This window comes from Catharus ustulatus, chromosome 2 (genome assembly GCF_009819885.2).
Source record: "Catharus ustulatus isolate bCatUst1 chromosome 2, bCatUst1.pri.v2, whole genome shotgun sequence".
Lineage (NCBI taxonomy): Eukaryota > Metazoa > Chordata > Aves > Passeriformes > Turdidae > Catharus > Catharus ustulatus.
Genome location: NC_046222.1, coordinates 58,488,365 through 58,631,556, shown reverse-complemented (window position 1 = coordinate 58,631,556; position 143,192 = coordinate 58,488,365). Strand labels below are relative to the sequence as shown.

Sequence of the window (143,192 nt, the reverse complement as noted above, 5' to 3'; positions counted from 1 at the left end):
AGGCTTCCACAGCTCCCTTTAGGACCTGCTTTAAAAGTTGCTTGAAGGAGCATTGTGAACCATTGGAAGCCACTCCAGTTCATCACTTGACTTCTGTTTCACTTTCTTGATTAGGTTTACGAACAGACTTCTGGAAGTTTAATGTGTCCTGCTGTACTGATTGTTTTTCAGAAGTGCCTCCAAATGAAATGAGTGGGAGCCTTAGAATAGTCCACTAGGAGTTAGGCATGTTTTTAGACTTCTCAGGACCTGTAAATGGTAATTTGCATTTCAGGTGATGTGAAGATGTTTTGGACACAGTTGGGAGGTAGAAAAGTGGATGTCATATTTGAGCAAGTGCAGAATGTGCTGTCGTTGCTGAAGGAAAAGATCAAGAATGGAACTGCAACAAACCAAGGTTTGAAATCCTTGTAGTGGTTAAACTGGACTGTAGAGTAGCTGTGGCCTGCATTGTGTAGGTCTGTGTGATATCTGTCAAAATCCAGATATCTCTGAATTTTAATAACTTAGCTGTTGGTGGTTTTAAGTACTTTAAAAGAAAGTCTTTTCTCTTTTAAAAAAGAAAAGTAATTTCAGGTACAATTGGCTATTTTCTTGTTTTGCCTGTATACTTTTTGAAACAATGCATGGCTCTTAAGCACACAGAACTGAAATATTAGTTTTTGAGAAGTAATGAAATATCTGCAGTGCCTTGTGTTGCATTTATCAGAAGTTTTAGCCTTTCAAGATGATCTCAGTGAATTGAGTGGTTTGGGGGTGGGATAATAATCATCTCAGTATTGTTTTTTGTCAAAGACCAAAGACCATTGTAACTTGAAACAGTAGTAGAAAAATGTGACACTAATGCATTTCAGATTGTTCCTGATTTTCAAGGAAATAAGCTTCCTCTAGCTACATCAAAATACATTAAAGTTGTAATTCTCATAAGCTTGGAGCAGTACACAAATTTCCTCTTACTGGTTTATTTAATTGAGTAAGATTTATTCTTGTTAAGTCACCCATATAAATGTAATCTGTGGATTTTATTGGGCATTTCTTGTGCAAGAAAATGTACAGTGGCCTAAGGTGCTTTTAAACTAATATAGCCACACACTCTGCATTATGTGTATAACACTTCCTCTAAACTGGATGTGCCATTTTTTGTGCTCTTGAGCTCCCACATCTTGACTGTTATGACAAAAATATCAAAGCAAGATATGCAGATATAAAAGTTGAACTTTAATCCCAAGGTGACACAATGAACCTGTGATGAAGTTCAATTTGAATTTTTCTGTGCTTTGTTCTGTAAAGGTTTCAAGCTAAAATATTGATGTGGATTTTGATGAGAGCTGTCTGCCAGCTTGTAATATTTATTGCATGGGGTAAGAAGTTGAGACAGAACATGTCTCTTGCATTCTTCTATCTGAAGGCCATTTCCATTTAGAAGTAGCATTAATTTGGTCTGCCAAGTTCCAGCCCTTCCTAGCCTGAAGATGATCAGTCAGATGACCAAAGTATAAGCTTACACTAAATTGTCTTTACATATATATTATTGCCACTGTAGGCCACCAGTTTATGTGTGTTTGGAAACATTGCAGCAGCTCTCCAAAAGCTGAGGGATATTCAGTCCCAGTTCACAACTACAACTTTGTAATTCCTCAATGTGTCTGCTAAGGTCAGTGGTGCAACATGTTTCTAGTATATCAGTCTTGCAATTCTCTAGGTGAGCACAGTGAGGAGAAACAAGTGTCTTTGGAGGATTTAACACCTTGTTTTACCTTTTGTCATTACTTGAATTAAACTTAGTATCTGTTTTGGTTTGGTTTTTTTGTGTAGAATACTGGCAGGCTTGGGCACTGGTGAATGAAGCCAATCTGGGTGATCTCTTCTCAACCCTGGAAAATGGTACGTGCATTTCCATTGTGTTTGTTTGGTTTGTGGATTTAATTTGTCTTGTTTTACTCACCAAAATCTCAATTCCCTTCTTTATCAATAAAATAGATCTGAGAAGGCCATTAGCATTACTATGAGGAAAAACTAATTATTAATTTCCTCAAGTACTGAACTGTGAAATCTCACCCAGATTTGTATTTTTGTGGTTTGTGTGTATATGTATAGTTGTACCACAGGAAGAGAGTTTGAACTGGTAAGCTCTTATGAACCCAAAGTGTCTGTGAGCAGTTATCAGCAGTGGCTCCACTAGCTGAAATAGCTTGGCATCCTTTTATCTCTAACAATGAAGGGAAATCTGTAAATGTGTTTCATGTATGTGTTCTTTCTGGTCACTCTGAAAACCACATGGAAGATTTTTCAGTAGGGCACTTGCTAACAAGCTTTTTGTTAGCTGTAGTTCATAGCAATGCCTTGTTTGTAATATGTTTTGTTAATTATCTCTTTAGTAACTAAATTAAACTCAATCATAAATTGAAATCTGGATTGATGAAGTTTTTGCTCGCATTCGATTTTTTTCAGTAAACGATGAGTTGAATGGAGATGGTGCACAGGAAACCAAACTGCAGCCTCTTCTTTCAGATGACAACGCTACAGACATTATAGAATCTTCTGACAAGTCAGTGCCTTCATTTCACTTCCTTATTTGTCATATTCTTTACTGCAGTTGAGAGAGTTCTCAAATTTGTATTTCTAAAGTCAGTGTTTTAAACCCAGTTTGAATCCTGTGAGTTTTCAAAGTGAAGGTGTTTTTAATTTGACCTATGTGGAATAGACTTTAGATAGACTTGTCAAATTTCCCACATCAGAACATTGCATTTGGGCATTAGGTTGTGAATAAAGGTTCATGAGTGTTATCAGGGTTAGGACTTAAGCATCTGTTCTCAGGCTTTCTTTACTGTGCAGATTGTCAGGTGTGTAACTTAGTCTCTCTGTGTTTAGTATTTAGCCTCAGCTACTGATTTGAAAGATGGGAGTAAAAATGTTAATGTGTTGTTCCTTTTTTTTTTTTTTTTTTTTTTTTTCTCCTTGCTGCATTTTAGCATGTAAGTTCTGGGAAGAAGGTTTTTTTTATGCAACTGAATATGTCTATATGTTGTTAGGATGATTACACCATGTGAAACCTTTGGCCTTCTAGCAGTGGGGCTAAAAATATTGAACTGCTAAAAAACTTAACAACACTGGTTGTCTAAGATGCTGCTCTTCTTTCTTTTTTTTCCCTCCTTTACTTCAAATAGTGAAAAAGAGGACATGGAAGGAACCTGCTCAGGGAGTAAAGAAGCACCTAGCAAAATTCAAGGTTTGCCTTTAAATGTGCAGTATCAGAACCACAAGTGCTCTAGTGCATGTCTTGCCAACAGAGCAGTGGGCTCCTACAAGGGTGAAAATCCTCTGAAGATCCCAATCCTGTTTGACTTTCAAAGACGCCATGCAAAAGCAGACTGCCTTTCGAAGTCACTGGATGTGAATTACAAAGCTCCTTGCGGTCGGAGTCTGAGAAGCTTTCGAGATGTGCGAAATTACTTGTTTGAAACAGAGTGCAATTTCTTATCTGTTGATCACTTTTCCTTCAACACATACGTACTCTTGGGCAGGAACACCACGAATCCCGAGCCCCTTGTGTTTGAGTTTGATATTAGCAACGGAGCTGAGTCTGTGCCTATCTCCTTCTGTAACAATCTCGACCACGCAAGACTGCCTTATTTCAAGTATCGGAAGTCATCGTGGCCACGTGGATATTATCTCAACAATTTCTCCAGCCTCTTTGTTGATTCCTGTGACTGCACAGATGGCTGCATTGATAGGTAGGTAGAAAGATCTCATCTGAGGCCAGTGACAAGCGATGGGTCAACAGCAGGGTGGTGGGGTGTGAAGGCACGGTACCAAACAGGACCAGTGATGCTGGAATGTCCGTGCCAATGCTTTGTGTTGACTGACACCATTGTGTCTTTCTCCTCTCCAGAACTTGGGTGCTCCTACTGGTCCACCCTCTGTTGTGGGGAGGGAAGTAATCAACAGGCAGATTATTGTGTTCCTTTTCCTTTCTTCCCAAAGTGGCAGTCCTTCATCTTCAGGTGGAGCTGACAAGTAAAACTCTTGGCTTTGGAAAAAGAGTAAGGAAAGAAGGCTTGTGCCAACAGAGGCAAGCTTGTTTTCATGGCAGGCAGGGAAGGATCCTGCATGACAATTTCTGAAGCAGTTCCTACTGTAAAATGGCATCCTATAGATGGAGTGGGACAGCCTTGAGGGATCAGATTATTTTGACTGCAGAGGGTTACTGAGGGCAGATGAAGAAACATCCCTGTTCCCAACCTCTACATGTCATCCTTCCCCTTGTCTAAACAGAAACTACAAAAATCAGTGGTTACAGAATACCTTTGCGGTCTGAGCAGTTCCAATACTCTTGTTCATGGTCATCTTTTTCTAAATCCCAGTAACTCTGAGCTACAGACACTGTGGGAACCTCCCAGAGTTACCATATGCAAGTTTGGTGGTATTTTTGTCTGCTTTCTGGAAGGGAGTATGTCTGATCTCTCTCTCTCTGTAGGCATTATTTGATGTTGCATCCATTTTGTATTATTGACAGCTAGGGCAGTTGCATATGCTGCTGGGCAACATAGTTGCTCATGACCCAACAAAAGCTTGAAATCACAGCCTGGTACAATGAAGCTTAATTTTAGTAATTTAGTTTCAGCTGAGTGGTGGGAAAGAGCAAGCACACAGTGTGCTGCTACTTTGCACTGAAGTCCCACAAGAATTGAGATGCTTTTGATGTTCAGTTTTCGGGTTTAGGATTTGCACAATTGCTGTGATTCTTTGAAGTTGTCATGACATGTAATGGTGAAAACAAGCACTGTTGCTTGAATTTTCCACGCTGTAAAATTCTTCACTTCTTGGGGGCTAAGGAGGGAGGAAGATAACCAAGTAGTGGCAAACAGGCTGGGATGCTGTGCCAGAGGAGTGATTTTTATCCATTCGATCCATTTGACTCTGTCCTGCGTATAATAAGTTTCTGTTGTGCTTCAGCTGTTTGCATGCGGCATTTAAGGAGCTTGGCAGAAGAATGGGGTTGAGGTGGAGAGAACATAGTTATTGTAAAGCACATATAACCACCCAAGAGACTAAGGAAAAAGGTGCCTGAAACAGCCTTGTGGAGTAAAAGGAGCAGGGAGGGGGAATACAGGTGTATATATGGAAATGCGTGTGTGTGTAGTCAAGTGCATTTCAATTTACCTAGATTTATGATTGATTTATGCTGCTACAAATCCATTCTGAGATGTTTTACTCTTATTTTTAGGTCAAAATGTGCCTGCCTACAGCTAACAGCAAGAGGCTGTAGTAAAATGTCTCTGTCTCCAAGTAGTAAAAGATCCCATGGATACCATTACAAAAGACTGGAGGGACCTGTTCCTAGTGGGTAAGAAAGACTACAGAAATAAAATAAGAGCGTATAAATAAAACAACAGTTAATAGTTCAGTCCATATGCCCACGGGATTAAAATAACTGGAGTTTTTGGATTACTGAAACCTTCAATTTTTGTCACAATTTTAGTGACAGATCAGGATGATAAAAAAAATAATTAATGTAACTTAAGTAATAGGAGGAAAAAAACCCAACTTTTGTATTGCAGATCCTGCAGTTTTCACAGCTTAGGTCAAGGTCCAAGAGAAGTGTGAAGAGTGACCAGAGTCCTAAAGATCTTTTGCCAGACTTGCTGCTTTTGCCAGACTTGGTTATGGGTGACTCTTCTAACAATCTCCAAAGCCATCCAGTGCTTGAAGTGTTTGCTCTTTCTCTAATTCAGCTCCTGTGGATTAATAGGTGGCCTGGAGAAGATGCCAGTTACTTCAGGTGTCTAGGAGAGGAATTATGCAGTAGCCAAGGGCTTGAATCTAAAGGCTTGAGGAGCCTTTTTCATCTTCTGTGTGATGTTAGTTTTCAGTTGACATGCAGAATTAAAGTTGCCAGAGAACCCAGCAACAGATGCAAAAAAAAAGCACAATTATGAGTCCTTTTGGAAATGTTTCATTAAATCCTGAAATTTATGACATTTACAGGGAAGTCCAGGCATAGGTTGTTTTGCTAAAATCTGTTCCAGTATAGAATTATGTGCTTTTTAGGATTTCTGTTTCTATGTGATTTACTCCTGTGAAACAAAAATACAGCATTATGCCAAGATCTGGAAGACAGACTCTTAAAATTAATGAATCAACAGTCAAGAAAGTCACAAGCTTCAGAGCATTGCTGCAGAACCAGAGACTATATTTCAGTCCACTGCCATATTGACGCTTAGAAGGGGAATTAATAATAGGAACTTCATTATGGTAATGCATGCATTTATATTGTGTTTTGTTTTTCTTCCTCTTGACAGGATTTATGAGTGCAGTGTGTTGTGCAAGTGTGACAAGCTGATGTGTCAGAACAGAGTGGTACAGCATGGCATTCAAGTCAGGCTGCAAGTGTTCAACACGGAGAAGAAGGGCTGGGGCGTCCGCTGCCTGGATGACATCGACAAGGGGACATTTGTTTGTACTTACTCAGGTAGCAGGAGGGGACCTGTGAGGACATGGAGCATAATTCTCCTTCTCCCATGGTGTGTGCCCTGGATTTTTTTTTGAGAACAGGGAAATACAGGGTTGGAAGAGAAGTGTGTCAATGTAATCTTGACTTACAATATGATCAAATGGACAGAAGAACTTAGAAGATCTCTGCTAGGAGATGGTGACAGACAAACAAAACAATATGAAGCAAAACCTATCTCAGACTGCTGATTTTTTTCCCTCACAAATCTGTGACAGGGCTATCAGTAAAAATCATAAAATCATGGAATGGTTTGTGTTGGAAGGGACCTTAAAATACATCTGCATCCTCACCACGGGTAGGGACACTTTTCACTAGACCAGGTTGCTCAATGCCCCACCCAACATGACCTTGAACACTTCCAGAGATGGGGCTTTCACAGCTTCTCTGGGCAACTTGTGCCGATGCCTTCCACCTTCACAGTGAAGAAGTTCTTACTAATATCTAATCTAGATATGTACTCTTTCAGTTTTGTCCTTTGTCTTATCACTACATGCTCTTGTCTATTTCAGTTTGTACTTCAGCCTATATTGACATCATAGAATTAGAGACAGCATTCATATTTTGCTTTCCCAAGTAATGCTTTTGTATTGTTAATGTAAGTTTGGCCTGTGATAGTGCGTGTGACTCAGCAAACAAGCATTTAAAAAAAAAAAATAAACCAAGAAAACTTTTCTTTTTCTTTCAGGCAGATTAATGAGCAGAGCTGAAATACTGGGAAATGCTGAGCAAGAGCTGAAGGAGAAAAGTGCAGTGGATGACAGAGGCCATGACTTTTCTTCCAAAAAAAGAAAATGTGGCATTGACCGTTCAGACTCAGTGATTGAACTAGTTCAGACTGACAGAAATGACATTCTTGAGAATCAGGAATCTTTGTCTCAGACTAATGATGATGTGGATAATGAAAAGAAATCAACCCTGTAAGTTTGGCAAAGTGAGCTCAAACATAACAAAACTAATATTCTGCTAATCTACAAATTCTGTTGTATAAATTAGAGTTTGTCCTCATATGAGGGTGGTGTTTTTTTCCTTTCTGAACTTCTTTTTAAATTCCTGATTATTTCTTCTAGTGGGACAGAGTTTTTCCTCTCTATTAATTTTACTTATGTGTACCACTTGGCATTTTCTAGAAATTCAGTTCGTCTCTTGTGTGTACTTGATTTGTTCAGGGCAATAATAGTAATGCTAATTTGAAATAATTAATAAAATATACTTGAGATAAATTGTTTAAAGATACTCTATGACACTGAAAAGTTTGATAATGCATCAGCCACCAGCTGTTCTGCGCTTTGCTCCCAGTCTTTAAACCTTTTGTTATTTGTAACATAACCTTTCCTGCCAGAAACCTTAAACTCTCCTGCTAAGAGTCTGACAACAACTGACTTTAGCAGTGAATATGTTTTTCTTGTTGAAAGCTGTACTGTCAAAACTGTTTAAAGTGGTAGTAGGAAAAGGCAAAACTCTGTAGGTGCTCTGTTTTGAAATAATATGATATAATAATAGCAAAGCAGCAGACAATTTAGTTCTCAGCATGACAGCTGGAAAAGGATGTAAAAAAGGCTGCTGATCTCTCAAAAAAAGTTTGAGCAGCTGCTTTCTTACAAATATTATAGAGAACCTATTCTAGGTTCTCAGTTCTTAAAATACTCACAGAACATGGGGTGAGGCTAGACTGCAGGCTCTGCTGTAGTTTCTTCTAGAGAAGAGAATGGAACTAGAGACTGTTAGAGAAATGTGTGTTGTGAGAGTTACTTATGGGTCTGTTTGTCGTATAATTTTCTTTCTGTACAGGATTCATCTAAAGAACTCACGTAATGCAACTGTGAGAGGGCTTGGAACTAGAACACTTGTTTTTCGCAATCACCAGCTAAAAATGGTAATGAGTGGCTTTAAAAGATTCATTTTTCGCTGTGCTGAATATGTGTGTTAATTTTGGCATTTTCATCTTGTATGTTTAGATAGTTCTAATGAGCTTTTTTCATGAGGTTTTGTCACATTGTGAGCTAGGCTGTCATACTGGGAGCTGCACCCCATCACCTCTCCATTATCCATCCTTCAGCATGTTCCCCCAGACCAGCGCTATCTACTCTCACAGCCTTCCCTTCTCCGCCCTTCACTTACACTCCTCAAGAGCCTGAAGTAATTATTCTCCCCCTGCACCTCTTGTGTACAGGGTTAGGGTGTCAGAGTGGTAATGTTTTTGTGATGTCTCCCCAAAGAATGGCGTAGCAGGGAGAGAAGTGAATCTTAGGGTGTCTATGCAGTTTTCTCATACAGTGGCAGAGTTGGGAAAACTAACCTGAATGTGACTCCTGACCTTCCATAAGTATGAAGCATTGCCTGCAAACATGTGCAAAGGAGGAAAACTGGTGTAAACGTATGCTGCAGGTTTTACTGATTTAATTGCCCTTAAGAAATGCACATGGAATTTTCATGCAAACATTTTACAGTGCTGTCCATTCTAGAGGTCCCATATCTATTGCCTTTATGATGGAGGAGAAGTTCTGCCTTTCATTTCATTGAAACTGTGTAAAAAGCATGTTTGGGATTTGGCTCAGCAACTTAAAATTCTGGTGAAAATGTTGGGACTTAAGCACTTATTTACATGTCTTATTGACTGGGGCACTCTTTCCTGGTTATTATGAAGGATAATTTGAAATGAAGCTAAATGTTGCATTGCAGTAAATGTATTAATTTTTCAAATTCAGCCACAGCTATGCATTACAGTAGCTTTGAAACTTCAGCCTTAGAGTTCTAAAAGCCATTTGCTGTGCCCTCTTGGCCCAGAGTTGCATGCAGCAATAACACATCACAGCCTTTTCATTTGATACACAGGTGCACAGTGCCAGCTCAGATGAAGATGATAGTTCTCAGATTCATCAGTCAAGCAAAACAAAACTAACCAGTGGAACAAAGAAAGGAAAAGAAAGTAGGTTTCCAGAGCTCTACATACTGCATGCTTTGTACAGTTGTGTCCCATCAGGTGATACACTTTAATGTAGACAGTGTGGGCAGGCCAGTTCTTAGAGAAGAACAGTGTTGTCCATAGATGTTACGACATGTTGAACTGTCCAGACAGCAGCTTCTCGAATACTGTGCAGTTGTGGGAAAGTCAGTCTTGCAGATCTTGCTGTGTCACATCCAGTACCTGCTCCGACCAACAAAAATTGAACAGGATTTAATACTGGGGCAGGGGGCCTCAAGCTGGAGAGGCAGTGTGGAACTAATGCTATTTGCACATGTGTCTTGATTCTGTCTTAATTACAGTTTGTGGTTCTTCTTTTGAATTGAGGAGGAGAATGATAAAAAATGCTGTGTGGGAGAAATCAGTCTGGAATGGGATTTGAGAAGAGTGAAACACTTGGTTGCTCACAGGAACCTTGAGCAAGTGCTTTAGGCATCACAGCAGGAAACAGTCATTTGTTGGAGGATTGATCAGAGACATGGAAAAGCTGTGTTATAGGCTTGTAGATAGCAAGGAAGGTGCTTAGATTTTGGAGGGTGGGGGAAAAGTGGGTGGCTAAGAGTTCAGGGCCAAACAAGGGAAAGGCTTTGGCCTTAAACCGGTGTTGAGAAATAACATGCTTGTTCATTGACAGAATCCACCCAGCAGCAGGAGGAAGAACATCTGATGGAAGTTGGACAGACTGACTCTGCTGGTGTAGGGAGTGCAGGATGCAAAAGAAAGAGTACGTCACTGCAGGGTGTTGACTATGGCACGTCCACTGTTCTGGGTGACACGAGTGTTGTGAGGCCATCCAAAAATGCACCCCTAAAAGCTGACTGCAAAGAAAATAGCAGGCAGCCAAAACAAGATGCACTTTATGAGGAGTCTGATGATGATGGGATCCTTCCCAAGAATGCTAATGAAGAAAATATTTATGTACTGGATGCCACAAAAGAAGGAAATGTGGGTCGTTTTCTAAATGTAAGTATTAAGTTACATGGGTGCTCTTTTTTGTCTCTGCAAATACATCATTTACTTATTTAGGCTTAAACTAGAAAGGTTTTGCACATAAACAGTGTGGGCAGTAGGTGCATGACAGGAGAGGCACATGTGGTGCTCCCTGCCATCACAGGTGATAGGGCAATATCAGCTATGTACCAGCTGCAGTTTTTGGCACCACTGGGTTCCTGAGAGACATATTCCCCAGTAATGAATGATATCTTTTTCATGATGGCCTTTTTTAGATGTTCAGAGAGCAAACAGCACATTTTGTTGAGCCACATGGCTTCTCCCAGTTTTGTTTACTTTGTTCCCCAGCCATTGTAAATTCCAGTTTGTGCTGGTTTAGGACACGTGTTGTGTTGTTTTACAAAACTTTCCTACTGTTCAGTCATAGGTTCAGAAAGTGGTGTGTCATACTGTGTACGTGTTTGCTAACTAAGTCACTCAATTTTGTCTTGCCATGAAATAAATAGCAATCTATTGCCAAGTACCTCCAGTTAAGACACATCTGCAGGTACTCTGCAAATAATTTATTTCACTTCATTGACATGCATATGTCTTACAGCAAAACCCTTGCATATGTTTAAGCTGTTCTTCCTTGCAGAGGTAATATGGTGTTAATATTAGTAGTGCATCTTGCAGAAACCTTCCTTCTGCTCCCATAAGCATACACATGTATCTTACATGCACCTGAGTGACCTTTCACATCCTCTACTTGGCCAACACAGTCATGTAATCCATTGCTTGCTCCCTAGCACTGCCGCCCTGGCAATGGCATCGGGCGATAAACTTTCCATGTGGGCTGGAGAAGGGAAGGAAGAAACTGCCTTTACTGATGACAGATATCTCACACAAAATAGTTTTTTCAGGCAATGATGTGATGTTAGACTGTTTCTGATTCAGATTTTCTGTTTTACAGCATAGCTGCTGCCCAAATCTCTTTGCACAAAGTGTGTTTGTAGAAACTCACAACAGAAGTTTTCCATGGGTGGCATTCTTCACAAACAGGTGAATTTCTGGAAGTTTAATGTTGTTCATTCAAGGCACTAGGAAGAAAAAAGCAGTGCTTAGTTATTAGGGCATAATTACACTGAGGAGTGGTGCAGATGCTTAGATTACTAAAGCACAAAAGTACCTTCTTATAGGTGACTTCTTTTTGTGCACTAAAGAGAAGAAATACAGCTTATTGGTTATCACTAATGAGTTTTACTTCAGTTTTGCCCTAAAATGTAAAGTAGGGAAGGTTAATTTTGATGCATCCACTTCAGTGATAATCTTCAGTGAAGAAATAGGTTTAACTCAACGTGGTCATTCGGAAAGCCAAGATTCACTCATCCCACTGTTGTGTCTCAAGGAATAGCCACCAGATCTGCATCCCATAGGGCAGGATTGAACCCCACGGGATATTAAAGTTGAGACACTGTGAGCCAAACAAGCTGGCTTCAGTCCTTTTCCTCATAGCTGTCACGACAAGCAGGACTTTGTGTAGCCCAGCAGGTCTTAGGGACGTGAGACTAGGATACTCAGAGGTGAAAATCTGAAAGTAAAAGATGCAGATATTTCCTTAGTGTCTAACAGAGAGAGGTACAGAGAGCTGGTGCTGGCAAGATATGGCACAGATAAAACAATATGGCAGCAGCTCAACCCAGGAGAGGCAAAATGAATTGTATGAACGAAGTTAGCTGACATGCATGCCAGCAGTAGTACTAGGTAAGGACAGAGAGGTGAGACTTTGTGCAGACAAACCCGTTCCAGGGAGCACTGATCTTCTGTGGAGCCTTGCATACCGATACAAATGCTGTGGATTGCACTGGGAAGTCTCCAAGAACTGTGAAGACAATGTTTTGAAATATGTCCGAAAAAAGATTTTGTTTCAGCTAGAGCCTTTCTTGCTCAGGTACTCAGTAAAGAAGTGTAGTGGGGACTGAGGCCACTGGAGAGAGATAATAGTGACCAGCAAAGACACTTAGGGAAGAAGATTGTTGAAGGAGAGTTCCCCTCACTGGCTCCTCCATTTTTTAGGCATCACCCTTTTACAACTTTTCTAAATTAAGGACTTCATCTGGATCATCAAGCTTAATTTTGTGCCTTCCATGAACTTGCCCAGTCACCTTTTTATTTGTTTTACATGTCTGGCCTCTAGACCATCTCAAGTCAGCAACTCCCAGACTGAAATTACGTGCTGTATGAAAAGTTCTCATTGTTTGTTGTCAGTCAGCTGCCTGGGAAATCACTGGATGTCCCCTATACCATATCCAGTGAGAAACATCAGAGAATTACTCTCTTCATCACAATATTCATATTTTTTTTACATTTTCTATCAGTTGTCCCTCAGCATCATAGTCTCAGGTATTTAGTTCGGTTGTGTACAACAAATTTCCTACTTCAGACATTTCTTCTATTGTACTACTAGAGCAGCTGGGTCATGAGGAGCATGTGTTTAATCCTGAGTTTTGGGCTTTGTGTGCATAGTGCAATTCCATTAAAAGGTAGCCTGTCAGACCAAAGATGGCAGGCTTCAACAACATATCTAGAGATCTGTTCAAACTTCAGTGATGCACTGTACATAGGAAAAATAACAAAACTGTGTTATTCATTTAGATGTATCACTTACATGGTTTTTCTTTCTTCATTTTTGTTTTGGGGTTTTGTTTTGGGGTTTTGTTTTGGCTTTTTCTGTTTGTTTGTTTGTTGTTTTATTTTGGGGTTTTTTGTTTGGTTGGCTTTGGTTTTGGTGGGGTTTTTCTGTTTGTTTGATTTTTGTTTCCCAGAATTTCCCTCTAAGTTAGAGCACATTGTTTAGACTCCAACCCTATTTGCAATCTCCATAGCAATTTCCATAGGCAAAGCAGTATGAGTGTGCAAGAGACTCCTTGTATCCCTTGTTTCTCTCCCAACAAGCTGCCTGTGTGATGCTTCCTCCCCTCTACAATGTTTGGGTTTGCATGTGTTTTGTTGATGACAAATTGTTAGCACAGTACTGTTTCACTTAGTTCAAGCAAATTGACTGAGTGTTTTATTTCTTAGACTTGTGAAAGCTGGAACCGAACTCACATGGGATTATGGTTATGAAGCTGGAAGCATGCCAGAGACAGAGATTTCCTGTCACTGTGGAGTTCAGAAGTGCAGGAAAAAAACCTTATAGGCAAAGCTTTCCTACTGTGATCACATCTTGTACCTGGGGATTTATATGCTGGAAGGGATGATTACTCAGCGAACAGCCCTCAAGTCCGTGGTGCTAATTGCATTCAACTAAAATGCCTTTGAACTGATGATTTTTTAAATTCACCTTTAAATGTCACTTTTATACAGAATTAGAACTGTCTGTCCTAAGAACAGGCATCAAACCTTTCCTAGGCAATTTCTGTTCTCCTGGTCTTCCTCCTCTCTGCTTCTAGTCCACAATCTAAGGTCATAGTGCACTGGAAGAATTTCTGCTCCATGCCATCTACAGAGACTCGACTGATGAGAGCAACAGTTCCCTGGTGCTTTCTGTGCCCCACCACAGTGCTGGGGGTTTCAGATTTCTGAAACTCATTGTGAATGCAAGACTGCTTGTCTGGGCACTAGGACTTGTTAAAATACACCTAAGCCTGTTGGATCCAGTGGGACAGATAGTCCTGAACAGAGACAGAATTAAACAGAACAGTTCTGCAGAGCTGTGTTAGTGCTACAAAATGAGCTGGACAAGTCCTGCAGCAGCAGGAGGGAAATGACTGGGTTTTGTTGGATTGCACCCCTTTCGCCTTTTGTGACACACAGAGAAATCCTTGAGAAATCCAGTGTACCTCATCTCAGTGCCATATTGTGTATGAGACAGGTGGGCCACAGAATTCGTTACCACATGGTGTGTTGGTAAGAGAGAAACAGCTACTTTAGGAGACACAGAATGCAGATGCAGGAGGTGGCTCTGAAATGGAGCAAGGGAAGGGTGTGCAGGTGTGCGGCTTTTGAATGTGTTGGAGCCTTGGGCAAGCAAGAAGGTGTCACAGATGAGTAATTTAGATGCTTTGGAAGAATCACTTTCAAAGGCTTCAAATAAAGTGGTTTTATTAAAAATGTTGTAAAAGTAAGATTTAACGTAATTTGATAACAAAGTTTACTCTGTTACTGCAGAGGATATGGTAATGATTCAAAGTTACCAATACAAAATCTAGTGGCACCATAGTACAAGGCTGTGTGTGACACTGGTTGCTTACCAAAGACCTGCAGTTGATCAGGGGACTCTCAGCCTCGAGGAGTAACATTGAGGGCATCCCAGCTCACAGGGAGATCACTGCCATACAGCCAGCTGATTAGCACGAGAGCTAAAGAAAAGGCTCACTCAGGTCATTTATGGAATAAAGTGTTTGGCTTGAAGTCAAATTACCTTTGCTGGAGAAGGTAAACATGAGAGTCTTGTACCTGCACCTTTCTTTGTTAATTGATAAATGAGTCTTGGAAGAACCACCCACTATTCATGTGTTAATTGCATGATTGGTATCCCAGATTCCATGTCCATATGCCTCAGTGCTCACCGTGTCACCCTGCTCCTGCGGGGATTTTCAGAGAAATTGTTGGAACAAATGAAGGTCTTGGCCTGGTTATGTCGAAGCCTATACTACAATATGAAAGAGAAGCAGGAACCAGTTCTCAGCCCTGAGGCCAAGAGGCAATGGATGTCTTATGCACACATGGCTTAGGGTTCTGTTTTAATTGGGTTATATCTGTGCTGTGTAACTGTGGGCAAACATTTTATCTGTGGCCCTAAGTGTCTTTTTTAGTTTGTTTTGGATGCTTCAAGCTTAAAAATAATGGGGTTGTATTGCAACACAGGGTGCTCTTGAATTTTCCAAGTTTCAGCATGCACAAGAAGTTTCAGCAGGTTAAAAGCAGACCTTTAACAGAGATAACAGACCTGTGAACCATTCTGCTTACAGTGAAACCTCAGATCTTCTCTCCCACAGCTCTGAGACTTTGACACATCCATCAAGCAAACCTCTCCTCAGCTTTGGTGCCAGTCATCACACTCTGGGTTTGTGTGGGCTTTCATCACCCATCTTCAGGGATAAATGCAGAAGAGTGGGGTTACCCCAGTGTTGGAGCAGTATCTCTTCAGAAGGTCAGAGGCACCCTCTCTTGCCCTGATCAGTCCCTCTGTCACTGCAGCTCCTGTGTTAGCTGAAGACAGCACTCAGCCCAGTTGCTTTTTGCTTCATTGAAGATCTGTCCCTCCTTAGAGGGAATAAGCCTTGGGGGAACATCTTTCAATGTTAACCAGAGACATGCCAAAGTGTATGACAAACCACGGGTATCCCAGGAGTGGTATTAGCCTTTTAAACAAATGACAGTGCAGAAAACATCTATGTCTATGCTTGACTTGAAGGTAGAAAAGAAGATAGGGATGTTGTTAAAGCATCAGGACGGGGGGAAAACAAGGTACATTTTACTGCTGTTGATAATATATTCCAGATCAGTGGTAGTAATTAATAATACTGGGCTGACGAGGAAAATCCCTGTTTCTTAATGCAGGAAAACAGACCTGATGTTTCAAAAGAGGCAGCACTTACTTGCTCCATGTGGTCTGCAACTATGTGAGAGCCTGCTGTGATTATAGATGTCACAGAAGGCATGTGTATGAGACAGGGCTTTTTGGCTAGCTGGGTTTATCAGGTCAGTCTCCAGGCTGGTGCTTCTTCATTTTCCTCCTCCAGACCAGAGACCATAACTTATCTATGAGCAAAATCACCTTACAAGGTGTGATTTCTGCCTGCTTCTGTAGTTTTACTAGAACAAGTTCTGCTGAGGGTGTCCTGCAAGTATCCTCTGCAGGTAACGACCACAGGAGTGCTCACCTGAGCTCTCTCTCTGCTCTGCTGATGATTCCTTTGTTTGTCACAGCTCATAGATGGGAATATTTCTGAGCACAGCCCTCATGTCCCCCGTGCTTTAGCAGAGCAGTGTGTAGAAGCACTGAGCACAAGCACTGACGGAAAAACAGGTGAAGATATTCCAAATGAAGTACTCAAAAGCACCTGTGGAATGACACATTTGAGGCTTCTCATCAGCCTGTTGGGGACATCATAAATGAAGAGTGCCTGGTGGGAATTAGTAGCATTGAGAGCTCTTACAGTGAGCAAGACGGTCCCTATGGAGGATCAGTAGGGATGTGAGGATATATATGGACTCCATGGAAATAAATATTAGTGCCCAAGACAAGCATAAAAATTCAAAGGCAGCTGAAGATCACTTATAGCACAAGGATAAAAGAAACTGGACTGGAGCATATTAACTTTTTTTTTTTTATTTTTTTTCCCAAAAGATCATTGAGCATTAATTTCCAGCTCTTTGTATTTCACAGAACTATATAGGGCTTGATAGGGCACAGTTTGGAGGAAGAGCTCACAAGAGTTTTGGACTTGATTTTCTTCCACAGAGAATTTTTTCCTGTGTTGAAGAACAGACTTCTATTAAGAAGGTTTTACTAGTTTAAGATTTATGCACCTGTGGGTGCTTGAATCATGTTGACTCATTTGAGTATCATCTAGATAATAGATCTGGGAGTTGGAATTGTTTAGCAGCATTTGGCTAATAGATGTAATCTAATTCCAGGCCTGGACATAGGAGTTGATCTTAGCTCTGATATGCTGCATCTGGGCAGGTGCAAAGGGACTTGGGAAACCAGCTGGAACTATGCCAGCAGTGCTGAAAAGCCAAAGCTGATCTAGCTGGTAAAGGGAACTGATCTTAAAAGCTCTGTGTTATGTTTGGTATGGCCTCCGATGAGCCAGAATATGCCTATTAATGTGGGGGAGGTTCAATGAGACCAAGTGCCAGATCCTGCACTTGGGTCACAACAACCCCAGGCAGTGCTACAGGCTGGGGACAGAGTGTCTGGAAAGATGCCCAGCAGAAGAGATCCTGGGGGTGCTGGTCCACAGCAGCTGTACATGAGCCAGAGTGAGCCCAGGTGGCCAAGAAGGCCAATGGCATCCTGGCCTGTGTGAGAAATGAAGCCCACTTCTCCAAATTTTAAAAGTTTAATAAGGGATAATAAAGGACTGATCAATAAAGCAAAAGTAACAGTGCTACGTTCATGGCAACAGCCAAAAGCACACCCAGTTCTTCATTCAGCAAGCAGTTCTTTATACTGTTGCAGTTGCATTATTTCCCCAAATGACTTGGCACACAGCTACAGTCTCTGAGAGTGAGTCAGGGAGGCAGTCCTGGGTGGTCTTCTGATGCCACTTTGAACTTGGTATTGTTATAAATAACGATTGTTGGCTTTCGCTATTATGTATTGGCTTTTGCAAATTATTATTAATCACAATGATTTTGATATAGTACAGTTTGTAATCACTTTTAACTGCTTTTGATATGGTATAATTTGTTCGCTTTTTGTGGCCAATTCCCTGGCCCCTGTGTAGCTTGTACCCTCAGAACATAATTTATGGATTATATTTTAGTTTGTGGACAGTGTGACAAACACATATTGTAGTTTTGGCTTTCGCAAGTATTAAAGTGGATGCTATGTGTTGTGCATTATAATATTAACTTTTGTTGAAGTAGCTATTGTTGTGAAATAACCCTTTGATTATCAATAAGTGTCACCTGCTGAAGCCACAGAACAGGGGGCCATTGTGAGGAAGTGGCATACGACCGTCAAAACTGCATCCATGATTACTGCACATGCTCTAAAAAGGTGGGTCAGGAGTCAAACCAAACTTAAGAATTCCCTGAACACGTAAACAAGTTCGAAGAAATGTTTGAGTAAGTATAATCTTAATGAATATATACTTTTTCTATTGCATTGGTCAAATATATAAAAAGAGTTGCTGTGGTTAGCTGGGGTGCCTCTGGCCACAGCCAAACACCCAGCGCTGTTATTGATTTGTCCTTTTTATCCCTTATTAAACTTTTAAAAATTTTGAAAAATGGGGTTCGTTTCTCACAGTAGTCCTTTTATGGTATTTTGTTCTCTGTCTGTGCTATCTTGAGTATACATTTTGCAAGAGCAGTCGTAATTTGTGATACATCTTTTTCAAGCACTTCTATCTTGTGATAACCTTGCTTCATGCATAATTTTAGTTACACTGTCCACAAAAGTAATTTCAATTTGCACTGTATCTACAGAAGTGGTTGCATTTGTAATAATTTTCAAAAGCAAATACATAATAGCAAAAGCCAACTGTTACATAGCAGATTTTAACACCTGTATCAGCAATAGTGCCAGCAGGACCAGCCGTGACTGTATTCCTGTTCTTGACCCTGGTGAGGGCATACCTCAAATCCCGTGTTCAGTTTTTGGGTCCCTAAAATCAGGAAGGACGTGGAGGTGCTGGCACGTGCCCAGAGAAGGACAGCAGAGCTGGGGAAAGCACAACTGCCGTGCGGAGCTGCTGAGGGAGCTGGGCGTGTTTAGCCTGGAGAAAAGGAGGCTCGCGTGACCCTGCCCTGAAACGAAGGCGCAGCCAGGGCGAGGTCGGTGTCGTTTCCCTGGCAAAAAGTAACAGGAAATCCACGGGGGGAGGTTAAGATTGGACAGTAGTTCTATAATTCCGTGCAAAGTGAACACGGGGCTATAGGGAGGGATGCTAGGAGGCAGGATATTGCCTTTCCCATGGTGGAGGCCCTCCGGAAATGGCTGCCCGACGGCGGCCCGGGACAGCGCCTGGCACGGGTATCGAGCCGAGTACCCGGCCGTGACCCCGGCACGCCCGAACCCCCTCCCTTATCACGCGGCGGGCGCCGCAGCGCCGCGCTTTCCCGCCAGGCACGCGAGGGCCGCAGCCAATCAGCGCCGCGCGGGTGCGCGGGGCGGAGCAGCGGCTGGCGTCACTGCGCACGCTCGGCGCCCCGGCCGGGCCCGCTCCTTTCCGGGCGGGAGAGTTGAGGGCGGGGGAGGGGGTGACGGGAGTGACGGCTCGCGCGGGCCGGGCCGCGCCGCGAGCGGGCGGTAAGTGCCACCATGGGCAGGCGGGGAGGGGGAGCGCGGGGTCCCGCTCTCCCCGCAGGGTCAGGGAATGGACCCTGCCGGGGCTCGTGCTGAGCAGAGGGGCGGGGGGGCCGTGAGGCGGCCCCGGGGCGCGGAGGAGGCTTCGGGAAGAAATTCCTTACTTCTTCCGAAGTGAGAGTGGCGAGGCGCCCCTGGAAGGCTGCGGGTATCTGATTTCTGGCGCTGTTCAAAGCCAGGTTGGATGGAGCTCTAAGCAGCCCGGGGTAGCCGAAAGTGCCCTGCCCATGTCTGGGGCTTGGAACGAGATGCTCACAGGTGAAAGGTGATCAGAAGGACAGCTTTGTTTCTTGTCTTGTTCCTTGTGAAATCTGGGTGTGTCTGTTCTGTAATGATATGGGGAGAATGGGGAAGTTAATGTCGGTCGTGTTTAGCTCTCTAGGCATCTCCTGCCGTGCTTCTTCCCTCACAGAGCACAAACGAGGGGCACTTGAGCCTGGGCTGACAGGTGTGTGATTTCTTCCTTCCTGCTTCCACAGAGCCAATCCTGCACTGCGCTAGAGGGAAGAGGAGGGCAGAGCAGGAGCTGGGGCAGTGGGTTTCAATAGCGTGCTGGAGGTCAGGGGACTTGGGTTCTTTTCCTCACTCCCCTATGGATATACTCAGAGATTCTGTGCCTCAGCCTCCTCCTGCAAAAGATGGATATTAACATACAAGGATGCTTTCAGAACTGCGTCTGGAGAGCAAATACTTAGACAAACTGGTAATATTTCAGCAGGATTGTGGAGTTTGAAAGTGGCACAAGCCCTGCGCTCTTGCCAGCGCTGTTCTCCTCCCTTTTTACTTTCTGTTTCCTTTCCTGCTTCCTTCCCTTTAGTCACTGTTGGGAAAAGATGAAGAACTGAAACCAGCAGCCCTGCTACTAGGAAATGGTACAGCTACAGGAGAAGTGGCCAGGTGTGACTGTTCTCTCGGCTGCTGCTCTGCCTTCTGTTTTGCAGCGTCATTTGTTCTGTCATGAGTGAAGGGCAGCAGCAGGGCCCCCAAATCTTAGTGCTGAGCTAGGCCCCCTGCATTCCCTGTGCTGGTGACAGTGGAAGCAAAGGGTTGCAGAAGGACTTTGGGGCAGCAAGGGATTGACTGTAAAACAGCAGGTGAAAATCCAGCATTGATAAGTGGAAGATGATGGATGTGGCAGAGAAACAACCATAAGGCTGATACCCTCCCTACTTAATCTGGTGACACTTAAGAAGGAGATCTGGGGATCTGTGGTACTCTGTAATACTGGTCTAGTTCACAGGGTGGTGTTGGGTTGGACTTGATGATCTCAGAGGTCTTTCCCAACCTAATTAATTCTGTGACAGGTGTGTGACTCTCACTGAAAGGTATCCCTTCTGGAGGGGCCAGGAGGACAAGCCCCTGGATCTGTTCCTATGATTTCTGTGTTGAATTCTCACCCTCCAGTTAGTACAAATCAGGGTACTTCTGTACCTTCAGTTGTTTGTGGATACATTGCACGGAATACCCTGGAGGTGCAATTGGTGCAAAACATTTCCTGGTAAGCAAGGAAAAGAACAAGGCCACACAGCTCCCACTGTTGTTCCTCCCCAGCAGTGCTTCCAACAATAGTTATCCGGAAGTGTCAGCTCCGGGCTCAGAAGCAGGCTAAAATGTGATTGGAATAGTGAGAATTATTAAGGAAAGAAGGAAAATACAGAGTGATGTTGTGACTTTGTAGTGTAAATGGTAGCCCATCCTTTTGGAGGTGGTTTGGTCCTTTTTGAGTGTAGCCAGAGTAGAGAAGGGATAGAGAGTGACAGAGGGAAAAAAAACTGCAAACCTCTTCTGTACAAAGAGGAGCTAGATAGTTTCAGATTCATCCACTTAAAAAAGATACAGCAGGAGAAATAGTAATAGAGCAATGCTGTCCTGAGTGTTACCTGAAGAGTGGAGCAAAGGGCAAGGATTTCTTGACTTTTTAGACAGATCCAAGGGTGTCAGCTGGAATCCGTGAGTGGCAGGCTTAAGCCTTGCAAAAGCAAGGCATTGTTCAGATGAAATGTAACTGGACACCAGCCCTTAGCCTCCCCCTTCTTACTTAGGAGTGGCCAACCAGCTCCATTTCCTCGTTTAACTCGGTATTCTCTTCCTGGAAGAGTACAGGCTCCTGTGGGGGTGTGTTGGGTTTGCCTGGCCAGGTTTGAGTGGTGAAAGAGCTACAGGGGTGGCTTCAGTGAGAGGCTGCCAGAAGCTTCCCCCATGTCCAGCAGAGCCAATGCCAGCCGGCTCCCGGACTGACTCTCTGCTGGCCAAGGCTGAGCCCAGCAGGAATGATAGTAACGCCTCTGTGGTAACACATTTAAGAAGGAAAAAAACAGAAGTTATCGGGCAGATATAATTATGGGCAGAGAGGAGTGGAGTGGGAATATGTGAGAGGAGCAACTCTACAGTCACCAAGGTCAGTGGAGAAGGAGGGGCAGGAGGTGCTCCAGGTGCCAGAGCTGAGATTCCCCTGCAGCCCCTGGTGCAGCCCATGGTGAGGCAGCCCATGGAGGTCCATGGGGATGCAGAGATCCACCCACAGCCTGTGGAGGAGGTGGATGCCTGAGAGGGGGCTCTGACCCCATGGGAGGCCCATGCTGGGACAGGGTCCTGGCAGGGACCTGCAGACCCATGGAGAGGGAGCTCACACTGGAGCAGATTTCCTGGTAGGACTTGTGACCCTTGGGAGAATCCACATCGCAGCAGGCTGTGCATGAAGCACTGCACCCCATGGGAGAGTGACCTGTGTTGGAGCAGTGCATGGTGAACTGTTGTTACAGGATGGACTCACAGAGAAGTTTGTGGAGGACTGCCTCCAGTGGGAGGGACCCCAGAACGGAGCACACTCCTTGAGTGTGGCAGGAACAATGAGTGATGGACTGACCAGAACCGCTTTTCCCCATCACCCTGTGCCTCCTGGGGGAAAGAGGTAGCATTTGAAAAGAACGGAGGGGTGAGGGCAAAGTAGTTTCAAAATTTATTTTACCTCTCATGATCCCGCTCTGATTTTGTTAGTAATAAATTCAGTTTATTATCCCCAAGCTGAGTCTGCTTTGCCTGTGATGGTATTTGGTGAGGGATCTCTTCCTGTCCTTAACGTATGATCTCTTTCTTGTATTTTCTCTCGCCATCCAGTTGTGGAGGGGAATGATAGAGTGGCTTGGGGGAGTGCCTTGCATCCAGCCAGGGCCAACCCACCACAGGGGGCAGGATACGGAGTTGAACAGGGCAGTAGGTGCAGGCTGGCTGCTTCTGCTCAGAGGAATGGCCAAGAGCTGTACTTCCACTGCTTCAGGATTCCTAAAAAGGTGCTGGAGTAGTCCCAAGGCTGACCTTGACCAAGTGTCTTCTGTTGCTCAACATGAGGATTTCTCCAGAGCCTGTAAGAAAAAGAACACCAGCCTTTAGTCCCTTCCTTAAAAAATTCCTAGAGCTGGATCCTCTGACTGGGCCTGAGCAGGGCCTATGTGTCTACATCGATGCCAGATATTGGTTTGCTGCAGAGAGCTTTTCCTGTATCCTAGGCCTTTCAAACTCTAGTTTGTTCTTGTGAATTTCTTTCTTTTCTATTCTAGTTCTAATATGTCTTTGTGTTTCTGTTTGTTTCTATTGTATTTATTTATTCTTGAGGTTCAGGAACTGCTATGATGGTCAGTGTGTAGATGGATATTGGAAATCGGTTTCTATTCTGCCTTGCTTACAAGACATAGGACAGAGGGGAAAAAAACTCCAGCTGTGTGCAAAGTGACTTAAGTCACTTTTATAAGTGTATATAAGTAAATTGTCAGTAGTGTGAGCTGGAGGGGAGAAAACAAAAAATCCTCTTCTACTCTGGTGGTGTTTTCACTTGGGGCTGCCCAGTCTGTTTTATACAAGGGAAATGGAAACTAACAAAAACAGTTTGTCTTTTGAAATCCAGAAGAAGGTTGCAGGATTTGTTGGACTATGAGATTTCCTGCCTGCTTTGTACTGTACTACCTCTCATTTGAATAATTTAACTTCAGAGCTTCCTATATCTTGAAAGTTAATACAGATTTTTCTTCCCCCTTGTCATACAGGAGTTTATGCTGTCAGAGGTGACGTCTCCAGCAGAGGATAGTTTGGAGTATCACACCTTGTAGGAGCAGGAAGTTGTTGAAGATTTCTGTGGTGGACTTGCACAAAAAAACACAAAGTAAAATTTCTCCTACAAATGTTGTGGGGTAGTGCTCTAACTTGCTGGTGGGGGATATGTGTAAAGGCTTGTCCAGAAACACTTAGGTTGCTTTTGTGAAGTAAGTAGCTGGCCTCAGAATTTTGTACTTGCTGGAGAAAGACTGCGTGAAGAAAACTGTGTGGTAATTCCCAGGGCTCAGGGAAAATACTGTCACTCCTGTTAGTGTTTCACCTTGTTGAGAGAAAATATTTGAATCTCTCATTTATTATTTTTTCTTTTGCCCCAATTTACTTGCAGACCTCTCCACACTACTTTGCTACATCCTTACAGTAAGAAATTAGCGTTTCTTCCTTGTTTTCTATGAACTCCTGCAAGGCACTGGTGAAGCTTGGGGGCAGATGTTTTTCTGTCCTTTGTTGAGTCTCAGACTACATGTGGCAGCAGTAGGTTAAGAAAACATTATGGTGATTGCCCTCCTCCATATAAAAGGAGTTTCACACCTTAGGGCATGACTTGCCAAGCGTCTCTTTAATCTGTTTTTGGAGCAGATATTGCCAAGCAAGCTTGAAAACTTTTATTACCCCTTATTTGTTAGTGACTTTCCATGAGGAGATAAACCACTCTTTCTCCTTCTCTAATTGCTGGAGCTCCTGGGATCTGCTTCCCATCCTGCTGCTGTGCCAAGTGCAGGCTTTGTCTGTTCTACTGGTAGGTGTTACTGAAGGAGCAAAGCACCAAGGGTCAGGGGATGTGGGTGAAGGAGCAGATAGAAGGCAAGTGTTGGTGGACTCTGCTTTCCTCTGTCCTGCTTGGCCTATGGAAATTGTCAATTGCTTTGTGTTTTGTCCCAGTTTGCCTGCTCTAGGTGCTTTCTGGATAATGGCGAGGATGGTGAGAAGAACATGTGCATTTTGTGCAGAAGGGGAGGCCTGCTCTGTGATGTATATTGCCACAGAGAGCGATATTGCAGCCCATCAGGATTGTCTGGTGAGTGCCTTTAGCTGGTCAGTGCTGAGGAGAAGTGGAGAAGGGATAAGAGGGAAGTTTCTACTGCTTATCTGTTTTTGATTTTGCAACGATGTCTGGATTGAAAGGCCGGTTACTCAAACCAGCAAGCTTGTGTTAGGTTGAAAAGTTGTGAAAAGCAACAGGGCTTGGCCAGGATTTTGGAGCAGGAGAGGATGTGTCTGCACAGCTGGAGCTGTTGATCTGTGGTATTTTCATGTGTGTCTGTTGCTGATCAGTGGTTCCAGGTTCAGTGGTTCCACGAAGATCATATATGATCTAGCAGCAAACAGTTCTTCTTGAGGCTCTATTTGGACTCATCCTTTTGGATGAGGATTCTCAGACCACAGAAAGTTATGTACTTAAGCCTTTGCAGGAAAATATCCATATCACTTGATGTTTAAAAAACTTTCCAGTCTATGCTTTATTTAAAAGAAGTAATAAAAATATCAGAAGTAGATTATATAAAAATATCTGTGAGGCTGTAAGTGTGTTGTGATCCTTCTACTCTTCTTGCCTCCCCTTTATTCTGGAATGCTGGTGGAACTGGTTCTTAGTGTGCAGAATGAATTACAGCTGCTGTATTCTCCCTTCAGCAGAGGGAGAATATAGCTGAGGACTGTTTAGCACAGGAGATTCCTGCTAGAGCAGCTTTCTGGCTGTCACTGTCCCAGCCTTCTTATAATCACAATTGCTACACCTACGTCTTTATTTTTCTGATATCTTTTTTGGTTGGTTATTTTTTTATCAGAATGTTTCACAACAGCATTGTTTTACAGCACTTGAATGTTTTGTTTGAAACAGGTTTTATTATGGCTTTAATGTTTCTCCAATGTTAAAACTTTCTCTGTTTTTTCTTTTCTTTCTCCTCCCAGCAGCTTTACTCATTTCTCTGCCTTAGGCTTGTTTGCACTTTTTTGGGTTTTTTTGCAGTCAGCTATCACCTTCTGAGTGCACAGACTGTGCCTGCTAGCTGATGAAATGGCTACTCCCTTTTGTTTGGAATTAGCTACATATAATGCTTAGGAAACGATTGCCAAGAACTTCCCCTTCCTCACTTACTGTCATGGCTCAGCAGTTCTGTGGGAATTAAAATGGCCTGAGTGTGCATGTGTGCATTTTTAATGGGTTTCTCCCAGGATATATATGATGTTTCTGATTTTTTTCCTGCAGTCAACTGTTGTCAGCATTGGGCTGTATGGAAATCTTATTACAGAGATGTTGCATCCAGCTGTAGGTCTCAACAACTGAACACATAATAGTATGTGCAAGGTGTGGAGGTCTGTTGCCTGAAGATTTTCTCATCCTTACTCTGGGCACCCTGGAATTTCAGATTTTCTTTGTTTGTATTTTTAATAAGTTAACTTTCTTACCTTATTATATTTTCTTAGTTTACCTTCAGGTTATGTGAAATCCCTTATGTGAAAGGAGAAACTTTTGACTGCAGAAATGTTTAAGCACAACTCCTTGTTCAGTGTAGGTGAAACCTCTTGTTAACACAGAGAAAAATCAGCCTCCTTAGGTAGGGCAAGTGCAAGAAGAAAAGATGTATTCCTTGTCTCTTGTCTGCACTAGTGACTGAGTCATTCTTATTTCTTAAAATTGTCTCTTTTGTCTTTAGTTATTTTCCTCAGGATTCGTGGAAACTGAAGATTATAACCCAGAAAATCTGGGAATAAGGTTTGATGTGAAATCAGTAGTAAAAGAGCTCAAGAGAGGAAAGCGGCTGGTAAGGAAATGTTTCTGAATCTGCAGTTAGTCCTATATCATAGTTTTGAAGGTTGTCTGACCTCTTCTTTGCTTTAAAAAAAGCATTAAAGTAGCTGGTCCTTCTGATCCAGTAAGATTAGTAAACGTTTGGTTTGGTGAAGTTTAGTTCATTTTGTATTAAACTGCAGGTGGGGTTTTTTCTGGTTTTATGTCCTTACTTGAAGTTTCCTGAGACTTTGAACTAAGAGCTAAGCCAGTGCCTGAATCAAAAGAATGTAATCCACAATTGTAAAGGGGAGCACCTTCTGAGTTTAGCAGAAATAAGATTATTTAAGTGAGGGGTTTTTTTAATTGCCTTTGTCTTCAGTTGCCCTTTTCCCCTATGTCCTAGTTGGAACTCTTTTTATTATGAAGTTAAACTAGAAAACAAATACAAATATTAACACTAATTAATATTGAAATTACTTGGGAAAGTTGTGCACTGAACAACAATGTGGCTCTTTGGATCATTTTAAAAAATTATCAGTATGGAATAGAGGTAAGATAGTAAAGAGGTGGCTGAAATAATGACATGGATAGGAGTTTGCAGGAGTGAATTTGCCTGATGAATTACACAGAGGTGACCTGAAATGGAATACTGGACTTCCCCACAGAGAATGGCATTTGCCCTGTGTGGCAGGATTTGCAGTAGCTGCCTGTGACATTTACTTGGTGAACCCCGTCCTGTTGCAGATGTGCAGCTTCTGCCAGAAGAAGGGGGCCACGGTGGGCTGCGAGGAGCGCGCGTGTCGCAGGAGCTACCACTACTTCTGCGCGCTGTGCGACGACGCGGCCGTGGAGATCGACCAAGTCAACGGCGTCTACCGGTACTCACCGAGTGTCCTCTGACTGGCACTGCCAGCGTCTGGGGGTCTCCATTGGGTGGGGCTTACAGGGCTCTTAGGGAAGGAAATAAGTTCTTTCCTCTCCCAAAGTGATGCTGGATGCTCTGTGTGCAAACTGTGGGAGAAATGTTTTTATTTCACGGGAAAACTTCACCGCAGTGGGAGGGAATCTGTTTACATCACTGAAAGTTAACAAGGCCAAAACTGAGAAAGTCAGTGCTTACTGACTCTCTAGCTAGAAGAGAACCGAGATTTTATTAGTGTCACTCAGATTCTAAATCTTTTGCTAGTTCAGAAGCTCCAGTAAACGTGGTCTGAGCACAGAGTAGGTTACAGCACTTCTAGGCCTCCTCACATTAAACAAATTCAGGTAGTTTTCCCTCCCTATGCTAGCAAAGAACTTTTATTCCCACCAAAGGCCTTGTATTTCAAGTATGTTGCTAGCATTAACACAAATGAATGGATTCTGAGTGAATTTTCTGTCCTGATCATGCTAGTCCACTGCCCTTGGGCTGTCTGCATTACCATTGACAGATGGAACAAATTGTTTGGAGGATGTAGATGAAGGGGTTGAAAAATTGGGGCTTCAGGGACCTTTTGAAATTCTGAAGTTATAGTAAAGTCTGAGGTGCATAAAAGCCCTTGATGCTAATTTCTGTGCAAGGCTAGAGAGATCACAGGTCATGTTAGATTAATTTGGGGATCATTTAATCACTACTTGTTTCACAAAGGGGTGGTCTTGTGCAGTCCTTGGTAGCAGTGGAAGATGGGTCCTTTTGCGTCAAGACACTCGCACTCCTGGCTGGCTCACAGTATTCTCTGTCTAAAATGAATGCATCTGTGCTACAAGCCCAGCTGTGCAGGGAGGATGGGATGTTTACTTGATGCTTGTAAAATCTTTGTGAATCTGCAAAGCTCTTTCAAGAGTATAACTGGGAAGATGAGAACTTTCTGTGATTGCAGGATAAATGGCTTTCATCTTATAGCTTAAGAAAGGATAACTCAGGCTCAAGAAAACTGAATTCAAGATATTGAAAAACAAGTGGGACTGACAGCAGTCCAGATACAAACCAGTAAAGAAATGCTTGCATATACAGTTTGGTTTGGTGGCCTTTTGGAGCTGATGACCTTGGAGGTTTGGAAGAGGCACCCTTAAAAATGCCTTGTTTTAAGTCACTGTGTGACACTGATAGCCTAGGAAACTATGCTATAGCAACCTCTATTGAAGAGCTGGGAAAGGACTGGATAGAGAAAGACAATAGGACAGCTTTCAAGGATTTGAACCTAAAGACTTTTGCGCACTAGCAGTGGCATAAATAAAGCACAAAAATTGTAACTAGCTGAAATTATTGGAGAGTAGTCTTGAAAAGCATTTGACCTGGACTGACAGCTCCTGCACATTCTCATGGTGAAATATAACATACTGAAAAAGAGAGAATTCCTTTGAGAGAGGCAGAGCTGGTGGTTTTAAATTCTGAGTTGCCTTCATTGTGGTGATGAGTAGTGATCATCAAAACAAATCAAGCAGAATAAAAATAGAAAGCATATGGTGGTGTGGAAGCGGCCAGTTAAGAGTAGAGATGGAGAAATAAGTGCAATTTGCACTGCTGTCTTGCAGAAATTATAGTAGGGAAGTGCTTCCAAATAAAGTGGCCTGTAGCAAAATATATTGTCTGTACTTCATAAGATGTTCTTGTGCTAAGGATGGGTTGCTTTTAACTGTGAAAGACTAGAACTAAAGGGAGGGGAAGAATGAAAAAGGGCAATATTAGAAATTCAGGGATGTAAATAAGTTGTATCTAGTATATAGCTTTCTGATTGCATTGTTAGGCATACCCAAATCTGATTTTTTGTGCTTTAATATGCATTTCATGCAAAAGAAGTTCTTCATCAAGGCAACAGGCTGCATTTCTAAGGGCGGTGGTTTTTTTTTGTTAAAGGAATTACAATTAGCAAATGTCCTAGAAGATGCAGTTTCCCTTTAAAAATTGCAGCAGTCTTGGCAAATAGATTTGTAAGGCAAAGATAAACTAAGCTATGTGCCCAACAAGGCATTTTTGCTTAAAAAGTGACTTGGGATCCTTCTGTAAGAAAGGCATATTGTAAAAGCTGGTTCATGTTCTCTGGACATTATTGTGTACAAAAGATAAGGAATATCTTCAGATAAATTTCTTGCACTTTGCCTCTTCCAAGGAATTCACATAGCTCTCCTAGAACCACTGAAAATACTCCCATGGCACATATTACTGAAGTCTTTAAGTAACAAATGGACTGAGCAGCTTTAAGCTACTGGGTCTCACACAGGGTTGCCTTACTTACTCAGGATTTGGGGGCTGTAAGCACAGGGCAGTGTGAGGAGGGGCACAGAGACCTCCAGGTGGGTGAGTGCTTGGTGCTGTGTGTAGGGGTGCCAGCGTCCTGCAGGGCTGAGGAATGGCTTGCTGAGCACCGGTGTCTGAGGAGGCTCCTGGCCTGGATGGGGCAGGGCTGCAGCAGCTGTGATGGAGCAGTGTCAGGACTGTGGCATTTCACCTTGGCAGCATTAATCTCATTTCATTGTCTCTGACACGGTGATTGCCACACACATGAAATGTGTCCAGCTCAGGGTCTGGACAGTGGGCAGACCCAGAGAGGCCCTGTGGCGGAAATGAGCATTCAGAGCTTCAGTGCTCAGCCTCCACTGAGGCTCTGCAAGTACAGGTACAAGTGCATGCACAGGACTTTAAAGCAGGTGGTTTCTGAGGTGGGTAATGCTGAGTCCTGGTTTTTTGACTGTCTTTCAGTTTATGTTCAGTGAAAAGAGCAGAAAGTATCTGTTAAAATTGATCAGCACAACTCTGTTTGCATATTTATTAATACTTCTTTTCTTTTTCTTGAAATTGAACTTAAATTTTAGAGTGTTCTGCCCAAAACATGACCCAGGGAATAGGACCAATCACTATGGTGAGTTTCTTTAATGACTTCATTGATTTCATTTGTTTTAAAAGTTTGCATCCTACACTCAGTAATTTATATGAACAAAATAAATATTACCACCTTCATACTGAGTGGTGGATTTCTAATCTTGCAGGAGTGATTTGGTTGAGATCCACATGTATGCAGAAAAATCAAGAAGGTTTTTTGAGGCAGAAAAAGTTAAAATTGAGTCCTCCACGGATCTCCTTGAAAACTGACTTAAACCACAATGACCCAATGCTTCATGGAATCATTCTTCCTCTTCTTTGGGCAAGTAGGCCCAAGCAGCTTGTAAAATCCATGTGGGACAGGAGAGCTGCACACAAGTTTGCACTAGATTAGCAAGGAGAGGGCTGTTCCAGGAGAGGTTACCTTGGGATTTTATCTGTGCTTGTGCTGGCATTCACACTTGCATCTTTGGTATTCACTGCAGTAGTTTTTAAAATAGGGCCTTTCATTCTGAAGGATCCCAAAGAGCTTTTTAAGTGTAACAAAAGGGTTGTACAACCCCTGCTTAAGGATTGCTTCCTGTGCTACAGACATGCAGCTTCATTTGGCAGTCCTGGCCCTTCCTGATTCAGGGGTGTTTGGGAATCTCAACCAAAGCTGGACCTTGTTAGCCTAATGCTTACAACTTTGCTCACGGTGAAGTGGGTCCTAGGCTGCCCTGCACTTTGAATTTGAACTCAGTTAAACTGTGCTGACATTGGTGTGCTCCCACTGAAGTCTAGCAGACTTTGGCTAACCTTCTTGACAGTCTTGCTCTACCCTGATGACACTTAAGGGATGGGTTAGGTAATTATTATTTAAGCTTTTAGTCATGAGGGCTGGGGCTTCTTAGCCAGACATACAGTCTGTTTAATACCTGATATTGCTGTGGTTCACTAATCAAATGCATCTTCTTTGTTTACTTAGTAGATTTGCTTTTGACTTATCCATAGTTCTGAATCATGACCTTTCTTCCCTTTTCGAAATTACTTTGATTTCTGTGGTCTAATGGTTGTCGGTGTCTGTTGGAGCTGCCCAGGGTCCCAGGTGGTCTCCTGTGCAAGTATTGGACAGGCCCAGGGTTGCTTTTTCCAGTGCCAGATAATATTCAGGCGTTAGGTCCAGCTCCCCTACACCAACTGGTTCATAAGGAGGGCTTAAGTCTTACAAGCTTGAATCAGAATGATTTGAGTTGGAAGGGACTTTCCAAGATTATGTAGTTCCATCCTTCTTGCCTTGGGCAGGCACACCTTCCACTAGACCGTATTCTCAAAGCCCCATCCCACCTGGCCTTGAACATTTCCAGAGACAGGGCATCCATAACTTCTCTGGACAAACCGTTCTAGAGCACCACCACCCTCACAGTAAAGAATTTCTTTATATCTGACCTAAGCCTGCTCTCTTTCAGTCTGAAGCTGTCTCCTGTCACTACATGCTTTGGTACAAAGTAATTTTCTGGCTTTCCTGTAGCCCCTTTTAGATACTGGATGGGTTTTGTGTTTTCAAATGCTGCATGTACAATGTTCCCTGAGAAAAGAGTCTTCTCCTCGAGGAGTTTTTCCAGAGGCACTTAATTTAGAGACCATTTTTTTATGAGGGGTAAATGGATACTGCTGTCTACCTTGCCTCCTGAATGAGCTTCTCTCACCTCCTGTACTGTGGGAAGTGGGGAACAAATGGGAGAGTTGAGTAGAAGACACTTGGTTCCCCAAGCCCAGTGTCTCTTGCTTCATACTTCAGAGAAAATAGGGTCAAGGAAGAGCCCCTTATTCTTGGTTCCTACAATAATCTTGTGCTGGAATGTCAGGGCTCTGCTGTGTGATTGGAAGGGGATAAGGTGCCTTATGGGCCAAGGACTCTCCTTGCAGCTCTGAGCAGCTTGTATTTGGAAACAGGCTCCAACCTCTGTTTAACTGGAAAAGTTGGATGTGGACAGAGTAACGGCTGAGCAGCTCTTCAGACTGTGTCACTCTTGTATAAGGCATCCTTACAGCAGTTATCAAGGAGAGCTCAGAAAATCCTATCATGTGTGGAAGATTCCATGCTGGAACACTTTATACCTACAGCAGTAGCTCCCATACTGCCCCAAATTAGACCTTACAGGTTTGTTTTGGATGAAGTGAGAGACCAATTTCCTTTCAGGCCATGAAAAATGCAAAGGTACAGCAGCAGTCCCCAAAGCCCAAACTTGTTTCCACAATCTCCCTGTACAGTAGTACAACAGTGGCTCCTCATTCCTATTGACAGGGTGATTTCTAACAGGAAAGGCCTTACTAAGTGCTGCCCAGAGGTTCTGGAATAAAACAGGAAAGGGGAAATATAACCCCACTGTACTTAAAACACTCAGGTTTTGGTGGGTGCTTGCACTCTTCTCTGCCTTTCTCTGCTCCTGCCATGTCTTCCATGCCAGAGCTTGTGATACTGTATAGCTGTTTCCAAAAGCTGCCCGTTAGGAGGTTGGCAAGAGTCTGGTGCATGCTGATGGAAAAGACGCAGTGAAAGCAGAGATAATTTTTCAGGGATCTCATACCACATCACTACAAACACTTTGTAGCATAAGTAATAAGCTGACAAGTAAAATGGCTTCTGGAAGTTTTCTGGGAGGGTCCTTACGTTGATGAAAAACCGAATGCTATTTGTATGTCTTTGAGACACCTAAATAATTCTTTATGTTGTCTTAGTTTTGAGGTGTATTAACATACGTAAGAATTGTTTGGAAAAGAAACCAAACCATTTTTTACCACCTAGAGGTAGTACTGCTGCCAGGAGGAATATGTTCACTCTGCCACAATTAAAAATCTACTGAATTGAAAAGGATAAGTGATACCCTAATGCTATAATGATTTACACTTTTTCCTAATGGTTGGTTGGTGCTTGCAATTTTCTTAAATGGAAACAGTGTGAATTCTGCTGAAATGTCAGATGTTTGGGGAAGCTGAAACATGTTTTTGCCTTGCCACACGAAGTGCCTCACTTCTGTAGTTTTTCGGGAAAAGAAGGAATTTGAATGATGTGTAATGGTCAGTCTGAGGTTGTCACTTTTGTTATTTTGTTGTTTATGATTCCTAGATGCAGGAATTTCTTCTAATAAGAAAAGAAAACGCACATTGACATCTCCCACCAACACAGAGGAAATGGTAATTCTTAATTTCAGTACTAAAACAGGGGACCCACACCTGCTATAGCAAAGGACTTGCTTATCTAAGTATTCTAACAATGTTCAGAAACAGCCTTGGGAGTTCCCAGTAGGCTCTTGCTAACTTCTCTGTTATTTGCAAAGGCAATGGTTAAGGAAGGTGGTGTCCCAGGATTTGGCTTTTCTTAAAGCATTTTTACTTTGAAGCATTTTTTCTGTTTTCGAAATAGAATGTCTGGAGAAGAATATTGTTAGCCATGCAGAGAAGCTGTCTGTATTCACAGAAATGTGGACTGCTTTTTATTTTTCTGCTAAGACAGAAGTATGATAATGAGAACAGCAGTAAATGTCAGCATGATGTAAAAGTGCATTGTTTTGATTTTCTTACAGAGTACAAAAGAGACAGCAGAAGAAAACCATTTACGAATACTAAAAAGAAAAAACAACAGGCATAAAGGTGAGACTTTCTTTGATACCAGAAGGGTTAATTCAGTTTTTACTGTGCTTCTGAAACTTTTAGCAGAGAGACAGAGCCTGCAAATGCTGCTCCTCCAGCAAGGACAGTGGGAAGATAAGAAGAAGATACGTGGCTCAAAAATGCAGTGATAGATGGAACAAAGGCCTAAGTCTCTGGGAACCTGGTGTGGAATTTATGATAATGGATAAATTGTAATATGTATCTAGGGAGTGTGTATAAGCAACACTCTTAACCATAGAATCAAAGTGGCCATGTAAGGTTAGGGATATCCCCTGCAGGACCTTGGACCTGAAGAAAGGATGCCTTCTTTGACACAACTTCAGTGTTAAGGAGCCTTACTCTGATATTTTGGGCATTTGGTAACAACTTTATGGAGCAACTAGGAGGTACTGTGGTCTGTTATATTGAAATGCAGAGCTTGGTGATGGCTGGTAGCACATGCTGTGCTGCAAATGTATCTTTTTGATTCTCCTGAGATGAGCGGCTCTCTGTGCTCTGGCATGGCAGCAGAAGTCTGATTTGCAGAATGTTCTAATAACTGCAGCAAACAAATGCTTGTGGCTGACTGAGACTTCCTGTGTGATGTGAGCTGGTGATTCACTCTGGCTGGCTACTGCATTCAGCCCCATCTCCTGCAGACAGGGCTGCCTCTGCCTGACACCCTTCCTCCGTATCAGTACAGTTAAATCTAAAAGAAGGCTTTAACAGAGGAGATGCTCTGAGGAGGGGGCAGCACATTTTACCTTTGGAAGCCTAGGTGTACACAGGGTGTTTTAACACAATACAGTGTTTTGCTGCTTGCATATGGTGTTACCACAGTGAGATGGATCACAGGACCTATCCTTTGGTGCTGCAATTACCCTGAAGCTCCTGCTGCAGTTGCTTGTTGGGATTCTGCTGGCACTTGGAAGTTTGGAATGTGCTAGTGATTATTATTCACCTCACTATGGATATGCTTAATGTATGGGTATGGCAGCAAGTGGCTGCCTAGTGTTTTTTGCTGAATTTCACTACCACTGTAAAGAACAGGAAACATAAAGAATCCTGAAATGCTCGTGGAGCATTCATGTAATTGAGAAGGCATTTCTTTTCTCACAAATGTCTCCAGTAAAATGTAACATTGTTTTTAATAGAGACTGGCAGACTTTTGTGAGCCGTCCAATGGCTCTTTTCTTTTGAACAAGATCATTGCATTGATCTTACTGAAACTTGTAACTGACCTGCTGCTCTGGGATAAAGAAAAAATGCTTATTTCTCTGTCAATCCAAATCTGACAAAGTAGGTATATAAAATGGGCTGCAACAAAAAAGTTTATTTGCCTGGATCACTTGGAGTAAAAGTAACCTCAAATTTTACCAAATCTAATATTGAATCATTTGTTTCACTGTTTTCTGTGCTTTAGCCTCAATCTCTGGTGTGGTCCTAAGGACTGGTGGAAATGCAAGCAAGACAAATCACTAGAGGGTATCACGAGCTTTAGGAATTGCACATTTGGAGTCGTGGAGCTCTTGGCTTCTGATGAGCGAAGCCAAATCTAGAGCTTAGGGAATTTTGCACCCAGCACAGTGCTTACGTTTGCCTGGTTACCTTTTTTCCCACTGAAAAGGGCTGTGTGGATGGCTGGAGGAGCCAGAGATTTGCAAAAGTATTTGTTAGTGGTGGAAGGGCTTTGGCCAAAGTTCCAGTTTCTGAAGAGAGGGAGCAAAGCCCACTTTACAGATCATTTCTGTATGAGAATGCTCTTGTGTTTTAACAGTTCGAATAGAATTTGTTAGGAAGTGCAAACAAGCTGGGCTTCTGGATGACATATTTGAAGAAATGCTGGACACACTTCACCTGGCTCAGGAAAAACTGATGAATGACAACACTTCAGAAACAGGTATGTTTCAGGGGGATCCATGGCAGGGACTCTGCTGTCAGAGCAGAGGTGCTGATCTGAATCCCAGGCACTTGGCCCTGGGCCACCTTCCTGAGGATACCATGGTGCTAAATAACTCAGTCCTTATTTCTGCAGCTGTGCAGGAGGTTGAGAATGACCTTCCCTTTTGAATGACCTCTTACAATGAAAGTTCCAAGGAACAAACTTCTTTCTCAAAATTATGTAAGACCTGCCAACTCAGCATCTCTAGTGAGACCTTCTGACTTGAATTTTTGAAGCCACCTTTTACATGTTGGCATAGGAACATTCAGTCCAGCCTCTTCCCCCAGGAACTGGAGAACAGAGAGGTCCTGAAGAGAACCAAATTTTATTTGGGTCATAAGTCTATGTTGCTCTTGCAGTTTCACAGAGGGACCAGCTGTCTGTTAATACCAGCCCTCTCTTCTGAATGAAAATCCCTAAGTATGTACATTTTAAGGCTTTGGATTTATTACAACTGTACTGTCAGCTGTTAGTGTCTCTTTGGGGTTTTTATGGGTTTATCGCCTTCTATGAAGTATTTTGTTTTTAAAGAATTCCAGTCTAATGTTGCTTTGTCCACAACGCAGTTAAAGAAAATTTTGAACCTTCCTCTGCAATTGTCCTCCTAGTTTTGCAAGGTTAGGAGTAATGCTTTTGCATAAAGAATGTTATTTTATGCAAAGTAACTGAAGTACATGCATGGAAAGTGAAATGTTCCACCTAGTAAGTCTTTCTTCATGAGCAGCTTGTGTGTCAATGGTCAGTTGAACTCTGCGAATGTTTTGTATTTTGCTTCAGCAGAAGCCTCAGGTATGACATAGAGGTGTAATTCTTGGATGTTTCTTAGCAACAAACAGGGATAGCTCAGTCCCACACGTGACCTGTCAGGAGGAGTTGGTACAGTCAGTTCTGCCATCACACAGTCCTGGCACACTGAAGTGAAATATGACTTAAGTATATTGCTCTTCTTTAAATGCACTGTTCATGTGGTGCAGACCCAAAAAGGGAATAATTTTCTGTATGAAACTAAAAAGAAAGAATTGATCCTTCTTTCTCAATATAGATTATATGAGAAGGAAGAAGTCTTAAAACCCCAGTCAGTATGGTGAAAAAAAGTAATTACTGTTTTGTTGTACTTCTAATGTAGGGCTCTGTAAACCCTTACTCAGTAGTATTATATCAAATTATCTCTTTCCCCAGAGTATGAAGAGACAGTAATGGCACTGTTTGACTGTGGACTGTTTGAAAATATACTGACAAATGTTTATTCAGGTATGTGCAGAAAAGCTGCAGGAGGTCTGGGATTTGGCATTGAAATTATTCTAATGAGAATCTTGACAGAACAATCATTTAAAATGAAAATTCCAAGGAACTTTTTTCTGTGTTAAATAAACAGTTGAATAAAAGCCATGGCTAGCTGAATCTTTAGAAATACGGTATATCAGATTTGGCTGGCTGACCTGAAGGAGAGAGCGACTCAGTTCCAAGCTTTAAAAGGCTAAAGGGTCTCTGCCCCAGGGGAACTCCCCTCTCCTACAGCTTATTTGGGTTCCTTCTTCACAGCCTCCCTTCAGCAACTTGCAGTGTTACAGTTCTGCTGCTGGCTGACAAGTGCTGGTCAGTGTAATGCTTTCCCCTGAAACACAGCAGCTAAAGGCCAGCAGAACTCACCTAAACTGAGGGGCAACTGTGCTTTGAAAAACAAGATGAGAATGCTCAGAGTGAAATACAAAGGCAGGGAACAGTTGCTTGGGAGCACCAGTGTGAAAGGAAATTCTGGGGCTTGAACTCTCAGCTGTTTGAAGCAACAAGGCTGAAGCTGTTTTTCGGACAGGCAAGTCTCATGCTTCCCATTTCCCTCTCCAACAGTTATTCTAACTCTTGCTTTAATTTATTCTGGTGAAAAGGGTTTTAATTAGCTAATGTTGAGGTTCGGTATGTGAAGGTGATGTTTGCTGTTTCCCCTTCACTTGACTGAAAAAGCCAGACTCTTCCCTTCAGTCTCCTGTTCTTCATTTAAATTCCTTTTCCAGCACTTGGAGTGTCCAGTGTTGCAGGTGTCTGACACAAGGTTCCACCAGTGCCTCGTCTGAGGACATTAAAACACCTCTGCTCGGAATTCCTCATGTGACACAACCTTGGATCACACTTGTTTCTTTCACTGCTGCATCAATTACTTCATCCTCTTTTCAGCTTATAGGAAAATCTCTTGATATTGGCACCTCCCTGCACACAACCATGTGATTCTCATGGGTACTAGTTGTTCCCTCTCCAAATCCCCACAACTCAAGCAGCTCAATTCTTCCTGTACCATACAATCTTCTTTTCTGAGACCTTTTAATTTCAAGGTCAGTAATGAGGTTAGTTCCAAAACTGATCCAAGAGGAGCTCTTAAAATGAAGCAGTGAGAAAGAAATGAAAACCATGTTAATTACAAGTGAAACTAGAAAGGGGAGCAAATCACCAGCTGCTTTTTTTTCCTTTTGTTTTTGGTTATTGTTACTGTTGTCATAATCTCTTATAAGCTCTAGCTAGCAAGTCTCTGTGGTGACGTACTAAGGACTACATAAAGCAGGACTGGTATAAATACTGTGACTCAAGCTTGATGGTTCTGCCATGCTTTAATTTCAATCCTTTTGTCACCTAAATCATCATGCAAAACCTGTTCTAAAGCCTTATGTACTAGCACAGCAAGGCTGCTTGGAACTGTAACTGTTGAAAAGGCTTTTTAAAATCCCTTTTATATACAGGGATCCTAGGGATCCACACTCCTTTTGCAGTGTGCAGCTTAACTGCAAACCCGACTGCATGTAAAACTTTTCACACAGGATATGCTGTTGCCTCAGCAGTAATTTCAGATTTCTAGGCTGGAGGTTCTTTTTCTCTCCTCCAAGGAGAAGCCACTTCTTTTAGTTTTGCTTTCAGTTCTGTTGTGTGTCCTGTTTGGGCAGGATGCCTCCATCAGCTTCCCTCTCCTCTGTGCTGGTCAGCAGTCTGACCAGGAGCTTTTGAGCTCCTTGACAACATTTGTTTTCCGGAGGTTTGTAGCAGCAAATTCAGCAATTCAGACAAAGGTTGTGGAGACAAAGGCCATGATACCTAATTTTAACACTATTGTGCCGTTCCTTCACTGAGAGCCCCATAATACTTGGGCAGTCAGTCCAGATCCACGTCCCTGGTCATGGTCCCAGGCCATTCCTGATTTTACATCTTTTACATTTTCTTTCCCTTCAGGTAATTTCCTCTATGAGGTGGGAGGTTCCTGCCTTCCTGGGGAAGCAGTTCTGTAGGCCAGTCATTCCCATCACTGACATCTTTCTCTGGCTACTTCTATTTCTGCCACACCCTTTTGGCAGAAGGGAAACTGGGCTCTGTGTGTTCCATCTGTAGCTCTCCCAAATGCAGGATCACAGAGTATTCTGAGTTGGAAGGGACCTGCAAGGATCACTGAGTCAGCTCTTAAGAAGGTGGCCTGTTTGGGGATTGAACCTTAACTGTGGCATTATTAGCACCATGCTCTAACCAACTGAGCTGCTTTGTTAATATCTGATAACTAATTCATATCCAGATACTCTCTAAGAGGGTTTTTTTTTTTTCCCTGATTCCACTTGTACATGTCCAGCTTCTTCAAGTATGTGGCACCTGACTGCAGAAGGGAAGGGACATCTCCTTCTATTCAGTCAGAGCCAGGCTGGGGCACCATGTCCCTCTTCAGTGAATGCTACCAGAATTTCCCATGGGCAGCAGGCCCCAACAGTGCTCTGACTGCTGTTTTCAACACCCACGCCCCACTTTGGGTAATACTGAAAAAGTGTCTGTCCATTACCTTCCACATCTACCTACAGGCAGGTGCTGTGGCTTCTGTGCTTTCTCACTGCAGAGGAAGAAGCAGCAGGGTGGCAAAAAAGGCCACAGTGCTTTCCTTTGTTTGTTTTTTTTCAAATCAGTTAAGGCTCTCTTATTCTGCATGGCATAAGGTAAACAGCTGGAGAGAATTTCTCCACTCTACTCATTGTAACTTTAGGGACATCCTTCAACATCTTCCCCACCCAAAAGAGGAAAAATACGTACAAAATGTCTTCTCTTTCTTACTAGAATCTGAACTCTCAACATTCTCACACACTGAGAAAGTAGTTTGTTATTCACAGACCAACCTCTGTGCATGCAGTTGTCCAAGCCATCTGTTTTTAGATTTAATTTTGTTGTTGGCTAAAATCCATTAGGCTTGAAAATTTGCTTTAGGAGTATAATTTAGAGATGGTATTTTTAAAGATTTAAAATAAGTCATTGTTGGAGGAGTTCTCACACAAAGGGACTCTGAAATAGAACTGTGAAAGCTCATATGCCAGTTAACACAGGGGGTTAGTAACTAAACTACAGTAATTTCACAATTACAAGTCGCACCATTTTGATTAAAGTTTTGCTCCGTACTCGGAAGTGAGGCTTGTATTCCAGAGCAGCTAATATGTGAAAAAAAATTCTGAAATTTGCCAACTGGACATGCGAGCACGCAGCAACCCCGAGCCAAGCCGAGCGAGCAGGGCCAGGGCTGCCCCCGACGGCCGCAGGGGAACGGGGCCGGGGCCGGTGGAGAAGGGGGGGGGCCAGGCTGAGCCCGCACAGCCCCGAGCCAGTAAACCCCGTGATCCTACAATTCTGTTACCAATTGGCCACTCTGTGAAAGTTGCACGCAGCTCCTCGCTGTGACCAAAAGTGCGGCTTACAATCCGGTGCAGCTTGTATATGGAGGAAAAATAAAACGTTGCTGACACCCCGGAAGTGCGGCTTATAATCCGTGCGGCTCGTAATCGTGAAATTACTGTAGTCATTTTTACTTATGCTGAAATGTTTTAAATTTAATCTCAAAACTAGCTCAGATTTCAGCATATGGATGGCAGATATAGGACCCCTGCTCTGTGCTTTCTCTGACACAACCAGCCAGGCTCTTAGCAGACACAGAGTTCAACTCTTTGTGAAGGCAACAATGGTGCAGGGTGCTGGGTTACAGATGTTGCTGCAGAAAGGCAAAGGTTTTATTGTAGGTTAAACCAAACAGCGGGAGCTCTGCAGAGCTGATGAATATGCAGCTTATTTTATATTACTAATACTTATGTATAATAATAAAATCTTCTTATCTCCTAATAATAAAAGCTTTCTACGCCTTTTTCATAATAGGAACAGAAGAAAAGATCCAGAAACTTCTGGAAAACAGAAAAAGACTGGATCACAAGATTGAGCTGCTGCAGGACTTAAAACAAGTCATCCTTCCTACTCCAGAGAACAGCGCCAGTACATCCAGTACAGTGTCTGAATAACCCGTCTGTGATGGTGCAATAGTTAGGATTTTTTAAAGATAAAAACCCCAAGAGCAGTCTTGTCAGTGCCCCTTTCCCCAGCCCTAGGGTGGGGGCTGAATGGGTGCAAAAATGGTGCATATTAAACTCATTTTTATACCTCACTGTTACAATAATTTAAAGTTCTTCAAGTTTTCAAATCTTCAAGTTCTCCCCTGGTTCCACTATGAATTTCTATTTATATTCCACAATGGAATATAAATGAGTGTTATAAACTAAATTCAGCCTTTGCAAAAAAACCAAAACAGAATGCTCCGGTGATGACTTTTTTCTCAAAGCCAAGGGAGTGTTCAGCTCCACAGAACACTTGCTAAAGTCACTTTAACTATGGGAACCTCTCCTGGCTGGGCAGTAGCTACCTCACTGTGTCTAGACAGTGATGTTTGAAAGATCAGATTACTGCTTTGGCTTTCCCCAGGAAGGTAAATAAGCAGAACTTGCACTCAAAGCCTTCTGGATTATAAACAGAAGCTTGCCAAATTATTCTTTATTGATGGGTCAAGGTGCAAACTGCTCCTGCTGTAATGTCAGTGGTAAAGCAGCATTTGAAGGCAGTCCAGAAAGGGTTGGGCATTATACTTAGACCATGTACAATGTCAGGTAGAGCAAAGCAGTGACTATATCTTCCTTTCTCCTTTAAGAAAGGGTTCAAACTTTCACGTGTTTTGTCTTTAAAATACTGTTTGAATACAGCAAAGCATTATTTAGCCAGAACAGGCTAAGTTAATAAAATAAAACATTTTTTAAAGGAGCTGTGTGTGAAATTGTGCTCCTTTGTCCCTGCTGCTGCACAGGACATGGCCAAGGGGGAATGCTGTCAGGCCATGCTTCACCCAGCCCTTAGCTGAAGGACAAGCAGAGCACTGGCAAACAACACTTGGCTTCACATCCTGTTACAACAGCTGTACTCTCTCTATAAATACTTGCGATTCCTCACTTGAGCTTTCAAAATGAGCTCTTGAACCATAAGGTGTCCTTGATTCAACAAAATAGTAGTAATTTTAATTGCTTACACAGTCTGCTGCCCTTCTGGGCTATAAACAGCACCAGTTTACTGCCCAAGCTCAGGACTTGAGTGCCACTCTGCCTAAAAGAAGGCACCTAAACCAAAAATGCATTAACACAGTAAGAATGATAGAGATGTCCATACATACCTTTTAAGGGATTATAGCCACTTAAGGATAACATATTATGAAAATCAGATCCATAGATTGAGTCACTGAGGTCTAAAATTAGTGCCTTCAAAGAAATTTGCTCATTTCTGAAATCAGGGTCACAGGTATTTTGTCAGGCACAGTGAAATCAGCAAAATTCATTGTATAGGGGGAGTTGGGTTTTGGCTTTGTTTGGGTTTTCCTTCATTGTTTTGATGAGATTTTTTAAATGAAGCAACTTAGATGTTGTGTGTAGCATAAAAAGCTTGCAATGTTCTTCCAAATCCAAAGTTTGCTAGTGAAGAGGTACAAAAAAGTAGATTTTATTACATGTAGTTTAAATTTAGACAATAATTAAAAGCAAAACCCCATACAGCTTTCCCTTCCCCCTCCAAGGGAACCAACATAATCTGAAGTCACTGAAGAGTGGAATTATTTCCATTAAGCATTATAAATATTGCTTGAACAGATTACACAAAGTACACATTACAACTTATATTAAAATATACCCAAATATAGAGATTTACTTCAAATTAGTTTTCCTAGTAACTTCTTTCTTCAAAGTCACTTGCGTAGGCTTTGAGGATACATTATTTTTGCACACTTGAAGCACTGGATACACTTGGTTAATTACACACAGCAAATGGCCAATTCATTCACAATCATGCAAATGCAGGAAAAGATAACCATGCCATTTGCTTCCCTATAATCCCAGGGAGTTAATGATTTAAGTGACATCATTCAGTGTTTCAGGTCAGACTATTTTCCAACCCCAAATAGTAAATTAGAAATAGGAGCAGGTGCTAGAACAGATACTTCCTAGGCTGGAAAGGCAAGTCCAGAACACCAGCCAGAATCCTTTGCACACTGCAGCATTTCCTCTCTGCCTGAAATCTTGAGTTGGTTCCATCATCTGGGTTCATTAAATGCATTAAAGTGAGCATTTTGCTTGACATTTCTATAACAGTTCACTCTTGAGCACTGAAAATATTTGTTTTCACTATGGCCTTTCAGGTCCTGTGATGGAAGAGACCACATAACACTTGCCTGGACCCACACAGTTATGTGGAAAAAGAACCCTACAACCACCTTGACTTACAGCCTCATTTTTTCAGTTCTTAAAGGCTCCACATTTACTGGCTTTTGCAATGAATTCCTTTAACAGGGGACCATCCATTTGCCAAAATGCTGTAGTTTGTGTCACTTCCGTCAAGTGATTGACACAAAACTTAAAGCAGAATTCCTCTAAGTCCTAAAAAGGGAGAAAAAAAAGAAAAAGTTATTATCTTTGTTTTCAATCACAGAAAATTGCATTGAGGCACAAATGCCTATTTTATTTTTGCAGTGAATTAGACAAACACACCCAGTGGCTCTGTTTCCCCAACAGTCATTATGCAAATGCAGTTACAAGGGCAAGTAACCAAAATTTGTTTCTCACTATACAGCAGTAGTCACAAAAACAGCTGTTCTGAGCAATATATATTTTAAGTTCTCGCACTTGAAGAGTTTCATCTGCATTCTCTGACAACTTTGAAACTCCAATATAAATATAAGATCTTGGGGTAATGATATATAACCAAGACTGTGGATAAAGAAAATTCAGCTCTTTCACAATATATATATCTATTTGTAAGGTTGTTTGACTGACTTCCTGCTTACTGAAGGGCTTAGCTAAAGCCTTGAAGTTCTATGTCCCCAGGTTCAGTGCATGTGTATCCTGATTGGATAGTTTGTACAGCAGAGATTAGGCAGCAGATCTTTCTCTGCATTAGAAACAGTCTCCTGCTACAAAGTACTTCACAGGTCTCCCGAATGTGATTCAAATGCAGTACTGGAGCACAGTGCAGCACAGCAATTCTTGCAGACAGTGAGCTCTGGATATTTGAGTTTACTTGGAAGTGCCTCCCATGCAATAATTAGAAAAGCCTCACAACCATCATTGCACCCAGGTGATGTCAGACAGAGAGGATGCCTTGAAGAACACAAGGCACAGTCCTTGTCAGTGTAAGGTTCCCCACAGTACACTTCCCACTCAGATTATTTTCAACTCTCGTTTGAGGAGGAAGACTACTCTGTGGCGCAGATCTAAACTGCTCTAAGGAGGATGCCGCAGCCCCGGCAAAAGGGCAACTCTCCACCCTGTTTTCATTTCTTTATTAGATGTTTGTAGGACTCTCTGCATGTGAGAACACACCCTTCCTTGGCTGCTCAGCAGACTGGGCACTGCAGGAAGGCATAAACTTGTAGAGCTCTCTAAGCCCCATGAGGTATGAAAGAGTGAATAATATTCATGTTTTCTCTTAAAGTCAGTACTGAAACTAGAGCAACTGTGTGTGCCAGCGACAGTTCTTGACACAACAATAATATAAAAATATATCCTGGCCTAAAACCAGGCATTCTGAAGCTGCAGATCTTGACTTGTGTGGCATCTGTGCAACAAAAAAAGACAAGCTTATTAGAACTGAACACTGACGGTTTGGGTTTTTTTTAATAACAGAATTAACTAGCATTTTAAAGAAAATTACATCATACACGTTACAATATTTTGCACTGCTTTATTAAAAATTCATATTCCAAGTCAATGCAACAGAAGCATACAATAAACAGGATTATTGTAGTATTAGTAAGTAACTTTGGAAAATCTAAAGTTCTGTATAAAAAGAAAGGCTGAGTTTCATTTGCAGATGGATGAGCTCCCAGCAAACTACTTAATATAGACTTAGGTGAATAAAGGCACAAGGTACAGCTAAGGATTATTTTAAAAGCTACAATGAGAAGCTAGCCCTGACCGAATTTTAGCCTCTTGAGTCAGCCACCAAAAGAAACTGCAGGAGTTTCATGTCATGGAGGTATTTTAAATTAGTGAAGCAGCTTCTTTTAAACATTGTCTTCCAGGCACACCCCCACCAAATGAACTACATCAGCCAAGCAAGTCCAAGCCCCCTGCCAGCATTGCAGCATATCAACCCAACTTCTTGTTACTGCCCAACCCCTCAGCATCACCCATTCTCTCCTGGAAGCAGCATTGAAGCCTATGGTTCTAACCTCACTTAGCTAAGGAGGTACAGGTGAGGCAGAGTAACTGGATTTCCTACAGCCCTTACAAGCAGAATGAATCACATACCAAAGACCTATCATCCTGCAAACCATCTTTGGAGATTAAAATATGGGAATCGTCCTATTTTTCATGAACTTCTATTAAAGACATCACTATTCACAGTACATCAGAAGCCACTACAGACAGTAAGAGTCTGTAAACTGCCTTTGGGTAACATCTACCAAACAAGCAACTCACTTCAAGGCTCTGAAAAAAGTTAGGGCAACCTGCGTACCAGCTGCTGGAAATTAAGTATAAGAAAAAGCAATAAGTTGATTTACTAAGTACCAAAAAACTGCTTTAGAAGCATAAGTAGCAAGTTCAAAACCAACCAATTGCAAAGTTGCCAACACAATACACAGATATAACTGAACACAAACAGCCAAAGCAAGCCCAGGAATATTTCCTGATTAGTTCCTAAAGCAGTGTGTTAGGGATCCAGTAATGAAGTCACACATTCCACAGTGAGGAGGCTTCACTCCCCTTTTAACACACTATTGTTCTGCATTCAATGTTTATAAGGCCCATGAAGCAGTTCTTATCCTGACACTTCATTAGCATACTCTGAAAACTGCTAGTGTATTTGTACCTGACAAAACAAAAATAAAGCAAAAAGAAAACCCCAGTCCACCAAACAAAAAAAACCCAAATGCACTCAATCCGCAACCTACCACCATGTCATTACACAGCCTTACAAATAAGTAACTTAAGGCTTAAAAGCCTGATGTTCATTATGTCACTTCTTTTTCTTTCTATTTAAACCCTCCCCTCATTTCAGAATTAGTGTTTCCACCCTCAGAAATATCTGTGTACTGGTTCACCTTCCCAGTACTGGTTTATGGGAAAAAACAACAATTAAAAAATGAGATTAAAAAACTGCACTTGCCATGAGATGCAATTCAAACATTCTCAAATTCTGAAAATGGCAAATAGTATTAAATGAAAAGAAGAGAGGGCTTATATGAAAACATAACCAAGCTGCTTTCCTCCATAGTTTAATTTGAAGGAGCCACCCATTTAAGAGACTAAACTTTAGAAGTTTACCTCTGCATCATATCTGACAGCAGCAGAGAGCAATGAAAATGCATTTTCCACAGTAATTCCTCTCTTGATAATGTGCTGACACAGTTTTTTCAGTCTGTTTTCACAGTATGAAGTAGCCAAGTCCAAAAGCCCTGCAATTAAAACACCATCGTATCAGTCAGTTGTAAAATTATCTTTGCTCCTTCAACATCAGTTTCTGCTCCTGCAAAGCTCTGTATCTCTATAAAGTCCTTTTTCCAAGTAGGTTACTATTCAGAAAATGCAGATTACAGGCAAAAAAAGGGCTTTTATTATCTCATTCTTCACTCCTGTTAATCTCTGTAAATATGAAAGCTGTCCTACTGACTTTCATACCTAGTGGCAGGCATCAGACATGAGTAAAAAACTCCTATTGAAAAGATGTGGGCTCGACTTACAGCTTGCTGTAATTGCTCTGCTGTCCAAGTTTCCTTCCCAACAGATCTATTGAGATTATTTGATAGTATGTCAAACAGTAACTGACTCAATTTAGTAAAATATGCAAGCATTTTCATCCAGAGAAATAGTTTCTCCCCCAACCTTGACCAAACTCCTCATGGTTTATTTCTAAATACGCACAATTTTTGCTGTAGTTAAGTCTGCTACAACAGCATTTTAAAGACATCTTAATAAATCACCAGTAAAACACATTATAGGCTAGATTGGAAGCTTTTATTCTGCATGCCCTGCCCCAGTTTTTCTGGATGCTGCTTTCTGACACAACTGTCCCATCAGCAATACCTATTGCATCTTCAGGCGGGAGGTCCACACTGTCCGTGTACAAGTACTCGAGAAAGGCACGATACACAGGGTAGGAAAACTGGTCTATTTCTATCACCTCCTTCATATCCTCGTTCCAGTATGACTGGAACATGGTTCTGAAGTGTTCACACCTAGGAGACAGACATCATCTGGAACACTATGTTCACGTGAATGTTACTTTACAGTCCCCCTGAAACACCTATTTGGGGCCCTCTGCAGTACTCATAAATATTTCACCATGTCCCATCAGAGCCAGTTTGGTTCCTAACACTGTAGACTTTGTTAAGCATTTAAATAAAACTCTTACTTTGTCCATGCTATAGAAATATCTGTGTATACATTGCAATCAGATCAACTTAACAGAACTTATTATCCCAGGAAAACCAGGGCTCAGTGAAAAATGAATGTGGACTGCTCCTTTCACAAGCGCTTCATTTAAAGCTATTATGGATATATTGATGCTACCCACTACAGGCTTAGGAGTCCCTCCTTCCCTCTTACTTTCTTTTTGCCACTTTGATGATATCCTAAAGAGTTTGTTCTGTACAAATAAGAGCTGTGAAACATGACTGCTACCTGATTTTCAGAACAGCTTTGTGGACATGGATGTACTTTCCATCCACACGGAACTTCAGGTCTGAGGTTTCTGGGCTGTCAAACTCTTTCTTCAGAGACTCTGCTACAGTTAAAAAGTCTTCGTGCTCTACAGAAACAATTTCAAAACAAACAAAACAAGATGTTAAAAGCATCACTAACTAAAGCTAGTAACTCAGCAAAGAGTGTATCAAGGAAAACAGATCCGTATCACTGATCCATTGGCTTAAGCAGCAAAATGAGAAGGATTAATAAATCCAATAGCATTTCCTGTTAGGAAGGGCTGCTCCACAACAGCTTCAGGCAGCTGTGGTCAGCAGTTCCCATTCCATCCCACTGCACAGAGGTAGCACAGCACTAATGGAAGTACCTGGAGAAATCCATCTCCATGTGGGCACTATCCATGAGATTCCCAGCCTCCAGGCAGCTCTGTGCTTGTGCTGGCTCAGCTCAGCTCTGCCCCCTGACCTGCACAGTGCTGCTAGTGGGATGCTGCAACACTCCTGAACTCACTGGGGATGTGGCCTGCAGCACTCCAGCCACACTGACACAGTGCCAACGTGGGTTGGGCTAAAAAGAAAACAGGTCACCACATGGTCACCTTTCTGTGCTGGCAGATCAGCGACAGCCTGCAGGCTGATGAGGTCTTTGCCAGGCTCATTAACACGAATGAACACTGACACCAATTACTCAGTTCATGAGTCAGTTATAACAATACAAAACCCAACAGCAGTGCTGCTGAAGGTACAACCAAGGACACGGAACCTCAGCACTTTGGAAGTGGATCAGAGATAGCACAGTTCTCTCTATTGAGGTCCATGGCACTGATCCCACAGAGATCCCACTCTGTGTCTTTAGAAATCATACAGGAGTTGCAGCACAAGTTGCCTAGGGCTTTTGGTAAAGCAAGGCCTCTGAAGTTTTAGAAAACCTAATTTAACCCATTATTTTGATGCATCTTAAAACTGTGTTTCAAAGCACGTGGCTTCTAAGAAGTGAAGCACGGAAAAGAAAAGTTTTTCTACTAAATGGGATGCAATCTCTCTCCTGTGTCTCACAGGACTGTATATGTTCACCCATATACAATCTGCACACCACTCTTCACCATTAGGAACACTAAAGTATTTTTTATTTAATAAGAAATACTGCTGGAACAAACTACTCAGAATTGGCAAGTCACACCTGTGCCACAGAAGACCTTGCACTACTCTGACTTACACAAATCACCCACAGAAACTGCATCTCCTTTGGCCTAACTAAACCATGCTCCAATCCCTCTCCATTTGTTCATGTGATGTTTTGCTAGTTCAGTTTAAGCTAGGCTGATCAACTTTCACTCCAAATACTTTCAGTCCTGCAAAAAGGTTGTAGATTTGTACTTCACCACAGCCAATCCTGATTGTCTGATTCATTTTTTGGCAGAGACATCGTAACTGTAAGTAGAACAATAACCTTCACACAGAGTTAGCTCTCCCTAAGAAAACAAAACACCAAAAACCCAAACAAACAAACAAGTGGTAAGAAAAAAGAAGGGTATAATCCTATGTGATCAAAACAGGTGGGAAAGGAAAACATGCATATGGAAAATGGAGATTTAAAAATGCCCACAGAATTAATTATTTTGATTTAAATACTCAGTAAGGTTGCCAGAATAAGTGGGGAAGAATCCCCAAAGGCTAAGAGGAATTAAAGGACAGGTAATAGAAGTCAGATGCTGGGCTGCACTCAGTTTGGAAATACCTCATAAAAACCAGGAACCTGAAACCAGGGAGATATGTCCTTTAAACAGCTCTCACTATTAGCAAAAGGCAACAGACTGGACAGCCATGAGACCTCCACAAGTGGTGGAGGTAAGAGAGGGCAAGACCAGCACATATTAGAGGATTAGAGAATGGAGAAAGTGACAAATGGGATAAAAGTAGACTTAGATTTACTTAGGAGCAGACTGCTCAAAGTTAATCTTCTCTCTTTAGTAATTCCACTCACCCTACAGGTGAGATGCTGTTACCTGGACCTCTACAAATGTGGTAACATGCTAAATGAGAAGTTAACACAAAGAAGGACCAGCCAAATGCAACAGCAAAATCTGAGACCACTGGATGTTGTTGTAGCAACTGGAGAGAAGTTACTCAGGATGTGAGCCATCACTCCCCAAAAACAATTCCATACAGGGACTAACAAAATTAGGGTCTGTTGTCTATATGAAAATAGATTAGAAGTCCTAAGGGATCTTGAAAACTGAGGCAGCAGATATAAGATGAAGCATCTTTATTTTTCTGAACATGAAAACACCTTCATGTTTTGCAGGAAGTACAAGCTAAGCCCTTTATATCCTATTTGGGGTCAAATAAGAATTAGCAGCATGTGGATCAAAGAAAATCAAGAAAAAAGGTTTGAGCTTATTTGTTGGACACAGAGACTGCATCCCACAGAGCAATCCAAGACAGTATAAAAAAGTTCCAACAGAAAAAGCAATTATATAAGAGCCTTGTTTGACAGGAACTATTATTTACAAGTCTTCCTGTCTTTGAGAAAAGTCAAACAAAAGCAGACTTGAGACAAATCATCTCATGAAATGTGTTCATGAAATTCTGTTACTTTGAAAACAAGAAAACATAGGGAAGAGAGTCACTTCTAAAAGTGCAAATACTAATGAGAGGAAAGCTATAGACGACATTTAAAATGCAAAGTTGTTAGAGACCAAAAAAACAAGTCTCAGGAGTAGTCTTCCAAGCAGGAATAGTTTTAAGAGGAAAAAAACTCCAGAGTTTTGTTTAATGAATCAGGATTCCTTCCTGGACCTCGGCTAGAGTTCAAACAACACAAACATAAGAAATACACAATATTCATAGTGCAGTGGGTACAACGGGGTTTGCTTTTGATGCACACTGGTAAACAATCTTGTTAAGCCTACCCTGGATCCCCAGCTGCTGAAATAGACTGCTTTCTTCAGAAGGAACAAACAACCAGCTGCTGAGTTGCCAAGCTTTTCTCCCTGAAGCAGGAGCCTGGCAGGGAAGCAGCATGCTGCACTAATCACTAGCGGACACAGGGATTGCGGGAGCTGGAGCTCACCTACGGAGAGCAGGCGCCACATGACAGCAGGGGTGGCGAAGCAGGCGAACACATCGTCAGTGCAGGCGAAGTGGGTGAGGTGGGGGAAGGTCACGGACTGGCCCCGGCACTGCCCCCACATGTACACCTGGCCACTCTGGGTCTTGGCCGCTGATGTGTGCGCAGAGTGGCACGCGGCGATCTCCACAACTCTGCAGGCACAAGAAACACGGTAAGGCACTCGCAGCTACAGAATCCAGGGACTTTCCAAAGGCCTCACCAAAATAACAGGTAACCAAACTATGCAGCAGCATTCCTGTACTTGGGTTTTTGTCCTGCAGAAATGTGATATTGCTTGAACAGGTTTTAAAAAAATCCCACAATGACATTTTCAGATTGCTTATAGATGTTACTGTAATCAGATATTGGTTTAACTATGTCATTCTTATCAATTCACTTTACTCCTATTTTTTCATAACCATGGAAAAAGGATGAAGAAAAATCAAGGGTTTTTTCCCCCCCTTAAAACCAACACACATCAGAAACTTACTCTCAAGAAGAAATTTCTTCTACCTCCTTTTAATTTGATTTTTGTAGGTTGAGAGATCTGACCACTGCCTGTAGTTCAGAATTCTTATTTTGCTGTTAAGGTACTTTCCTCAACACTGAAATTCAACATGAAACACAGTGCTTCATTTGAGGGGAATTAATCCTTTAAGAGCTTTGGTCGTTTTAAAATAAAGTCTACATAGTCCTTTCACCCACCTCACACAGTTCTTTAAAATACTAAAGCTGCTGATGCTCACTTTTCTATTCTGTTCTCCCACTGCTCAGCCAAACCCTAGATTCTTATCTGAAACATTGCAAGAACTGAGAAGAAACAAAATTCCAATTAAAACACCACAAAGACAGTGCCAGAGTTTCTGTGCATGTGCTAACCAAAACAGGGAGGTTCCCATGTTCAAAATAAAAGCTGTGCCTTCCTGTTTTTTCTCTGTGGTAAAAACACATCCGAAGATTTCATGTTTTTGTGCCAGAAACACATCAGCCAGGACCAACAAATACCTTTCCAAGCAATCTAAGAATACACATACAAAAATATGCGTTCCTTTACAGAACAATATCCATTAAGAGTTATATTTTTAGGAAAAAAAAATAGTACAATGTTCATATTTTAAGTGCAAAAACTATTTCAAGATGAAACTCAAAGACTCTACATTACTTTCAGTATATGTATCAATAATTTCTGGCAGGTAGAAAACTGATTGGTTGTTTTACACTACTATCAACTTATAAATCTCTGTGCAGCATCTCTGCAAGACACATAAGAGTATTTATTTCAGGGACAACTTACTTTTTATCAGAGCTATCAAGCTAAACTACTTCCTTTCCTTAGCAGAATAGACTCTTCTTTTTACAGACTATACTACACTTCAGCAGTACAGCAGAACATGTGCTATAGCACACATATAGTACATGTACACATACTTACAGTACATATACATGTACAGAATAACATGTGAAGCATGCATTTAACACCAAAATTCAGGAAGCTGACCTTCACAGCTGTTCCTCCAAGTTAACGCAAAATAAAGTCCAAACATTCCTTACAAGCTGTATGTGCAATATTTTTCAAGACAGCACCAAATGAAACCTCCTAAGTAACTGCTGCCAGCATTAAATATAAATGACAAAAGAATTACATAAACTAAAAGATCAGGAGCAGCAGTAATGTGCTTCATGGGAAATGACAGCTCACCCACTTTTAGCACTGTTTCCAAGGGAGCCAATCAAGCAAGATGACTAAGTTCAAGTGACTTATCTGTCCCTTAGATCCCAAGCAGAGGTTCTATTCCACCACTCCTTCATCCATTGAACAAATGCCAGTTTTATTATAATCCCATGCTTGAGTTCACCTACATCCTAAACGCAATAGTTCCCCTTAGTTCACTCATTAAATAAATCACAAGCAAAACAAAGTTTATATATCTGCAAACATACACATTTCTATCCCATTGCTTTTTAAAGAATATTTCATTTTCCTTCATTAGTGTCAGTTCCTTCACAGACAAACCAGTCACACTTCAGTTGTTTTTATTGTGATAGTTCCTTTCTTCTTTCCCCATCCCCCATTTTTAAGTTCTTAAACATTCTCAGTACTGCAAAGCTTTTAATTTAATGCTAAGTGAGAGGAACAACAAAAAACAGGAATGACTTCCCAGACAGAGGAGAAAAACCAAGCAGAAGTGCTTCCTAGTGAAGAGGAGATTGCAAATTAAGAGATCTATTGATGAAGACAAGGTACATTAATCTGTACCTATACACAAGGGCCCAGAGAATGGGACAGAGGTCCACCTTTGTAGATGAGAAGCAAAAGAGCTATCCCCAAATATGAGGATAACAAAAGCATGATGAAAGAGGATTGACACGAGTTAATTCCATTCTTTTATGAGTTCAGAAAGCTAAAAAACTACAAACTAATAACAGTCCCGCAAACTACTAACAAGTAGTTGGTACAAGTCATAAAAACCAGTATTAACTGTCCTTAGCTCAAGCAACCTTGCAAATTGAGCTCTGTTTTCATGGTGGACCATTTTCAGCCTTTCAAAAATTGCTTTTCCTCACATGTCACTTATTGCAAAGGTGTTATTTCCTTTCTCCCCACCTTTTCTTTTTTTTTAAAGGTAGGCCCCAATTCATGGCTTGGCTTATTGATTTCATAGATCCAGTTTTAAGCAAAAGAACCATATACAGAATAGCATAACACTCATTCATTCATTATCTTCCAGTATGAGGTAAATGCAAAGTGTGTTTGTGTTCAATAACCATTACAGACAGCAAAATGCACTCAATGCTTATTGTAAACAGTAAGTCACCATCATTTCCCATATTTTTAACATTAGCAACAGAAAAACAATCCACCAAGCCCTACACATGCATGCTTCCAGTGCTAGAGACTGCATAAACACATGCTCAGACTTTATAAACCCAGAAAGAGCTTCAGCAAGATTACCTTTCTTTTTCCATCATGATCTGCACGGGGCTGAGCTGGTTACTTTTATTGCCAGTCCCCAGCTGCCCGTAAGTGTTAGCTCCCCAGGCATAGAGCAAGCCCTCATCTGTTAGTGCTAGAGTGTGTGCATAGCCACAGGCAATCTGCAAGTAAATGTATAAAGCGTTACTCCTGAACCGAACACAGATGAGAAACAAAATATCGCACACATTACCTTCAGCTAGCTCATGGTAAGTATCCCGGGTATTCCTCACTCAGCACCACAACCTTACTTTCAATACTTGCAGCTAACACAAGGCATGCTGGCTGTAGGTACTGCAAAAGTGTCAGCTTCATTAATTTAATTATCTGCTCCCACATAATTTACTACACACTAGACAAGTCTCCCTAGATGCTACCTGCTTTCTTTTCACATGAGGAACACTGAAGTTCATCACATCTTGCAATACTCTGAAAGTATTTCAGAGCTGGGTTATTCTGAATACTGTATGAGTATGAATACAGTATGAGTACTCCGTAATGAGGAGAGCTGCAGTTCAACAGCCAACAACCTTCAACCCAACTTACCACATTCAACTCTACAGAACCTTCCCAAAAACCCAGGCAATCCCAAATTTTAGTTTGATTCTTTAGCTAGAAAAAAAACCCCAACCAAAATCCCAACAAATCGAATCCAATCACCAATCACACCAACTCCCATGCCTCTTGTCACTCCTCTCCCCTTGTTACTAAAGGACTAATTAGAACACTAGAATTAGAATACTTAGAACAAATTTGAATATCTGCTTAACCTTGGCATCTTGTCTTTGACTAGCTTGTTTCATTCAACTTTGAAACAAAAAAGCAATTTGTATACACAGCATAATTTACTAGTAGTTACAGTAGCTACCTTTAAATCTTTACAAGCATTCACCAAAGCAAGTATTTCACAGCTCACTTGCATGTTACCCAAGCAAAATATAATTCACTGTAGCTGAAAAAAATTCAGGATTGGAACTAGTGAAATCTAGAAGCAGGTGTAATATTCCAAAGAGAGGGTTCCAGCAGAAGCTAGCAGCAGGAATGCACTTTCACCTCCACGTTGGGCATACCTGGAGCACACAGACGCTGTGCAGCGCTGCCACTCTGCACGGTGTCAGCTGGTTCCCGTTGTTCCCCAGGCCGAGTTGGCCGTTGCCATTGTAACCCCAGCCATAAACCTGAGGGCATGAGGAAAACAAAATTAAGCCACTCTTCACTAGGAGTACAGAGCATTTAAGACTTATTATCAAGCACAAGTCAAAAAAAGTACTTATTAAAAAATTGTGTGCTATTTTACTGCACTCAACCTCTCTACTCTGCATTTACCTTTTAAAGAAGCTAAAAAACATGTCTTTGAAGTACTAGGAATTTTGCAATAAACTTATACTACACCAAAATCTCTCCCATAGTATAAATGCTTTAATGCCATGTTTATAAATGTTTTATGCCATCCTTTGTCCTTATTTTGTTACAGTGGACACACCATGACATATATAAGTACAATGAAAGCTCATCTCAGTGTCAGGGACTTTGCAGTCCTTCCATTCACAAGGAGATACTACCCTCTGTTTGGTGAAATGAAGTAAAATTGAGGTTACAGTTCGTTTCTAAAAGCTATAATTTAAGTTTAAAAAAAAAGTATAAACTTAAGTCAAATGGAACAGTTGCACAATGGGAGGGCAATGTTCAAAAGAATGTTTTGGGTTTATTGTTGGTAATTAAACAATGTGTTTAAAAAACAGGATCATTCAATGTATCCTTGCAGAAAAAATAACCTTTTAATTGTGCATGCTTTAAAAAAATATTTTGAGACTAATTGAATGAATTAAGAATTTAACATAATTTTATGTTAAATAATCTATTGCAACATGAAGACAGGCATGGTCTGGACAAATTCTTGCAGTTGCAGACTCGGTAAGAATTGTGTTCCAATACAGTCTTCGCCATAAGAAGGAATACTGAAAGACTGCATCTCTAGTTACTTGCAGTGTTTTCCTGAAGCTGGTCTCACAGAAGTTGTGGGGATAACCCTGTCAATACAGCCGTAACCTGAGTGCTCCCTGTCAGCATTTCTCCATATTCAGACACCAACTGGGCTGATTCAGGTAACAGAGAATGAGGGAATGCAGCAGCAGCGCTTACCTCACCATTGTTTACTACAGCCATGGAGGAGGTCTGGCCACAAGCAATGCCAACCACAATTTTGCCCTGCAAGCAGTTGGAAACTCTGCGAGGAGTTGGTTGGTTGGCTGTAGATCCAGATCCAACTTGACCACAGTTATTGTAGCCCCAAGCATACAGCTGTCCATAAAAACAAACAAATAAAACCACACAGCTTAAAGCTTAATAATAGTAATGATATCAATAGATAATCTTCCTGTAGTTAGCACCAGATTGGGTAAACTACCCTATATTCAGCAAGCTGAAATGCTTAAAGTTAATTTTCAACAGATAAGTATTATAAACAGCATTAGGAGTCATTTAGCAAATAGGAATATAGTACTTTTCCCAACTTATTGCAACAGAATGAGAGCATCTGACTAAAACAGAAAACAAAAGGAACATATTTCCATACTAAATACAAGTCAGACTGTAAGACAAGGAGCACAGTGATTGTCTTTATAATTTTGTGATGTTGGAATACAAGCCAGAATGTCATTTGTTTCCCAGAGACACTTTAACTCCCCAGTTTAGAGCTATGTAGCTTTTCTTCATAGAACTCTAAACCAGGTAATTTATGGCTGGACACTCATCCTACCTCTTTCACCTCTTTCAAGAGCTGTGAAAGAACAGGGTTTTGTCAGCCTATGTTTCACAGTAGCTAAATTCTCTCACACAGTGGCATTAACAAAAAAACCCCACAGTTTCAGTCAGTTTAAAGTTTCTGGTAGCAAACTAGTACTAATACAAAGAAAAATATGAGTTCCTTTTATCTGAAAGTCAGGAAGACAGGAAAGTAGTTTACTATTAAATAAATTATAACACTGTGTTTTCAGTGTCTCCTATTTTTATTACATGCATACATGCGCACAACTTGGCATGAAACTTTCTGATGGTTCATTCTCTGGTGCTTCACTCAGTTCAAAAGTTTGCCCTCTTGGAAACGCCTTCTAGACATGCTTGGCAGTACAAGCACACTGACAGGTACCCTCAGGAGAAGCCTACACATCCTTTGGGGTCAGAAGCTGCCTGTTTACTGCAACATCAAACCAAGAGTCATTACAAGTAATTAAAAACAAACACCCCCATCTGCAGCAAAAAAAATACCCAACCCACCAAAGACAAGAACAAAAGACCTCCCAGCAATGCAAGTCACCTACAATGAATAACATGAACAAAAGAAAGAATGAATCAGTCCTTTGCTTTTTGTTACTTCTAGCTGCTGAATCTTTGATTCCTACTGAATATCTGAAGATACTTTATAAAGCATTTTAAATTCAATAACAGCAAATATTTAGGTAGAAAAATCCCAGAAGGTAGATCAAAATGCCAAAGGACATGCCAGAGAAGCATGAATGTTTGCATTCCCTTAATTCTATTATTAAAATACTTTTTTTTTACCTTTGCACTGCATTAAAACTGCATGAACCATAACAACAAATTATCCCACATATTTCCACAAATACTTCCACCTTCAGTGTTTCTCTGAGGCTTCAGATATATCAGGACACAAGGGGGCTGGCAGCCAAATCTTTCTATAAAGCCGCTTAACACATTTTGTTGCTTTCAGTGCACTCAGTTCTGGTAAAAGCCCAGAGTACAAACAGGCCAAGCTACACCAGGGATGGATTTAAAGCACCTTAATGAGTCACAGTGGCAAGCCAGTTGCAAATAGTAATTCCATGGTTAGCACAAAGAAATTTCCCTGCTTTCACTGAGATTTCAGGCATATCACAGAAGATAGAAGACAGCATGGCCTTCACAGGCAGCTACCACACAGCAGCTGGCACCTCTAGTGTAAGTAATGCGTGAATGCCCTCTCCTTCCCTCAAACTCACCAAGTTCTACAGTTTAGCCTAGTCAGACATGACAGCACAAAATCTTTCCTAACTGCAGGCTCTTCTTTCAGAAGACAGAAACACAAACCACTTAACCCAATCTCTCTTTCCTACCCTTAAAATACTTGTTATAATTGCTGCACTATTATTCCATACTAGACCACAACACAGACATGCTCAGACTACCAGGATGAGAACTGTAGTTTCCCTTTTCATTGTTAAAAGGTTTTAAAATTAGAGCATTTCTTTTGTTAGTGCACAGCTGAAACCAGATTTTCCACTGTGCATACATTGGTCAAATCTGCATAACTGGAAACTAATTATATGTGTTTCCCATGACACATAGCCTGAAGCCACGTAAACCAACAGCATAAAGCAGACTTGGATATAAACCAAGTGCTCTTTCATTAGCTACGCTCCAAGGTATTCAGAGGTGTGCAGAGCAACATTCTTTTGCAGTACCAGTGTGGAAATGCAAGACATTTCTATAAGAAACAGACTAAATTCTAACCCAGTAAATACAAATTCAACACATCACCTAACGGAACTGCAAGCAAATAAATTACATTTTGCACCTCACAAACCATTATTTCACCTCTAAGTGCCACATCTTTCTAGGCTCACCCCTGTGAGAGACACAGAAGATTACTAAGCTGTATTTCCCTTGGTTTTGGGGTTGTTTTTTTTTTTTGGCAGGGTGGTTAGCAATTCAGTTTTTGGGGTTTTTTTTAGTTGTTTTCAAGTCTGTTTTGAAGAAAAGGACACCCTAGCTTGAGGGAGCAGGAGAAAAGGTTATGTTTGCAATTACACTGTAGAAACAGAGAAGTTCAAACTGCAAGGTCACCTCCACTATTCACTTCAACAAGGAGATTAAGAGATTTGAACAGGTTTCAACTTACATCCCCATCCAATGAGAGCGCCATGGAATGATGAGAGCCACAAGCTACTTCCACCACTTTCTTTATTAACAGATTTGTGCAAACTTGAACAGGAGTAATGCCCTGATTGGTTGTGCCATTTCCAAGTTGGCTGTAACCATTATGTCCCCAAGCATACACTTCACCATCTGCAAAAATATTTGTGATTAAAACCACTAAAAATTCCAGGGAGGTTAAGGCAGAATTTTAAGAAATTAGCAACTACCAACATGAAATTGAAAGGATGTTAACAACAAGTGAAACTATTACAAGAATCACCTGCTAAAAAATTGTATACTTTGTTTCATATTCATATATCACAGCATATCCTCTAGATTGTGGAAATACATGGAACCGCATAGGTAAGACAAAGTACATCATAAGTGACAGAGCAAAATGCTGCAACCTCAATATAATGGAAATGGAAACTTTACCAATTACAAAATCCATTTACTTCCACTTAAGACCAATGAGAACCTCTTAGTGTACATTAGCCAGTTAACAAGTTAATACAATTACACCATAATCTATTCCTGTTAAATGCAAATGGAAGTTAATATCTCTAACTTGTGCTTCTATACTAAATGTTAATTTTCTACCTTCGGTACAAAGAACAACATGGGGTCCACTTCCATAACTGAGACTGGAGATCTTCTTTCCACATAAGGCTTCTAATTTCTTTGGTACTATTGTGCTCTGATTATCTCCAGTTCCCAAACAATTACTGCAATTCAGTCCAAAAACAAATACCTGAAAAACAAAAGAATACTCACTTCAAATGTTTGATACTTAGGTATGCACAGATGTGTAATACTCAGGTCTTCATTAGCTGGGGACAGAGTTTCACCTTGGACCTCCAGGGGCCAGAGACATCCTGCATGGAAATGAACAACCTCAAGAGTCAGCACACAGGAACTTTAGCTGTTAACTGATGAGTCTGAATTATTCAGATTTGCACAGTCCTGGAAGTGAGGTTTTTTATTTTCAGGAACTGCACCATAAGAAGTCTGAAACTGTGAAGTGGAAGACACCAACTTCTTTTGAAAGCAGTTTGTAATTAGCAAATAAAGCATAAGCATCTAAAGAGCTATACTGTGGGAGGCTCATCCTACAGGCACTATTGATAGGACTTAGGGAGGGAAAATCCTTCTCTACCCAGTCTTATGAGAAATCTCCCCATTGTTACATCCCAGAACACCTAGCTTGTTTTCTTTCAGCAGCATTATACTAACTAACAATGAGTTTCTGAATCATTAAAATCTAGAGATAATATTTCATGGTATTTTTTACTTAGCAAGCCACAACCTCATTTTCTATCTTCATACCTGTTTGCACTTAACTTCAAGCTACCACACTTCATTTTAAATTCTGCCTGTCTTCAAAAGTACACGTAATCCATCCTGGTCTTTGCCATGTGAAAGTTTTCTGAATAGTCCGTTTACACTGTCCCCACCCAAAACTATAAAAAATGAAACATTATATCCACCACGTTTTGGAAAACACAAATTTCACATAATGCTTTTGAGAAGCCCTTACTCTACAAACACTCTGAAAACAGCCGATTGTGGAGCAGCCGCCCAGCTCCATGCCAGGCTCACCTCGTCGTTGTGCGTGATGTAAATGGCTTCATTGGCCGACGTTCCGAACACACACGCTTTCCGTATGGAAGCGATTTCTTGGGGGGACAGCAAGGTAAATATTGGCCATTTGCCTACATCCACCATGATGCTGCTGTGTGTCATGACACTTCTACAAGCATGAGGACATTGCTGGAACAAAAAAAAAAAAAACAAAAATAAAAACAAAGTTTATTAAAAAGAGTATTTTGTGCTTTAATTAACAGACCATAAGGCAAAGAAAAAAAGACATGTCGCTCTGAAAGCAAATATTCTGTATGAAATACGTAATTTCATTTCCACGTATTTAGGTGAACAAAAGCTAGTCACTAGAAAAAAGATTCTTTTCTGAATAGAGTATTTAAGAAAACTATCCAATACAGCTGAACATCTGCCCTTTAACAAGTAAACCTCTTAAAAATTTGTGATCTAGCAAATTTCCACTGGTAGCAGAGTGGAATTCTGAGGGGATTTTCAAAGAGGATTTCAGCTGCAATTCCAATTTACAAAATTTTCACTTGTTAATTTTTTTTAGTCTTACAAGTCACAAATGCCATGTAAGTAAGCAGTTGATACATATGTGAAACATGAAAATAAAAATAAGGCTGAAGCTGTTGTGAACATGACCTAGATCTGCCATCTCCTGTGTAATCAAAAGCTGTTAAGGTCAAAAAATACTTGTAAGGGCAGGAAAGCACGTGCTTGTGCAATTAGGCAGTGAAACATATCAGAGAAAAGAGCAATTAAGGAAAATTGCCATAATCTGTTACTTAGAAACAAGGTAGATCACATTAACCGCTGGAAACATGGCAGGGTACAGAGATGTTTGCCAATGAACACAAATGTATAGAACCCACCCTTCTCCAGTGTTCCCTCTTCCCAGTTTCCTCAGGATAATTGCAGCAGCTCAAGAGCAAAGCTGACAGCACAAACACACAGAGCTTATTGAGGCATTCAACCCCGCACATAACATCACCCACACCCTGAAGGGACTTTGCCACTTACAATCTATGATCCATGCCCAGGGCTACGAGCAAGTTTTGTGAAATGTGGAGAGTATTAAGTGAAGAATTCAACAGAACGTCAGTGACAAGACAAATCATCATGAAACAGTAGAAACCAAAAAGGCAGGGAATTATTCCATGGGTAAGAACTGCACTCTCTGCCCAGATGCCATCCTCTCCTCAACACTTGGTTCTTTCCTTCTCATGTGTTTGCTTCAGTAGAACCCAATCCCCCAGTTCTTTGCTGTGTTGCTTTCAAGTAAGGCTACCTCTTGATGATGCCTGGGTACCAGATATGGATAACACTGAGAACACAAGACAGCCTTTCTGCTCTTCTTCTGATGCTTGGTTCTCAAAACTGTGCTGACAACCAAGACTTGGCTTCAGAAAGCCATTTAGCAACAGCAGTCAGCTGTTACTCGAGCAGATGTTTCTTGGAAGGGAGTTTTTAAAAAGTTGGAATAGCAACAATAAAAAAATGAAGTTTAAGAAACACTGAGGTCACTGCGGAATTACATCCACAAAAAAAACCAAAAAACACCAAAAAAACCACCACCAACAAAAAAACCCTAACAAACAAAATCCAGGTAGGGCTGCTTCCTTACCAGATTTCATAACCTTGAGCCAACAAACTTAGCTCTGCTCTACAGGCACCTCTCCTACCAACAGCCTGACTTGACTCCAAATTTCACATTTGAAGAAGGTCTTGAAAACACCTGAAATCTCCAGACAGCAAATTCATAATAGATTTATTTGTAGAACAGCTGGTTTCTTTTATTTTGGAAGTCTACTAGATGCCAAGACATAGCACATTCTACACAGCTGAACAGGTTTGGATGCATTTAAGCCTTCTTAATTTCTAGTCCAGTTACAAGCACAGGCTAGTTAGCTGCTAAGATTTGTTACCTCACCTTGGCAAATCTTTTAATGTATGACTCCATCAATCAATTAAAACGAGGCAGCAATTACTTGTTCTTTTGAGCAGACCAAGACAGTGTCCCTTCTGACTTCACCTATTTAACTTGTCTCCTATAATATACAACAGCCAAAGCACAAACATGTCAATCTGGATATTAAGAAAACTATTTTCTTCACTGAAGTAATTTTCAACATAACCTGTGAAGTTAAGACATGAAGACAACATGTTATTTTGCTAGAGAATATCCTAGTAAATTGACATGTTTTACAGCACCTAGAGAACCTATTTTGCTCTAAAAGTAGTAAGTGTAATATGTGTTGCCTTTTCTCTCCCTTCCTGATTTGTGCACCAGGTCTCTAATCCATTTGACTTTCTGCTCTGCATGACTCAGTTAACCACTGCTCCTTGATAAAACCTTTCCAAGCACTCTCAAAACTTACTCAAGTTACACTGCACTTCCCACACCTCACAGCTCAACCTGACATCTTGTCAGACAAACTAATACAGATAGATAAAAGTTTCCAAGCACGGGAGACTTCCCAAATTGGCGATATGAGCAATTAACTCCATCCACAGGTGAAGGTCCTTAACATTGTTAACAGGTGTTAACATTGCTTTATCCAAAACAACGCTGTATATTTTCAGCCATTTCAACTGTTACTACAATTCTACAGTTATTTCAGGAGTTTTCCTCAAAAGGTTCTTAAGGACAACTGCCACTGGCAAGTTTATTTCTTTAATAAATCTCAATCCTAAAGTCTATCCAGGTTTAGCAACCAATGAAGGTTCACATAAATCCTTAAACCAAACAGACAACAAAGAACCCTCTCTTGCCTTTTATATAATATGCACTGTTTCTCCTCAAAGATACATTTTTCCCTCCTCTTGAAATACATTAACTACTATCCTTAGATTCTGCTCTTTGCTGGAGTACCTATCATCATTGGCTTCCAGCATTTCTATGGCAGCAACAGCAGCTATTTTCCTTTATCCATTTGTTTAAGAGAGAATTTACACCCAAACCAGAAAGTTCTGTGCCTTATACACTGATGACTATTTCTTAACCACAATTGTGCATAAAAAGCTGATTTAACAACTTATGCTTTATTTTCCACAGAAAACAAATGATCCACCTAGGTAGAAGCATCACCTTTTTTCTCTCTGAAGACAGATTCCTTAACAACCCCAGCCAATTTCCTAGTTTTCCAATAAAAGTTCTGGCAGTCACAGGAAGGAAAAAAAAAGTCTACAGTGAGAAAAAACACATTTGAGGAATCTATTTTAAAATGTAGGACTGTAAATGGAAGTGTCAGTAAAGTAATTCAGTGCTATCAAAGCTGAAACCAAATTGATTCTAGCCCCCTGTAAGACATGCTGCACACCTTCCAAAAGAGCAGAAGCTCTGTGATACCGTGACTGACCCTTCATACCAACCACACTCACTCTTCATCCCCACGCAACATTTGCCTGAATCTGGGAGGACAGACGTGCAGTTTCTTCTAGGCAAATCTTTGAAAGGCTGATGATCCAGCAGACTCCAGACATGGCACTGCAAGCAATAATACAGAGAAACCCAGCGTCCTTCACTCACCCTTCCTGCAGCGTGTCAGTCACATAACTAAGGTTCTTTACTTTTCCTGACAGAACCCTGCTACATCACACACTGTGCAAGGGCAGCACCTCAGCTGAGAAGTTTGTAAGAGTAAATGCAGCAGATGGAGCCCCAAGCAGCCAAGGTATTTTAATCTGCATGTTAATAGCTCTCAAGCTATTGCTCAGATTCTGTGTGCAACAAGGCAGCAGTGGCAGTGAGGAGTACGTGTCACATATCAACACATAGCTCTCAATTTAATTGCAATTAAAAACCTTGTGAGTATAAAAAACCTGAGCTTAAACTAGCTGCTCTAGCCGTTTTTAGAAACACCACATGCCACCTCTCAACTGTTAACTTCTGCTGCATGATGCAGAGATGAACAATTATACAACACAATGCAGCTTTATTTCTGCTGCAAAATCAACCAGCAGAGGGAGTTTACAACAACAACACCTCTTCTCACCGCTCTGACATCTCCAAACTGATCCAACAACCTCAGTATCCAAACAGGAACAGAAACAAAGACCACTCCTTGAATTTCACTTCGGCTAAAAATGAGCAAGAAAAGGCGACTCGTAGAAGAAAGGAAACCGAACTGGCCACATATTGGGATGAAAAAGAAATAGACCTGGGGTAGGCATCATCATCAGGGGGAAAACAGCTACATCTGCTCCCAATTTTAAAAAGCCACACACTTTTGCAGCCATAGGCCCCTCAAAAATTCTGTGCTAATCTGCTGCCTACACATTCATCTCCTCAGTAACTTGCTTACTAAATAAAAAGCTTGCAAGCCGATTCACAGAGGCACATGAAACATGAATCCCCGCCTTAAAAAAAAAAAAAAAAGGCAGCGTTTACAAAAAGCTTTGTTGAAATTATTTTAGATACCGCTCTACAGAGTTTATAGTTCAGCTAAATAAATCCACGCTGGATAGAACAATAGCCTAACACAACATCCTACCGGGAAAACAGTACCAATTGTCCTCGCAACAAAAATACTACAGTTAACTTCTCGAAGATTATCCCCCTATTTGCAAAGGCTGTTGGGACACAATGGCCTGTTTGTTTGCTTCACTCTTTCCTCAGGCTCCAATGCTGCAGCTTATTCCAGCTGGGCAGAACTACTCCTGCACAGAAAAACTGCAGGCTCAGGCCTTCGTTTCTCCTAATTGTCTTTGGGAATTATGAACAGCAGTGAGAACACAAAACCTCGGATATCTGGCTTTAGAACAACACAGAGCGACTGGCACACTTAATCCCTTTTTAATTTGAAGTACACTTTAACCAAGAAAGAATCAAATCCTTCACATCACACCGATCTTCCCCCAGTCTACATCTGCCTTTTTGATTTCATATTTCAGCATTGAGAAGGAATACGGAAACGACATACTATTATTATATTAACATTATTATTGATATTAAGTAGATATATGAACCAAGTGATGTTACTGAGGCATTCTCCCCAACAATGAAGAGACTGCACCCCCTGAAAACATGTGCCTTGACTTACTTTCCTCGGACCTTACATAAGCAACATTTCTATGGCAAAACTCATGCGTTCCAAACCTCTACACAACTTATTTTCAGATGCCGTTAAAGAGCCATGCAGGGGAGGAAAGGACTGCTGATCCAAGGGATGACAACCAGACCTCCTGTTTGCTTTGAGCAACCAACTGAGAGAGGCAAGCAAGTAAAAAGCACCATCATGCATGTGAGCACTACTGAACACGACTGATTTAGCCACAGGAAATCACCTTTTATGAGGATGACAGCCACTCACCCACCATAACAAACCTCCAATTACAAAACTGTAATTACAACCACACTCCGCCTTATTTTCTTTTTTTTCCTCCCCTCAGCTGAGCCATTAGTGCAACTTAGCAATTCTATTCACTGATTAGAAATCTTCTAAAGCAATGCCAGTCTGTCAATCTGACGCATAGAGAGATAAGCATGCAAGGGGAAACATCCATGTTAAGGCACTAAAGAATGAATGCATCTTCCAAACAGCTTCTGAAGTTTTTCCCAAAACACTCTGTGCTCCAAACACATTTCCATTTATTATATCTTTTACCCTTTTCTCTAATATCCCACCCCTTGTCGGAGCGATTAAAGTCAATTTTACCTTCCGTCAGTAGAGGACAGCACAAATGGGTCACTCGAACTTTCTAAATCGGTACCATGCAAGTTCTTTATAAAAAAGGTAAATATTCCTTTGGTGTTAATTTATAACAGCTTTCTAAATTGGAACTCTGCAAGTTCCTTTAAAAGGCAAAACAAAACAAATACCCCTTCAGCTTAGAAGAAGCGCGTTTAAAAGTCCAACAAACGCTGTAAATGTTCAGAGAAAGCCGGGTGAGGAAAAACAACAAGCGTTGAGTTTTTCCTGCCCCCTTTTTTTTTGTTGTTGATTTTTTTTTCCCGACCAGCCGGCTGCCTCAGCCAAGCTTCAGGAAGCCGGCGACAAAAGGGAAGGATAAACCGAAACACCACGAACCAGGAAAATAAAAAAGAAAAAAATCGGTAAGAACACACAATGTTAAGGACACGCAGTAAAAGCCTCCCAGAGGGCTGTATGTTAAATTGGCTGGCGGCGAGACAGAGCGCGGGTGAGGGTCCGCACCCCAGCCCTGTTGTGGCGACAAGGACCCGCTCCCCGCCTCGCTCCTCTCCGCTCTCCCGCTCCGCACGGGCACCGCCACCCTCGCAGCCCCGCACAGCCGCGGTGCCCGCCCGCTGCCCGCAGCGCCCTAACGGGACGGCGAGGGGCGGGCGCTGCTCACCCGGTGCCCGCGGCAGGTCCCGCGGGACTCCCGGCGGGCTCCCGGCGGCCGCTCCGCCCGGCGCGGGCCCCGCGCCTCCTGCCCGGGGCCGCCGCTCGCGCTGCCCCTCACGGCCGTAGGGGGGGCCCCGCGCGCCGCCGGCGCACGTGACAAGGAGGGGCGGGAAGCGGGAGGGGGAGAGTGGCGCCGCATCACGTGACTCGCCGGAGAGACGCGCGAGCCAGCGCCCCCCCTCCCTCTTGACCGTTCGCGCGCGCTCCGTCACGTGGGCGGCCCCTCGCTCCCTATTGGGCGCCGCGGGCGTGCCGGGCGCGCGGCAGGTCCCTTCTCCCGCTATTCCATGCGCACCCCCGGGATGGCGGGGACGGGTGTGCTGGCAATGGCCCCGGTATCGTCCAGAGTCCAACCTCTGGCCGAACGCCGCTGTGGCAACCAGACCATGACACTGAGTGCCGCGTCCAGCATTTCCTTACACGCATCCAGGGACGGTACTCCACCACCTCCCTGGGCAGCCCCTTCCAATGCCGAGTCACTGTTCCTGTGAAGAAATTCCCTGGCTTGAGGCTTTGCTCTGCTGTCCTGCCACTAAATTACCTGGGAGAGGAGGCCGACCCCCACTTGGCTCCACCCTCCTTTCAGGGAGCCGCAGAGAGCCATGAGGTTCCCCCCGAGCCTGCTTTTCTCCAGGCCGAGCATTCCCCTCCACCCTAAACTCCCTCAGACGCTCTTTGTAAGACTTTGCTCCAAACCCTTCCCCAGCTCCGCTGCCCTTCTCTGAACCCACGGCAGCACCTCAGTGCCCTTCCCGACCTGCTGGCCCTGTGTGCCCCCGCATCTCACCGGCCCTGGGGCGGGGAGCAGGGCCCGGCGGTGGCTGGAGCCCTGCTGGCTCTGCTGCAGGATGGTGCCGGCAAGGCCCGACTCCCGATGGATCCCAGAGACACGGCTAAGGGTCTTCTGGCACAGTCACTTCATTCAAAAGTGTTTAGGCAGCCTATAAACCCCCCACATTGGCACAGTCTTGTCCCTTTACTGTTCGGTTTCAACACCTGCAGATCAAGTAGGGAGGATCCAGGAAAGGGAAGACTGGAAACCGGCCTTCCCGAGTGAAGTCTTTTGTTAACACAAAGTTGTTTCCAGGAAATGGCTTCGTCCTTTCTCAAAATTTGCTTTTTTTTCCTGTCAGTGAGTGAGAAGTCAGCTGGGGGGTGCAGGGAGTAGGGAGCTGATGGATCTGAAACATGAAGTAGTAATGTCAAGCCCTCTGGAGATATCAATCTCTTTTTGAGGGTGGTCAATTTAAGAAAAAGCTAAATTCAAAGAAGAAATTGTAATTTTTTTAAAAAAAGAAAATAAAAGAAAAATCAATTTCAGTAACCCAGGGATCAAGTAGATGCTCTGATGGATTGCTCTGAGAGGGAATCAGTGATGCTGAAGAAATTCTGCTCTGGAATATGAGGCAAGGAAAGCACAGTGGTAGGTCCAGGGTAAAAAGATAATTTTCCTGCCAAGTTGCTGCTTACTGCACTGCTGGCATCAGGAAAGTACTGCTGAATACATTGTGGGAATTCTGAAGCAACAGAAAGAAAAGGCATAAATAAGATACATGGAAAAGTGTCATCAGTGCCTCCATGGAAGGCCCAAAAGAACCAGAAAGGGAACATACACAACACTTGTTTTCAGCTTGTGTTTGTGGCTTTGCAAAGGAGTTGTCAAGAACAGCTGCCTTTCCTGACATTGCTGGGAAATGGGGCAAAGGTGGAGCTGCATAAACAAAACTGTGATTTTAGTTCTACAGGACAGCCCTGCTTAGTTACCATATGCAGAAACCCAGTTATTTTAACAAGCACCAGAACACAAGCTCCAAGTCAGGGTTTTTTTATTCACATGGGTTTATTTTTCTTCTTATTAGTTATCACTAGCTAGTTTTCACATTAATTTTATCATGCAGGAAGTCCTTGAACAGTAGTTGTGGGCAGTTTATATTGTGTTTGAGCTTTACGAGCAGCTGAAACAGTTACAAAGGTGCTCTTTGTGGAGCATAAATAATTTTATTATCTTGCAAATAACTAGTTTCAATTCTTTTTCTCTCAGTGGGGCTTTTTGTAAAAGCCAGCAATAACAAAAAGCAAACTTCTTCTAACATTTTTTTCTATGGGGAAAAGGTTTATGAAACCTGATAGCTGTCTTGGAAAAGTTATGACCAACTGGAAATGTTATGAAAGCATTAAACAGGCCAATCAGGCGAAGCAGTGCTATTCAGACAAGTTTTGTAGGACAAAAGGAATTGTTGCCCAAGACACCACACAGATAATGTGTGTTGCTGGCCTTGGTGGGTCAGCTCAGGTGGTGATTCCTCTCTTACACCAATAGCCTCCGTTTATGTCTTTTGACAGCAGTAGCAGGTGGCTGTGAAGGGCTTTCCTCAAATGACCAAAGTGGGGACACTAGAAATTCAAAACGGAGAATAGCTTGGCATGGAATTATACCTCAAATCTAACGCAACCTGATTCTGTAATCTCATTTGTAATGATACGTTGTCAAACCCAGAGATCACAAAGGTGTGCATAGTCACAGATAAACCCAAATTTACAGGAATTCATGATCTTGTTAATTGTGGATTTAAAAGCTTGTTCTTTATCTGCAGCTCTGTAAGTGACCACAAACAGTGGAGTCATGATAGCAACCGTCGTGACCTGTTCAAGGTTATTAAAGGAAGAAAATTCTTCAAGTGTCCTTTGTTTTTCTCCTCATTAAGCATTAATTTTTTCCATCAGTAGATTAACTGTTTTCACTCAAACTGTGGAGTCCTAGGATATGATGCCGGCTACATCTGATATGAAAACAATGTGGAGCTAAATGTGACCTGCATGGAGCTGACATCTCACTCCAGTTCTGCTTCTGCAGTGCTCACCATCAGCTTCCTGTGGCACACAAAACAAACCTACAGCTGCTATTCAGCAAAACCTATTTCAAAGTGATCCAACTGCAAAAGGGTGTTGAGGGCCTCTACCTAAATCAAAGCAGGAACTCTGACATCTGCTGTTTGGCAGGAGTGCTGGAGGTAGGCTCTTCACTGAGAAATATGTGGGAAAACATTGACACTCTGTGGCCAGACAGATAAAATGCAGCTTCTGAAATTTCACGGGGTTTTGTCACTTTCTTTCATTTTACCAAACATAATTGTAGTAAAAAACAGTTTACTGGAAAAACAGCTTTTTACTTAAAGAACAGTTTGAAAATTTACAGTATTTTTTCAGTAAATTGTGTGTATGGGTATAAAATGTCCTAAAGAGGCAAGCTAAGACAAATATTAAAAACAAATGATAAAACAAAACTTTGCTTCCAAACCTCTTGAATCCAAGGAGCACTGAGAGTGAGGCTCCACTGCTGCTCTGGAGCCTGTCAAGTTGCACAAGTACATTTTTAGGTCCATGCTTGTACTATAATTTTAATCCCATTTTCTTCTGCTGGAACCGGAACAAGAGAGGACCACCTTAAAGGGAATTGGATTTGTGTATTGCAAAGCAGGATTTCCTCCAGACTAATCTGGAGAGATTAATTTCGTCAGCATACCTCCAAAATATATTTTTACTTCCCATAAGAACAACAGATAAGATATTACCTATATTATATTTAGCGCAGGTAGGGAGTAGCATTAAGCATCATTAGATAGTCTCTTTAGGGCTTCCTCTCAATAGAAACCAAAGGAGTACTAAAAAAGGTCCCCTCAAAAGCCAGTCCTTGCTTCATGGCTTTTGTATTCGACAGAGAAGCAAATACTAGGATATAAGAGCCTTTTTTTGGCACACATAACATTGATGTTTTTGTAAGCATACACGTTTTTTGCTCTTTTTTTCTTTTTTCTCTTCAACTAGAAACATTAATAATAATGAAGAATTGACCTTAAGACCCCTCACCATAGTCAGAGCTGTATTTTGATTAGTTTAGGTGAAAATTACTTGTGTGCAGTATGGGGCATAGATGAGTATGTGACCTAAGCTGGGATAGAGACCAACTGTAAAAAGAAGAGTTAATGAATAGTATCAGGAAAGGGAATGATGGTGTCAGGATAGGAAAGGATGCCAAAGAAGCTTAGTTTAAAGTTGTCCTGAGGAGACAAAGCTAAGATGTTAGGGGTCAAGGAGAAAGAGATCTGCAAATTTAAGACATAAAAAGAAGGACTTGGAATGAGAGTTTCAGTGGCATGGAAGAATAGAGAGCACTGCCAATTTATATGGGAAAAACTAAAACAATTTGGGTAGCACTTGAATAGGTGTGTCTAGAGAGAGGACTTGCATCCTGATAAAATTCTAAACAGCTTTGGAAATTATAAATTCAGTGACTAGAGTAATTGTATTTATGAAAAATATTCTACAGTTATATACCAAAGACAGTGATTCAAACAGAAATCAAAGCACAGCAAATAATTTTCCTTTCCCTGTCATCCTGCTGTTGAAGCACCTGCCAACTAAGAGATGAGAACATGAGGGAAAAAAGTCTGTACCATATTTCTCACATTCACCTTGTTGTCAGTGTGCAATGCCGGGAGCTGTGGCAGGGTCTGATGGTCAGGACCTGTCCCACTGCCCCAGCCAGGGAGCAGCAGGCTTGGGGCTCATGCAGGGGCACCACCAACCTTGGCCATCTGGCATCTGTGTCAAGCGGGATCTCACACCATGGGCATGTTTGTGTCCTGCTGGGATGGGTCCCAGCAGGCCAAACAGGTGGGGACTGAGAAGATCCAAGGACCAAGCTTCCTCCCTTGGGAACTGTGGCATGGCATCAGCGAGGGTGTAGCAGGTGAGTTTTTGTGCTTTCCAGCTGGAGTCGTTCCCTACTGGAAAGAGTTAACTCTAGAAAGCACAAAGCTGATATCTGCTGCCAGTTATGCTACTGAAAAACATTTTTCTTCACCAAATGTTTGTCCCAGGGATTGAGGGAAAAACAAGGACCACAGGACGAGCTGGATGTGAGAACAATGCCCTATTTCCAGCCCCACCAGGAATGCCCTCGAGGTACCGTCACCTCTCAGAGTGCTTGATGGGCACCCGAAGGACAAGTGCTTAACATCTGCTGCGTCTTTTGATGTGTGAGTCCTGTCATTCCGAACTTTAGGGTGTTGGTACAACTTTAAGTGATCATATCTTGTCAAGAGACATCACTTCGGGCAGGCTTTTCTAGGGCATGTCGTAGCCTGTGGCTGTCTTGTGTAACTTTCAGACTATGCTAAGCCATGTTTCAAGCCCCTGGGAATTTGTCTCGGGGAAGAAGCAGCTTGTCGTCAGCTGCCAGCTCTCACAGCTACCCACTGACCTTGATGGAACAGGCAGCTTCCTGGGCACATGCCAAGTGAACTGGCATGAGTCTGTTAGCAGGGTGAGTTTACTCGGGCACGCCAGAAATCGGGGACAGAAGAGGAATGGAGCAGGATGCAGAAAGGAAAAATGCCAAACTCCTCTAAGCCTGAACCATTGCATTTGGCTTTGTTGTGGTTAGGTCAAATCCAGTGATCCCGGCAGGTCCACAGAGAACTCTCACAAACACAGAGAAGTCCCCTTCAAGGGGACAGTAGACAGGTGGGCTCTACAGGTGAAGTCATCCTCCTGTGTCCAGGGCCTCCCTCAGCTCCCAGTGGGCTTTCTCACCAGCTGCTGGTCTGAACATGCCCTCTGTGGGTGGCCCTTCCACATGTAATATAGTGAGGAGATCCTGCAGGAAACACGGCCGGGACTGGGTGCACGGTGGCTTTGGTGGCCTTGCTCAGGGACACAGGCACATCTGGATGGGGAGGCACACTCTGGATTGAGAGGTACTTGTTCCAAGCAGATGCTGTTTGGATAAACGTTCACAGTAAGGACCAGAATAAACCTGTTATTCCTGGCTCTGTGAAGGGTTGTGTCTCCGTGGAGCTGCCTTCCAAAGAGGTGGCACAAGTTGGAACAATTGTAAGTTAATATAGTGATCAGGACAAAATCCCTGTAATTGGAATTTGGGAAGGAGGGCATGGGAAGGAGGGGGAATTCTCTCCTATATTACTAGTACTGATTATTGCTTTTTTGGGGATTAATATCTAGGAAGCAGAGAAATGCATGCCTAAAAAACAGCAAACAAATAAATTGACTGAAATTCTATGAAACTGTAAATGGAATTAGCATTGCTCCTGAGAATTCAGGGACATGAAACACAAGACAAGACAAGACAGAAGACACAGCTTGAATAGGGGCTGTCCTTTGTCTCTGAAGACAATGTCTGAATTATTTAGTACCTGGCCTTTCTGTTCCAGCAGTAGATGTACTCCAAGCTCATCTTGGCTGCTTTTACTTTCCTTTCTTTCATTCTATCTTAAACAGACTTGTAATTGCTCCTATGTATTATTTATTGGAAATACTATGCTTTTGTAACATAGCTGTGGGCGGAACAGGCTCTGTAGGCACAGTTTGCACCCTGTGTTTGGAATAATTGTCAGGAAGAAAGAAAATAGGTTGCGATTCAATACATAGGGTATAAGTGTGTAAAAAAAGAAAAAGAACATAGAGTTTCCTCTATTTGTCCATGAATTACTGTATTCTGTGCCATAGAAAACCTGAAGGGAATAATCAATGAAATTGTGCTTAGTAGCATCTTTTATTCTGCCTTTATTTCTTCCTTTTTCCCTTTCCCTTTCCCTTTCTCTTTCCCATGCCTTTTTTTTTTTTTTTTTTTTTTTTTTTTTTTTTTTTTTCAGAAGCAGCCTTCTGCTGTAGCATGTGAGGGAGTGATGCAATCAGAGATTCCATCACATTTTATTTCAAATCCTCAATTATTCACTGAATGGTAGAGTCTCCACCCCTGCTTCCTGTACCTATATTTTAATTTACTTGAAATAAATGATGGTACTATGAATGTCTGGTCAGATGAAGCAGATGTGTCACCATTGCCTGCAAAGTCTCAGAGAAGATGAGCAGCAGCAAAGGCAGGAGAAACATGAAAAGATCAAGACACAATTCACTTGACCCACTGTTATGTCTAAAAAAACCCAACTACAGTAATTTCACGACCATAAGGCACACCAGACTATAAGGCGCACCCCCCGAGAGTCGGCAAAATCTGCAACTTTGTAGATCAGATAAGGTGCACCGGACTATAAGGCGCACTTTTTTTTTTGCAGCGAGGCTCCGCCCCCAGCTCCTCCCGTGCGGTTTCTGGCCGAGGCCCCGCCTCAACCCGGCAGCCATTGGCCCCTGGGCCCACCTGTACCCGGCAGGGGCGGTGCTGCGAGCCACCGGGCCCCCCTGGACCCGGCAGCCATGGGCCCCCGGGACTGCCTGGACCCGGGAGGGGTAGTGCCGCTGGCCCCCGGGCCTGCCTCCAGCTGGCTGCTGCAGCCCTGCCGGCTCCTCCCATGGCTCACATCTCACACTTCCGGTTTGGCAAATTTCGCAACTTTGTAGATCAGACAAGGCGCACCGGACTATAAGGCGCACTTTTTTTTTGCAGCGAGGCTCCGCCCCCAGCTCTCCCTGTGCGGTTGCTGGCCAAGGCCCCGCCTCAGCCCAGAAGCCATGGGCCCCTGGGACTGCCTGGACCTGGCAAGGGCGGTGCCGCGGGCCCCTGGGCCCACCTCCACCCGGCTGCCATGGCACTTCCGGCTCCTCCCACGGCTCACAGCTCACACTTCCGGTTTGGCAAATTTCGCAACTCTGTACATCAGGTAAGGCGCACCGGACTATAAGGCGCACTTCCGGGTTCGAGGGAAAATTTTAGTCAAAAGGGTTCGCCTTATAGTCGTGAAATTACTGTACACTGATCTTAAAGGACAATGCAATAAGGGAAGGAATGTTATTCCAAAATGGTGAACAATCAGATCAAGGATTTATTTTAAAAAGTGAAGAACGTGGACAAAATTATAACCCTCAGGTAGCAACACATACTTCAGGGTTTGAAAGCATTGCCCTGAAGGGCCAGAATCCACTGCACATTACAGTTCTCTTTTTTAATACAAATCTAGAGATATTTCTGCTAATTTTGCACTTACAGACTGGTTTTAAAAAAGATCACATGTGAACATACACTGCACAACTTTATTGTTGAATCATTAGAAAAAGAGGCTTATGAAAGTCCTTATCACTGTGTTCCAGTATTTAAAGGGTAAAAGGTGGTTACAAAGAAGATAGAGAATATCTTTTGACAAGGAGTTATGGGAAAAAAAGAGCAGTAATGGGTACCATTTAGTCCTAGGGAGATTCTGATTGTGCACAAAAGGATAACTTTCCACAATGAGAACAATCCACCATTGGAATAACTCAGCAGGGAAGTGGTGTGCTCCCCAGCACCCGGGGACACTTAGGATTTGGCTTAAATCTTCTGGAGGCTCTTGGTGCCAGCCTGTTCTGTGGGTGAGACTTTTATCACAGAGGTATCTTGAAAAACGTGGTCTGTTTTGGATCCCTTGCAATCCCATGCAGCCTAAGTGGGCTGGACTTTGTGCGTTTTTTTTTCTCATACATCTTCCTTTCTGTAAAGGATGGAAAACTGAAGTATCTTACCCCCAGAGAAAGAAATATTCCTCTCAGTGACCAGCTGACCAGACAGTCCCTTCCACTTGCTGTGCTGAACTTCATTCCCAGCAATGCTTGTGACATGGAGCTGTCACGTGGAGATTATTGCTGAGAAAGCTGCATCTCCCACACATGCATTCAAAATTCCCCTGTGGTGCCAGGGAAGCAGGGGTGAATCCCATTTCTTTCTCAAATAAATGTGGCTAAAGGGCAGCTCTGCCTTCCTGCTATAGGGTGAGCTCTGCACACCTCTGAGCCTCTTAGGAGCAAAACCCAACCAATAAAGAAGGGAAATAAATACTGGCTTTGCTGGGGCTCTGCTGGCTGTCATCAGCTGCTCTTGCACAAGCGAGTCTAGGAATTGTTTGCAGCAGCACATTTTTGCCTCTGGCATGTAAAGTGCAAGGGGTGCTGTCCTGTTAAAGTTTTCTCTTCTTTTAGCAGATTTTTGTACCCTCTCAGCCACAGAGGACTGACTTTGCTTCACTTTAAAAAGTTAAAATGTTGTAAATACTTTGATATAAAGAATTTTATGGATTTTTGCCCCAGGCATGGCATTTCAACTCATTGTATTTCAGTGAGACATTGAAAAAACATGTTTATGTGCATTTTTAAAAATTGCTGTTGTTACCATTTACACAAAAGGTAGTAAAAGCTGATGATACAGTGATTTGTTTTGTACTTTTTACCGTAAGACTGACAGAAAAATCGTCTTGTTGCTCAAGAGGTTTTAAATCTCCACCCTTGAGCTGTGATTCAGCAAATTCCCAGAGTAACCCTGGTCTGAAACCCGGGTTCCTCCTTGTCCTGTCCTGCCGGGGGTGGATTTCTCCTAGACAAGCCAATGAACAGAAGCTCATTTATTTATGTATGTGGTGAGGAGGAAACTTGCTCCACAATCTCCCCACCTCTTCCTGCAAAATGTTAGCTCTCTTCTGCACCAATCACTTCGGGTCCCGAATGGAAAGAAGTGAGCGGCAGCGGAGCTGGGGTGTAGCTGAGTTTTCAACATCAGTCCCTGGCTCTGCTGCATAAATAATAATAAATAATCGCTCTCACCTCATTTGAGCTACAGAGAGAAGCAGAAGCCGGCTGCCCGAGTCTTTCTGCAGCAAACCTGAGGGGCTCTTTGGGAGAGGCAGGACTGAGCACTCTGTTAATGACTGATATCAGCGAGGAAATACTCTTGATTGCTATTTGCTTTTTTTGGCTGTATCCCCCCCCCTCCCCCACATCCAGCTGCGGCAGTATCTTGATGGGGAAGCTGATCTCCAAAGGCTGGAGGAAAAGAGATGCTCGGGTTATCATGCTGGGGCTCGACTTCGCTGGCAAATCCACCCTTCTGTACAAACTGAAGAGCAGCCAGGCTGTGGAGACCTGCCCCACGGTGGGATTCAACGTGGAGTCTCTGAAGACACCCTGTGGCATGTCCTTCACCCTCTGGGATGTTGGTGGGCAGGACAGCCTGCGCGCCAGCTGGCCGAACTACCTGGAGGACATCAACACCCTCATCTTCGTGCTTGACAGCACAGACACGGCCCGGCTGGCCGAAGCCTTGGCAGCCCTGGAGGAGGCCCTGAGCCACCCCGGCATGGCTGGCATCCCTGTGCTCCTGCTGGCCAACAAGCAGGATGTGCCGGGAGCGCTGGCACCTGCCGAGCTGGGGGAGATGCTGCGGCTGGGGGGGCTGGCGAGGCACCGCTGGATGCTCCGGGGATGCAGTGCCCACACTGGCCAGGGCCTGCACGAAGTCCTGGCCATCCTGGGAATGCTGCTGCGGGGCTCGGAGCACAGCTCCCTGTCCCAGGAGCAGCCCATCCCGGGGCTGGCAGAGAGGAGGGAAGCTCCAGAGCAAACCTGAACCTGACGTGGACTCTTCTCATTCACGGCGGCCAGCAGGTTTGTCACGGAGGATTCCAGCCTCCAGGCACCCCCTACAAGGAGCAGAGCTGCAGCTGGCACACCCTGAGGAACACCCAGCTCCTCACCACCACCACCCACCAGGAGGATCTCTGAGCAAAACTCCCGTCATGGAGCAGTTTTGGCTGCATCTCTTGGACTCTCAACTCTGGCTGCAGTTTGCCCCGCTGTCACCATGTTCCACTCATCCACTGCACTTGTGTGTCCAGATGTTCATCAAGGATGCTTTTTAACATTCATGAATTATAACAGAGATGTGTGCAAGGAACAGAAGTTTTCTTCATTCTGCAGCTCCTAGCCCAGATAGATCTATCCAGATGGGATGATCCCCACATGGGGAGAGCTTGGATGTGCCCCATGCTGCTGCTCTCTCAGCATGAATCACATGTTCATTGGCTGGGAATGCCCAAAGGCACTGAAAGGAATGGCTGAGTAGGAGCAGCATAAGCTCAGGAGTTCAAATGGCCAAGCAGCTAATTGGTTTTAGCATGGCATCTACAGGTATAATAATCTTCAAGCCATGGAAGTGAGTTGGGATTTGATGGTGTAATGCAGTTCAAGGATGTGTGTATATTAGTTTATGGATTTCTTGTAATGGTTCTTTCTTTCTCCATCATTTTTATCAAAGAATTATTTAATGAAAACGGTCCCTCAATTTCCTTGGATAATGTTTAAATATAAAGAAATCTGACCTGTCTTTAGGATGCTTGGAAATATGTCTCTATGGCCAGTCAACCTCTAAATATCCTCATTGTGGCCTGAGCAGCCAAGACAAAATCCTGTCTCTCAGACTTTTGAAACTGCATGAAACCACTCCACATGCATTGATTAGTAGCCATGAGCACCTATGGGCACAGCCAGGTTGGTGACCAATGGTCTTTCCACACTAAGCCATGTCCAGGGCAAATGAAAGTGCCCCTGGCAGCTCACAACAGGACCAGGTCCCATGGCAGTGAGTCCAATCTTGCTCAATCTACCATTGAAAGACCTATAAAATGCATGCCTGTATCCAAGATTCTGTTATCCAGAGTTAAAATTAAAATATTTCATAGTAGTCCCTGCTTCATTATGAATTGAATGGGGGAAGGGGAGGGATAGAATACAACATTTTTATTTTTATTTTCCATTTCTGTTTGTACTCAGAAATCACCTGCTTTCAAGGAATGGCGCACACAGCCTAGAAACACCAAGGAGAAATATACAGCCAAATCCTCTTCTGGTTCATATCAGAGCACTTTACAGTTGTTAAGGGTTTAATTATCCAGCTGTTACTGGTGTTGTTATTAGCCACACTTCGTAGAAGGCAGCAGCTGGAATAAAGAGCAAAGTCACAAAGAAAGAGAATCAGACATTTACAGGAAAATCTCAATAGAAGAATCCTTCCCAACTGTTTTAGCTGCATTAATGTAGAACTACTATGTGCTATAAAAGAGTGTTGCGGCATTGATGTGGCCTATGCAATCACAGTTATGAGTGTATTTAAACAGCGCTGAATCATATAATTAATTACATGACCTATGTGCATAGTGAGGAGGACAATATCACCTCTTCCAATCTTTGCATGTGACATAAGCTGGTTGATCTACCTCCAGCTTGTTGCAGGAGGTCATTTTTTGCCTGTAGCACGCAAAGCTCCAGCACACTTGTTGGCCATTTTGGACATGAGTTCCAGAGGCATAACATAAAAGGCTTTGCGGTACGTACGTTGCCTTGCCAAAAAAAAATGGTCATTGTTGAGTTTGCCAGTGTTTTGGTCTTGTGTCTCACATGGCGCAAAACAGAGAATTGCGCATTAAGGTAAATTCAAAAGAGACTGAAAGGCTGTTGCGGTGATTACTCCTAAGTGTCCCTTGATGCCTGCATTTGACTCTACAGGATTGTCTGCTGGTAGTTAAAAGAGGCACTGAAGCCTTTCCATTTTCCTCTGAATGTGTTTTAAGCTCTTAAAAAAGATAACAAATAGGTTCCTCTAGCAGCAAATAGAGGTAACCACCAGCCTTTGGTAGACATCACCAATTAAAAATGAAAACAGCAAGGTGGGAGGTGAGGAAGAAAGGGCGATGGGAATCCTGACTGTCTGAAACTGATGAAGCAACATTCCAGTTACTGAAATTGTTCTCACTTCCCCTGAAGCAGTGATTTGGCAAAACACCCCATCTCATGGGCATCATGTGATTTACAGTCCTTGTTTTCTGGAATAAGGCTTTTCTGGACGCTTGGTCACATTACTCAGCCCATTTATGCCCTTGTTCAGAGACTGTCAAAACAATGATGGGTCATAACATTTGAAATAGCAACACAGAGTTTACTTCTAATGATTTCTCTTTTCTCCTGTGTTGGACAGCTGCTAAAACAAGTCAGTCTAATGAGCCCTGCACTGCTCTAATCAAAGGCTTGCAGGACACTCACCCAACAGCACTTAAATGCGTCGGTGTCAAAACTCCTGCCTGGTTCAAAGGGAGCAGCATGGCAGACTGCGGGAAGCAGCCAGCTCTAGGGAGGGAAGTTTGTTACCTCTTTCCTGGCAATTTTGTAGGAGAGCCCCTGCCACATGCCCCTAAAACATGTCTCCTTATGGAGTTCAGCCAGGAGAGCACCCTCAAACTTAGTTTCCATCTTCCTGGGCATTTGTCAGAGTCTCAGCACTGATTTCTAAAAATAACACAGCTTCTCTCTGAATAGCAGGTAAAAGAAAAATCCTTAGAACTTTTTTTCAGGTTCCTCACAAATTTGAAGCATCCTTTAGGTTATTTGTCCCAGAGCCCACTTTGGTTGCTCAAGATCCTTTTTTAGAAACTTTTCTGGATGCACTCTGGTGTGTATTAACCTTTACAGGGGCATAACCAGAATCCATAATTGTGCATTAATCTTCCCAGCCACCCCTCCACTGAGATGAGCCATACAGGTAATTATCTATCCTTGCTTGGAGCTGTCACAGCAGCCTCCCAGCACAGGCCTATTAGCAAGTCTTGCTGGTTTTTCAAGGACACCAAGACACTTCATTGCTCTTGCACACTGTCTAGGAAAGGACGTTGCTTATTCCTCAGTTAGCTGATTTATTAACTTTTCTGTGGGACTGGTTTTTAAAACAGCTTCTTGAGTATGAACTCAGCACAGATTTACTTTTCAATTCCTGTCAAGAAATTTTCATCCACCTCCAGAGAGCAGGAAGGCAGCAAACTGGGGGGAAAAAAAATCCCCAAACAACCAACATTAAAACCAGGAAGGACGATTCATCTTTCCCTCTTCACCAGCACAGGAAGAGTGACTCACCTTTTCCCTGCTCTTTTCACAACTTCCATTTTTCAGCCAGTCCATGACACAAAACAGTTTCTATTTTCACAGTAGCTGATTTCTGCTGTTGGCATTGTTGCTTTGTTTTCAGATGGAGCTACATGCCTTTTGTCCTGTAGTTTCTGGTGGAACTTTCCTGATGAGTTTCAGTATTACTGAAGGGCCTGAGATCAGAGGGGAACCATGAGATGCCAGGGTTGCAGCGTGAGGTCATGGGGGGGTTGCCAAAAGTATTTAAAGAGGGAATAGGCAGGCACAGGGTGCATGAGAGGGATCTGTGACCGGATGTAACAGTGGGAGGAGAGTGTTAGGGCAGCAGCCAGAGACCTGGAAAATGCTCGGGTTCAGGCAAAACCAGCACAGGAAGAAAGGTCAACAAGAATTTTTTAAAAGGCTAAGAAGAGTTTTCTTTTCAAATACAATATGGAAAAAAATATTCCTATTCTCCCCATTTTTTTAGGAGACAGGTTGTATAATGCAGTGAAATGTCTGAATTTTTGCTTAATATACCTAACCACTGTAAAGTAATTTCTCTTAAAGAAATCTTGAAATACCACCTATAAAGATTCTCCACAGGTAACTCATCAACAAAAAACAAGGAGCAAAACCACGTGTGATGCCATCTCTTAAAAAAATCAAAACTGGTGCCAATTGTTATTAAAAGCCAGTCATGCAATAATGATTAAGACAAATGACAAAACTACTGTTCAATATATCACTGACTTCAAAGAGTTAATTATCTGGCCTTCATATAAGCTTTCCCACACTTGATTTTTTTCATGATGCATTTGCTTGAGTCGAAGCCCTGAGCCTGCCATCTGGATATTGTTGAAAATGCCAGGTGAAGGCTGGGATTTGGGTTAGGAACTCAGCGATGCATCCATGGCCAGGAGTGCATCATCCCCACATCTTATACTTCACAGTGTGACTTGTATAAAATTCCTGCCTGTCAGGAAAATTAATCCACAAACACGGGAGGTTTATGTCCAAAAAGGAGACAGAGGAGTCCCTTTTGCTTTATTCGAATAAAGGGAGAGGCCATGGGGCATTCCCCTCGGGTCTCTCAGATTTTTGGAGGACGCAGCCTCCTTTTTATCCTATTTTCCCGGCCGCATTTCCCTCTCTCTTTCCCCATTGGCTGAGGTACTTGAGAGGCACAGACTTCCCAGAACACCTGAGACCTGAGATTCCCCTTTAATGTATAACCCTTCCTTTTAATTTTTTATTCTTATAGAATTCATAGTTTTCCCCTCATTTCCCATTCCAATACCCAGTTTCATTTATCAGCAAACCTACAGTTTTTTTGTAAAGGCAAATATCTTTTCCCATTCTTCAATCAGTGTAATCAATCCCATTGTTTCTTCTGTCTCTCAGTGCTAGCCTTATCTACTGGAAGACCCACAGCTTGTTTGTAAAGACAAATCCAACATTCCTCCCACTGCCCAAAGGGGGGATAAAGGTAACCAACTGCTATGACCCAGACCTGACAAGTGTGTCCCCCTCTGCCTGTGCTCCACCTGCCTCTCCATGGTCAGACCAGAAGCACAAACCTCAGCTCCAACTCCACCTGGACACTTCTCCCCTCCAAAGTTCTAATGCTTTAAACCAGACCAGCACCATCAATGTTTTGTCTGCTAATTGCTGTGAGAAACAATCTGCCTGGAGCTCCTAGATCTGACAAACTGTTTTTTAATTCTCCCTTATGCCTCAGATTTTTATTAGGGTTTTTGGCTGGCTAAACACATTTGGATGTGGCTATGAGGGTTTTTTCAACAGGTCACAACCACTTGCACAAAAAAATCCTGCTTAGTGATGAGTGGCTCTGCAGCAATGCTCTGCCTTGGGCATAGGAGAAATATTTCCCTTTTAACCAAATAGAGGTGGGGTTACAAAGCCACTGGTTTCTGCAGAGGGAGAACAAAGTCACATGGGCCCATGTGAGGTTTGATAATGGTGGGAAAGGACTTTGGAAAGACTAAACTGGGGGTTTCCTGGGGAAGAACAATACCAGCTGAGAGTTGAGGCCCTCATTTCCTGGGCAATCAGGGGAGAATCATAAAGACACAAACAAAAAATTTACAGTAATTTCACGATTACAAGCCACACTGACTATAAGCCGCAGCTCCGGGTGTCGGCAACATTTTGTTCTTTGTCCATACATAAGCCGCACCTGATTATAAACCACTCTGTCGTTCGCAGCGAGGACCCGCGTGCAACAAAGTTGCCAAATAGTAACAGAATTGCGGGATCGCGGGGTTTACTGGCTCGGCTCGGGCTGTGCAGGCTCGGCCTGCTTGGGTCTGCCGACAGGGCCAGGTAGCCCAGCTCAGCGGGGCCGCTCGACAGGGCCGACGGAGTCCCCCCACTCCCGTGGCGGCAGGCAGGGATGGAGCCTGCCTGCTCCTGCGGCGGCAGCAGCAGGCGGGGGCAGGAGCCCCCCGGTTCCCCCATGGACCGCGGGGATGGCAGCACTGAGCCCCTCGCCTCTCCCCTGGGCTGCGCTGCCCAAAGGAGGGAGCCCCCGCCTCCCATCCCCCAATGCTGCTGGCATGGAGCCGGCCCCACCCGCCGCACAACAGAGTAACCATTTTGTAACAATCGCGAAATCCTGGGTTTTACTGGCAGGTGCTCGGCTCGGCACCCTGGCTGGCACTTCTGGGGTTGGAAGTTTCAGAAAATTTTTCACATATTAGCCGCTCCTGAGTGTAAGCCGCGTTTCTGGGGTGGGAACAAAATTTTAGTCAAAATGGTGCGGCTTATAATCATGAAATTACTGTACACCTCATGATTTTCTGGCTTTTGACAGCACTTAACAGTAGTCCTTTTGTTTAATAATGGTGTAAATGAAGACCAATGCTACAAGTCCACCCTTCAACATAGGCAGTATTTTCAGAGACTTGAGGTTTGGGTCAGTAAAGAGCTGGAGCAGGGGTTAAGCACTGCATCAGCTGTAAGGAGTCTGCAGAACGTGCCTCAGGGTGGAGCTTGCACAAGGATGGAGATGTAGCTTCTCCCTGTTCCTTGGGGAAGGACAATACAGAGACAAAACATGACAGATCATTCCTGAGGATGCCCCATTTCTGCATGACGGGGTGCACCCATCACTAGCAAAGCAAGGGAAGCTCAGCCAGGAATAGCAGGTTTTGGGCTGCAAGCATGGGAAAAGAACCCTGAGTCTTCCCAGCTGCCCTGGGAAGAATTGGCATGTCTGCTGTGCTTCCAAGAAAAAGCAGCTCTGCAAAGACAGTGCCTGGGAATGACTGGGAGAGTGAGGGACATCCCCTGCTGGAGATGGCTGCAGGCAACCTCAGACTTTTGGGAGACACAGGCACCTTAGCCTGGCAGGAAGGTGCTGATTTGGCCCCTTGGTTCTCCCAGGCTTTCTTCCTTGGAAAGACCTTTATTGTCCTGTATTTTCTCCCTGGGAAGAAGCACTTGCAATTTACTTCAATGAGATGCCACTCTATCTTAAATAAAAAATCCAGACTCAGTATTTTTCTTGTTCTTTTCTGCACCCTACCTTTCTTTCACACCATAAAAACACTCACATTGCTATTTCTTACCCCGGCACCATGGGCAGAAGTAACAAATGACCTTGTTGTACCCTCCCCTGGCAGAGCTGAAGACCCTGAAGGCCACCTCCACCACTGCATGGGAGCTCACGTGCTGCTGGAGGCAGGAAAATAGCTGGAAAACAGATCCATAGAGAATTAATTTTCTGGGAAAGATGAGGGCCTCGACCAGAGAGAGGCTGAAAAATGCCACAGAATGGCTTCTGACTGAATGGCTGTGCCTTCCTGTGCCCTCAGGGCTGGCCCTGGCTCGCCCTGCTTTTGCCTGCCACTTGGATCAGCAGCCTGCAGAAATGCAGCCGCTGACCACCTATTCCATAGCCATGCAGGAGCATCTCACACTCTACCATCTTCCTCACAGGAGAGCATCCTCATGGATTTATTTCAGTCTCTTTGGTGCTGGAATTTATTCAATCTTCTTGCCATTTTCTTGAAGGAAATGTGCCCCAGGAAAGAGCTTTCAATGACATGTCTGCTGTGAGTTTTGAGACCGCATGTTATACCTGTGATAGAATAGCAATATAAATAATACAGCTGTTAAAAAAAACCCAGCCAAACAAAAACAAACACCCAAACCCTAAAAAAACAGGGACAGTGCAGGAAATTTCAGCTGCAAAACAAAATCTAGGCAGCCTCAAGTCAGTTGTTCAGTTCCAGCCATCTTAATAACCCTGAGCAACTGAGTAAGGAGCCAGTTATCTGCACACCAACTTTCTCTGTTGTAATGGAGGGGGACAGCCTGACTCGGGAAGTCAGTCCCCAGACATGGAGCCTGAAGCTGGTACTGACACCCACCTAGCAAGGAGCATTTGCTTCTCTCTAACTGCTTTTATCTCTTGCAGAGTCTTAGGTTGGAAGGAACATGGGTGCAGTTCACCAGCCTGTTGCCTGATGATTTCCAAGGGGGGAGAAGAAACCCCCCCAACTTCTCAGTGTTAACACTTTAGTGCTTGCAGTGCTTCTCTTTGAGTAAGTGACTGGGACTGGGGAAAGAGCAAACAAAGGCCCTATAAAATACTTCTTGTATTCTTGCAACTGGAAGCACGAGAAGCAGTGCCCAGGTTACATCAGGAAAAATCATGGAACTTAGTACAGTAGTTTCACGAATACAAGCCGCACGGATTATAAGCCGCACCCCCGGTGCCTCGACAATGTTGCTGTCTTTGTCAATAGATAAGCCGCACCCCGAATATTAGCCGCACTTTCGTTCGTCGCGAGAATCCGTGCGCAGCTTTCACAAATTGGCCAATTAGTAAGAGGATCGCGGCATAGCGGGCTTTACTGGCTCGGGGCGGGACCAGGCAGGCTCGGCCCGCTCATGGTTGCCGACGGGGCCGGGTGGCCCAGCTCAGCGCCACGGCTCGGCGGGGCTGGCCGGGTGGTGCTGCCGCCGCCGCCGGGCTCGCTGGCCCCCCTCTCCCGTCAGCATCGCCCCGCTGCCGCGTTCGCTCGCCCGGCTGGCAGGGCTGCCGCCGCCGGGCTCGCCGTCCGCCCCGCTGCCGCTTTCGCTCGCCCCGCTGCCGCTTTCGCTCGCCCCGCGCCGCGCCTCGCGAGCGCCGCGCCCGCCCCGCGGCGCTTTCGCGGCTCGCGGCGGCGCTTTCGCGAGCGCCGCTTTCGCTCGCCCCGCCGGCAGGGCTGCCGCCGCCGCCACCAGGCTCACCGGCCGCCCCCTCCCGTCTGCACCGCTGCCGCGTTTCCTCGCCCTGGCCGGCACTGCAGGCCCCCGCACCGCCGGGCTCCCCCACGCTGCTGGCCCCGATTATGCTGGGCTTCCCCCGCTGCCAGGCAGCCCCACCCGCCGGCCTTCCTGCTTCTGCCATGCTCCCCTGCACTGCTAGCCCCAGTTCTCCCGGGCTCCCCCGCCATGCTGGCTCAGGCTCTGCCGCCCGCCCCCGACACTGCTGGCCCCGCCTCTGCCAGGCTTTCCCACCTCTGCCGGGGCCGGCCGGGCTCCAGCTTGGCTTGGGGCTGCCGCGGGCTCTCACTTCCGTGTTGGCAGCTTTTAGAATTTTGTTAATAGATTAGCCGCCCCGGAATATTAGCCGCACTTCCGGGTTTCCACCAAAATTTTGGTCAAATTGGTGCGGCTTGTATTCGTGAAATTACTGTAAACTTCCATTTCTAAACATGCAGGACCCAAATTTGCAAATTTTCTTTCCCATCTTTAGGGGACAAATCTTTTTCTATTAAATTTAAACTAATACACAACTGAGATGAGTAAAACTCCCAGAAAAATTCAAGAGTTTAGATGCTAACAAATATATCAAATACAGAGAAAACTGTGACCTTTACAAGCAGCAATTTCTTCCCTTTCCATCCGTTTTTAATATTTCAAGACCAGACCTCTGGTTGAGTTCACAGAAAAACACTTCCCTGGATACCAACAGCCACACAAAGCTCAATGCAAACACTTGGCTCTGTGCTGCTAACAATCAGGTTGCTTTTAAAACCCCAGCAGTTGGATAGCAGGGAGAAAGGAACGTGCTGCTGCAGCAGGAGCAAGGTGCCACCTTGTTAATTACTCCCCTTGGACTGGGCCCTTTTCTCACCACAGGGTTAAATATTTCAGCACAGAGGCCTGAAATTTGAGAATTTGAGACTGAGATTAGAAAGCTGGAAATATTATCACTACGTATCCAGCACATCCAGCTCCCTGTAAGTGTTCACAAATGAACCCTTTGGGCAGACATTTTTTTTTCCATGTGAGATGCCACATTTTGGCAGCAATTGAAACAAACATGCATTAAAAAGGTGGGGGATTTAGCCTCTTTTAAAAAAAAAATAGTATTTGTTCTAAACTGGTAAAAGCAGTGACTGCAAGACCTGAAATAACTGAAAGAGCACTTTTCTTCTGACAGAGCAACACATTTTTTGACATTTTTTACATATTTGATTTAAACATGAGAATTTGACAAGTCCAAATGTTCCCTCTACACCTATCACCTCCTGAGATTTATGTGCTGCCGTGCTTAACATGACAAAACCTAAGACCAGGCAAACCACTTCTAGAGAACCAATGTCAAATAAACACTCTTGCAATTACTGGGCCAGACCCCATTTAAGCTGGGATCATCATGGCAAGAACAGAAGGAATTGATCCCTTATTTTCAATGTTATAACATGCAGGCAGTATGCAGATTTGAGGGAGCTCTACTGGGATATAAAAGTATGAAATGCATGGGAAACCAGCTGCGAACTGCATCAGAGAGGAATGGTGATGGGTCTAAGGGCAAGAGCTGCAGCTTCCCTTGAGCATTTCTCTGCACAAAGCTAGAACTGAAGCCCACTGGTAAAATATTTCAATTTCATCCTGCTTCTTCATGTACAAACAATTTTGTATGGGTGATCATCTGGCTCCATGAATTAGGGTTAAAAACAAATAAAGCCACTAAAGGTGATCAGCCTGCAAATAGCAGATGCAGACATGAGCTCCCTTAGACTTCATTTCAGCATATTAAAAAAAAAAAAAAACAACCACCAGTTTTCCACAATACCCTGCTTAGGAAAGAGGATGGTTAATCCATGTTCCACATCTTTGTGTGTCCCTGGAGCCTATGTCACGTACTTCACGGACAACCAACCTCCTCCTGTAGTTCCCCCACTATATCCAGGGAAGAGTCTCCCTGCAGGGTATCTAAATCCCTCACAGAACTTGCCATTTTTCCTCTGAGGTTGTGTGGTGACATTCACCTATTCTACTGCTATAGATGAAGGCACAGAGCAGCCTAAAGGCCCCAGCCTTTGTTTAAAAATAAAAGAATCATTAACATTCTTAAGTGTGGTACACAAGGTTGCGATCTCTCCAACATTAAAATCTTACAACTAAGGTGTGCCTGCAGCAGCATCTGGAGAGCTCTGGGGCCAAGCCAGCAGCACGGAGCAGACCTGCCCATTACCATTTCTGTGGAAGGATGATGTACACACAAACCAGGAACAGGGCAGTAGAAAGCTGCTCTAGCTCTTAACTCTGTGTCTTGACACAAGCAGTTTTCCTGAGCAGCCTCAAGTAATGTCCCAGCCTGAAGCAGACCTGTGCAGCTCAGGCAGCTCCAGCTCATGCTGCTGTCAAGGTGACAGTGACAATCATAACAAACCCCTGCAGCAAAATCTTCCAAGGCTGTGTCTGTTGGAGCCCACAGTTTTCTACTGATTGGGTTTTTTTTCCTTTTCTTCCGAAAAGGGCTTCCTAATGGCTTGGCATAATTTGTTGTCCTACATATGTTTGAATAGAAGCGTAATTATGCTACAAAAAGGAGTACTTTTTATGCAACAGAATAGAAGGAACACAACACACTGCATTTGGTGGAAAGGACTAATTTGAAAGACATTCAGAATCTAGAGGGCATTAGAGAGGAGCAGAATAACAAAGTGGGCCTCAACTAACACTGAGTCCACTGAGATTTTAAAAAAATCAATTAAACAGCTGCCTGTCAGTGGCTCTTCTTACTCATTTCTCTGTTTAGCAGATCAAGCAAACAAAATGGAAGTGTCTGTACTTTTACAAGTATGGGAAACATTAAAGTATCATCTAGGTTTTGGTCTTTCTAAATAATATATGTCTTAAAATAATGGATTATTTATTCCAATATAGTGACTTTCAAGTCTTCCAGGTAGGATCTAGAGGATGATTAACAGGTTGCAAAAACCCAACACAGTTCAGTTTGTCAAATGAAAGCTGAAGGAACCAAAGGATTAAACAGCTTTTAGAAATGGGGATTACATTCTTATGACATCTCTGTTCTTTATATACTCTATGGACAAGTATTTGTAAAGATTTAAATACAGCACTAGAAGCTCATCTCCATCTCCCTCCCAGGGGGACAGAGGTTTCTCCAGGTGGCTCAGCCAACTGACACAGAGAAAGGATGGCCAAGCCACAGGGACCTTTCGAACAGTTCAAGTGGTCTCCTTCCACTGGTGCTGTCCTGCAATTAAAGCAGGACTGTACTAATTAGGAGACCACAGCACAACGTGAGTCTCTGACAGTTCCAAGCTGTTCCCAAGCAGTACCTCCATGGGGTCACTTGTGCCAGGGGCACTGACCATGAAAGGCTGTCTGGCCCAAGGCCAGTTCTGGTGCACACTCCCTCCCAACCTGCACTGGGCAGGAGCTGGGCCCACTTGTGCAGCATCCTGGGCTTGAATTAATGCTGAATCAGCACTCAGCCTTGCACCACAAGCCTGAAAGGATGTTTCTGGAGGTAGAAGACAACGGTGGAAGTTCCTTGACACTCTTGGTCTACCTTCAAGCCTTTGAACTGAAGTCACTGTTTCAATAATTACATTGAGCACAGCCCCCTGTACACACCCGGGAAACATCTCCATACAAAGTATAAAACTCCGTATCCAAAGTTTCAGAGATGACTGCATTAGCTTACTTTATTCATACTCGTAACATACTTCAAACTTTGATGCGGAGTTCTGCTAACTAATATCTAGTCAAAGACAAAAACCCCTAAGTCAATCCATGAAGACTAAGCAGTTCCATAACCTTCAAAATAAGTTCTTGAATGTTTTATAGTATTTGATAGCAGCTTTTTATTGGTTACAAAACCTAAGCCCATATACAAAATTAGGAACACATTTAGATGCCTCTTTGAAAGAACGTTTTAGTCTATTTTAACTGATAGTTTAAAAAAATAATAAAAACAATGCAATTTTAAACACTGTTCTGAAAACGTAAAAGTGCAGCAATATACTTTGTTTCCTTTATTAACTATGAAATGGTGCAATCCCAATCAAAAGCTGATAAGGTCACAGCAGAAAGAACTGAGCAAGCACTTTGTTCTGCCTTACCCAGTTCTCCGATGTTCACTTTTGTTGTAATGCATTGAGTGCAAGAAAAGGATCGAATCTTTACAGTAGAGGAAAACTGTTGTTTCAGTATCAATTTGTATGTAATTTCTAGAATAACAGTGAGTGTAGGCTGAACTGGGTATGCACCAGTCTATATGGCGTTCAGGAGACTAGACTGAATTAGAAGGAGGGAAATATTTGTTCACAATAACATCTGCTGGAACTCTTATTTCACATAAACTTTGTGACCTTACCTAACTTTGACTTTTTATTGTTTAGTTTTTTAGCGAACACCACACAGTTTCAAGATTTTAGACTATAGTGTGTGAATAGGATGCAGTTACCATATGAAGCTTCAACTCAACTTCTGGGAAAAGAAAAAAGGCACAATGAACTTCAACTCAATTTTATGTGCACAAGAGTTGAAAAATCTGAGCCACCTTAAAGAGAAATTGATTCTAAAATTTATAAAACCTATAAATAATCAGAGGCCAAACCACTATATTAAAACAGATTATCTAGCAAGTAAAAATCTTGCAGTTTAAACATACGCTTGTATCCAGCTGAGATACAAGACAACTCACTCTTTAAAGTGGCTCCACCTTGGCAGATATATATTTAATGAATGCACACCTGCTATGTGTTGTTCATCAGTGGAAAAACAGCTGATCCACAAAGCTCTGATGGCATCTGTCCTTATCTTCATCACAGTAAAATACAACCCACATCCAATAACTAAATTAGTTTAGATTTTTCTATCCCTTCACATCAATGCATTGGGAAATTACACCCAGTAAACAACAGCAACAAAACCAGTTTGTGTGATAGCTTACAGAATTTCAAAATTACCGATCTTCACCCCAGCAATAGCAAAATCCCTTTGAAAGTGACTGGGTCAGGCGATTTTCCAAAAGCAATGACTTCACATACCTTAGATAAAGTTATTTAATGTGCGCTGCACATCAGGTTTACGCTGAGTAACGGCAGCTTCGATACAGCCTCACACATCAACCAGTTTGTATGTTTTTAATCACATGAATAAGATTTGAGACTAACTTGTGAATTATTCTTCCAATACTCCAAGAATGAAGCTTTTATGACGCTTCTAAGTAGTTGCTGGTTTGTTGCCAACCACATCATCATAAGCACTGGTTACTAAGTAAAAAATAGTTTAAGACTAAATTACAGTAAACATGAAAGCTCCACAGTTTAAACCCAATATAAATCAACCATATCCAATTATCAATTTAAAACAGAAGATATTGACTACTGAAAGTTGAAAGCAAGATTCTTTTTAACTAATACATTTTTTTGGACAGAATTTTTTTTCTACAGTCTGGGACTCTTGCTTTCAGCTTAAACAGAAGTTCAAGTCCATAACAGGTTGTAGCTCAGGTAAAATACCATGCACAGCATTTGATTACTTCAAAACAGCAGGAACACACAGGCTGAAGTGAGTGGTCAAATAGGGCTCGCTGTTCTCAAAAATTAGGTATAATGGCAAAAGCTTTACCAGTCCAAATCTACAGTTCATTCTCCAACCCTGGTTTCTGAGGCAGTTAATGAACACACATCAATTACTGATAGCTGAAGCAGTTTTTTTGTTTGTTTTAAACTTAAGTGTTTAATCAATTGCCAAGTGTTGTGTTTTTATAAGTTACTTTTATTTCAGTTTCACCAATGAAATTCATTTGGCTTGCATTTTTGAATCTATTCTTCCACATAAAGTTTATGAAAATATGTTTGTGGAGGACGATGATGGAGGCTCAGAGTAAACTGGGCTCCTGTAAAGTCTTCCAAAATGTATGCATCATACCAAAGTGTCTTGATCCACAGCGCACCATTTTCCAAAGAAGCTACTTTTCCGTGGAAAGCCAATGTGCCACCACTATGGAATATTCTTAACGAAACTGCAGATTGCGGTTGTCAGCATGTGGCACCAGGAAAAAGGCAAAAAAAGGTAGTTGGGACTGTTAAAAAGAATTCTGAAACAGTTTAAGAGATCATGCATATGCATTTACAGTCCATGTGATAGTGATGTTTGGCAACTGCAAAGTGACCAATACATGGCTTGCTTTAGAAGCATCAAAACGAAGAGGCATGTGTGTCTTGGAGCCTTTTGTTTCTTCACTTGGTAGCCATCCGGTGGTGCTTCGTTCTGGTGTGGGACAAGAGAAGCTGCACTTTTTTTGAACTTAAAAATTAAATTCTTTTGTTTGAAGGTTGGCCGTTGGGTCGAAGTTGTAAGTACCTCCTTGAGTGGCTTCAGGAATGAGACTGGGGTCTTCATCAATCTACAAAACACAACAGCAGAAACACATGAGAGGCCAATTTCCTGCATGATTGGGTACGCAGAGAAGACATTCATAAATGTTCATGTTTTCTTTTTTTCTTTAAATATTATTGCAGTAAAATTAGATCCATTTTTCCAATTCAATTCTCCAAGTATGTTTAAAAAGAACAACACATCAACTCCAGTCTAATACCATCAGGGAACCCAAAAATTGTAATGATTACAGACAGTGCTGCTGTTTGGTCAAAGCAGTTGCTATTTTAGCTGTGCAATTTAATTTTCAGTGCCAATTTTTAGTACTTCTGGAGTTGGCTAATCACTAGTTGTGGACTCCAAAATTAGTTTTGTACTTTTTCCCATTTTCTTTCAACATGAAAACATATTTTTATCAGCAGCTGATAGAAATACTTACATAAAGCTTGTAAGAGTTCTTAGTATCTCCTATCAGAATTTAAAGGATTTAGAACTACTCATTTCAGAGCAGTTTTATATAAGCACAATATGAATTTTGTGTTAAACCAGAAGTACTTCATTGCTCTATAGACACAGAGTGAAAGGAATCAGCAGTCAACCTCACCCAGCTTTCTCAAAGCTGTTGGAATTTAGGTATTTACAGTCTCAAGGAATAGCAAATAACATGGTCAGTAGCAACAAAATGCAGAACTTTAAACCCTACCCATCCTCCAGCAAATCACCAGCTGCGTTGTTCTCTGAGTCTCATTTGAGGTCGTGTGTCTCTGAAGCAGGAAAGAGCCCTTGTGTGGGGAAACTGAACAGCTTTCTGAGATCTGGCCTTGTAGAAGTGAACATATCAGAACTGACTCACCTAAAATGCTTCTCTTCACTTTGGGTGACACTTTTTAAACCAGGGGGAAGAGACTGAGACCTTTCGTGACAGCAATCTGCACGTCATGCCCACATGAACACTGAATCTGGTTTCAGAATGTTTTGCAAAAGCATTCTTGTTTTGGTGAATCAGCACTTCTGCCCTCTGCAGAGGTACTACAAAGTAATCCCACCTAAGCTCACCTGCCTTTAACATAAGAAACTGAAGTCAGGAAGCTCTTAGTGCTGGTCCTAAAGTACAGGCTGTACAGCTTACAGGGCTCAGCAAATGAACAGATGGGATTAGCAATGAAGGGACACTGAGCAGCCAGCAATATCTCATGAGAACACAGAAGATCCTGAAGTGACAGAAGGCAACCGAGAACACTCCTGGACAGTCAATCTCAACACTACAATAAGCAACCTCTTGTCTCCCTGGAGCAATTATGGAATTTCTACAATTTTGAGTTTCAAAAGCTCCAGAAACATAGTTACAATATAATAATTTGAGGGCAAGTCCTGCTCTTGAGTAAAGGAGGCATATTCAGCCCATCAGACATAGATTACATTGTTTTAACATAAAAAGTAAATGCACAAAAGGGAGTACTAACCTCAACTGGGATATTTCTGCACTCATATCAACCAGGCTGCTCTTCAGTTAGACAAAGTTGTTTTAGGGTCTGCATGGAGACTCTAAGCACTGCTCACAGAATCACTACAGGTATAGGGAACTTTTCACTTATCTTAACCTCTGGTGACTAACTTCCCAATTACATGATGGGCCCATGAATTGAAAATTGAGTGTTGAAGTTAGAGCTGGCATTTGGAGAGTTCAATTTAAGAGAAGAACTGAAAACATAGTTCTGCTAGGTTGTAGAACTACAGACACCCTGGACAGCCTAGAAAAGATAATTTGTCTTCGAATTGCATGTTAAAGTGCTCCTCAGGAACTCACAGGCAGCCAATAGCAGAAGGAGCTAGAACCAGAGGGTCAAAATATCTAATCTGGGTGCAACAAAATACTGGATGGTCTAGATCAAACAGTTGCAGAAAGCAGGTAATAGTTTTGATGGCTCTTTTCACTGCAGAATCCAGACTGAGCAAATACAGAGTTGAAATACATTTATCTGAAACTAAGGATCTGCTGCCCCTTTAAAGACTGATATATGAGAAAATAAAAAGGAGATTCAGAGAACTACTTGTGATTAGAATCCAGACAATTACACGTCAATCCGACAAAATTAAGTGAGAATTGATCAATTCATTAGGCAAAACTAGAGCAGTCCTCTTGATTTTGCTGAAGAAAAGTCCTGGTATGGAGAAACTCTTCAAAGACTTTAAATTGAGGAAAACTCTACTGAACAAGGACCAGGAAAACTGACTTTGGAGATAATGTATATTTGTGACCACTGGAGCTGAGGAACAGTGACAGTGTAGTTACTAAGCTAAGAGCACAGTAGATATACTTTTCCATCTTTAGCATACTTACATCATCACCAGAGAAATATTGATCTATAATTTCAAATGCTAGTTTATAAATGTCTTCATTCTCATGCTGTTGCAAGGCTTCGATTTTCTCTAGCCCTGAATAAAAGAAAATGGAGGAGAGTTTTATAAGATTAAACCAGAGTTACTGACTACTTTAAAAAATAAGTAAAATTATTAACATTACTACTGAAACATGCTAGAAAAGATGCAGCTCAGTTTGAAAATACGATCTACACAGCAGCTATCATCTCTAAGAGGAAAGCAGTTTATGAACTTTAGATGCCAGGGAATATTCTGTTTTATGAACAATGGAGTCTTCTCTTTGTTTAGATAAAACTCTTATTTTTAAAAAATTCTGTCTACATAACTTTTGGTTTAATCATTGTGCTTTCTATGTATCCCCCAAAAGAAGTGGCTATATTTGTGTGTTGCCTCTAAGTTTGAAACAGCAAGGTGATGAAGCAGTTAAAACACTAGTCCCATTTTGAAACTGGATGTGGAATTACAGAAAGGAAAAGCTTCCAGTGCATTATGCTCTTCAATATCTCTTTATTATAATAGATTAATTAGCATACATTACAACTTGGATTGTGATATTGAAAAGACTCCTCATCCTGCTTTGGTCTGTAATGAAATTATGATCCTAAAACTGCTTCCAAGGCAATGAACCAGAGCAAGAATTGTGTTTTACCACAGGACAAAGTATGTGCAATTATCAAATGAAAAGAATTACAATTCTCATTGAAATCTAAAAAATACCTAAGCTACAGAAAGCTCCTTCAACAATTGCCTCTATTTCACTTTGGAGATGGCTGTGTAAAGAGAAAAAAAAAGTAATGTCTCATTAAAAAGTCTCCCTTGTTTACTCAAATAGCCCCTGTTAAATAACACTGCAGTAAACATCAATAGCAGCAAGGAGAAGACAGAATAACATCCAGTCAATTAAATTTTTTAAAAGCCTTGTAAGCTCTTACCTCCACACTCTTCTATAATTTCAGCTATTGTGCTAGCCTCATCACCAGCCATTATCAGGATGTTTTTCAGGCCATCCAGCACAACCTGTACCACTTGAGAATCCTTTACTGAGAGTAGATTGCAGAACGGTGGGATTACATTTTGTTGTACAAGGTATTCAACCTAAATAATTAAAATTAAAAAAAATGCTTTCAACATTGTGCTTCTACACAAATGGCTGCATGTGCAACATTTTAGTGACAGCTTGAAATCCCACGACACATACCTGATCTTTTCTCCCACTTATTGTCAAATTGCTAATTGCCCAAGCAGCTTCCTTTTGTGTCCCAAAGTCCCCCTGAAAAATAAAATTAATAGCTCATTAAAATCAGCATGGAAACATCTGTCAAACTTATTAAAAAATCACAAACTCCTCATGTCAGATTTATAAAAAGAGGATGACAACTTGCATAGCTGATAGCTTGACTGACCTTAGCCAGCTGGTGTATGATCATGGGGATTAGCCCAGCATCTATTACAGCCTGAACTTGTTGCTGGTTTCCTGCTGTGATATTGGAAAGGAACCAAACTGCTTCCTACAATGGGATAAAGCAAAAAAGCAAAGCACTTTTAAAAACTAGGCAGCAGATGAAAAAAAGAACTCAACCAAACTTGACCACCTCAAAAACTAAAATCATACCCTCAGCAATCACTAAACAGGCCTCCTTCTCCATAGCACTTCTAGTACACAAACTTTTATTGCACTGTGAAAGACAACAGGGAATCAATGTAAAATTAATATGATTGATTCACAGGGCCAAATTCTCTCTCACATAAGGAGTGTCTCCATATATCAGGAGTAATACTGATGTAAACCTTATATCCACTTCACACTGCAGGAGTAACAGGCTTTAAACTTTAATCAGTTTTAGAAGGAACATAGGAAAACTGGTAAAGTATCACAATAAAAGGCCTTGTCCTGTAATCCTGTTACTGACAGCTCAGTAGTACCTTTCTGCTATGATAAAAGGAAGACTCCATCTCCCTTCGTATAACATGGGTGTCCACAAATCTCATTGAAGTATCATACATGACACTCCATCCTGTGACTTTGCTCAGAGGTTACTCCTTCTGGAGGTTCATCCACACAGCTACCACCTATCTCATGCCAGTTATAAATTCCCAGTTACAAAGGGGGATAACTTGTCATGACAACCCAGAACATCTCCACAAGGATCCAGTCTTAAGTAAAAGATGTGGCAAGCAGGTAATTATGAAGCACTGCAGGAAAAAACCATGAGCTCCTGCTTTTTTTAGGAATGCGTATCTTGTTTTTATTTCTATTTGCCACTCACAATATAGACATAAACAAAATTCAAAGCATTTCTGGACTTTTAAAAGAATTCCTTGGCATTCAAAAGAGCTCTTCATCACTCTTTTGTGAGAGTTAAGAGGGCAGGCAAAAATAAATCACATCAGCTTGACTGTCAAAGGTAACTTTCTTCAGAGATCTTCACAGTTGACAGGGCCTGAAGAAACAGAGATTCCTCACAAATAGATTTCTTCTCAATGATACACTATCTGGGGGAATCACAACCTCAACAAAAAAGCTTTCCACTCAGCCAGACCATCTTTGCAATGGAAAATGGCACAATGACTTAAAAAAACCCAAATATCATGAAATACAGCTCTGGAAAAGGAGGCACTGATCACTTTCATCAAACTCTCCCTATTCCACCCAATCCTTGCAGCAGTGAAGTTACTTCTGCCAAAAGGAAGGAGATGAAATGCAGAGACAATTTTCAGGAGAGGACAGTGATACATCCACCTTCCCTGAAAGCAAAGATGAACAAGTGAACAAAGTTCACTATGAAAAGATGGAGTGGGAAAACTGGATCAGTCATATGCAACTCACTGGACTCAACTAAAATTATGAAAAACTGTAACTGAAGTTAGCCAGTTACTCAGTTTGCAAATAGAAAGTATCTCACTTGAAAGCAAAACCTTTCAGTTCTCCCAGAAAGCACAAGGCATCAACACCAAAGCACAGATACTCTGTACAGCTGGTTTCAGTCCTAATTAAGCACCAGCCTCAAAGGTTGCATCTTTATACAAGATTGCTCATATGCTGGAAATAACAGCTACAGGAAATTCTTCTGTAACATTCCACAGGCTAGTGTTTTATTTCTTGAAAGAAATCACTAAGTTAGGAAGAAGCAAATCATACCTTGTTTATCTTCTCTTTTGGATGCGTCAGGAGATGTGGGAAATAAGACAAAACATCACAATTGAGAACAACTTGTGTCTGCTCATCAGTACCAGTTACTATGTTGCCTACTGCTCTCAGTGCTGCTGTCTGAACATCCAAAGTGGGAAGGAAAAGAAATTGCATGTTAAAGACATTGCTGTTACTTACACTATAACAAAGATAATTTTAAGCTGTCTCTTTATAAAAACACTTTGCAAATCACAATTTAGCATTTCATCCTCTGAGCTACATCAGAAAAATGCATACTGTTTCATCAGAAGACACAGTACATCACAGAACAAGTGAACTGCGGCTCAGCTCAAAAAGTGTAAAGATTAGAAATTAAAAGAATATTAAAATCTTAGAAAATTAATTCATCATGTACCTGATCTGCGTTACAATTCCAACAGCAGCTTCTAGGCTCTATGTCTGCTGAGGTTGCTCACTTCTCCATTCTGCTCCCCGCTATGGCATTCAAAACCTCACGACTACTTACTGAGTCTCAGGTGATTACAGAAATGGATTTTACATCTTTATGTATTGGTCAGTAAATGCTTTACAAGTGACAGAATACTGGAGAGACTTCTTTCATCAAGTGAACTAGTTGACAAATTTCAAGACAGCCAAATTTCATCCAAAGTACAAGCTAAACAAACATGTCAAACGCACAGATACACAGAAGAGTTCTGTGTTACAGCAGAGGGTTCATAAAAAACCCAGTACACATTAACTAAATTGTCTTTAAAATTAATCAAGTAAGCTCAGTTAACCATTCACAGCTAATTACAAACTGACTTTACTAAAATGACTCAGCATTTGCAAATATTTCCATGTGCTAAATTTCCAAAGTACTGATTTCCATTAGTTATTCAGATAGAATATGCACAAATCCACATATGCAGCACCAGAAAGAGGGCATATTAATTGAATTCTGGAAAACGTAAACTCTATTGTCATTAAATATTTTAGAACTACAAAAGGAAGGCACTCTGGTAATCACATAATGGAAGTTAATATTTAACCTGTTACTTTCCTTAAAACTGTGTTAGCACTGTTTTGCTTGAGTTTTCTTTCTTTTTAATTTTTTTCCCCAGTGTAGGTAACACTTTTTCTTCAGTTTCACCTGCACAAAATGTAGCTATAAGTGTTCATATCACTAACTCCACTAATAAATACTGTAAGGCACATTTTTTTAGCAAACAGCATACAAAGGACTATTCAAACAACTGAATTAGACTTACTTGAACTTTAACCTCCTGATGACTCAGAAGGGGAACTAGAAAAGGTACAACTCCTGAATCAATCACCATTTGTATCTGTTCATTTCCACCATCTGTTAAGTAGGACAAAGCCCAAACAGTGTCCACAAGAATCTACAAATTGGAGAGAACATGGTTTACAGGTTGAACAGAAAAAGCCATATAATGAAGGCTTAATTTAGTGAACAACATTCCACTTATCTGGGGGTGGACAGGGGCAACCATGCAATTTAGTTACAAGAAAAACTTAAACATGATTGTGATGAGACTTAATCAGCAATATGTTAGATTATTATGTACAGCTAGGAAAACCAGGGCCATTTGTTCCATCAGAGCAATTTCTGTATGTCCTCTCAAACCCCTTTTTAATTAAATACCACATTTTAGTGCATAAAGTGACAGCATACATCATCTCACAAGAATAAACTGTTGGGCTTGATTTGCATTTCCAAGACAGACAACCAGTTTAGGTAAGTAGTTGCACTTGTAACTTTCTGAAGAAAATGCCAACACAGCCTCCTTAGCATGGTCATAATTTGTTAGCTGTGCTATCTTATGATTATGGAATACATAAATTCCCTTAAGTCTCTAATCCATCTGACACTTTAGCATTTCTGATCCATAGCACAGTTCTGAAGTGAAACTGCTAGCAAGTCTGGATGTATGCCTTCTTCTGCCTTCATATTAAAAATAAAAAACACAGCAAAGGAAAGGAGTTCTTACGCCAGTTAAAGGACTAGCAACTATTGTAATGTGGCAACTGTTGAAGTGTTCAAGCAAAGCAAAACCCACAGAGAAATGCCTATCATGCAGGGCCATCTCAGAATCTTAAAAGAAAAAAAAACGTCACTGATGACTTGGTAACAAGGATTAGAAAGCCCTCAAAAAGTTAGACATTGAAAGGCAGTACCTGAAGCAGAAACAAAGCCAGCAGAAAGGGATATCACATCACATAGAAATGATGTTAGGAACTGCAGGAAAAGAAATCTGGACCCCACTAATGACATAATCTGTTGAGGTACCTAGATCTAGCCTACTTTTAAAATAGATACCCATTAAAAATTTCCAGCTATGAGAACAGTTGAATACTGCAGTACTAGAACACAGGAAGGACTTTACAGTCCTGACCCACAGGCTGCTGCCACCCAGCTCAGGATGCCAGCCAGCACAGCCCAAAAGCGTTCCTGCCACAGCCTGCTGCTGCCCTCACCTCCTGTGCTGCAGGGACAGCAGAACGTGCTGCAGTGGAGCCACTGTGGCAGCAGAAGCAGTGAGAGATGGTGCCTCACCAGTTTGCTGCCCCACAGCCCTGCTGGTGACGAGAGCAGCAGCCGCCAGAAGCGCTCACAGGACTGTGGGCTGACCTACCTGCATCACTGACTCATCTCCAAAGATAGGTTTGCTGCTCCAGTACGGAGAGGCTGGGACCAGACTGGTACCTCCAAACTAGCACCTGACTCTCAGGATCAAAATGACGGACACCCTAATTGAGATCAGTCAAAACCTGGCATCACAGTCTCATACCTACATCAGTAAAGCTCTCATACAATCATTGCTTGCAAAAAAATCTTTAAAATTTGGCAGGGAAAAAGAGCCTACAGGTTAGAAATATATTTGGTTTTGCAATGAATTCCCTTCAGTTTTGTCCAAATTACTCATTGAAAAGCCACCATGTGCTGTCTCCCACTCACATTACACTGGGAAAACCCTGGCAAAATCCCAGCCTAAACTGTACAAATATTTTGTGGAGACAAGCCCACTTTGCCATTAACAAAGCAGCAGAAACACTGCTACTACAGTGTTGAACTAGCAAATGACAGTCCCACCAGTCTTATGCTTTATTTTATCCCCAAACCCAACACAAGGGTTCAATTCCTTCCTCCCTAAACTAAAGGATCACTATAGGGATTGCAAAGTTCTGATAGAAGGAGACACGCAGCTCAGCATCCCTATGTTACACAGATCTTTGTTCTGAAGTCCCAATATATAAGGCTTCACAAGGTAAATCCACTCCCTAGGACATTACTTGGAAAAATACAGGTAAACTCATGAATCAGGAATGTGGGAAGTACTTAAGGTTTAGTATTAAAAACATGAAGGTTATCAAAGGTGCCACAAAACAATAGTTTATAGTTTATTTCTGTTTGTTTAAATGTATTTTCATATGCGACTTCTTTAATTAAATGTTGCAAAGTCAGGCACCCAACAGGTTACAGAAGTTAGGTTTATCCTTATGATCACAATATTTGACTGGACTGACATACAGATTACATGTACTTTTTTTACAGATATTACATATCACCTATGCAAAATTATAAATTGGGGCAGAATTAAAGTGCAGGTGATGGTAAAGCTGGCTATTTAGTTTTCTAGTGCTCAATTCAAGAAAGGATTTTTTAAAAGCTATTTCAAACGTACAAGATAAAAAAATGCCATCTTTTACAAAAGGTATTTCAGAAATGGTATTTGCACTTTTTTTTCATGCTCTGAATGACTACAATCACATTAGCATTCATATTTAATTATGCATTTATGACAATTATACATAAATTAACACACATACCCAAGTTTACCACTTTAAAACAATCCTGCAGCATTATCTTTCTACAGAAAACAAAGAATCTAAATATCTAAAACTTTAGAAATTACTTACGTTTATATCTGTATGGTAAATGAGAACACACAATGCTGGCAAAATCTGAAAAGAAGTTCATCAGTCATTACAGTAGAACAAAATTGGTGGTAAAATTATGAATCCAAGTATTGCAATCACAAAGCTTAGCTTGAGTCTGTTTTAGTATATTGTAATCATACACTTCCCAGCAGCTGGTCATTCCCTCAAAATATGTATAAAAACATCTGTATTTCAAATTTGCGAAAATATGAGACAGTACTATATTCCAGACACAGAATGTAGACTGTATTTCGAGGGATAACAAGCAAATAACAGAGATAAGACACCCTGCTGCTATTTTAAAAGCCTTGTTATCACACAAAAAAAATTATTAGCTTAGTATCAGTATATAAACCACTTGGATTAAAGTTTAATTTTTTATAATCACATATGGAAAAAATATAAAACTGGGCTGTGATAAAACTGCTTTGAACAGAGTGTGTTGTTTAATAAAGCATTACTTGTAAATTTTTCCTGTTTGTTTCATTTTTAAAATTTCATCCAAGTTCAGCTGTTAACAGTAACATACTTCACATGGCTTCAAAAACTGTATCTACACTTATGAATTTATCTTAAAGGTAAGAACTTTACAGTTCTAGTCAAGTAGCTCCATTTTACTAACTGTGCCAACCCTATCAACTGAGCATTTGCTCTATTCATCAGCTTAAAAAGATTTGCAGGATTTCTGCTCAGGTTAGGACATGGCATTGACTGCATGTGCACAATGAATTGAAACACAAACCATGCTACATGTCACAGCTTACACTCCTCTTGCTGAAAATGATTACATTTTAATTCTACGTTTTAATTCTATGTACAGAATCAAATTCTAGCCTTTTTTTAAGTGAAAACATGTAATGCTGAGTACTTTAATGCTTTCTAGTGTGTTAATTTTTTGTTGTATAGATCATCACTTTAGTCTTACTCTGTTTCAGACATTACAAATACCTTTATTACAGCAGTTGTAAGAACCACCAAATTGGTCAAATAATTTCATCTAACAAATGGTAGAATGGCACAACAGATGTGCAGTGACAAAAACCAGGCAAAAATTCATAGTATGACAATGTAAAACATTTGGTCTCCAGCCCAGAGTATAAAGCATTATCTGTCTCATAATTCTTTATTTACCTCCTGAACTGTCTCCATAGGCGGTGGGGGGTCCTTATTCCTGCAGAGATTTACAATGACCCATGTGACGTTCCGAAGGAAGGTGATGGGAATGGAGGGATTGATGAAGGACAGAAGAGGTTTGACAACTCCCAGTGATATGACATAATCTCTACACTGAGGACCATCACCTACAGAAATGAAAATTGTTGCAAAAGAAATTACATTAAAAATGGAAAATCTTGAAATGCAATGCAATGACATGTTGGGATACTGAAATTCTATGTTTCCTCACCAATAGTCTACTACTAAAAGGTCATATTTAATTAAATATACATACGTAAAGTTATGTATGTATATTTTAGGAAACACAAAATTTATCCTGTTAATGTTTTGTATAGCAAGTGATACTATTATTTAGAAAAAAAAATAGGTACATATGTAATTCTGGTCCATGTTAAATACTTTAAAAAATTTTATCAAGACACAGAATTCAGAGGAAACATAGTCTCTTATGATAATGCCAATGTTCAAAAAGTCAAGTTCTAAAATGGAATGCTCCCTGAATTCAAATCATTAAAACAAGAAGTTACCTATAATATTTCCGAGAGCCCAGACAGCTTGCTCACAAACATTCTGGTGTGGTGAATGAAGTAGTCTCAAAAAGAGGGGTACTGCATCTGCAGAATGCAAAGATTAGATCTGTTTAATAATGGATCTTGGTATACGAGCAACATTTTTACTGATTTACAAAAATCACATTCTCCACCATGCCTTATACATGTTTATGTTATGAAGGGTGCACAAAACGTGGGCTGAACATTTCTATATATATCCAGAGAAGGGAAAAATGGACTCGATAACAGAATTATTACTCAACAATGCTCTCCACATTTAAACATTTCCCCGTATTTCTCAAAGTGACAGGCAGACCCTCAAGTATGCAGGCTTGAGGTTTCATGTCCCGGTAATTCAGATTCTCCAGATACCCAGGATCACAACACATACCAAGCAGAATGACATGCCTACTTGTGCAAACGTGCTTCATATCTTGACTTTAAGAAAACAGCTTCAGCCTTCCCAAGAGGTGGCTATAGTTAGTTTCCATATGCAGTGAAGATTTACATCCATCTGCCAGTCCCAAGACATGTTTTAATTTGTTCCTATTTAATGCCAGCAACATAGCAAATTAAGTAAGTGATACTGATTTTAGATACTGTCTGTGGAATTAAATATATTTGATAGAGCTAAGAAACCATCCCACTACTATTCCTATGCACTGTTTTCCTTCAGACAACCCATACTGTTTGAAAGACAGTAATTCTTGCAGCAATTTTAAAAATCTATATATGATCTTACTCATCGTATAGTCTGAATAAACTAGATCAATTTATATACTGCTAAAGACTATTCTTTTCTTGCAGAAATAGCTTCACAAATTTTTTAAAAAGTGCAACACAGTTTGTGAGCAACTGTGAATCAATACTGTGTTGATAAAGTGATAATAAGAAAAAAACTCTGATGTATTTTCCTGAAAAATACAGAGCAATGAAGAATAAAGACAACCCAATATTCCTTCCCTAGCCCAGATGAGTGATTCAGCCATTGCCTATAACTGACAAGCAGGGACAGCAACACACTTGCTTAAGAACACTCACTCTTATAATAATCATCCCACTTCCATCAGCTCAAGTGGAATATTTTAGCTTCCTTCTCAGCAAGTACTGAGATTGCAATTCAGCCATATATGCATTCAACATTTCTCAGAGAAGAGGGTCAACTATAATTTGTATTACACTGCAATCCTGGTATGCTCTCAAAATCAGGAATGAAGCTATTTCATAACAGCACTCAGGCAGCAGCAGGACAACCTGAGAGAGCATGAGATGAGGTTATCTGACCTACCACTCTAAAAAAATTAATTACCCCTGCTCCAAACTGGCTCCTGCCAAGAGCTATTCTGTGCATACAGTACTTCTTTTGCTGGGCCTTCCAAGTACCATCTGTCCCTCCTGATTGCAGGAGGCTGCCTTCTTTTGTATTAAGGCTGCATCAGCCTCTTGTGTAGCTGCAAGGGTCTATTGCTTTGTTTCCTCAAACTTTTCCTTATTTAAAGGGAGAAGAGCTGGGAGACTGTTTTCCCTTGGTCATCTTCCAGTCAAAGCAACAAGACTTTTAGACTGAACTTTACCTGCTTTTTGATTCTCTGAAGTAACTTAGCACATTTTCTTCTTTTCAAGCATTAACTAAACAGATTTTGGGAGAAACATGCTCCAGTTTGAACTTCTAGTAATGGCTCAGGTAACAACAATGCTTTTGGTTGTGCTGTGCATACTGTTATTTTACTTTTAATTTTTACTTTGAGATTTTTTTCCTGCACAGTTAATACTATAAACATCCTTTCTGCTAGTTTCATTCAAACAGGACAACATTGTGCGACACAAAAAGAAAGAAAACAATGACTAACCAATGAACAAGTTGAGAAGGAAGAAAAACTTGGGAGTAGATTTTCAAAGGTACTTAGACACCAGAAAAGCAATCTAAAAACAGAGGTGCCCAAATCACATCAGGAATTTTTGAGACAAATTCAAGATATTGATTTTTTAATTTTTTTTAAGCCTTTGGATTTTTATCTAAAGCTTATTTTGGTAAGACAGTGTTATCAAAACCTGATTTTGGTTGATAATAATGATAATAATAGTAATAGTAATAATAATAATAGTAACTGTAGTAGTAGTAATAATAATAATATTGCTTCAGTATCTTAACTATACAGAATCTAATAATTATTCAGTTATTTTATTAGCTATGAAAATGTACAAACCAGCATTTTCATTCAAAAGGCAGAATCATACACTTTAAAAAAACATCAAATAACCAAGACACCATTTTCCCATATAAAAATGAGAATATGAGTAAGTCAAGACAGTTTATTATATATTTGCTTATCTATAATCTACTGTTTAATGACAACATATTGTATTTAGTATGATTGTTTTAAGATAAGTATGCTGGTCCATAAAAGCTATAGATATAATCCTGAAAAAATTCTTTGATTAATTTATCTTCAATTGACTTCAGAGTTTCTTTCCTTTCTCACTGTCTGGTTAAACAAGAAATGAAAGCAGCACAACAAACTTGTGTGTACAAGAGATATTAATCATACAGACAAGGAAAGTATGGTAATTTTCGAAACAATGCATTTAAATGTGCAACCTTACATAAGTGTATGTATTTAACAACTTTAATGAGATTTACGAACACACCTTTGAGGCAGAAAGAATTAATTCCTAACAAAAGTGTTAGTCACAGAGCAATTAATAGTACATGATTTCAGAAATCAAACCAAGAATGAGAAAGGACTTAGATTTTTGTCATAGTTATTGTATCATCTGTCATTCTCTACCTTCTTTATGGGGAAATCCTGTCTGGGATCCTTAACATTAATTGTTAGCAACAAGCAGATTAATGTTTAAAAGCGAATGTAGAAATCTTTTCAAAATCTTCAATAAATCTTTAGGACAAACATGTATTTATTACTTAATACTTTATGGCATCGATAAGAAATGGTATTTGTTATCCAAATACTTTTCCCCGCCCCCACAAAATCCACCCCTACTGCCTCCTCCCCAAAAAACCTGAAGTTATAATACTTACTCGACTGTACAACAGCTTGAGTCTGTGCAGAAGTGCCTGATGCTATGTTAGTCAATGCCCATGCAGCTTCAAATTGTAATGAAGGACTGTAATGAAAGAATTTTATACTAGTCAGTTGAAACATCATCTGAAGACTATTTTATGGTTCATTTCAATATTACTAGCTATATCCATCTAAAATACTCTCATTTAGGCAGTACCACGGGGCTAAATTTAAAAAAAACCCCACTATCTAAGCCTGGACTTTTCAGGGGAAAAGCTGTAAGCAAAGAGACCTTGCATCCTGTGACCTTTCGTAAATCATCCATCACTCTGAATTAATATTAGTAGTAACAACAACAAAAAAACCCCAAATCAAACCAAAAATCCAAACTACCAATTAAACTTGATTCTTCCAACATTACATTGCAGACCAAGTGGAAGCTGGTATACTTGGATACACACATTTTCCTGCACCATCACAGAGAGGGGAAAGATCTAGAATCAGTATGAAAAGACAGCATCACACCCGACTTATTAAATACAGATAAAATCAGTTACAAATGTAATGAAAGCTTTTCCTTTTTTCAAGGGAGAAATCTCTTTCAAGATGACTGTTAACTGTTACTAAACTGCTGTTGGCATAGTCAAAACAGTTTGCACGAAAACTTTAAGTATTTGCTTGAACATCAGTTAAGAGTTCTATAGGCTACAAAAGAGTTTACAGCCCATGATCATTAGCACAACTGTGTCTGGATTTAGGAAGAACAGAGACTATTTACTATTAGGTGACTGTTTCATTTCCATGGGTCATTATTGGTCATGTTTTACACATAGTAATAAGCACCTACTTCTTTTAAAATTTTTTGTGTATTAATTTCCAAAGCAATTTGATGTTTTATTGGGGATGGGATTGCAAAAGAATTAGGTAAAAACAAATCGTACCTGTCAGCAGCTACCTATAAACCTTTAAATTTTAGGATCAAGTGCATTAAAACTCTAGGTTTAGATTAGTCTCTTTTCTTTCTCTCATTATAAGCTTTCAAGTATAACATGAATAGCTTTAATGATTTGTTATGCAAAGTCTTTTCGGAGTTTAACTGCTAAATATTATATAGCAATCACGATTAAAAGTACTGCTTAAAAAAAGTTGAGTTCAATTTTGAAAGAATTATAAAACATTTACAAGGATAAATCATACAAAAACTAGTAGAAGATTCAAATTAAAAGAATTTTCAAAGCACTGAACCATCTACTTTTAGAGCAAACAAGCGTTCATGACCCATTTTCAAATGCTTTCCTGATTTGAATGTTATTGTCAGCTGCCTTCCAAGCAACTGTTTTGTTAAACAAGCTAGGGGAAAAGAAAATCCTACTAGCAGTTCATAGTTTTGCAGCCATCAAAATATCCCAAAAATACCAAACCATATTTTTGAACTTCCTAGATCTCATAGTTGCAGAAATAACATTGAAAATGGAAATACTATACATACATTCATGTCTTCCTGAGATCAGGCTAAAATATTTACCCTAATTGTGTTAGCCCTATCTATCTGAATCAGAGGCTCAAGATTTGTTGAATACGGCATGTTTTGCTTCTTACATGTCATTAAACGCTTACAGCTAGCTATATGCTCAGTGTTCTCTACCTTCTTCACTGAAGCTCTTTGTTTTCCAATAAAGACTCAGACCACGCTCACCATGTTCTACCATCACGTAAAGAGAGCAGCAGAGAGCCAAACACACCTTGCAGTGAGAAGAAACCAGAAATTTAAGCTAATAATCTTAATGGAAAAGGCAAATGTATTCTGGAAAACACTCCTGTTGACAACCAGCACGTTCTCTGCCCTCATGCAAATACACACAAATCTGTGGCAGGTTTCTTAAGAACAGCTGGTTAATGGCTGAAATATTCAAAACCAATGAGAAATATAGTAAGGTTTTCTCCATTAGCTGGATATGCTCAAACAAGCTTGAAAAACTTAAATGACATTTCAGTGCCAGAATAAATATCCCTGGAGAACTTGTGACTTATCATCATGGAATGTGATCCACTGTGTCAGAATATATGGTGCTGGAACCCTCAGTTTCATTTCAAATTTTTTTTTTTTTTAAATGCAAATTCGCGGTAACAGTGAAGATTTTTAAAAGAATACTTACTTATCATCCCTTTCTAGGCATTTTACCAGAATTGGTAAAATTCCAGATTTTATTAAGTCATCAATAGGTGGATTTCTGTCACTGGATAGGAGTTTTCTGTGAAATCAAAAGTAGAAGTAAGTAACTTCCATAACAAAAAATGTGTATAAATTATGTTACTACATCTTTATTTATTATTACCTTGCAGCTTGGACAGCACTCAGTTGGATCACTGGGTTGTCACTTGTGGCATTCTGAAAAAATAATTTTAAAACCCAGTAAAAATTAGAAATGTACAGAGCACACCCTTCTGGGTAAAAAAAAAAAAAGTTAAATGGAACATACCTGCAGTATAGCTTCTAGTGTTACATTTTGCTAGGGAGAAAAAAAAAGTTTTAGTAATTTTGCTGATAGATTATAGCCTTCTAAACATTTACTACAAGCAAACTTATTTTATCAGTGTATCAGTTATGCTTTCAAGTAACTGCAAAATAACAGAATACATTGTTTAAAGACATCACCAAAGTTTTAAAAATAATTCCAGAATCAAGGAACTTACTGCTTTGAAGTCAGCATCAACATCAGAATCTTCTAAGCTTTCCTCTTGAGGAACATTTCTTTTTTTCAAAAGATGTTCATCTCTTTTGTTCTGTAAAGAAATGACAAAAAATAAAGCTAATGCTTATTAGTACAGGGTGGTGATACACAATGGATCCTTTCAACACATAAGTATAGATATGGTTGCCTTTTTTAAAAGGCATTTGTAACTGCAAATAGAATTTGCAGTATTTTAGCTGCAATAATCTGGCATCTTGCTAATCAGACAGATCTACGACAATCCATTACATTTGAATTAATTAAAGCTTACAGTCTGGAGATCAGTTTTCTAACAGGCATTCACAATACTCATAGCTCTGCATGACATTAACATTCAGCCACACAAATTCTTTTTCAGTGTAAGATTATTTTTCAGCTAGACCTGTTTAGAAGCTTCCTGGTCACTTCTATTTGCATTTTTTGTGAAAAGTTGCATGAAGTACTGGCACTTGCAGTATTTCCCACTCATACTGGTAATCTAATTTCTGACTTAAAACAAGACACCCTCCAGTCTTAGCTCCTTTAAGGAATTACAAAAAAATAAAATTATCTTTTCAATGGTAAAATACCCATTTAACACTTCATTTTAACATTCCTAATTTAATGAATTTGAAGACATAAAACAGTAACTTAGAAAGAAAACAAATCATCAGTTGTTTACATGGTTTTACAAATTTAAAATGCATTAAAAGTATTATACCAAAATTACTAAATGGTCTCTTTCAAATTTTAGACTTTTTGTTTGGTATGTCTAGAGATACAAAGACAGAAGGGGCAATGGAAGATGACGATGTAGTATATATATCTGCACAACTCTTTGTTTGGTTCTGGTTTTTTTATAAGCTAATTAAGAGTCGAGTATTTAATGATGCAAAATGTTGAAAAAGAGAGCTAACTCTAACATGCTAACATATACTAGAAAAAAATCTAGTATACTAGCAAGGAAAGGCAGGCTTTTCAGTCCCCAATTATCTTATAACCACAGTACTCATTAAAGAGATTTTATAATACCACACTTTGTTTGCAATACATCAAAAAGCCTCTAAATAGAATGATGTGTTGAAGGGTCCCCAAAATTTTATGTTATATAAAACAGCAATTCCAGGTCCAGAATTTCTGGGGCGTGTTTACCTTTCAGACATCTTAGAAAGAACTTAAAACAAGTTTGAAACACTCCCAATAAATTTATACTTTTTTTTTTTTTTTCAGATGAGACACAACTAGAACAACAAACAAGCACGAGAATAACCCTTTGATGCAGAAGACAAGCACCCAATGGCTTGGCATAGTTTAATTTTGGTCAAGTTTTAAGTATAGAAACTAGATACTTGAAGAGAGCACAAGACCACCTAGACTGTCTGTGGCAGCCTCTCCAGAGCTGTGCAGCATTGGCTGCATACATGGATTAATCACATCCATACAGACAAGCACCACAGGCAGTTTGCTGGCAAGTGGATCTGGAGAGAAGGAAGATGGAAAGGAGCAGGCAGTTAAACACTGACAAAGTAGTTTTATGCAGACAAACTGCATCAGGCAGAGATGCATTAACTGATAGATTCACCATGAAGACCTGTAATGTATTTACCTGATTTTCCCACACCAAACACTGAGCTGAACAAGAGCCTGGCTCTCTCCTGTTTCAGTAAGCCTTCTACACCTGCACATACAACTATCGAATCCTTCAGCACCATGAGCATACCTCAGAAAGTGCCTCCTTACTGTTAACCTTAACCAAAGTAAGTACAAGTAACAGTCCATATTCTATGGCCAAGATACTACACCCCCTTAAGAGAGAGAAAGAAACTTCACAGGACATAAACTGACCACAGAACAACCAATGCTGCAATTTCTATGCAGGCAGTGTCTTCAGGCCATCAGTCATATGGCGTTATGGGCTCCAGAAAACATTACCTCAGCCAAGGAGAGAAAGGAACAAGAATGTTCCTGCAGCTACTCACTGTTTGCAGGTGGCTAGGTTGAAAAACAACCATCAGAACCAATATAGAGGAGCTTCCACAGTAGCATGAGGCAGAGAGGCTAGTACTTTCTGAGAAGTACTAGAAGTTTCTATTCTAATTAGCATTTATAATAAAAATCAAAGTGTTCATGAAACCTTACAGTCCTAAACAGTGTTTCTAAGGCTATTTGAAATAGCTCTGTGCATCTGCAAAAGTGTCCAATCCCTGGACAGCTAAACTGCTCACTCCAGTAACTTGACAGGCTAGTCACTCTCCTAAATAATCAAAAGAGGATGATTTGCAGCCTGCCATGGCTTTAAAATGCTTATATTTTGACATACGGTAGCAAACTCAAAAAGGTTTTGCCTAAATCAAAGCACCAGCCTCTTCTGCAGGCTCCTGTGGTGAAAACAAAGACAAATTAACATACCTGGATACAGCTGTCCTGCTCAAAGCCTGGCAGGACAGCCCTCTCAAAGGTAGATGCATCAGAGTAGAATGTCTAATGAAGGGTAAAACCTTGTCACAAACAAAATTCAGCAGGTCTCCTTCTAAAGGGCTATCCTCAACACTGCCTGAACCATGTGTGCTACATACAGTAAGTATAGTAGTTCATAAAGAGGTGCTGACTGCTGGTTATAGGCACTGCCAACATTCTGGTAGAGATCTCACTACAGCAGCCTACAAAGGTTTCTGTACAAAGGCATGAATAAATATGCCAAATGAATAGATAACAGTAAAGATATCAGAAGGGTACTTTCTTGTCCAGCTTTTAGGACAGATGCCCATTATTTGCTTCACTGACACTGGGATGGCCAAGCTATATGAACAGTAAGTATTCAAATCCTGCACATCCTGGTACTTCTTTTATCTTCTTGGAAGATGGCCACAAGATTTTAAAAAACATAGAAAAATGCAGGCAAGTTTCAAATGTTCAAAAACATGATTAACAGAAGACTCCTTGTGGGTAAAGGGAACATCCAAAAGGCTCTGTGCTGCACTGCACTTAATACTAGGGGACATGGCCAATGGGATGCTCTAATGGAACTGTGAAAGGTCTCCAATATGAATTTCTACATATTTTTCAGCACTGGACACGAAGGAAAGCTCTCTAAGAGTGTCAGTTGCTGTGAGGTTTCAAGATTAAAAGGGAAAAGAAATAAACAAGAAAATCTTTGCCTACAGGTAACAAATACCATTACAAAATGTTTCTTTAGGTCAGGGGAAAGTTTAGGAGCTCAGCAGCCAATAGAAGTTCTCATGGCATGAAAGAAAGATAATTAGAGTCTTCTGAGGACAAAAAGAAGAACTTCAAGAACAGTTCAACATTAGAAACTGGAGCTCCTAATGCTAGTCAGTATTAGATATACTCACAGATGGCAACAAGCAGTTCTTGCCCCTGTAACTACATCCAAGGAAAGACTAAGGGTTCAAGCCAGTAATGGAAGTAGATTCGGGTTTTCTGGACATCCCTTTTAAGCTACCACTGATTCCAAATCAGATTCCAAGATTCTTCGTCAGATAAAGCACATAGCTACAACTTCTCCTACGCTGGAGTTCTGCTAATTCAGCTTTGTGACAACAGAGAGCAATCATAATGTTCCTGTTTGGTTAGTGCTCATCTTTCTCAGAAGAGAAGATTGACTAAAAATAAGTAGACACACACAGTACAGCCTAAGCTCTAAGCATGGATTGCAAAGATTGAAACCTCTTAAGTCAGGGAACAGCAAGATCTCACCAAAATGGATTCAAGCAAGCCTCCAAAGAATTTCTTCATAGCCCTTTTCAACTAAGCCTCTAAAAGAATCCATTAGGAATGCAATTTTCTTCTTGGGGATTTTTTTTTAAAAAATGAATCAGTTGAAGCAGGGTAAATGCATATTCTTTTTCAAGAATCTGTGCTACAAACACTTGATAGGGAAGCCTCCAGAAGAACATACTAATAGTGCCTCAGTGTCCCTGTCATTGTGGTCATCCTTCAAACTGGTAGACTTACATTATATACTAAAATATGTTCTTTACAGCAAATGAAAAGCTACACATAACACACTGAGCTGGAAAAGACACTTAACTGATATGTTTTACTATCCTGAAACTAAGCATTTTCTTTTGGATTTTCAGACTTATTGAGAATCAGAAAGGTATTTTTTCCAGTACAATGTTTCCAGCAACATGAAAGACAGATTCCTTTCTTCAAGGAGTCTTCTACTTTATTTAGGGCTATCATGGATATATGCAATCTTATTAAAGAAAGATCAGAGTAGAAACAAGGACAATATGCCAGGGAAAGAAGTAAAAAAATAATAAAAAAAAAAGGACATATCCCCATGACTCTTTAATCCATCACTTATTTAGCAAATAATTGCTTTGCCTTGCACCAAACTTAATTGGCAATTAGAGCTTTCATGAGCTTATGTCTATGAGTTCTCAGGGGCAGCTGAGTTTGCCAAGAAAGCCAAAAATAAACCTTGCAAGAGATCATGGAAGTTCTTAGGATTCCAGTTAGCGGCACAGTATCCTGTATTTCTGCTGAGGTTAGGAGCGCTAAGGCTTCAAGGGTGACATCTAACTCAATGATCATATCACTGACCCGGCTAAGGACTACCTTTCTTTAGGCACACAGGTGGCCCAAGTCACACTTCATCCTCAGAGAAAGCCAAGCATGCAGAACCAAAGGACATCTCAGAGCAACGGAATTACAGGATTCATTTAGATGTAGAACATTAAACTGAATCCTAGCCATTGCTCATCCACCATACACCCCTTTAGTTTGAGACTAACAGATTAAGCCAATTAATTCCAGAGTCCCTGCTACTAGCAGAGCAGCCTTCAGCTATCTGGGATGCTGAAACCAAGTGATGAACACTCCAAATCAGACTTCACCAAGACACTGTACTGAAAAATTTTAGATTCTAAATCCTGATGCAGTCTCCACCACCTGACACTGATAGTGTCAAAACTGACACTTATCTGTCAGGAAAGGGATATGGCATTATTTAAGCTCTCAGACCTGCTGCTCTACAAATAATGTAATCAGAGACCAAGACTATCTTTCCAGAAATGTAGTAGATCCATTCTCAAAATGCATAGAACACAAAGCCAATATGAAATCAGTAAAAGGGCACCTGACCATGAGGAGTATCATCTGACTAGCTCATGATGCTGACCCCTGCCTCAACCTGGAATCTGCCAGACTACTGCTACCTTTTCATGTCAGATAGTTTTGTTAATCTTTGTTAATTAAAATCCTAAACAAATAATAAGTGATTGAGAAATAAAACCCAGGGAGAAAACAAGAGTTCCTCCTGAATAAGAGCTGTGGTGTGAAGATAGTGAATAGAGATAATATATTCTTGAAACACAGAATGTGTTGCAAATGTACCTTGATGTCTGTCATTTCAAGAGAATAAACACCTCACACTGATGCATGCAGAAATTGTTTACTACTGTTCAAAGCCGTGATTTTTTATTTATTCCATCTTACTAAACAGAGATGCGAGCAATTTCATCAGATCTATTCATTTAATATTTATATCCATACTGATTCAAAAGACAAACCCAAGACTATGTAGTGCTTCAACTGTACAGATTAAGAATACTATGCTCAATTTGTCTCTTTTCTTCAAAGCCAGGTGCACATGCAGCATCTGAGTAACTGGGATGAAGAGAAGACACCTCTTTCCTTTGAAGAAGCACTGGTGGATTACTAAGGTCATGCCAAAAATTCCCTGATTTTCATTCATCCCTGATATTCCCTGATACTCATGCTACAGCAGCAGTTTAACTGTAAAGACTGAAGCAATAATATTATAACTTATCCTTTCCACTGCTGGAGCTTGATAAAACATACCCCTTACCATTTCAGTCTCAATTTTGTACCAGAAGGAATGGTACAGAATCTCATCTGCCACAGAGTTCCCACAGCAAACCAGTTGCCCACCAGCACCAGCTGAGTTGACAGACACTGAATTTATTATTAAAGCAGATTTTTTCTGGTCTCCGCAGTGAAGATGTTTCACCAACACTCCAGAAGAACACCAATTCCTGCATTTAAGAGTGCTGCAGTTGTTGTTCATTCTTGATTTACAGTCTGACCCACATCAAGTGCTCAAGCTTCTCCTCTAAATGTATAACTGATCTTTGCACATGCAGTTTTCAGTGAGACTTCACTGGCAGCTCATAGGTTTCCTCCTCATTTTCACTCACATATTACTGCCACATGCTGGATTCCTTCCACAGGATAATCCCTTGCCTTAAGTGTCTGACTTGCTCCCCACCATGCTTCTGTAATAAACTGGCCTTGAAAGTGTGACCTGTTACAAAAACCAATTATAAAAATTAATTTCAAATTAAAAGTCTCAATTTGCACTGAAAAGCTCCCTCTAAAGATTACACTGGAATGCTCACATTCCATCGCAATTTAATGATATGTATAAGGATATACTACATAAGTTAAGCCACCTTTACAGGTTTGCTTTGCTAGGAGACACAGGCTCCCAACTGCTATGAATGACTCTTCCCAGCACAGATCTCAGCTATACAGTGAGTTTTGCACCAGTTCTAAACAAAGAGGGCCTCCAACATGTCAGCACAAACTTCCATTGTTGATCATTTGCCAGTCACCTGGGTCAAATCAGATTTCTTTGACTAATAATTACAGTCTCAGGATGAATCTTCAAAATATTTACTGTTTTTATTGTAATAGGATAGAGAAGTTTTTCTGTAAGACCTGAAAAAAAGTCCCATTTTCCAAGTGGAACAGAAGGATCCCAGGAAAATACGGGCACAAGATTTCTTGGTTGCTCCTACACAATCAGGTGATAAAGGTAGACAGAATTTCTTAAAAACAAGTCAAGCTGATTTCTATCAACATAGTTTATATTTACAAACCGTTCACTTTGATTTTAGGAGGATTTTGTCTTCTCAGTCTGCAAATAATGAAAAAAAAAAAAAGGAATTTGGTGGGTGTGCACTCCTAAGCACCACTCAAACTGTCAAGGATTCAACTGGCAAACTGGAGATAAGTATCAAATGGGAGACCAAAAGGAGCTTGGGCTATACTGAGAATATTCAAACCAAACACTTATCAGGTCATTAATGAAAATAATACAAAATACAGGTTATACCAAGCTGTAGAGGCCCTGAAACATACTGGAGAACAGAATGGGAAAGCCTGGAAAAAGCAGATGTAATTCAGAAGACAGAAGTCAAATGTAAAAAAAAAAACAAACCAACCTGCATTTATTTAACTATGAAAAAAACCCCAAACAACTACATTTGCTTTCTAGTATTCTAAGTGTACAAAGCATAGACAGACTGTGTGCCTATCAACAACATATTTAATATAAAGAGGAATACTGTGTTATGATCTGTTTTTCATTATTCCATTTAAAACTCAGCTGCAGCCTCCATTCTTTCAGATTTCCACACCTTCAAAAAATACAGGCAATTTGGATCCGAGAAGCAGCAACAAGTCAAATCTAGGGAAGACAATGTTCAAGAAAAGGGTGAAGAACTGAAGGTGTCTCAACAGGATAAAGCTAAAGGGGCCAGTATGAAGTCCTCAAATACACCGAAGGTACCCCAAAAGCAAATGAAAGTTTACCCTTTCTCTTAGCTTGTAAAACATCCTTCAGGAGCAAGTCTTTGAGATGCCTAGAAAGGCTGTTGAAAGAGTTATGAAAGACGAGGGTGTAATGAATGCTTCAATTAAGCAGAGCAGTAAACTAGATCAGCTCTCATACTCATGATCTTCCCAGCCATACTGACACTTACCCAATATAGCCAAAATCTGATCCCCAAATTAACTCCCTTTACAGCACGGAAACAATAATTTTCAGGAAACAAAATAAATTAACAATCTCACTTTTTAAAGGCTAAAATTCTCCCTTTCCCATTCAGAGATTTTAAACATTTAAACAGCTGACAGCTCCACTGTAATAACTGGTATAGAGACTGAATATTTTTTCCAAGTGATACAGTGGAGTAAAGCAGTACTGTTCTGTTGTACTGAGCTTCATAAACTGGATGAGAAAAATAAATTAGAATCAACAGTTAGTATTTAACAAATTTACACCTTCTCTATGTAAGTTTGGGGCTATAAAGCAAAGTTTATGAAAAAATATTTTTAGTTAAGACACCAGAGCAATGTTAGAAAAGTAACACGGTTGATAAACAAAATCAGACTCACCTTCCGCAATTCAATTGTAACTTCATTTCTGTGTCTTCTCATAGTCTGCAAATAAATAAAAAAAATGTCAAGAAAGTAGTATTCTGTTTTGTAATCAGCTGTTTCTAGGTAAAAAGTGCAGTAATTCATCTAAAGACATGGAAAATTGTGCATAATTTATAACTCAGTCTTTCCTAGGAGGATGCACTTGGGTTGGGTTTTTTTGGTTGGTGGGTTTGTTCTCTTTTTTCCTTTTAATTATATACCTTACAGAAAGCTTTGTTATAAACCACAAGAAGTATCCCAAAGGTACAAAATATTGACTTCCCCTTGGAGTTTTACTAGAATTACTCTCCAGGTGTTTATATGCACTGACCAAAGGCAGCAGTAAATCCAGGTTAGACAATCTCATATTCCCATATAATCACATTCACAACTTAAACACATAAGCTGTACCAGTTCTCTGGTCAAAATCAATCATGTCTGACAGAAGATGACTGACCTCAATGCAACAAGACCAATCAGGCTTGTAGTAAAAGGAAACAAAGTAGTACAGTGGTATTGAGTCTTCTTAGGATCTATAGCTAAACACTGCAAAGGAAAACCAGCCTGTAAGCATCTTGGCTCCTTAAAGATACTGGGCACTCAGAACACATTCCTGACAATGCTGCTGTGCCTCTTTGATAAGAGACACCAGAAGACTGAAAAAAAACTTTAGCCTGCTGAAGTTGAGTGAACCTCCCTAGGTTCACTCAACTATCAGTGGAAAAGACATGTACCACGCAATTCAAAGGAGACCAGAACTGGATGACTGCTGGCAGTCCAGCAAGATCACCCACACCAACTAAAATTAGCCTTTTAAAATACTTCCTATGTCCTAGCCTTGCGACTGACCTTCACTGCCACTATCATGTTCCTTTTGAGTTAGGGCAAATAACTCCTTGAGCAAAACCAGTGAAGGCCAGCAGTATACAGTAAACACCAGCATTGCCCATAAGCCATCTAAGGAAATAGCAAACATGCTACAGATGAAATACAGGTAGAAAAAATGAGCAGATTTCACACCATGAATATATACAGGAAGTAATTACAATAGCTTCACTGCTCTCAGCCAGCTTGCACAGCAGTGCCATGGGCAAGAGTGCCACTCACTACACCAGATCGCTCAGAGCTCCATCCAGCCTGGTCTTGAACAGTGCTGGAGATTGGGCATTAAGCAACTTTTCTGGACAACCTGTGCCACACCACTCTCTCAGTAAAGAATTTCTTCCTGACATCTAATCTAAACCTACTCTTTCAGTTTAAAAAGATTGTCTCTCGTCCTGTCACTATCTGCCCGTATTAAAAACCCTTTTTATAAGCCCCCCTCAAGGTACTGGAAGGCTGCAATGAGGTCTTCCTGAAGCAGTCTTGTCTCCATTGTGAAATTCATCACCTTGGGTTCACTTGAGAGTAAGGAAGGATTGTCTTCCTGCCCACTGCTCAATTAACCAGCTCACTCATATAAATATGGGCAAAATTCTCCTTTTACACCTACAGGGTTGAACTCTACTACTTTAAAGAAAGCAAGTCCTCGTTACAGTAAGAGGACACCAGCACTACAGCATCTAACAGAACTGCACGTATTTCCCCCCTTATCATTTTGGTAAACCATTTGATACTTGTGACCATCTGAGCTTGCTGCAACAGCTCAGTATGATAAGGACTGGATAGCTGAGGAATGGGAGGGCATCGGGTAGGTTCCTTTGTCTGAACAAATGAAGAACCCAAGAAGTCATCACATAAAACTAGCAAGACCAGTCATTCAAATTCTTGTTCTGTTAGAACTTTATATTTGAATAATATAAATAACTGTGTCAAATTTAACAACACCATTTAGCCTGAAGTTTTTCAACACTTCTTCCCCATGACAGCTGCCTTCCAGTACTACAAGAGAGCTAGAAAGGGACTTTTGACCAGAGCACCGAGCGACAGGACAAGGGGGAATGGCTTTCAACTGGAAGAGGGCAAATTTAGACTAGATATTAGGAGAAATTCTTTGCTGTAAGCGGGGGAAGGCACTGGCTTCCCAGAAAAGTTGTGAATGTTCCAACCCTGGAATTGTTCAAGACCAAACTGGATGAGGCTTTGAGCAGCCTAGTCTTCTGGAAGGTATCCTTGCCCATGGCAGGAGGGTTGGAACTAGATCTCCAAGGCTCCTTTCCACTCACATCATTCTATGATTCTGTAACTCTGCATTTCAATTAAAAAATGTAATTAAAGAATGCTGCAAACTCTCCTTTTCTTGTTCTAGACACCAAAACTCTTTACTGAACTTTTCACTAGCAACACCATCCCACCTTTCCTTAATATCTCATCTTTCATTCCTACTTAAATTTTAAGGCATAGCCTATTCAATCAGTCAACTCGAGTGTCCACTAGAATGTTCCTCTCCAAAATCCAATATTGTACATGCCAAATTTAAGTCTCAGTGATTTAACTGACGCAAGGCACAATTTACTTTTAGATTTGCTCCCTACCTACAATCTACTCATTTTTCTATGCAAGAATACTCTAGAACACTTATGCTGAGCAGAAAAAAAAATCAGACTAAATCTGAAGTTCTTTAGAAGACAATGATAACATTTATCACTTATCACTCTCCTGGAAGCAGTGCAGATTTAAGGAACACTATATCTGCTGTGCTCAACAGTTCAGCAGCTTGATATTTTTGGCTTAGAAGAAACCCAAATACAGTGCAGTGTCAAGCAAGACATTACTACTTATTTCATCAATTTAAAATCTTCTCTAACAATACTTTCACTAAAGACAGTTACTCAGAGTTAGCCATCCATAAAGTGTCTACTGGGAAGACTCCAATCTTCTTTCTAAGGGCAAATAATTCACTCAGATTTTCCATTAGGATTTTTTCTTTGTTTCATACTTCCATTACTTCAGCCTCTCTGATCCTACCCTATTACAATTCTGTCTCAATATTTTTTTTTATTCTTTTTCTTCTTGTTTTTTATCAAGCTGATCTTCAAAATATTTCATTACTTCATTATGGTTTCCACATTTAATGTGCAAAAATGTCCCATCTTTTCCTCATTTAGAGAGCTACCACTCTTTAGAAAGATCCATAAAAAAGGTTATCACCTCTGCAGACATTCTTGCTGACCAGTACCACAGATTTTCTGAGCTCTGATACTCTTAAGGCAATCTCCATATTATGGGTTTTATCCTTTCAGCAGTTCTTTTGTATTTCATTTTAAACTTACTATGAGTGTTTTACTTTTTAAAGCAGCTCTGGTACATTTTCTTTTTAACTTCCTCCTTTAAAAGGCAGCAGAGGCAGTGCTCATCAACAAGTCCAGTGCCACCTCTTCATTCACAGAGCAAGTAGGTTGATAACTGGGATATCTCTTAACTCCATGGACCAATGAGTGTTATCTGCCTCCCACTAAACTAAGGGCTCCCAGCCTTAGAGAGTCTCCTGCTAGCACAGCATCTTTAAAAAAAATCTGTTTGTCAGGTTCATCAGGATCACCAAGAATCAGTGATAGAATGTTGGGGTAAGAGTCTTCCTACAAGCATATGGGACTGAAGTTCCCAAGAAGCCTGTGGTGCATTCTGCCTGTGGCAGTTAAACTTGGTTGCTATGGTTGGATCATGATCAGTGCTCCTTGCTTGAAGTCTGCTGACACTATTTCTAACCCAACACTTTGTGTCCCTGACACATGAGATGACCACTGCATATCAATGTGTTTAAGACCACAGATTCTACTTAATCTATACTTGTCAATTGTGGCCATTATAGACTGTGACTTTACATTGGCTTGATTACCTAATTTTATTCATGCTGCTTACTGAGGACTTCTTGAGACTGCTGCCTAGCTTGTTTCTCCTCTTTACCATTCGAGCTGATACACTAGTGACAGACTGCTCTATGGTAAGACTCTGAATGTCCGCAATTTAGTCATCCTTGCCTTGAAAGACCTTAAACATGTTTCAACTTCATCCTGCATATTCTTGCTGGACTTTTGGAAGCTTTATTTAAAAACTTGCAGACCAAAAGGTACAATTTCCAACCTTATCTGGTGGGGTGAGGTGGGAAGAGTGGGATGGGATAGGACAGGAAGACTGACAAAGCTCAGATTTTCCCTGAAAAACAGACCTAAATGATTCACATAATTTTTTGTCCTGATTTGGCATTTCTTGAGAAGAAAGTATTTAAAGCTTGTGTTTCAGATGAACCATTTTAGAAATACAGCAGGTCACCAGCACCTTCCTACAGGCTCAGAAGAGACACACATATAATAATGCAACAGCATATAAAAGAAGCAGTTTTAAGTACTACTGCCAGCCTCCCTTCAAGGAATCATTACCACTGTAAGCAGAATAACACTTTTACACAACCTGCAAGACCCAGCATGTAGGGAACTGATAGGCATTTACAATGGATTTATACACTAGTAGATTTCAGTAGAAAGGCTGAACACTTTCCCTAGTTAATACAGGTCAGATAAAACAGAGAGAATAGACAAAATTATTCTGCAACTTAACCCAGGATTAATTCCCAGCTTCCAGGCTGGAAGGACATCTGTTGAAGTCTGTGGATACCATACCGGTTGAAGCCTAGCAAGAGGTTACCAATGGATCTAATAGAGGGTTTGACATCCACAGCTTCTGACTATGATCACATCTTAGCATAATGTGCTCAAACAACTAACTTCACGGAACACTGAAACAGCACATCTCAACACTAACCCCCAAGTCAAGTTGAACTGTTTCACTGAATAAAAAATATAGTCTCCAAATCTCAGACAGGGAAAAGATGGCACAGGCAAAATCCTGCAAATAACAAAAATAATGATAGCTGCGGCATCTGAACCATAAGGACACTCCTAAACACAAGGTATTAATGCATCATGCACTAAGTGCAAACAGTAAAAATGAGTAACTACCAGTCAGCATTAAGAAATAAGAACACAACACTCATCAAGTTGTGCTACAACATTACATCTCAGCTGTTATACATGACTCAAGGCAAACTTAAGTTCATAAGGCTTTTGTAACAAGAGATTTCTTCTCCTCAGTTCACCATCTGTAAGGTACAATTATTTACCAGTATGTTTGACAGACTGACATAACCACAGTAATGTGCCAAGTACTGTTAAGTCTTGTAACAAGTCAAAAGTAGATGTTGAGTAGTATTTCTAATTTCAAGTTCTTCAGCATTTTGTTATTTTATGAAATAAAGCATAAAAACGCCCAAAAAATCTGCTAGATGTTGTTAGATTAATCAGTGTTTCACTTCTACCCTGAATTTCTGAAAATTCTTCCAAAGTCAGATAGAGTTACCTATGAAGAATCTCTCCTTATCACCTTTCACTTGAAGGAAAAATAATTCCTAGTTCCCTCAAATTTGATATTAATTTCATATGCCAAAGAAGAAAATCACTGCACACATTAGGGCTGCAAGAGAACTTTGTTTCACTGTGATACAGAACATAAAAATGCTAAGCTGACAAAAGACAAGAGATTTAAGAGACATTAGACCGTGGGGGGAAAAAAAGAGGAAAAGAATGCCACAGTCCCTGTAAAACTGCCTTTGACACACTTAATGGGCACAGAAGGAACACAGAATAGCTATCCTCATCAGATCAGTGTTTAGGTTCTCTCAACAAGGGTGGTATCTCTCTCAACAAGATGACAAGAAACTCAAAAAGTTCCATTTCAGCCACTCGAGGTGAAGCGAAATGTCTTCCTAATTTTTCAGTTGATACTTGTTTTATGGCAGAACATAAAACTGCATCAAACTCTTGATATCAAAAAGCAACGGCCTCTGAAATTCTGAATTACCAGCCTAAGCTGTACAGCCAGCATATTCAAAGAATTATTTTTCAGTGACCAAATATTTGGGAACCTTTCACAGAACCACACACGCTGCACAAGTACCACTCGTGAAACTGCATATGAGGGTGCACTGGATGCTCATTATGTGTTAAAGAGCCAATACAACTCCTGTCACACTGCCACTTGGTGCCTTACCATGAGTCATGGAGACCTTTCTAGGATGAAAAAGGATTACGTCGAAGTGTTGAATAACATTGAGATTCTATGGAGCTAAGCCTAATGAGCTTTTTGAGTACAGTAATTTCACGATCATAAGGCGCACCGGACTATAAGGTGCACCCCCCCGGGAGCTGGCAAATTTCGCAACTTTGTAGATCAGATAAGATGCACTGGACTATAGGGCGCACTTTTTTTTTCAGCAAGGCTCCGCCCCCAGCTCCCCCCACGCGGTTGCTGGCTGAGGCCCCGCCTCAACCCAGCAGTCATTGGTCCCCAGGCCTGCCTGTGCCCGGCGGGGCCGGGCTATGCCTGCCACCGCTCCGTGGAGCATCCCCAGAGCCGGGGCATGCCCGCCGCCGCTCTGTGTAGGGTCCCCAGGGCCCCGCTGCTTCGGGAGTTCCCTGGCACTCTGGGTGTCACGCGCCCCACTGGACCCCCGCGCTGCCGGTGCACTCCGGGAGTTCCCTGGCGGCTCCGGGTGACCTGATGCCGGCAGGCTCGCCCCACACCACCGCTGCCCAGTTTCCGGCAGCTTTCCCACCCCGCGCGGTGGCCGCCTCGATGCCGGCAGCTTTGCCCCCCCGCCCAGGCTGCGCCGCTGCCCTTTCCCTCCCCCGCGCGGCCGCTGCCCCGATGCCGCTGGGCACGGCCCGGCACTGGCCTGATGCCGCCGCCGGGTGGGCTCTGCTCGGCTGGGGACTGTTGCGGGCTCGCACTTCCAGGTTGGCAAATATCGCAACTTTGTACATCAGATAAGGCGCACCGGACTATAAGGCGCACTTCCGGTTTTGGGGGAAAGTTTTAGTCAAAAGGGTGCGCCTTAGAGTAGTGAAATTACTGTATTTTTTTTTACATAAAAAACATTTAACTGTGTAATATCTCAAACTACTTGAAAAGGTAAACTACTTGAAAAGGCAACCCATATAGCTTCTGTAGACTTAAAAAAAAAAAAAAAATAGTAATAAAGGAAAAAATCAAGGAGCCCCAAAACCAATCAGCTGTACTTGTACACGAGAACAAGATTACATTTTTCAAAATCCTCTGTAGCAAATACATAAAGGGTTGTACCAGAGTGCTGGAGAACAAAACAACAAACCCTACTATAGTTATACAAGGCTGCAGGGGGAAAAAAAAAAAAAAAAAAAAAAATCAAGCTAGTCCAAAAGGATAAAAAAAAAAAAATTACACCTTAGACAAAGCAGTCAGAATACTCCTCAATTTATGAAAGAATGTTTTAAAACAACGTTACTATTTTAAGTAAGCTCAATCTCATCCACAATTATATATCAGAACTAGTCTTAGGGTTTCTATTAATTTTAAGTTTCTACTTCATATCTAAAAATCAATCTTAATTGATTATAAACACATTGAAGTCCCTTAAGTATATCACTTCTGGAGTCACAGAATTCTGGACATTTGGTAAGATTACTTCATCCCCAGTTACTATACAAATCAGCAAACCAAAATTATTTAAATGTGTGGGTGATACAACTAGTCAGAAGGTCAGGTCATTGCATCTCATTTTGTATGCTGGGATACAGCACCCTTAAACAAAATTAAAATTTAGGTTTCATTTACAGGGTGCTTAATAATGTACATTCTCTGCACAGAAAAAACAATCAGATGCTGCAACAGTAAGTGGTATGAATTTTAATTATTTTAACTACTTATAGCTATACCAATTGTGTCAGAATGAAGGCTAAAGCATAACCAGCATTTCACTAAAAAAACCTACCTATCATTGTAACAACAAGATAGGGAGCTCAGTGTGGTGCTCATCCAGAGCATCCACCTCATTAAGTTGAATACCTCAGCACTGTCAACTTTTAAATCAACACATTTAGACCACTTCCCTTACAAACCATCAGAAATGAAGAGGCAGAAAACAGATGTTTTTATCCAGGCAGCACATCAATACTGCCAGCTGCCCCTCAGCCAGCTAGTTGCCTACCCCCACTCTCCTGCAGGCCAGCCTGCACATACCAGCCTCAAGCTAGCCCATGCAAGTGGGAAAAGCCAGGATCATCTTGACAAGATGAACACCACAGGCTAATGTCAGCTTTGGCTATTCTGTGAATGCAAAGCTATGTTTCCAGGAACTTTAGTAAGACAAGCGTTTAATTCCTTTGAAAATACAGCTATTAACTGGAGAGAACAAATTCACTGGTCAATTCTAATTTCTCTGAACCTACAAACATCATTAAATTCTTTATTTCTGCTTTTGCCTCTCAACATTACAGAAACAGGTCTCAGAAAATCAGAAGTTACATGCTTAGAGGAAAGAGCTACCCTGAACACATAGCTGGGTTAGCAAAGCAGCTTGATTAAACATACAGCGTGCCCAAACAGCTTAGCATTTGCAAATCAATTCTAGACTACGTCCACCTGCCTAACTGAAAGAAAAAACTGGCCCAGTTCCAACATCTGGATTGGACTTAACTACTGTCTTCCCTCTTGCATACAAGCATACCCTTGAGTAGAATTTATATACTTGACAACATAGGTGCAAGACGGTAAAAGGTGATGTCTGTATTGATGAAGTAAACTGTTCTTACCTAGAAACAGCTTTACTGGCCTTTTTTCCCTATTCCTTCCCTGACACCTCTTAACAAGTATGAAATACTGCAATGTATATGAAAATGCAGAAGCCTCAGGAGTCAGGCTGGTTTGAGGCAGAAAAAAATCCCCATCAAAAATGCTTGTTTGTATATAACTGATGAGATGATTAAGATTGTCAGCTGCCTATCTTTTGTCAACATCAGAAGCTAAATATTCCTAATTTGCATAGGCATACAATTAGTATGTGTAAAGTTGAGACTTAAACTGATGATATTGTTCTGATAACAGCTGGCTTCAGATAAAAACAAAGACAAAAAAGACTGACAGGACGTGACACTGCTGTTCTACCTGTTCACACTCTCAAAGTGCATATCCCTTACTCCAAGAATTGCAAATATATCACAATACAGGAGGGAAGAATTCTGGGACTGCATTGTGATGATCTGAATGCAGCTACTTAAGCACAACTGGAAGAATCAAAAACAATGATGCTCTGGACACCAAACCCATCTAGTTATTTTGGACATACAAATGATATGACATCCATGCCAGAGTAAACCAAATGTTTAGTCCAAAATAACCCTTCTAGCTAGGTTTATATACCCTTATTTACAAGCAACATGGATTATTACTCATCTTTTTTCCCCGCAGTGTATGTTCTAGGCAGACTCTTCTTCCCCAAGCCCAATTTGAGACTCACCTAACTGCTAAGTGCTCCTATATAAAGCTCCAAATTGTCCTTCTAAGAAAAAAAGAAGGGAATTTTTTTTTTCTCAGTTGTATAGACTACAAAGTTAGAACAACTTCACTTCTGGCTTTGTTATCACAGCTCCACATTACATTATGCTGACCTAGTTAAAAAATGCAGGCAGGGGGCATGGATTCCACAGTACAAGCAACAGATTTACCAAAGCAGCCAAACAAACTTAAAATGTGTCTGTACCTCGATCTGATACTCCAAGACAGTTTTATTTCATTTGATTACTATTTGACTCAGAAGGTACTTGCTCCTCTTTTAGGTAAACATTCTATTATTTTGCAGAAGGTATGAAAGCTTAGTTGAGATTCCCTGTGTGCTGCAGGACCTTAATATTTTAAAGCTTCCTTTTGGCTTGTAACGTTTAACACGGTTAACTAACTACTACTACTACAGTTAACTAACTAACTACTTACACAGATAACTACTTACATTAAGAGCACAGTGCAGTATTTATGCTACTGTATTTTATGCCATGATCTGTCTGGGACCTATGTTCCTCAGGGTTAATAAAGGTCACTAAAAGAAAACTAGTTATTTTGCAGTTGGAGCTGCCACCCTTTTTTTTTTTAAATTCCCAGTTTGGGGCCCCAGAAATTAAGCCCAGCTGCCCTTCTGTTAACTGGTCTGTGGCAAGATAATTCAAGTATCTGAACCTCAGCAAACTGGATGAATGAGAGATCTACCGTAACTCTTTTAGTTAGCGGTGGGTAATGACTCACTGAAGTCAGACTCTCATGCCAATATGGAAAGCCACAAACCTCCAATTATTGCCGCTCATGATGCTGACTCACCTGAAAGCCCTGTGGAAGCAGACAGAGCTGGCCATCCACATTGTCTGCTTCTACTGGTTCAAAAGATCTTGGAAGAAAAGCAATTGCTATGTTTATTTCTTACCAATTCTTCTGTAAGGATTTTTTTTTAGGTCCTGATATCCTCTCTGCAACTGTTCAATCTCCATACTGAGCTACTACCAGCAAAAAAGTGAGAAGCAAGCACTCACGTCTCCATATTCATATACCCATTTTACAAGTACAAATCTCTCAAACAACCCTCAGGAGACTGGACTTGAAGCAAGTTAGTTGGCTGCATTCACCACAAACAGCACAAATACTGAAGGACATGAAGCAGTCAGGAATACAATGAGAATGTTATCTGTTGGTGTGATATAGAATAAAAGAGCTGGAATTCTCTTATTCAACATCAAAACTCAGGGAAGGAATACAAAACCTAGTCAATTTTCAGTTACTACTGTTGTGTGAATCAAGAACATTACACCCTGTCAGAAGTTGTACAGCACTTCCATTCAGACATAGATCTTAACATTGTTAATCACAGCTTTACTGCCATAAGACCAAAGATCACAATGCATCCATGTGGGCTTCACCTGAAGGCAAAATCAAGTTTCCAGGTAATTCAACAGCATCCTGAGAGAAACTCATCACTGCACAACAGCTGGCCTGCACAAACCAACAGGTGGGCAGCAAGGATCACCAACTAATTCCAAGTACTACTTTTGACTGGTCCTAACAAGGCAAGGAACCTCTCCACAGTGTCACAAAAAGCAGTGGCAATGCAGTCACTTGCCATCTCCATTTTGACAAGGTCTACACTGAAAAACTTAACTGTGGTGTTTGGTCATTTATGCTGCAGCCCAAAAGAAACTGATGGATACCTGTATCAAGATTTCTTCTCCTCCCGTATCTTTTGGAAAGAGAAGGGCATACTGAATTTCACAAAGATGCCAGCTCTGCCTTATCTGAATACTGTAATACACCAAATAAACACCAAGAATAGTGGAAACCAAGATAGGCAAATTACAAGTGATTCCTACTCATGCTTCTTTTGTAAGTTAGAAGATTAAGGCTTCTTGACACATTAAATACGTACAAGGATTTGAGATTTGGTCCTTTTGTTACAGGAATCTGCTTTTGCCAGTAACAAACTTCTAAAAAGGTAATTGTTATTTTCCTATATTGCATGAGCAATGTAGTAAATGCTTTAGAGTTTCTGGAAAGAGAAGCTTAACCTGTCCTTGAGGGAGAACAACTGAAGTACCTATACAACTCCTTGAGCTCATCTAAGACATTACACACCCTCTGTCCGCCCCTACAGTTTCTAAGCAAGCATCCCTGCCATCTTTTTTTGAGCAAGGAAAGCAGCAGACCTGTCTAGTCAAGTGGAAAACCTGACTGCCTTCACAGAAGATAAGAAGGCCCTTTTCCCTTCCACAGTCCAGAAGACTAGAAGAGTCTGCAAAGAGTCTAGAAGACCAAGACAGTTTCATTTTTTTACTAATAGATGTTAGAAACCAAACCCACCACCTAAAACAATATTTCCCAGACAAAATACCCTATTCGTTTGTGTACAGGACATCAAAGTAGCAAATCAAAATAAGGACCTTTCATGGTAACCAGGTACAAACTGACTAAAATTTTGATCTACAGATGAACACAAAACTTTAAATACTAATTTCACGATTATAAGCCGCACCATTTTGACTAAAATTTTGATCCCACCCCGGAAATGCGGTTTACACTCAGGAGCAGCCAATATATGAAAAAAGTTCTGAAATTTCCCAATCCTGAAGTGCGAGCCAAGGTGCCGAGCCCAGCACCTGCCAGTAAAACCCGGGATTGCGCGATTGTTACAAATTGGTTACTCTGTTGCATGGCGGGTGGAGGCAGGCTCTGTGCCGGCAGTGCAGTGGGGGAAGCAGGGGGCTCCGTCCCTGCCTGCCGCCACTGCGGATGCCAGCAGGTTCCATCCCCGCCTGCCGCGGTGGGGCAGCAGCAGGGCGAGCGAATGAGCCCGGCGGCAGCGGCGGCCGGCCCCAAGCAGCCACGCCAAGCTGGGCCACCTAGCCCCATCAGCAGCCCCGAGCAGGCCAAGCCCGCCTGGCCCCGAGCCGAGCCAGTAAAACCCGCTATGCCGCGATTCTGGTACTAATTGGCAACTTTGCTGCACGCGGGTCCTCGCTGCGAACAACAGTGCAGCTTATAATCAGGTGCGGCTTATATATGGACAAAGACCTAAAAAGTTGCTGACACCTGGAGCTGCGGCTTATAACCAGGTGCGGTTTGTAATCGTGAAATTAAATTAAATTAAAATGCAAAAACTTATATGAAATTATAGATAACCACTTTCAAGAAATTACAAATTACAAAATTAAGTGTTTGGTCAGAAAGGCTTCATAGATTTATGGGACAAACACCACAAGACCAGAGATTCTAAAGCTTGCCAAACATTTATACTAGTTTCCCTTAGGAAGGAGAGAAAAAAAAAACAAAAAACCAAACAAACAAAAAAAAAACCCCAAGGCTAAATACTAGCCAGATATCTTATTGTGCATTTTGTGTTTGAATAAAGGAGTAAAGACACTCCCTTTTCAGATACTTAAGCACTCTTCAACTGTAATATCAAAGTACCTGAGACAATCATTCTATGAATCCATGATATATTTATAAGCAGCTCCCTGTGAAGTGAGGAAAGAAGTTTTGTTATTCCATCTATAACATGGGAAAATAATCGTAACTTGCTTACATTCACAGGCTGCCATGAAAAAAAAAACCAACAAATCAAGTCCTTAGAGAGCTAGGCTATATTCAACCACAGCAAACTTTTTTGGTAATAATATTACATAGCTCAAATGAAATCAGATTTTCTTTGCTGTTTTTTGAAGGATATAATCAAAAAGCAAGGAAAAAGATTAAACATGTGCTAGCTGCCTAATTAAATCTATGAAGAGATCATTCTGCTCAAGATGCAAGAGAAAACAACAAACCCAGCTGACAACGCAGGAAGATGGAGCATTAGGAATAAGAAAATACACTCTAGCAGCATCCCACAATCTTACGAACCTTGTCAGCTGCCCTTCTGATGTGACAGAAACATAGAATTAGTGTGCTTACATTACTTAAACATTTTGGGTACCATACTTCTCTCCTTGAGGATTCCTTCAGTTTCTCAAAATTCCAATTTATACATCCTTCCATTAAAAAAAAGGTGCTGTCACATTGATTGCACACGTCAGTGCTCCTTTAACGCCACTGAGGTTGCTCCTCAGTGCTGTTTCACCAGTGCTATGAACACTATGGATTCTTCTTGCACATCTGGCGAACAGGACATTAGTTAACAGGACCCTGATGCATCGCAGCAGGGCTCTCATTTCAGGACCTTCTCCTGATGTGGAAAGCCTTCTGTATCTGGCTGAAAGTTGAATTTTTATTGCAGAGAAATCACTATCACTGACTTTGAATCTAACATTACACATGCATGAAAAGAGGTGAGAGGCCCTGATATCAAAAAGCTACATGCAAAGAGTATTTGCTGGTCAGGGTGACTTTAGTTACCTCAACAAGACTCAACATCTCTCTGCAGAATTCCATCAACCTTCCGACTTACACTGCAGTTGACTAAGAAAAGGCAAGGACTAGGACTCCAAGAAAAGCAAACCAGAAATCTGACACTGCACTTGGCCAGGAACCCCCTACTACACCCCTGAAAACCTGGGCACAAGCCTCTCCAGCACCATGTGAGACTGACAACCTTCACCCCACACACATGAGTTCTGACTATGTTCCACATCAGCAAGTTTGCAGCGGGGCTTGAACACTCAATAAAACACATCTCCATCAAGGCTTGCAAGTCTTGAAAGGAAGTTCTTTCTCCAAACTGATTTTGCGAATCACTTCTCTATCACCACTTCCAAAAGTCCACCTATTACTGATTTTGACAACAACAAAGGTTAAAAATGCCCAAGAAGAGGTCCTCAGCTTATGAGACATGACAGAGTATGAGGGACACGAGTAATTCAGTAACAGATATTTGACTAAAGATACAAATTTGTCTCCTGTTCTACAGACACTAGTACATTATATATTCCTATTTTGTACTTGCTGTATTTTTTAAATACACACAAAATCAAGTTTAAAGCTGACTGCAACATTTGTTTAACCTGAGAAAGGAGACAAGTGTCAGATGACCCAGAGGAACCTCCACAGTGGATTTAATGGTGTTAATCTGACTGTGAAGGGATAACAATCCAACAGTTAAATACCACTAGACAAGATATATCTTCTCCCCTTCACACTGACCTCTTTGAGCCACCACTGGTCTTCTCCAGATGTGAAGGGCTGGCTCAGGAAGCTAAGGGAGCAGAAAATTAAAGAAACATGAAGAGCTTTGCAACTAGTTCACTCCAAGGCACAGACAGTTCTGATGCAGGACTAACTTTTTGGGAAAAAACAGTGCTTTTGACTACCCACATCAAATTCTGTGAAACAGAATACAAAGTCCAGTTTCTACTATTATATTAGTACAGTAATTTCACGAATACAAGCCGCAACAATTTGACCAAAATTTTGGTGGAAACCCGGAAGTGCGGCTAATATTCCGGGGCGGCTAATCTATTAACAAAATTCTAAAAGCTGCCAACACGGAAGTGAGAGCCCGCGGCAGCCCCAAGCCAAGCTGGAGCCCGGCCGGCCCCGGCAGAGGTGGGAAAGCCTGGCAGAGGCGGGGCCAGCAGTGTGGGGGGCGGGCGGCTGAGCCTGAGCCAGCAGGGCGGGGCAGGGGGGGCGGCAGAGCCTGAGCCAGCAGGGCGGGGGAGCCCGGGAGAACTGGGGCTAGGAGTGCAGGGGAGCATGGCAGAAGCAGGAAGGCCGGCGGGTGGGGCTGCCTGGCAGCGGGGGAAGCCCAGCATAATCGGGGCCAGCAGCGTGGGGGAGCCCGGCGGTGCGGGGGCCTGCAGTGCCGGCCAGGGCGAGCAAACGCGGCGGCGGTGCAGACGGGAGGGGGCGGCCGGCGAGCCCGCCGGCGGGGCTGGGGAACGCGGCGCGGCCGGCGAGCCCGCCGGCGGGGCTGGGGAACGCGGCGCGGCCGGCGAGCCCGCCGGCGGGGCTGGGGAACGCGGCAGCGGGGCGGTGCTGACGGGAGAGGGGGGCCAGCGAGCCCGGCGGCGGCGGCAGTACCACCCGGCCAGCCCCGCCGAGCCGTGGCGCTGAGCTGGGCCACCCGGCCCCGTCGGCAACCATGAGCGGGCCGAGCCTGCCTGGCCCCGCCCCGAGCCAGTAAAGCCCGCTATGCCGCGATCCTCTTACTAATTGGCCAATTTGTGAAAGCTGCGCACGAACGAAAGTGCGGCTAATATTCAGGGTGCGGCTTATCTATTGACAAAGACAGCAACATTGTCGAGGCACCGGGGGTGCGGCTTATAATCCGTGCGGCTTGTATTCGTGAAACTACTGTAATTTGGAACGTCAACTCAGTGTCAGAGTTTCCCACAGCAGGTATTTTGGAAAAACTGACACTCTATTCTTGGAAAAGATAGAGGTTTTGGCTTTCTTTTTCAAATCAGGTCAGTTGACAATTTGTCTTTACTACTTGATGACACGACCCATTCATTGCCTCCTCTAGCCTGTCATAAATTAGATGCCTCATTCCACTTGTAATCCCACAACAAATATAAACCTGATCAGTTACTTGTAGTTGGTGCATGCTCCTAATTGTTGTCTTTTCATATAGCACAGTTTTAGAGGGCAAAGCATCCTGCTTGGATATGTGCTAGAACTGTACAATTGTAAAAGCCTCAAAGAACTTACGCAAGAAAGAGTTAAAGAGTTCTTTAAAACTAGACTGATACACCACTACCAGCTGTGACCAGACTTCAATATTCAAATTAAAAATCAATCCTTCCATAAAAAAAGCTTTAGAGATACCAGTGCCACTGCTGTAGTGTTAGAAATACACAAGAATTAAGAAAAACAAATTTTGTAATTACAGGAAGATTACCAGAGGCTTGGTATATCACAACAGCAAACAGCAATAATTGGGCCTCAATACAGCAAGCACAGATCCCAATCAGCTTATGAAGATTATGTTCATCATGAGATACCATCTCCAAATTGCATTCTCCACAGGTATTTTGGAAATAAACAATGATTTCCTAATGTATCTGTGTATTTAAATCTTTTAAAATGCAATGCACTCAGTTGATTTTGAACCTTAAAGAAAACACTACACAGTACATCTAAATGGAATTATTAGGTGTTTGCTTTCTGCCAAGAGTCACGAACATTTCAGTGTTATGCTATTTACCTGTAGACTAAAGCTTGGAAAATTCTGCAGCAATAGCAACCAAAGAGGCTTCCCACATCTGTACCTTACTTCCTATCCATGCAGTTCTTTCCAAGGTACAAAGATGTACAGTAATTTCACGATTGCAAGCTGCACTGACTGTAAGCCGCATCTCCGGGTGTCGGCAACATTTGGTTCTTTGTCCACACATAAGCCTCACTCAATTATAAGCCGCTCTGTCGTTCGCAGCGAGGATCCGCGTACAACAAAGTTGCCAATTAGTAACAGAATCACGGGATGGCGGGGTTTACGGGCTCAGCTCGGGGCCAGGTGGGCTCGGCCCGCTCGGGGCTGCCAACGGGGCCAGGTGGCCCAGCTCAGTACTGTCGCTCAGCGGGGCTGCTTGGGGTCAGCTGCCGCCAGGCTCGCTCGCCCCGGCCCAGCCCTGCGGTGGTAGGCAGGCACAGAGCCCCCCCGCCCGCTCCCACGGCACTGGTGGGAGGTGGGCACGCAGCCTCCCCGCCTCTCCCTTGGGCCGCGGGGCCGGCAGGAGGGAGCCCCCGCCTTCCCCCTCCACCTTCCGCGGTGCCGGCACGGAGCCCACCTGCATCCACCGTGCAACAGAGTAACCAATTTGTAACAATCGCGCAATCCCAGGTTTTAGTGGCAGGTGCTTGGCACCTCGGCTGCACTCCCGGGGTTGGAAATTTCAGAAATTTTTTCATATATTAGCCGCATTTCCAGGGTGGGATCAAAATTCTAGTCAAAATGGTGCGGCTTATAATCGTGAAATTACTGTACATTTGTATTCTCCCAAGAATATATACACTCGGTTTAAAGGGTAATAAAGAAGCAGAAGGAGTTAAAAACTCTACATGAGAGTACTGGATCTTGTATTACATCTAGTTCCCAACAGTAAGTCACCTGACACCTGTGTTTTCACTTTACCTACTGGGACTTAACAAGCCAGTGAACCTTTTAATGCAGCAGGTCCATAATATCTTAAACCTACCTAAATCAACTGTTAAAGCTCTACTCTCTTCTGATATCCTTTCCTGTGTCAAACTGAAAGGCAGAGAGCTGATCAATCAGTACTAAGAAACCTTGAAAGAAACTGCATTGGTACAAAGTATCCACAAGTAACAGGATTTCTGGGTCCGGTACAACACTTACTTGTTTCATGAAGAGGGGAGTAGGGGGAGACAGCAAAAACCGTACTTAGTGCACAGAACAGCATTCAGAAAGGAGCTGGCAGCAGCACGTCTGCTCATTCACTAACACTGTGCAGGTATGGAACCTCCACTGCAAAAAGCCTTTGACACTTGACAGGAGTGGCTTTAAGTCAACCTGTACCTTTTCCCAGATGCCCAGAGACTGCACAGATCTGGCCTCCCCATAACAATGTTCCTCTGCTTGCAAAAAATTCATGGCAGCATGATAGAAAAACGGGACTGAATTCAAGCATCCTCAAAAACTAAATCCTCACTGTTAGCAACACAGGAGCAGTAAACAGAAAATCTGCCAGAGCTGGTGATGGACATCTGGGCTAAGACCACTTTCTTTCTCTGCCTTATTTGGGGTGAGGATGCTGAATGCACAGAATAAAAATGTATCCTTCAAAGCTCCTGATCCCAAAGGTGATATAGACTTAAAGGTGACAACTGCCAGTAACTGGGAAGAAGACATCAGTGACCAGGACTTCTAAAACTAAAAATCAAATAGAGCATAAATAGGTGAATGATTACAGTGGTTGTACTTTCTTTTGATAAATGGCCCTCAACAAATTTCAGAACAATAATGCTACAGCCTAAGCAACAGAATATCAAGGACTTGTCTTCTTGTGACTTATGACTAGGGGTATGACAAGTATACAAAAAGGAAATTTTAATCCCAGTCATTGAAGTGTTTTTACATGAAGTTATTCGGTTTATAACACACTAACTCCTTCCTAGGTTTTGGGTTTCTTTCTCTGGTTGGTAGGTTTTCCTTTAAATGAGTGCACATAGAATTTTAATTCAGTACGCACTTTGCTAATTACATGACCACACAGTCTTGTTATATCACATACAAAAAACACCAGCAAGTCAGGCAGACAGCCCTACAAATTATAACACCTCTGCTCATCAAGACCTTTTCCACAGTTTTAGTCAGGGATGCTCAGTAATCCTTACAGAAAGAAATGGACTGATTGTTAGATCCAGTACCTCAAACATCAGAATTGTGAGCCCACAAATGGGTGCTGGCTATTGTAATGAAGAATAAACAACATTTCTAATCCAAGACATTGAAGGAGTAAATAAGGCAAAGAAAGATGTTATTTAGCAAAGAACAAAGTTGAAGAACTGCAAAAATCAGAAGGCTCAAATTAGGTTTTCTAAAAGGTAGGCTAGCTTAGCTATCAATATAAACAAATAAACACAGTTACAATGGTTGTCACAAATTAAGTGATTGCAAATGTTTAATTTTGTCCTGTAAAGCCTCAACTGTACTGGAATAATCAGTGCTGGATATTTTCGAAGAAAAAAAAAAAATCACTGAGAATTAAGACACATGTCTATAATCAACACAGGAAAGCCTTCTCATTTTATGTGTAACAATTCAAAAGCCTCTTTCACATCTCAGGAGAACACACATTTCAGAAGGCTGAGAGGAGAGAACTGGCAGTTGTTTGTCCCGATGAAGCCATGATCCTTACTGATCAGTTCTGCAGGTTGAGGTTAACTTTGCCTGCTGGTAATCACATGTCAGTACCTATAAAAACAGAAAATCTCACTAATAAAAGAATAGAAATTCATATTAACTGAAGAACACAATTTCCGGTATTTGATTTTGCTGTTATCCCTTTTGAAGGCTCAATATTTTTTGGAATATTAATACCCCAAAATCAGAATTCCAGTTCAATATCAACAACTCTACCTCCCTAAAAGAGGAAGACAACAAAGAGGTATGGAACTTCCACCCAAACCTGAAACTAGAAAAAGGAGAATGAGCCTGTGCAGGTCAAAGATTCAGAACCTTTGATTTCTGCACAACAGATGTGTTCCTTTGCCCTCAGAAAAGCCCAATGAGAAGTTGCACGGGGTACCTAACAAAATCCAAAAGTACTTACTCATCTTTTGTTTCCCTTAAAGTTGCATTAAGAAAAAGCAAAGACAATTATATGGCCCAGTAAACCCAGTAATCATATATGAGTTAACTACAAATTAAAGGAGTAAGTATTTTGGTCTGCCAGAAGAGTCTGTATCCAGAGGGGATCAATAGTAACTCACAAGAATTTAATGTCAGTCAAAGGAAGATCACTAAAGAATGTGTTCAAAGGCAATGACTGTTTCCAGGCAGAAGGTGACTCAAGACCCACTGTTTTCAAACCAAAGCTGAAACTATACAGTTTTGAATATTTTAAATTTTCCAGAAGATATAATCAATATACCAGATGAGGACTTATTATGCCATCATTCTAAACCTTTCATTTCTCTTTGGTGGAATTTGACAAAATGAGAAGATGTAGATCAATGCCAATGAAAGCACTGACGCCTCCTGATTTCCAAAGCTGAGTACAAAAAATTGGAGGCAAGATCTCTATGTAGAACTCTACTGCAGTACAAGGAGCAAACCAAGTGCATTTAATTGCTGACAGTTGGGAATTAGGTATATTTGATTTAGCAAACAAATAGTTTGTGAAGACCCAGTAACTTTGACTACACAGAGACAATCTGTGCAATCAGCAGGTCAGTCTGTGTATCAGCTCCTCAAGAGAGGCACAGTAACTAATGGCAATTATATAGCTCTGCTGTGCTCATTCAATCTCCACTCTAAACTCAACTTACATTGCTTTACTTTTAGAGGCTTAAGTTAGATAAAGTTCACTCCAGAAGGGTGCTTCTAACATGAACTTTTAAATACCCGGATCGGAAAAGAGTCAAAAAGGAGGTTGAGTAGAAAATCACAGACATTTAATACAAATTGTTTTGAAAGACACTGAAACATTTCCAATCTTTCAAAGTCCTTTAAATGAATCTAAATCTCACTTTAGCATATCTCCATGGGTATACAACTTTAAAATATCTCTGCATTTTATCTGTTAGTGCAAAATAAAAACATTACCTAGATTTTAAACCTTTTCAAAAGCAGATATGACCACTTTAACCACATTACCATTATTGAAGCTCTGCACCAGTTTTAGGCTCAGCCACAGAAAGGAAATCAGTCAGCATACTGGAAGACAACCCTAGGGATATACTTCTCCATAACAGCAAATACACCACTCCAAAATAATTACTCCCCTTCAGGGGGAAATCAGAGCTAAGCTACCTTAGCTAGTCCTTGGCAGAAGTAATCTCAGCAAAGCTTAGGCAGTCCATTCCCTCCTTCCTACCCATGGAGGCAGATATTCAATTCCTCTAGTCCTGGGCATGCTATAATATAAGCAAGCGTGGATGACAGATCAGTTCACACCAGGCATGAACATACCTAACCTTTCCCTGTTTAGAGCTCTGATGGATTCAGGCCAGTGACTGAGAAAGCAGCAACAAAGCCAGTAACCAATACGGAGAGATGAGACAAGCACAAAATGAATGAGGAGCAGCAGGAAGAGCCTCACTGGATGAGAAGGGGAAAGAGAAATGCACCACGCCCCCTCCTTACCCTGAGAAGCAACTGCTAAACAGAAGGATGGGCAATTTTTAGTTACTTTCTAACATTAACTAATGTTAGCCAGAAGTGTTGAAGTTATCATACTCCATACATGCAATATATTCCGTGAGAAAGATTCACCGTTGCAGACTTAAATAAAAATTAGACATTACTTTACACTGTGAATGTCATCTTAAAGACACTGCTGCTGCTAAGCCTGACCTGCATAAAATTGTCTCCACCCAAACAATAGCAGCAGAAGTGTGAATTCTGCTAAAATACAAAATGTGCTCTCAGAGGACTAAAATTCCAATCTACTGATTACAAAAGTTAAGAGATAAAATCAAGAGAAGCATGGAAAACACCCTCAGGTGAAGTCAAAGTAATCTGACACATATTTAGATTTTCACTCTAGCGAATCCTAAGCCGATTTCAATCCTAGCCTGATTTCAGAGCTCCCTCCCCCTTCCTTTCCTATTAGAGAAACTTAAACACGAGATTTGGGATCTCCTCTTCCAATTGCGAGCAGAACTGAAGATGAGTTCAATAATGACACAGATCCGGAGACCTCTAGAACATATCTAGGGAATAAGCTCCCAATAACCCTGAAACTCTCAAATTCGGGGGAGCAAACTACTACCCCATTAGCCTTACCAGGCACCGCACTCCTCCCCCATTTAGACGGAGACGCCCAGCAGACCATTACTGATGTGCCTACCAGCATTTGAAAATAAAACATAAAAATTGAACAGAAAAAATGGGTTGATACACGGTAGGACAGGGAACAAAACGGGCTAGCACAGCACACCGTAACAAGGCTCACCGGAGCGTGGGAGCGGTCCCCGGCACCAGCGCAGGCCTCCCGTGCGCGGCAGCGGCAACGCGGGGCGAGGGCAGGGCAGCCCCGAGCCCCGGCGGAAGGGCCGCCACCGCCCCGGGGCCGGCACAAAAGGCGGCCGGCACCATTGTCCGAAGCCACATCCGAGCCCCGAGCCGGGGAAGGCGGCAGGACGGGGAGGCCGCCAGGCTAGCAGCGGGGAGCGCCGCGGGAGGAGAAGGTGCCGCATCCCGCTGGCCCTGCCCGGGCCCCGGCGAGCCGGCGGAGGGGCCCGCGGGCGGCCCGGCCGCGCCAACCCTTCCCCCGCCGCCGCCTCCGCCCCCCGCCGGCCGCGCCCGCCCGCACGACGGCGAAGGAAAAAAACTCCCCTCGGGCGCTCCCCCCGCCGCCTCCTCCTCCCGCCGCGAGCGCGGCCCGGCCCGGCCCCTCCTCTGGCGGCCGCCGGCGGAGGCGGAGGCCGGGCCCGGCCGGGGCCCCGCCGGCCCCACACGCACCTCCGCGTCGCGGCCCTTGTTCTTGAAGCTCTTGATGCGGTGGCTCTCCAGGCCGGTGGCGGCGGCGTTCTCAGCCATGGCGGCTCCCGGCGGCTCCTGCGAGGCGGCTCCGGCGGCTCCCGGCGGCGGCTCGCGCGAGGGGCGGAGGGAAGCGGGACGCGCTCCGTGACGAGCGCGAGGGGGGGAAAACGGGCGGGGAGGGGAGGCGGAGGGGGGGGGTGCCGCTGGCGCGCGCGCGCGCCGTTGCTGAGTGACTGGGAGAGGGGCGGGGGGGCGGGGAACGGAGGGGCGCGAGCGCACGTGACTTGCAGGGCGGGCGGGCGCCGTCCAATCGCGGAGCGGCATCCCGGCTCTGGTCCCGCCCCCGCCCCGCCCTGGTCCCGCCCTCGCAGCGCGTGGCATTCTGGGGCGTGTAGTCCCGGCGGACGGCGGCTCCGCACGTGGAGCGGCGGCCCGGCTGCGCGGTTCCAGCTCGACGCCGGGCGCTCTGGGGCTCCGGGAGAACCGAGGGCCTAAGGAACTGTGCATACAGAATCGCAGAATAGGTCTGGTTGGAAGGGACTACAGTGGGACGTCTGGTTCAATCTCCCTGCTCAGGCAGGGCGAGCCTATAGCACATGGCACAGGACTGTGTCCAAACAGTTCTTGATGTCTTCAATAAAGGAAAACCCACAGTCTCCTCTCTGGGCAAACTGTTCCAGTGTGTGGTCACTCACACAGTAAAAAATTTTTTTCTCGTGTACAGGTGGAACTTGTGCTTCAGTTTCTTCACATTGCCTCTTGTCCTATTGCTCAGCACTGCTGAGAAGAGACTGGCTCCATCCTCTTGGCACCCTCCCTTCACTTATTCATAGGCGTTGATGAGATCTCTCAGTCGTGTCTTCTCAAGGCTGAACAAGTCCAGCTCCACAGCCTTTCCTCATACGAGATGTTCCAGTCCCTTAACCATCTTTGTTGCACTCCACTGGACCTTCTCCAGGAGTTCCATGTCTCTCTCACGTTGAGGAGCCCACTAGACACAGCACTCCAGATGTGGCCTCAGCAGGGCTGAGGAGAGGGCAGGATCACCTCCTTCAACCTGCTGGCAATGTTCTTCCCAGTGTACCCCAGGACTCCGTTGGTCTTGTTAGCTGTGGGTTTGTCCCCCCCAAATGCACTCTGGGGTGATTCCACTGGCACGGTTCACACACAAAGTGGCCTTAGGCAGCTCTGCCCGCCCAGGCTGTGTCCTGGGTCTGCTCTGCACCTCCCTCTGCTCCTCATGACTGTACTAAGGTTGCTGTATGCTGCCTGGGAAATGCTGCACAAGAAGCACCTAAGAAATCCAGGTGTTTTGGGAAACCTTAAGTCCCCTTTGGTGAGTGAGTCTGCCATGCAAGCAAACCCTGCCTGGGAAAAGCAAATCCAGCTGGAGTCCTGTACTTAGCGTAACACAGAGCACAAAGGGGCTCTGCCAGCCCTAGAGATTGTCCCCAAACTGTCCAAATTACTGCCCCACGACTCCCCATGTGCAGCTCTGGGAGAGTTGAGGCAGGCTGCAGACCCAGCACCTCCAGACTGGTGGTAGCCTGGGCACAGCAGTTTGGGTCAAATACAGTGCCCTGAAGTCACACCTGGAATTTTCGTGGTAGAAAAGAGGATGTATGAGGGTGATGTAGCTGTAGACAGTGGTAAGCAGTGATTTAACACCTTGCATAAAGCAGAGTATTGTCCAAGAAAACCAAACCTCCAAAATAATGAAAACATGTAACAGTCAAATTTAGCTCATCTTATACCACATCAGGTTCTGCAACAGATCCTCATAGCTATATATAAATTTTTCACAGACCTCTTTCAGAGTCTCTCCCTCTAATTGACAGCACAGCTTTTTATTTGCCTTCTCCCAACCCCTCTTTGGATCATTCAAGTGACTATAACTTGTACCTCACAGCTCTGGCAAAACAAGGCTTGCAGCCTGATGGAGATGAGTAAAAATCTGGAAGACTAATGCTCTTCCTAATCCTCATTGAGCTGTATGCCAAATGTTCTTATCTGACAGATCAATATAGCATTTCCATTTCTCTCGTTTCCAAGTAGTTTCGACTCCCAATAACTTTCCTCCGTGCTTTTTCCTAACAAGCTTTATCTGTGTGTGCTGCACCATTGTTGCTAGGAGTGGAAGAGGAGTCAGAAGCAGGCAAAGCCAAAAAGGGACAACCAATGTGGCCAGCATATGTCAGAGATGACTTCTAGGCTCTGTCAGTTGCACGTTGGAAAAAATTGGCTCCAGCTGTCTTCAGGAGAGCTCCTAAAGCAGATTCAGCAGCTGGGAACTTTGTTTTACCCCTCCCCACCCCGGTGAAGGTGGCCGTAGCTGCCAGCTGTGGTTGACTCAGGCCTGGTAGCACAGCAAAGCAATGCTGATATGATTCCTGCTAGGCAGGACCTGCTGTCCTCTGAGGAACTGGTCACCTTTATCATGAACTATTCAGCACCACTCAGCATAAACTGAGAGGTAAAAGAAAAACTTGCAACTAAAAAATCAAGTGTCTCCAGGCTGGGATAACTCAATTTACCAATCCATAAATCTATACCCATTCCACTAGATAGGATTTATAGATTCACTGCTTTTTTCTTTCCCATTTCTTCCTTGATATAAGCCCTTCAGTGTTTCTATTGTGCATTTCATTAGTCCTAGTAGACACTCAGGAACTGGACACTTCTTAGAGCTACATGGAAGTTTACTTGGCTTTACTGCCTGAATAAAGCTTTGTGGTAGAGCTTTTGACTTGATAGTTGAAGTTGCATGTACTCAGAGAAAACATTTTGATGCGGTTAAGCAAATACTACTTTTTGGGCACTGTACTTAACAGTCATTACTAAAACATAAGGAATGAGTACTTTGCTACTTTGGAAACAGGACAAACCATGCAGATCTGCGTGGCTGTTCTTCATCACCATGAATTTCATATCAATGTGTTCTTGTTGCCAAGACCTGCAAGATATGTGTCAGGGCCATAAGCACCTTTAAAGGATTCACTGACCCTGAGCAGCCTTCCTGTGCTCCATTTCCATCCTTTGCTGCAGTGATGCTGCAGTGGTGCCAGTCTCAAGCTCCACTGCAGCCCTGGCCCAAATGTGGGCACTGGGTGTCCTGGCTGGGTGGTGGGAAAGGGTAAAGGGGAGCAAAAGAGGGTGGTTAGGGCCACCAAGGGCTGTGGGTGCCTTCAGCGCCCTGACAACATAAACTCTGTAGCTTAAAGACTTATAAGGAGGAAAGGTCTTTCACAATTCAAAGATATGGGGCAATAAGAACTTTTCTGGTGTCCCATTACTGGACAGAGTTGAGCAGTGCTTGTTTCTGGGATGACCTGTTGGCTCCAGAAAAACTGGATCAGCCCAATGAATATTGCTATATTTTGGAAAGAGTGCATGGTCGGCTCAGGAGTCCACCTGCAGTGTCAGAGTCAGAGGCCACTCAGCCTGTGTTTGCCAGTCACTTGTTCTTTTGCAGTCAGCAATTTTGTCTGTCAATAGAGCTGCAAGAAAATCAGTGTGTAAAAGAAATGTAATGAGCCTGAGTCATGTTCTTAGTGGCAATCCCTCCAAGAAGGATTGGGGAGGTTTAGGTGCACTGCTTGAAGATGCAGTCCCACCCTGCTAATGGATGCTAGAAGGCGAGGCAGGAGAGACAAATAAAATGTGTCACCTCCTCAGTCTCTGTTCACAGCATGAGCAGCTG

The 143,192-nt window shown here is 42.0% G+C and overlaps 5 protein-coding genes across 9 annotated transcripts in view; 3 read left to right on the top strand and 2 right to left on the bottom strand.

Moving 5' to 3' along the window:
• SETDB2 (SET domain bifurcated histone lysine methyltransferase 2) overlaps window positions 1-14,909 on the top strand; it is an 18,123-nt gene extending 3,214 nt beyond the window's left edge. Inside the window, exons 3-14 of the mRNA XM_033051717.2 lie at window positions 275-397; window positions 1,816-1,884; window positions 2,452-2,548; window positions 3,168-3,734; window positions 5,228-5,347; window positions 6,303-6,472; window positions 7,200-7,431; window positions 8,303-8,387; window positions 9,347-9,440; window positions 10,111-10,439; window positions 11,380-11,468; window positions 13,488-14,909. Of these exons, the coding sequence (XP_032907608.2) occupies window positions 275-397; window positions 1,816-1,884; window positions 2,452-2,548; window positions 3,168-3,734; window positions 5,228-5,347; window positions 6,303-6,472; window positions 7,200-7,431; window positions 8,303-8,387; window positions 9,347-9,440; window positions 10,111-10,439; window positions 11,380-11,468; window positions 13,488-13,605 (2,093 nt within the window). The 3' untranslated portion in view covers window positions 13,606-14,909. The remainder of the gene's footprint in view (window positions 1-274; window positions 398-1,815; window positions 1,885-2,451; window positions 2,549-3,167; window positions 3,735-5,227; window positions 5,348-6,302; window positions 6,473-7,199; window positions 7,432-8,302; window positions 8,388-9,346; window positions 9,441-10,110; window positions 10,440-11,379; window positions 11,469-13,487) is intronic.
• Window positions 14,910-19,306: 4,397 nt separating this feature from the next.
• Window positions 19,307-41,751, top strand: PHF11 (PHD finger protein 11). 3 transcript variants are annotated; one of them, XM_042779012.1, is made up of 11 exons: window positions 19,307-19,395; window positions 23,493-23,608; window positions 24,456-24,577; window positions 26,217-26,324; window positions 27,038-27,171; window positions 30,086-30,132; window positions 33,202-33,269; window positions 33,659-33,725; window positions 35,503-35,625; window positions 36,847-36,918; window positions 40,822-41,751. In XM_042779012.1, the coding sequence occupies exons 3-11, from the start codon at window positions 24,470-24,472 to the stop codon at window positions 40,959-40,961; spliced, it is 867 nt and encodes a 288-aa protein (XP_042634946.1). In that variant the 5' UTR covers window positions 19,307-19,395; window positions 23,493-23,608; window positions 24,456-24,469; the 3' UTR covers window positions 40,962-41,751. The 3 variants fall into 3 exon arrangements, with proteins under 3 accessions (XP_042634946.1, XP_042634944.1, XP_042634945.1); XM_042779010.1 differs by having other exon boundaries at window positions 24,442-24,577; XM_042779011.1 differs by lacking the exon at window positions 19,307-19,395 and adding an exon at window positions 19,512-19,717 and having other exon boundaries at window positions 24,442-24,577.
• A 710-nt stretch (window positions 41,752-42,461) lies between these two features.
• RCBTB1 (RCC1 and BTB domain containing protein 1) lies at window positions 42,462-66,655 on the bottom strand. Of its 2 annotated transcripts, none has more exons than XM_033052047.2 (12): window positions 66,589-66,655; window positions 60,271-60,441; window positions 59,272-59,422; window positions 58,655-58,821; window positions 55,900-56,058; window positions 54,828-54,935; window positions 53,737-53,879; window positions 50,745-50,935; window positions 47,652-47,778; window positions 47,055-47,206; window positions 46,296-46,426; window positions 42,462-43,406 (listed from the first exon to the last, which is right to left on the bottom strand). In XM_033052047.2, exons 2-12 carry the CDS (start codon window positions 60,412-60,414, stop codon window positions 43,266-43,268), a joined length of 1,614 nt encoding a protein of 537 aa, XP_032907938.1. In that variant the 5' UTR covers window positions 60,415-60,441; window positions 66,589-66,655; the 3' UTR covers window positions 42,462-43,265. The 2 variants fall into 2 exon arrangements, with proteins under 2 accessions (XP_032907938.1, XP_032907939.1); XM_033052048.2 differs by lacking the exon at window positions 66,589-66,655 and adding an exon at window positions 65,931-66,221.
• A 9,318-nt stretch (window positions 66,656-75,973) lies between these two features.
• Window positions 75,974-78,102, top strand: ARL11 (ADP ribosylation factor like GTPase 11). The gene has a single exon (XM_033052123.2). It carries the CDS (start codon window positions 76,288-76,290, stop codon window positions 76,987-76,989), a length of 702 nt encoding a protein of 233 aa, XP_032908014.1. The 5' UTR covers window positions 75,974-76,287; the 3' UTR covers window positions 76,990-78,102.
• An 11,164-nt stretch (window positions 78,103-89,266) lies between these two features.
• KPNA3 (karyopherin subunit alpha 3) lies at window positions 89,267-139,648 on the bottom strand. Of its 2 annotated transcripts, XM_033052007.1 has the most exons (18): window positions 139,472-139,601; window positions 131,527-131,578; window positions 117,082-117,126; window positions 108,896-108,985; window positions 108,682-108,711; window positions 108,538-108,590; window positions 108,358-108,453; window positions 106,219-106,304; window positions 103,155-103,241; window positions 102,583-102,752; window positions 101,431-101,475; window positions 98,760-98,891; window positions 97,498-97,626; window positions 95,762-95,866; window positions 95,557-95,628; window positions 95,291-95,453; window positions 94,318-94,412; window positions 89,267-92,004 (listed from the first exon to the last, which is right to left on the bottom strand). In XM_033052007.1, the coding sequence occupies exons 3-18, from the start codon at window positions 117,121-117,123 to the stop codon at window positions 91,906-91,908; spliced, it is 1,494 nt and encodes a 497-aa protein (XP_032907898.1). In that variant the 5' UTR covers window positions 117,124-117,126; window positions 131,527-131,578; window positions 139,472-139,601; the 3' UTR covers window positions 89,267-91,905. The 2 variants fall into 2 exon arrangements, with proteins under 2 accessions (XP_032907898.1, XP_032907897.1); XM_033052006.2 differs by lacking the exon at window positions 131,527-131,578 and having other exon boundaries at window positions 139,472-139,648.
• Window positions 139,649-143,192: the final 3,544 nt, after the last annotated feature.

Excerpts from the sequence above, each read along its gene's own strand:
- PHF11 (XM_042779012.1), top strand. The coding sequence starts at position 24,470 with ATGGCGAGGATGGTGAGAAGAACATGTGCATTTTGTGCAGAAGGGGAG. Across the intron at positions 30,133-33,201 it reads GAATAGGACCAATCACTATG|ATGCAGGAATTTCTTCTAAT; the intron begins GTGAGTTTCTTT and ends TATGATTCCTAG. Across the intron at positions 36,919-40,821 it reads ACTGACAAATGTTTATTCAG|GAACAGAAGAAAAGATCCAG; the intron begins GTATGTGCAGAA and ends TTTTCATAATAG.
- RCBTB1 (XM_033052047.2), bottom strand. The coding sequence starts at position 60,414 with ATGACACACAGCAGCATCATGGTGGATGTAGGCAAATGGCCAATATTT. Across the intron at positions 59,423-60,270 it reads ACATCACGCACAACGACGAG|GTATTTGTTTTTGGACTGAA; the intron begins GTGAGCCTGGCA and ends TTTGTTTTTCAG. Across the intron at positions 47,207-47,651 it reads AAAGCTGTTCTGAAAATCAG|GTGTGAACACTTCAGAACCA; the intron begins GTAGCAGTCATG and ends TCTGTCTCCTAG.
- ARL11 (XM_033052123.2), top strand. The coding sequence starts at position 76,288 with ATGACTGATATCAGCGAGGAAATACTCTTGATTGCTATTTGCTTTTTT.
- KPNA3 (XM_033052006.2), bottom strand. The coding sequence starts at position 139,549 with ATGGCTGAGAACGCCGCCGCCACCGGCCTGGAGAGCCACCGCATCAAG. Across the intron at positions 108,591-108,681 it reads CACTAGAAGCTATACTGCAG|AATGCCACAAGTGACAACCC; the intron begins GTATGTTCCATT and ends TTATTTTTTCAG. Across the intron at positions 97,627-98,759 it reads ATCAGGAGGTTAAAGTTCAA|ACAGCAGCACTGAGAGCAGT; the intron begins GTAAGTCTAATT and ends TTGGATGTTCAG.